Source organism: Cricetulus griseus, chromosome 3 (genome assembly GCF_003668045.3).
Source record: "Cricetulus griseus strain 17A/GY chromosome 3, alternate assembly CriGri-PICRH-1.0, whole genome shotgun sequence".
Taxonomy (NCBI): Eukaryota; Metazoa; Chordata; class Mammalia; order Rodentia; family Cricetidae; genus Cricetulus; species Cricetulus griseus.
This window is the reverse complement of record NC_048596.1, coordinates 57473760-57609575: the sequence shown is the minus strand read 5'-3', so window position 1 is coordinate 57609575 and position 135816 is coordinate 57473760. Positions and strand designations below refer to the sequence as shown.

General features: G+C 48.2%; 5 protein-coding genes across 18 annotated transcripts; 2 read left to right on the top strand and 3 right to left on the bottom strand.

The window, feature by feature from the left end:
* Positions 1-9418: 9418 nt before the first annotated feature.
* On the bottom strand, positions 9419-10291 carry Mrgprg (MAS related GPR family member G). Its single transcript, XM_035443051.1, has one exon. The coding sequence runs from the start codon at positions 10289-10291 to the stop codon at positions 9419-9421; it is 873 nt and encodes a 290-aa protein (XP_035298942.1).
* A 27097-nt stretch (positions 10292-37388) lies between these two features.
* Positions 37389-38318, bottom strand: Mrgpre (MAS related GPR family member E). The gene has a single exon (XM_027409200.2). The coding sequence runs from the start codon at positions 38316-38318 to the stop codon at positions 37389-37391; it is 930 nt and encodes a 309-aa protein (XP_027265001.2).
* A 13163-nt stretch (positions 38319-51481) lies between these two features.
* Nadsyn1 (NAD synthetase 1) lies at positions 51482-79446 on the bottom strand. Of its 2 annotated transcripts, XM_027408829.2 has the most exons (21): positions 79275-79446; positions 76928-76988; positions 75078-75194; positions 72804-72857; positions 72240-72329; positions 68563-68614; positions 67924-68012; positions 67641-67758; positions 66313-66444; positions 64089-64163; positions 63376-63500; positions 62759-62807; positions 62232-62334; positions 61118-61286; positions 60040-60175; positions 59267-59373; positions 55627-55758; positions 54848-54917; positions 54260-54388; positions 53626-53802; positions 51482-51932 (listed from the first exon to the last, which is right to left on the bottom strand). In XM_027408829.2, exons 1-21 carry the CDS (start codon positions 79357-79359, stop codon positions 51882-51884), a joined length of 2121 nt encoding a protein of 706 aa, XP_027264630.1. In that variant the 5' UTR covers positions 79360-79446; the 3' UTR covers positions 51482-51881. The 2 variants fall into 2 exon arrangements, with proteins under 2 accessions (XP_027264630.1, XP_027264631.1); XM_027408830.2 differs by lacking the exon at positions 72240-72329.
* A 166-nt stretch (positions 79447-79612) lies between these two features.
* Dhcr7 (7-dehydrocholesterol reductase) lies at positions 79613-105463 on the top strand. Of its 11 annotated transcripts, none has more exons than XM_027408825.2 (10): positions 79614-79772; positions 87886-87997; positions 88902-88947; positions 92268-92359; positions 93447-93669; positions 95603-95693; positions 96386-96599; positions 98166-98370; positions 100301-100432; positions 104123-105463. In XM_027408825.2, the coding sequence occupies exons 4-10, from the start codon at positions 92274-92276 to the stop codon at positions 104585-104587; spliced, it is 1416 nt and encodes a 471-aa protein (XP_027264626.1). In that variant the 5' UTR covers positions 79614-79772; positions 87886-87997; positions 88902-88947; positions 92268-92273; the 3' UTR covers positions 104588-105463. The 11 variants fall into 11 exon arrangements, with proteins under 11 accessions (XP_027264628.1, XP_027264626.1, XP_027264619.1 ...); XM_027408818.2 differs by lacking the exons at positions 87886-87997; positions 88902-88947 and adding exons at positions 83714-83923; positions 84159-84285; XM_027408822.2 differs by lacking the exon at positions 79614-79772 and adding an exon at positions 84159-84285.
* Positions 105464-112102: 6639 nt separating this feature from the next.
* On the top strand, positions 112103-135611 carry LOC103164084 (actin-85C-like). Of its 3 annotated transcripts, XM_035441217.1 has the most exons (9): positions 112103-112219; position 113028; positions 114866-115023; positions 120908-121018; positions 122877-122961; positions 127474-127635; positions 130011-130199; positions 132426-132607; positions 134579-135611. In XM_035441217.1, exons 1-9 carry the CDS (start codon positions 112103-112105, stop codon positions 134720-134722), a joined length of 1149 nt encoding a protein of 382 aa, XP_035297108.1. In that variant the 3' UTR covers positions 134723-135611. The 3 variants fall into 3 exon arrangements, with proteins under 3 accessions (XP_035297108.1, XP_027264971.2, XP_035297109.1); XM_027409170.2 differs by lacking the exon at position 113028 and having other exon boundaries at positions 114895-115023; XM_035441218.1 differs by lacking the exons at position 113028; positions 122877-122961 and adding an exon at positions 121367-121445 and having other exon boundaries at positions 114895-115023.
* Positions 135612-135816: the final 205 nt, after the last annotated feature.

Here is a 135816-nt window from a genome sequence, read left to right as displayed (position 1 = left end):
CCCTGTCCTCTCCTGTCCAGCTGTCCTTTCTCCCCTGTAGCTCCCAGGAGTCCTCTTTGGGAAGAAACACCATGCCTGTTGCAGAGTGGTTCCTCAGGAGTGGTTGTGAGGGTTAGTTGGACAATCTTAGTGTCTCTCTGCTGTACTTAGGATCAGAAAAACTGTCCCTGGCTCCCCACTGTGGATATCTGCTTCCGTGTGTTGGTATGTGGCAAGGTCCAGCTTGTTTACACGTAGCTCCACCCCTGGCAAAGACTCCTGGTGCAGGGGAGAGTGGCCAGGGCTACAGGATTTGGACAACAGAGGTTGCTCAGAGTGGCAGTCAGCAGGCCACCCTGCCCTGTACACCTCAAAGAGGAAATAGGAGGTCTTAGAGGTCAACTGCTAGCAGAACACAGGCTCTCTCTGTGCCTCAGCTTACCCACCTCATAAGGGTCAAGACAAGTGACCTTTGTAAAGAGATGAGTGAAGTTTATGGTACAAAAGTGCTTAGTAAATACACAAGGATGCACTCTTTCTCTCACCTGTCAGAGGCTCCTCCTGAAAGGTGTCCTGTTGCCCAGGGCATAGATGTGGGCACTGACTCTCTCGGAGGCTCTCTGGCTTGTCCCTGACACTGCGGGGGTGGGGTCTTCAGGATGTGGGGAGCTTAGTGTCCCATGCATACTTGGGAGGCACTAGGGCAGAAGGAGGCTGCTTTATGGACAGGCAGGACATGGGGAGTAGGTGTGAGATGTTCACTTTGTCTATCCTGTACGCTCTTTGCTTTCCAGGGCATCCTGAACCCAGCAGCTAGGGCTGGGATTCCTAGCATTGACCAAAAGGACACCTGTAGATCCCTGCAGGTCCTCTGTAAAGATGTGTTGCATTTGTTTAACTATGTACAGATCGTGTTACATTTGTTTTACCTTGCCTGCCTAAGGCACCTGATTGGTCTAATACAAAGCTGAACGGCCAATGGCTGGGCAGTAGAGGAATAGGCAGGGCTGGTGGCAAAGAGAATAAGTAGGAGGAGGAACCTAGGCTCAGGAGGAGAAAGAAGGAGAATAAGGGAGAAAGAGAGGGAAACGCCCTGGGCCAGCCACAGAGGAAAGCAGAAAAGCAGGACATACAGAATGAAAGAAAGGTAAAAAGCCCCCAGGTAAAACATAGATGAAGAATAACAGGTTAAATTAAGCTATAAAAGCTAACAAGAAAGAAGCCTAAGCTAAGGAGAACATTCATAACTAATAATAAGTCTACGTGTCTTTATTTGGGAGCTGGTTGGTGGCCCAAAGAGAAAACCTGCTCTTTGTCTGACACCCGTACCTGCTTCCTCTCCCCCTTCCTCCCTCAGTTCCTGAACCCCCACTTACATCTTTCCTACTTCCTCCTTGCTTATCTTCTCCACTCCCTTCCTCTCGTCACCTCTTCCTTTCCCCTCCCTTCCCCTCCCTCCCTTCCTTTCCCTTCTCTTCCCTTTCTTCCCTCTATTCAGCATCAACTGGGCACCTTGCAGGCTGTGTCAGTCGTGACCGTATCAAGTCAGAGGCATAGCTCCTGACCTCATGATCACTTTGAAGGGACCAGCTCCCCATTTCAGGAGCCATGACAGCCAAACACATGATTGTCTGACCTTGTCTTAGTCACTAGGAGGTCAGATGCCTGCCTTGTGGCAAGGAACCAATCAGAAGTTAGCTGGTGGCGCTATGCTTTAAGGCTCTGGGTGTGCTTTACAGACAAGCGCACAGCAATGACGCACAGAGCATAGCAACCACCCTGGGAGGGCCTATGGGCCATAACAACCAGTTGACCAATCAACACAGGGCAAACCCTCCAAGCCTGGAGGCACACCAATCCTGAGCCTGTGTGTACCCCTAGACACTCCCCTTACGCTGCCCTATAAGATCTCTATGCAGACGTTTCGAGCCGTCTTTCTAGCCATCAGCCATGGCGGGTGGAGGAAAGACCCGAGCTAACATGGGGTTAGCTCGTTAAACAACAATAAAGCCTCTTGCTGTTTGCATCAAGTTTCCGCCTCCGCATGGTGATTGGGGTGGCCGCGGTCCTGGGCTGAGATCCTGGAGGCCTGAGCTTCTGTGGGTCTTACAACTTGAGCCGGCATTTGTCCTTGAGGAGTGGTGATGAAGAAAGCAGTTGTGGTGACGAAAGTGATGATGATGGCAATAATGATGATGATGGTAGTGGTGGTGCTGATGTTGACGATGGTAGTGATGATAGCAACGGTGCTGGTGAGGGAAGCAATGACGATGGTGACAATGTTGATGGTGGCGATGATGGTGATGATGACACTGATGTTCTGGTGATGGTTGACAGTGATGGAGACTGTGTAGTGGCAGTGATGATATGCAATAAATGGGTGTGCCTTGCACGAGGCCACATCCCTGTTCCAGAGCTCTCCTGGATGCTCAGGGTCCCCGCATTTCTCACCACAGCGTCTGGGTGACACTGCTGCTCTACGGCCTCTTGCTCATGGCCAGCCTTAGTCCAGCTCTTATGTGAGAAAAGATCTCCTGTGTCATTTTCCTTTCCTATTTTGGCCGGTCAGTTTATCTAACTTCGCCTGACTAAAGTGTAGCACCAATAGGATTTTGGAGCCTGTGAGCGCAAGGAGGCAATATTTGGGGTGGGGAATCGTTCCCCAACTGTACTCCAGAGTGGCTGTCCTGTGCTGAATGAGAAGGTAGCCTCCTTCCCTGTACATATTCTAAGCAGCCCCCATCACATAATAAGGCACTAAGGAAGATGGCACCCTGCCAGGCCCTGCTGGTTCCTAGGGGTGGTGCCATCTGTCTGCTTGGCTCTCCTACCTTTGGTGAAGCTGGGTTACCTACCTCCCCACAGGAAGCTGCCAAACATCCTTACTCAGCGTCTCTTAGGCACCTCCTGCAGCCAGCCTCTTCCAGGCCATTAACTGCCTAGCCACCTGCCGCCCTTGCTGGGGGAACTATATGCTTATTTGGAGGGGCTGGGGCCGTCTCCACCAGGTCTGAGCCTCACATAGCAGGTGCTCAGCAGAGTCAAGACTCTGAGCATGGCAGATGCCTAAGCGAGATCCTGGCCCCATCACTGCTGAGTATCAGTTACATTAGTTACCCTGGCTGGGCCTCAGACTCTCTTTTCCTGACAGGCTATGAGGCTAGGATGAGGTAGATTCCCAACCCAGTAGGGAATTAATTCATTGTGGACAGTTTGTTACACATAAACCATGAAGGACAGGGTGTGGTGAGACACACCTGTAATCCCAGCACTTTGGAGGCTGAGGCAGGAGGAATACCACAAGCTAGAGGCCATGCTGGTCTACACAGGGAATTCAGGGCTAACCAGAGCCACAAAAAGACTCTAATTGTTGCTATGCAGAAGGCCTGTAAAGCTTTCATCAAGGACAAACCTAATTTGAGGACAACTTGTGACTAATCTCCTTGGCTTCACATGTCTCTGGAATACCACAGGGCAATCTGATAGCCAGGAGGAAATGTCTTCTGGTGTGCCTTGGGGAAGTATGTTCACAGGTAGCTCTGAGCCCTTATGACCTCCAAAGATCTTGATAAGGCCTGAAGATCCCAGTAACCCTGTAACCCCATTCAGCCCTTTAATGTACCAAGCTGTAAAATAGCGTTCTCTATCCCACATAAAGGAACTCAGAGTCTGTGTGTCTATGTGTCATTGTGCTTCCCTCCCAGGAATTCCAAGTTTTAGCATTTGCTGATTTGCTGAACTGCCTGATATATATATATATAATATATATATATATATATATATAATATAAAATTCAGCAAATACAGGAGCTGAGCAGTTAAGAATGCTTGCTGCTCAATCATGAGGGTGAGAATCTGGAGCCCAGCACCCACACTGGGCAGCTCACCAACACCTGTAAATCCAGCTGCAAAGGAGCTGATGTCCTCTCCTGGCCCCTTTGGATGCTGCACTCTGGTGTGCACATATACTCACACAGACATAAGCATGCACACATATAAATAAAATAAAGTCAACCCTCTTTTAAATTATTTTTGCTTTTTTTTTTCCAAGACAGGGTCTCACTATGTAGCCCTGGCTGTCCTGGAACTCACTCTGTAGACCAGGCTGCCTTGAACTCACAGAGATCCACCTGCCTCTGCCTTCCCAGTGCTGTGATTAAAGGCTTTCATCGCTACACCCAGGGAAAATGAATTTTTTACAGGCAAAAATAAACAAGTGAAAAAGAAACGGAAGCTGTACTTCAAAGCCCTCTTGTGAGACCTTCCTTGGTGAAAATAACTGGCTTTATACAAATTCACAGTGAAGGGAGGAAGAGCAATGCTGACACTCAAACCTCTTCATGGATTTTACTAGGAAAGAAGGTTCCTGGAGCACTGACCTCCAAGAAGGGTCCTGAGCACTGACCTCTAAGCATAGTAGTGTTACATCTTCATCAGAGCAGCTGTGATGACCTACAAGAGACTCAAGATGCAGCCTATAGATGCTCCCATAGAAGGAGGGGTGAGCAGGGATGGCCATAGACCCTCCCCTGAGATTCCAGTCACTCCTACCTGCACCTTCTTCCTAGCTAAGTGACATTCTGTCCCAGCTGCATGTGGTCCCAGTGGGCATGAGGATACAGAGTAGAAGGTTAGTGAAGAGGGGGCCCTCCATCTGTGTCGCTTCGGGGAAATACTCATCTATGCTGTGGGACATTTCAGTGATGCAACTGTGTGGGTGGCAATCACCCACACTCCTGGAAATAACCCCAATAAGCTCTCTGGTGTCATAAGGCTGGACTTGGTGAAACTGTTAGTCTGAGGTGAGTAGATGTTTGTTCATGACTCCCCAGGAACAGTTCACACAACAGTGGACCTGTGCCAGCCTCCCTTGTGAACACACATGCGAACCTCCTTGTCAGAACAGGAGCAGGTTCAACCTATGCGTCTGCCAGATCTATAATGTATCATGATCAGTGAAGGCTACTCGGGAAACAGAGGCAGGTGGATCTCTGAGTTTGAGGCAAGTCTGGTCTACACAGAGAAACCCTGTTTCAAAAAAAACCCAAATAACCAATGTAAATCATCCCATTAACAGACAGAGAGGGAATACAGTGTGGTCATCTTACAAAGGAAAGAACCAGTTGATAGCATCCATATGCATGTATGTTTGAAACACTCTTGGAAAACTGGGAGTATGTGGAACTTAACAGCATGGTGTGAATATTAAAATCAGCAATATGCCTACAGCTGGATCAGTTTTTAAATACTTATTTTTATTTTCTATATATATGAGAGTTTGCTTACAAGTGTGTATAGACAGACACTACATGTATGCATATGCATGCAGTACTCACATTTGCCAGAAGAGGGAGCCACATCCCCTGAAACTGGAGTTAGAGGTAATTGTGAGCTGCCCTGTGGCTGTTAGAAACCAAATCCTGGTCCTCTGCAAGAGCTTAAGTGCTCTTAATGGCTGGGCCCCTGAATTGTGTTTAGTGGTGAAGGAAAAGTATTTTCCCTGTAAGACATCGATGTTGCACCTGAAAGAAGGCCTTTGTGTTGAAGCAATAGGATAGCATGAAAGGCAGAGATACAGAGACCATGATTGTTTGCTAATCTCAGAAGTTTTCACAAAGATCCTGGAAGACATCAGTGAATGTGGTAGATTGAAAGGATAGCTGTCAGGTCAACAGACAAAATCAAGTCAGTGCTAACAACTGGAAAGCAAGAATGAAGAGATCATGTTTACACCACATGCAGAAACCACAAATACCTGAAGGAGAGTTTGAAAGATAAATGCCAAGACACCTGTATGGAAAGCCACAAGGGACAGCCTGAAGAAGCACAGGGGCTCCAGGGAGGTGCAGGGTTAGATCTCATTCATAAGTTAGTAAACACCACTGTTGAAATGTGAGTTTGGAGCTGGGGAGATGATTCTGTCAGCAGAGCACTTGTTATGCAGCCTAAGGACCTGAGTTCAGATCCCCAGCACTCACAAAAGAAGCTGAGTGTGGTGATGTGTGACCCAAACATGGGGCAAGCGGACACAGAAGGATCCCTGAGGCTCACTCACCAGCTAGCTTGGCCAAATCAGTGAGCTCCAGGGTTAAGAATAAAATGGAGAGTAATATAGAAAGAAACTCTTTGGGATGGGAGCCATTGTGGCAGGTCCACACCCCCAGCACCACACCCAGGGCCTAGAATGAAGTTGCTAGAACCAGGGAGCCCTGGAAATCTGGCTCCATAGTGAGCAAACCTGAGCCTGATTCTGATGTCAGTTATCAGGTTGAGCTGGCTGGGAAGCTTCTAGAATCCATGCCCAGCACAGTCAGCTTCTGTCGGTTGTATCATTTATTCATTTGACCTTATTCTCCACTGAGCACCTACCAGTCCACCCATTCATTGGATGAGTTCTTCTTGGCTCCTCCTCCCATCCAGGGATAGCATGACTGCTGCTTGCTGGCTCTGAGCCCTCAGGAGCATACCTGCTGGTGAGAGATGCAGAACCAAGCAGGCAAACAACACAGCAGTAGGGGAAGGAGCTCCACATTAGGCTTGCTGGGGCAGTATGTGTGGTACCCAGTCAGGTGAGAAGAGCTGAGAACAGATTCCTGCTGCCAGGAGCCACAGCATCACAGAACTAACAGACAGCACCCTAGGCAGAGACAGAGGCATGAAGTCAGGTGGGCAGGGTACACGGGGCCTTGAAGGTTAGGGCAGGCTATCTGCTGCTAAAGCCTGGCTCAGCTGTCCTGGCAAACTTCTGCCTCCTCTGCAGACCTGGCTCTGAGCTTCCAGGTGACCCCTAAAGGTCATCCAGCTACAGAGGTGCCAGAGATGCAGGAGCCTAGCCACCCTGTTATGGAGTCAGGTCTGTCTTGCCTCAACTTAAACCAGGCCAAGGGCAGCCTTGACACTCTGTGAGCCCTGCTAGATTTAGGATAGGTATGGTTGCTGTCTCTGGGCTTCACTGGCATCCTCATACCCGGCAATGGCCCAGGGAGCAGAGGCCCTGTACCCCACCCAATCTGTCTAGACCAATCCATTTATCATATGCCCCAGGGCTGGCAGCTGCTGTGATTTTCACCTGTCGCCTCTGGCACACTGATGGACACCCTACTGGGCTCCGCATCTGTGTCCTTGGGCAAGGAGGATGCAGTTAACCTCAGGTTTATTCATCCTTACCCCAGTGGCAAGCCTTCTGGGAAGGGAGCACTCTGTTCCTTGGGGTCTGGTGTGAAGTGCATGAAGAATAGGCAGCTCTTCCCCACTCTGCCTCCCCAAAGCAGCCTCATCCACCGGGCCCTCCACCCACCCTTCCAGAATCCATGCTGGCCTTTCGTCTAAGGGTCTCATGCCTCCCAGATTCCCTGTCAAAGCCACTCTAGTCCTGGGGTCTCTGTCTCAAGGAAGACTAGGGACACAAGATGGCTACAGGAGGAACAAAACCCTACAGAGGTGGCTCTTCTTGGTTGGGGCTACAAGCAGGGTTTTCTTTCCATTTTAAGAACACTCTCCAAAGTCCCCAGAATGAGTAGCAGATTGCCTTTCATATGGGGAAACACAACTTTATCTAGCAGTCATCATATCACTGTACTGGGTCTCACATAGCATGGAAAGAGTATCTTTACTCCACATTGAAATAGCAATATAAACATCTCAGTGGGTAAAGCGTGTGTTAGCTTAAGGACCCGAATCCCATCTCCAGAGGCTGTGTAAAGTCCAGGCATGGTAATGCTTGCTTGGAATCCCGGTACTGAGGGGATGAGGCAGGCAGATCCTAGGCGCTTGCTGGCCAGCTAACCTAGCTTAATCAGCAAGCCCCAGGGCCCAGTGGGAGACTGTCTCAAAAAACACAAATGGCTCATATGGACAACAGCCTGAGATTGGCCTCTGGCCTCCATATACATGTATGTGTACCTACACTCACACCCACATGGGCATCTATGCATACACCCCTCCCTGTACACACACAAAACATAGGAATTTTCTAAGGGTGTCTATCAGAAAGGTACATGGGTGGAATGTTGTTTTTCATACCAGATGTTTCCATCTGGCTGGAAAGTGTGGTGGTGACTTATTTTCCTGGTGTTCTTGGCAAGGTTTGAATGCTGCTCTTTACGTTACTGTTTTATGTGTCTGTGCACTGTGTATGCAGTGCCTATAGAGGCCCTAAGAGGACGCAAGATCCCCTGGAACAGAGGGCTGAGCTACCATCTGGGTCTTGGGAACTGAACCCAGGTCTTCTGGAGGAGCAGCCAGTGCTCTTAACTGCTGAGCCATCTCTCCAGGCCCAGGGCTTGAGTGCTTTAAGAATGACAATGAGGGGCTGGAGAGATGGCTCAGAGGTTAAGAGCACTGGCTACTCTTTCTAGAGGTCCTGAGTTCAATTCCCAGCAACCACATGATGGCTCATAACCATCTGCAATGATGAGATCTGGTGCCCTCTTCTGGTCTTCAGGCAAACAGACAGAACACTATACATATTGAGTAAATAAATCTGTTTCTAAAAAATAAATATATTTTTAAAAAAGAATGGCAATGAAAGTAGGTTTCCCTTTTTTAATTTTTAAAGAACCATCATAATAAAACATACAAAAACAATGTGCACTTTGGAAGCTTGGCTCTCTTTCTGTTTTCTCCAACCGTAGGTGAAGCTGGCTGGCAGGCCAGGGTGGTGTCGGCAGAAACACAGCTTGCCTAAGCACAACTTGAAAGAGTAGAGGGATGGGGAAGGATGGAATCTGGGTAGGAGACAGGGGTGCCCTGCTGGCTCTATGAAGGCCCTTTGGGGCACCTGGGAGGCAGAAGCAGCCAGGTTGCAACAATTTGTGGTGGCCCCGGGGCCAGGACAGACTGGGTTTGTTTAGTGGTAAAACAGCGCCACCTTGTGGCCTCCATGAGTAATGGGTAGTGCCAGACTGGAGAATTGGGGAGGCAGCCTAGACTGTGAAGGTTTTGTGTGGCATGTTGGGGCGATGGAGGGAGAAATAGCAGTTTAGACGAGGCCCTGTAGTGGATGCATGCAACAGAAGGCCTTTGTGGACAGAGCTGAAGAGCCAGTGTCCCCCAGAGCAGCGAATGCTCCCCAGGAGCTGATGCTGAGCCTCCAGTCACCTGACAGGAGGAGGCAAAGCTCCTGTTGCCTGGGCCACTGGGGCTGAGGGGCAGTTTTCTCAGTTGGATGCCATAGGGGCAGAAGGATGAAGGCAGGGCACATGCCTTCACTGTAACTCTGGGGTCCTCCTTCCTGCCCCTGGCCCTCTGTCTGTTCTGTCTTCCTTGCCATGTCCTTTGCATGTTCAACGTGCAGCCTGGCCTCTTTCCCTTCTCCCCTGCTCATGAGAGGGAGCCCTCAAGTTCCTAGAACCAGAGCTGGGACATGGCAAGGGTTTGAGCAAAACTGGGATCTCCTGGCAGCTATGAGGGCAGGACAGGTGGGCATAGGATGAGCCACTTTACACTTGGCTCATAGGCAGGGATAGCCCCCCCAGACTCGACTGGGACTCCTCCCCTAGAGCCCTGTTCAGGATTACCCGCAGTGGTTCCTTCTTCCTGAGCTGCCTGCCCTTCATGTAGTACAAGAGGGGCTTTGTGCTGCTGTCGATGCAGGCTAGGAGAGTGGCCAATGGCAAGAAGAAGGGGAACAGGAATGCTACAACTGGCCGCAGGCACCAGTAGACAACCATGGGCACACGACAGAAGAACAGCAGGATCCCGGAGCACTGGGCCACTTTGCAGAACTTGGGGGGTGGCTGCAAAGAGCAGCAGTTCCCACAGATTAAGAGAATCTTGCTCCCCACACAGGCCATGCAGGTCAGTATCACCAGCCAGACGACACTGACCCAGTGGTATTTGAAGCAGACCAGCAGACTCATTCTATTGTACAGCAGTCCACAGGCATTGGCCGGCAGGAGCACAGCCGGCATGGTCAACGCCCAGATCAAGAGGCAGAGCACAACTGAGGTGTACCTGGGGCGGCAGGTGGGGCTGCAATAGGAGGGAAGCATGTAGGTGAGGCAGCAGTCCACAACGAAGGCAGCCAGCAGCCAGAGTCCCACAGCAAACCACAGGAAGATGACTGGGAAGTGCAGCGTGTTCTCATGGCCCACCGCGATCTCGGCGATAGAGAAGCCCACCTGGCAGGAGAGGAAAAGGAAATCGGCAGCAGCCAGGTGTAGCAGGTAGACGTTGAAGGGGCCCTTCTTGATGTGCAGACCAAGGTGCCAGAGCACCAGAGCGTTGCCCCCCAGCCCGGCCAGGCTGACAATGAGGCTGAGGTAGAAGAGAGCATTGTTGAACGGGCCCCAGATGTTGAATATGGAGAGCATCCTCGCTGGCTTCCGTGGGTGATCTGGGAGGCCCCTGCAAAGGGTGAGAATGCTTACTACCCAGCTGCTGTGCTCCATGAGTGTGGAAGACAAGACATCATGTGTCTCCCATGGAGTTAGAGTTGTCTAACTCTTCAAGAGTTAGAGTTGTCTTGGCCCCCTTTCTAGCTGTGTGCGATCTCCCGCGACTCCCGGGCCCCGACCTCTGCTGCGCTCTGAGGCAGCATTCTCTGTGTGAGGTGCCCCCTTGCGGAGGCCTACCACATTCAGGCAAAGGGGCCACAGGTGGAGGGCCTCCCCTTTCTTTTCCATTGTGGTATTAGTGTGAGGTCTCTTCCTCCAAGGCCCTGATCACACCCACCGGAGGGTCTCTGATGGTGCCTGGTGTGACTCCAGGACACTCTATTCTGTGCTGGGTGAGGCTTTAGGGGACTTCCCCACACACACCATCTGGAGCAGGACACTAAACCCTCAGGATCCTGAAGGACTGTGGCTACTCTGAAGCATCATATCAGAGTCTGGGCTTTGGGGATAGGTCTCAGGGCCCTGAGTCTTCTTGGGGAGTGATTAGCAGCAGGAGAGTCCCTGGTGCTCTCAGTGGAGGTGGGGGTGCCTCAGAGCAGTACCTCTCTTTCCACAGGACCCATGGTAGACCTTGTCCTAACTTGGGGGATGTTCCAGGTATGAGGGCCCAGACCCAGGTTCTGGGGACAGGGGCTGCCAGAGAGGAACAGCTATTGGAAATGATAGAAAGAGAAAGAGAGACAGAAAGAGAGAGTCAGAAATGGGAAGACACAGACAAGGTGACAGGGAAGGAGAGACAGAGAGGGAACAAAGTCAGAGATGGAGGGGGGTGAGAGGGAGGAGGAGGGAGGGAAGGAGGGATAAGGGGAGGGAGGAAGACAGAAGACAGTGACAAAGCATACTGTGTACTTGGTGTTTCACCCTCATTCCTGGTTTGGGCTGTGCCCCCTACCCAGGAGACCACCTTAACTATCTTTCCACTCACAGAGGCCCACCCTCCTTTAGACCCTGCTTCCTTTCATGGTCCCTTCTGTGGTGTCCTGGTAAGTGTCACCTCCCTGCTTGTCACCAAGGATCCTTCCTGGCACCTCCAGGGGATGGTGGCTCAACCTACAAGCCCAGCTGTCAGAGTCAGGTTGCAGGTCCTCAGGACCTTAAAATTAGAGACTTTGCTGGACTCTCACGCATCATGGTGGTGACAGAGACAGGACCCTTGCCCTCTGTGGTCCTTAGTGTCCTATGGTATGCCAAGGGCATTTAATCCAGACTCCTACTCCTGTGTGGATCCTGGCTTGCGGAGGCAAGGCTAGTTCTGAAAGGGGATGCAGAAGGTGGGTTGGGTATCTCCCTCATCCTCATTCTCCAATGGACCCAGAGCTGTGAATTCCAAGCCTGCTGTCTCAACCTCCAAGGTTCCCTTAACTGCCTTCCCTTTCAGAGGGAAGGTACCTTTCAGAGGACATCCTCAGAGCCACTAGTACCCCTCTGAGAGCCAGGCAGGGAGCAGGGTGCCATAGAGGGAAAGAGAAAGGATGTTCCTTGCTTGCGGGAGCAGGCAGAGGGGCAGACTAACCTTCTCACCTGTTGAGCGCCTGCCTGCTGACAGTGGTTGTCCACGCCTTGCTCAGCCTGCACTTGTTGTCTTGAGCTCCTTCTGGCCCCTAAATCCCCTCCTGTCCTCTGGGGCTGGCTCCTGCCAGTTCCCCAGAAGTGGGAGGGTGTGTCACCTTTTCAAGGAACCAAAGGAATGAGCTCAAACAGAGCTGTCCGTGGGGGTGGCTCCTCCTCCTCATTTGGGAGAAGAAACTAGAGAACCTTGAGGACACCCATTCTGGAATAATTCCTGGCCCCAAGTGCTCAAGCCCAAAGAGAGAGATGCCATTGTAAAGATGGCCCAGTCAGTCAAGGGTTTGCTGTGCAAGCTTGAGGACCTGCCTTTGGATCCCCAGCCCCTGGGATAAAAGCTGGGCAGGGTGGTGCACGCTTGTAACCCCACTACTGGGAGGTGGAGACCAAGGGACCTCTGGGACTTGCTATACAGACATCCATGCCAGTCAGGGTGCTTGGTGCAAGATCTTATCTTAAAAAAAAATAAGGTATCAGGCCAGTGAGACGTCTCAGTGGGTGCTTGCCACCAAGACTGACAACCCAAATTCAATTCCAGGGATCCACATGGAAGGAGAGGATTTATTTCTAATAGTTTTCCTCTGATCTGGACACAAGTGGTGGCACGTGTGTGTGCGCACACACAAACTCAAAACATATTTAAACCAGGCGTGGTGTCCCACTCCTTTAATCCCGGCACTTGGGAGGCAGAGGCAGGCTCTGTACGTCTACATAGGGAGTTCCAGGCCAGCCAGGGCAGCATGGTGAGACACTATTTGAAAACAACAACAAAATGACATTTTAAATGCTTTTTTTTTTTTAAGTGGAGAGTAATTGAAGAAGACACCTCGTGTTGACCTGTAGACGCCACACGCACGTGCACACATGTGCATGCATCAGCACAGATGCACAAATAAACACACAGCAGGGGAGGAGAGGGAGAGAGGCAGAGAGAGCTAGGACTGCACAGTGAGATACATCGGTGAACTTGCTGGCAGAGGAAGGTCCTGGGGAGCTGGGCAGCCAAGCCTGCAAGCCTGCATTTGGGACAGAAGACAGTGGCGATATGGGTTAGGACACAAGCGTGCTCTCTGGCCAGAATGTCTCTGGTTTATCTTCAGATTCCATCAAGAGCCAGGCACATCCCTCCAGGTCATCCAGAGGATGTGTGCTTTCACAGCTCTGTTACTAACAAATGTGCAGGAAAACCCAACTGTGGTGACTCAGACGGTCATGGCAGCTGTAGTTCAAAATGGTTGCCATCACGTCAAGCCATATCTGTACTCTCCCCTGCGTGGGATGGACCCTGCACAGCCTTATATCTCTCCAACTTTTTGTTGTCCTGGTGGGGTTTTAGTTGTTGTTTTTCTTCTTCATGGTGTTGCCCTTGAGGATGGACGTAATTCACATGGCTGCTGGTGCTGTGAGGTGGTCTGCCTGGCTTTTTAGAGGAGTCTGCAGCAGCAGGAGAGCCTGTGCGCGAATGAAACAGAGAGCAGAGAGTCGAACAGAGGACGTTGCACCTCCCCTGGGTAAGTGTGGGATTGGATAGGGCATTGATTTGGGTTTTTACATGTGACATGGATGTGGAATTGACATTCTGTGTTGATGAGGTATGGCCTGTGGGCTGTCACTAACAGCTGCCGTGAGTGTGACAAAAAGTGTGATGCATGATTTAACACCTTGAGCCCCAGGCTAGACAGATGGCTCAGAAGTTAAAAGCAGTCATTCTTCTTCTATAGAACCTGAGCCCAATTCCTAGCACTGGAGTTCAGTGATTTTATCAATTAAAGGGCGAGAAGACTCATCTTGGGTTATAGAATGGGGACAATCTTCCCTTGCATCCATGTGAACCCCAATGTGTCCTATCCCAACTATTCTGAAGTCACCAGGCCATACTGGATCATGTTTGGCACGAGTGGCAAACTGCCAAGCCTCTGAGACCACACATCTGGTCCCCAAGAGCCACTAGGCCCAAAGAATCTAAGGTCATGTGATTAAACCAGATCCCCTAATTCCCAGGCCTGTTACAGTGCTGCCTGCTGACCAGGGTACCCATTCTCAGGGTCATCCACAAGTCATCTGTCCCAAATCTAGTTTTCCTTCCCCCTCCCAACTCAATTTTAAATTATATTTATTTACTTATATGTGTGCATGTATTGAGGTCAGATCACTTCTTCCACCATATGGGTTCCGGGGATCGAACTCAGGTTGTCAGGCTTGTTGGCAAGCACCTATACTCACTGAACCATTCTATCATAGCAATCACTGTCCTCTCATCCTTTGAACCAACTGCTGCCATCTTCATGCGCTCAGCTGTACCATCCCAAATGAACCTGATGACTTTTAGAGGTTCAATCATAGAAGGAGGAGCCGGGGAGGGACCTTATCTGAGTATCCAACATTCTCCCCACCCAACACACACCCACACCAGCCATTTGTATGCAGTTCTGCCCAAGCTGCACATGGAGTATATAATGGGGGAAGACTGGGGGAGTGTTTCCATCGGCACAGCTATTATCCATGCTGGGTACAGACCTTCCAGCTTGTCTGCTTTAGGGTCACCTACGAAATACATAAGCCAAACCAACTCATTTGTTCCCCATTGACCATGGTTGTCATTGGGACATTAGAAGGATGGGGGTAGATGGTTTTTAGTCCCTTCCACAAGCAGAGAATTCTCGAGACTGCCCCAAATCTCTCCAACTTTTTCATTGTCCCAGTCAGTCCTGGTGGAGTCCTCATTGTTATTGTTGTTTTGATTGCTTATTTTAGTTCAATATAATTCATGTGACTTGTTGCAGTGACTGGTGATCTGTGGCTGGCCTTGTCATTGACATTGGGTAATACTGTGGGAAATATAAACAAAGTGTACTGTGTGTTTCTATCAAAGGGTCACATGAGACAACATTTCCTTTAAACAGTCATAAAGAAACTACTCGTCAGAAATTCAGATTTTCCAGCGTCAGCACTTCTTGAACTCAAGGTTGCACTTTGCTCAGAACTTCTTTCTGCTTCTCCACCCGGTTGCTCTAGTCAGTCAATCATGCGAGGACAAGCTGAATGCTGACCACCAACAGTGAGGCGCAGGACCCTTTATTAGGAACAAAACACAGGGGCACTCAACTGGGTGTGCTTGCCTGCTCCAGCAGGGGTAGACTCTTTGTCTTGCTGAAATGCTTTGACTCTGGTGGTCATTTCCTTGGGCCCCCAGACCTAATTCTAACAATACTGGCTTTAGGTTTCTGAGGCAGAGACCAGTTTGACCTCAGCACACAGGAGTGTTTATCTCAAACATTGAGGGGCAGACACAATGGGAAAGGGGTGTCTGCCAAGGGGGAAGGGATACTTGGGGTTCAGAGGAATGCAATGGCTGGAGCTACGTGCGAGCCTTCAGTTTCTCCCTCCTGGAGTTGTTTGTTCAGACAAGGCTGTTATATCTTTAGAAACTGCCTTCTGGCTATCGGGTTGTGTGTCATAGTGGGCAACTGAGTTTGGCAATGGCCATGAGGAGGATGGAGTTGGAATTTCAACATAGGGCTTTCCTTGGTCAGGGTCTAGCTGAGTTTGTTCAAAGTTTATTCCAACATATTCCAACTCTTAAGAGATAAGGAATGGGCCAGAGAGGATAGAGGTTCCAGGAATACAGCTGGAGTTTTATGGGGAATCTATAGGCATAATTCAGAGTCTGTGGAAGAGGGGGTCCTCTGGTCACTTAGCAGGAGGAGAGTTTTAATTTGATAGGCTGTGATGGATCATACAGTTGCCATCATGCCTTCTGGGAGAAACTTTTGAGACATAATCAGTAGAGAGATGAAAACAGATGATTTGGTTACTGAGTAAAGCTGATAGACTGCCCAGAAATGCAGAAGGAGGGGGAGTGGCTGGGAGGTGTGTGTGTGTGTGTGTGTGTGTGTGTGTATGAGACCAGTAAGCTGGTGAGAGGAAGTGGGTACAGAGTGACTGGGACTTGTCCCTCTGCCAGGAGTGCTGCACTGAAGTAAGCTAGCAGAAGCAATAGGGAGCCACAGAGTGTTAAAGGATAAACTAGAGGACTAATGAATAGAATTGCATCTGGCCTGCCGTCAAAGGGATGACTTTGCAGCCAGAGTTCCTCCATAGCATCTAAAAGGTCTTTTGGCAGATATATCAGCATCAGATGGAGCTGGTGTAGGGCGAGGCCCATTAGGCTCATATAATGACTTATATGAGTCGTTTTGTTTGGGTAGAAAGTAATGGACAGTAAGTAAGCTTTTAAAAGACAGGGTGACAACGTAAGTATGGGGATAACAAGGAGCAAAAGTGGTGGTCAAGGAGAGGAGCCAGAGAGGGAGGAAACCAAAAGTCCATACACAGGAGGAGGCTTGTGGTTGAATTTTTTTGGCCGTCCTTGTTGAGCAATAGCTTCAGGTCATGAGGAATTGAGTCAGGCTGTACCGAACAATAAATAATGGCTTAGCCCTAGTCTGACCATTCTATTCTGCTCCACCTGCAGAAATAATATGCTGAGTATCAGAAACAACCCACCCTGCTCCCAGTCAAAGCACAGAAAAATAGCTGTAACTTGCTGGTATATGTGTATATGTATATGTATATGCCCCCCCCTCGAGTGCGCCCCTCTAAATGCACTCTACCATCGGAAAGGTTGGGGCTTCTCATTGTTCTAATAAAGCACTCTCAGCCTGTTGAGATCAAGTCTGTCTGTTTCTCTGTCTCAGTTTTCCTGCAGTCTCTGTGTCTTTAGGGCTCCTCTCAAAGCAGCTAGGGTTTGTTGGTGCAGGAGCAGCATCATTTATAGAGGAGGGCACAGGTCTCATCGTTGTCAGCATGGTCAGGTCTAGTCTCCGAGCACAGCAATAGCTGAAGATTCCCTTTGGTCCTGAAGAATGTTAAGATGATCTGAAAATTTTCCATGGTTTTTGAGAGCTTGTGAGACCAAGAGGTTAATTGATGTAGAAAAGGCTTCAGTTTTAATTCTGAGTCCTGAAAACAATGCCTAGAGTGGCAAGAGGGATGGGTTGGATGGCCCACGGCTCATTAGTCCCCCTTCAGAGGTCACCTGAACAACTTTCAGGGTTTGGGAGTGCTGATCTAGCTGCTTCTAGCTGATAAAATGGGTTCTGTAGAAGGGGCAGCAGTTAGGGTGACCCAGAGGAGGGTCAGTCCAAGAGGTCACAACAAAACTTAGCAGATGGCAAAGACCCAGAACACAAGAGAGCCATTTGGTGATAAAGTGTATTCTGGGAGCATGCTTTAAGAGGGAATTAGTGCCTGTAACATATGAAAAGTGACACTGTCTGGGTGGTGGTGGCGCTTGCCTTTAATCTCAGCACTTGGGAGTTTGAGGTCTACAAGGTGAGTTCCAGGACAGTCAGGATCATGCAAAGAAACTGTCTCAAAAACCAAAACAAAACCAAAAACGTGACACTGTTGATAGTGTTGTAATTTTTACCAAGGGTTGGGCTGGAGAGGTGGTTCAGTGGTTACTGAGTGTAAAAAGAAATAAAAGGGAAGGACATGACTGCTCCTAGGTGTGGAGAAAGAGATTTATTGTAAATAAAAGGGAGAGCATAGCCAGAGGCAGGGACATCTCAGAGAGTCCCCAGTCAACATAGACATACTGAGCTGGGCCATGTGAGAAGAGGGGGAGGGGGAGAGGGAGAGCTAGAGAGGAGGTGCCAACTAAGAGGGGTGGCCTGGGCCAAGAGAGTAAAGGGGAGACCAAAAGGGCCAGGTAACCATGATGGCTGGATTATACAGGGAAGGGCAGTGTTGGAGAAGTTTACAGTAGGAGGCACGGTGTGTGGCCAGGAGGGCCCTATAACAGGTAAAGACTGAAGTGTGCGAGGGAGGGGGGGGACACCTGACTCCAGTGCCCACTTTGATTTGTTACATAGGCACCTCAGTTAGCCATCGGTCCCAGTTTTGAGACCTAACATTCCAGACTTTTTGTTGAATATATATATATATATATATATATATATATATATATATATTAGGGCAACACAAATCTTTTCTCTTTTCCATGACTACTTCCTGTTGACATTGGGGCATCATTGTTGGGGGACCCCCGAAAAAAGCTGGAATGTTGGCCAAGACTGGGAAAAGCAGGCTGTTTCACGCATGGAAGAGGCTTTGCAGGACCATCTAGGGCTAGGGAAGCACAGGCCTCTTAGGGGCTTTTTGTGATGCTGGGCTACCTGGGGCTAGCTACTTGAAGTGGAGGCTTAGTCTGGTAGGAAATTCCTTAGTCTGGTAGGATTGGTGAGTTTGGAGCTATTTGCAGTCTTTAGTTGATTAGAAATGTGCTGGAACAGATACATTTAGGGGTAGAAGGTAAAGTTAAGGACTTTAAGGGAAATTTTTTAATCCAGGGTGTACATTTGAAACTTCCAGGCCCATGGTCCTGGTAGCTGGGGAAAGGAAGTCTTAAGACTGGAGTGGGGGAGGATCCTATCCCATCCTCAGGAATAGTCAGGTGGGGAAACAGGCTGTTGATTGGCGGTACTACCTCGAGTCCATTTGACCTTTGCAGGGGTGGATCCAGGTCAACTCCCTGTAGTTTGCACGGATTTCTTAAGTTTACAAAAGAGACAAAAGTTTTAGATATGTTGAATTACCATTGTCTGTAATCTGTATGAAATCCACATTGTAGAAGAAGGAGTAGACTCATACTTTGGATCATAGTGAAAGCATGGGAACCCTAAAATGACTTGGGGTTACAAGCAGTACCACTCTTTTCAAGTGGGGTGGATATATAGATTGGACAGAGGTGTTCTTAGCATGATTGAGAAACTCTCTGAACTTATTCTTTGAAAACCACCAAAAGAAATTTAAAATCTTGAGCTTGTGACTATGATAATGGTAGTCAGTGCTCATCAGAGCTAGATTAATAGCTTACCAGAACTCTATTGATTAATGTTAAAACTCGGAACTTTTGAAGTCTTAATATAACAATAGCATAGAGAGGAAAAGAAATCTGAAACTTTTTTTTTTTATTTTAACACTTTCTTAGATCCTCAGAACTTACATGAACTTCAAACTTTTTCTTCCCATCCAATCATTCACCATGAGACACAAGTGGTTAATTCTGAGAGCAGTCATTGAAAAACAAGTTCCTTTAAATAAAGGAATAAGGTGTAGTTGTACACACCTTTAATCCCAGCATTTAGGTGAATCTCTCAGTTCAAGGTCAGAGATTGGTCTACAGAGGGAGTTCCAGGACAGCCAGGGATACGCAGAGAAACCCAGCCAGGGAAAGGAAGCCAGTAAGCAGCTCTCCTCCATGGCCTCTGCATCAGTTCCTGCCTCCAGGTTCCAGTCCCGTTTGAGTTCCTGTCCTGGCTTCCTTTGATAATGAACAGCAATGCTGAAGTGTAAGCCAAATAAACCCTATCCTTCCCAACTTGCTTTCTGGTTATCACTGTTATGTTTTTGTTTAAATTAGATATAAAGAAAAAGAGGAAAAGAGGAAACACAAGATGAGACATGTTGACTAGTTTATTATAGGGCCTGGCAGAGTAGAGGGAGTAAGAGAGAAGAGGAACAGGGGTAATGGCTGACCACTATGGCTGGCCATAGAGAGGCAGAAAGAGCACGTAGGTGGGAGAAGAGAGAGTGAAACAGAAGCAGAGAGAGAGAGAATAAAGAGGAAAAAGAGTAAAGAGAGCAAGCAGCAGGGAAGTTGGGACTTTTAAAGGGAAGACTGCCCATGCGCACTGAGGTTCCAAGCATGCCCGGAGTCCTCAGCAGGCCATAATGCATGGCGGGTGATGTGGTGATGACATAGCATGTTTTCCTGTGCCTGCCCTGACTGTTGTCAGGGGGCAGGGTCTGTCTCTTAAAGAGATATTGCTGATCAGTATTAAAGCCTGAACCTTTCAATCACAGCAATAGAAACCCTAACTAAAGCATGCCCCATCTATCTTATTTGGAGACCATATTTCATTAAACATTTTAAATGTATTCATAGATCTCTGAAGGGTCTGAGGACAATCTATCTATTAAATATACCTGAGTTTAGGCTTAACCCTGAAAACACATACAGTAGGCTAAATAAAGCTCATCATTAAATGAATTCCATAACAGTCTACAAGTTAGTAGCTTTTATAAGATTAGAATTTTATAGCTTTATCCCTGTTTTAAAATTTTTAGTTGAAAATTTCAAAACAAAACATTAAACTATAAATACAGTCCATAGAGAGATTGGGAACTTTTCTGATCCCTTTTATAGTATATCATTATAGAATATCAGGGTTTATTTTGTACAATTTAGTTTATTCAAATAGTTAAGCTTAACAAAGTGGGTGAAGATGAAGAAGTTAGACAAATATTACTATAAGCCTGAATAGACCTTGGGAATTTATAAACCTTATTTATCAAATATACCTTATTTATGAAATATATGTTGTTACTTATCTAAATTTTCTAGAAGCCTGATTGAACAGTTAACATAGACATAAATGGTTAGGTATAAATCTCTAAATCAGCTTTTGTTAATATGAGTAGACCTTTATAACTTTAAAATTTTGTCACCATACAAAAATTCATACCAATTCAACATATTTTGGAGACTTGCTGTTGTTCCCTTAGTCTTTCCTTCTTTCTTTCTTTCTCTTTCTTTCTTTCTTTCTTTCTTTCTTTCTTTCTTTCTTTCTTTCTTTCTTTGTTTTTTCTTTTTCAAGACAGGGTTTCTCTGTGTAGCTTTGGAGCCTATCCTGGCACTCGCTCTGGAGACCAGGCTGGCCTCAAACTCACACAGATCCACCTGCCTCTGCCTCCCAAGTGCTGGAATTAAAGGCGTGTGCCACCAACGCCCGGCTAGGACTGAGAAGTTTTATACTTGTTGCTTTATCTTAATTATCTTAAGATGGTGAAGTCACATGACATTTACTCTTTAACCTTGGTAAAGATGGTTGCCATTATGCAGTTTGCTTCCATCTTGATGAGGTCATCAGCTAAGATGGAGGAGAGCCACATGGTTGCTATTTAAAAACATCTATTTTCCTAAGCAAAAGTTGAATCTAAGTTACATATACAATGCATTCTACCCAAGAGTTAAATCACAAATATACTTGTTAAAAAATGGCACTATTGGGACCTTGGCAGGAAGCCCCACAGTGGGTGAGGGACAAACATGCCATGCAGAAGTTTATTAGGTGGGAAGTTTTATTGGGGGAAGGGAAGGAATAGAGGAGAGAGAGAGAGAGAGAGAGAGAGAGAGAGAGAGAGGTAAAGACCTGCCTGTCCCTTCAGAGGAATGGCAGCAGGGAAAGAGAGCAGAGAAAGGCAAAGCTTGTCTCTTAAAGGAACCTTTTGTGTCTTCTTACAGAGCCAGGGTACTACTTGCCATGCATTCAGGGGTGACAAACTCTGCCAGGTCCCCAAGGGACGGGGCCAGATGTACCTGAATACTAACAATACTCATGTGTAGATTTTTAATTATAATACTTTTGTTATATACAGCCAAATTTTGTTATAGATTTTAAAATTTTAAACCATAACCAATGAATTTACTAAGGTAGAGTTTACAGCATAGTCCCCAGAGGTTCTCTTCCTTCCTTCCTTCCTTCCTTTCTTTTTTTTTCTTTGAGAGCAGAGTGTAGAGAAATCATAGAGATAAAAGATTTTTAAGAGTGGGAAGGAGAACCTTAGAGATATGTGATATGATTTGGAAGTGTAGAGCAGAGCAAGTTATGTTATAAGAGGTTTGAAGATTGTTTATTTGTCCAGTGGCAGTTATAATTTGTGAGAATTTGGAAATCAAGTGTACCAAAATTTTTGGCCATTGATCTGTACTGAGGCTAAGCTATAGTGAATCCATGGAGGATGACAGACAGGATCAAAAAACGAAACTTCATTTCGGGGAATTTCTATAGTTCCAAGAGGAAGCTGAGAAAGAGTAGGTGGCCCAGACCAGGCTTAAGGAAGCTGCAGGAGGGAGCTGAGAGGGAACGGGTTGTAAAGCATCAAAAAAAATTGTAGAGAAGTAGTGGGAGCATGGAAAGGACCACAGACCACAGGCAGGATTGCAGGCAGAGAGAGAGCATGGTGGGACTGTGGGCGGAACAGCAGTGTAGAGGTCCAGGAAGCAACAAAGAGAGATAGAGCAGGGAACAAGACAAAGGTCCCAGGCCGCAGCTCCTGGGGCAAGTGAGAGAAAGCTAGCTCTGAGTGAGAGGAAGAAGGGAGATGTACACATGGGCGTAGGAGGTCAGAGGCATAGCAGGTTGCAGGAGCCAGAGAAACAGAGTGTAGAGTGCCCGCGTGGAGGGCATAGGAGGTCAGAGCCCAGAGAGACACTTAAACTGTGGAATGCAGGCAGAAGATGAGAGATGGTGTAGCAGGACTGCAGGGAGGGACTGATGTTCCTAGGGGGAGGTGAGAGAAAGCCAGAGAGAGATGAGGAGGCAGGGGAAAAGTGAGAGAGTAAGTGTCTTTAGTAGAGATACCCAGACAGGTGTAGCTCTCAGGCCAGAGCTGAGAGATGTTGAGACGAGAGCTCAGGCAGGTGCTTTGGGAGGTGTAAAAGGCTCTGGAAATTGGAGAGACATTTACAGCACACACAGAAGAGGAATAGTTAGAGCATGTGGAGGGGAGAAGTAGCTGAGATGGTGCGCTCTAGGATTTGGGGCTGAATTTGATGGATGGCAGGAGCCAGCAGAAACAAATGATGCATACATAACCTTAGGAGAGCCAAATCAGCAATTTGGTTCAGAGTGGTCAAGTTCCTTGAGAGCAAACTCATTTATCCTGCTTTTGGTTTTCAGCACCAGTTGAATGAAGAACAGAAATAAAAAAGGAAGGACATGACTGCTCCTAGTTATGGTGGAGAAGGTTTATTGTAGATACAAGGGAGAGCATAAGGGAGAGTTCAGAGTGAACGTGACCAGGCTGAGCCAGGTCATATGAGGAATAAGGAGAGGTGAAAGGAGCTGCCAACCAGGAGGGGTAGCTTGGGCTAGGAGACCAGGAGGGTAAAAGGGTAGACAACTAAGGCCAGGTGACCAAATGTGCCTGGATTATATAGGGGAAGGCAGCCCAGCCCCTGGGCTGGAGGAGTTTAGGGTAGGGGTGAGGTATGCCAACCAGGAGGGCCATGTAACAGGTAGGGATGGAAGGATGCTGGAAAAGTCTGAAGGTCAGCATCTATTTTGATATGTTGATGGGGCACCTCAGTTAGCCGTTTGTCCCTGCTTTGAGCACGGGCTGTTCTTTTAGAAGTCCTGGGTTCAATTCCCAGCACCCACATAGTAGCTCACAGTTGTCTGTAACACTAGTCCCAGGCGATCCTGCACCCTCTTCTGGCCTCTGCAGGCAGTGTGTACATATGATGAACAGACATACATGCAGACAAATCACCCATACATGTAAAATAAAATAAAATAAACTTAAAGAGATTATAGCTAAGAAAATAGGGCAGTTTTGTTCTCATTGGAGGAGGAGAACAGGCAAGAAACCATGTAGAGAATCTTTGTCAGGATTTGTCATAGATGTTAGCAAGACATGATTTTTGCCATTGTTGTTGATTATAATATATATGGCCATTTTTTTGGTGGATGAACCTGAGATGTATTTCACTGGCCAGCACAAGTTCAAAATCATCTACTAGGGCTTCTGAATTTCAACTTTGTGGGAAACATTAAGAGTTTAACATCATGATTAACATAAATTTTGTTTAGTAAGGTGAAATGCAATTGTACAACTGGAGGGACCATGTAACAGTTCTGCAGAAGGATAAGATAATTGTAATTATCATTTGTTACATCACAAGCACCTGGAAGCTCTGTAAAGGAAATCAGTTAAAGTCAGTATCTAAGTGACAATTAAAAAGAGAAATAGAATCCAACTGAGTCATTTTTATAGGGCTGTCTAGCAAGTTTTCAAAGTGGCCCTTGGAAATTCTGAATAATTACCCCAAACTGAGTTTGATGACAGAGTGTCTGACAGACAGCCACTTTTTTTTTTTTTTTTTTTTTTTTTTTTTTGGTTTTTTGAGACAGGGTTTCTCTGTGTCTTTGGAGCCTATCCTGGCACTCACTCTGTAGAACAAACTGGACTCAAACTCACAGAGATCTGCCTGCCTTTGTCTCCAGAGTGCTGGGATTAAGGCGTGCATCACCAATGCCCAGCTTGACAGCCTCTTTTAGTCAGGGAACATGGGTGGTTAGGGTGTGGACCCTGGAATTAGCTTTTCCTCAGGGAAAGAATTGAATGTCGGGGGTAAAGGGCATGACCATTGAACTAGCATGCAGGTCTCATACCTATTGGTACCACAGGTACAAGGTTCCCTGCTCACAGAATCCTCACAAGTCAGTTAGCGAAGCACGGAGGGCAGAGTAACTGTTATTTGCCTCTGTGTTATTTAGACATTTAGGATGTGGGTGCAGACTCTAAGATCCTCCACTGGACAAGAGAATCCATGTCCCTGTCATGTGAGACACAAGGAGTGACTCATCTTCATATAGATGAGGAGGAGGTTTTCCTGGTGAGGTCTACACAGCTGGAGACAGGAGCAGCAGACTCCTGGCAGGCCTTATTCTACATGCATTCCCCTCCTGTAATGAGGACCTAACAATTTCCTCTGGAGGGAAAGGGCACTATTTGAGCCTGTGGATGTCCTGTAAACTTAACCCATTTTACTGAAGCAGTCAATTTTTCATATTCCTATTAAGATTGTTGAGTCTTCTTTATTTTTAAATTGAAACTCTTTTGGTAACTCTTTTGGTATCAAAACAAACTTTACACCATAGATGCAGTCCATGGAGAGACTGGGAACCTGGTTTCCCTGATGCTTTTTTAGTGTGCTTTTAGAAAATATCATGGTTTTTATTTTTTATTTTATTTATTTATTTATTTATTTATTTATTTATTTATTTATTTATTTATTTTGGTTTTTCGAGACAGGGTTTCTCTGTGGCTTTGGAGGCTGTCCTGGAACTAGCTTTTATAGACCAGGCTGGTCTTGGACTCACAAAGATCTGCCTGCCTCTGCCTCCCGAGTGGTAGGATTAAAGACGTGCGCCACCAACGCCCGGTTGACCTTACTGGCCTGTGCATGCAGGCAGACATGGTGCTGGAGAAGGAGCTTAAGAGCTCTACATCTTGATCCACAGGCATCAGAAGCAACTGTGTCTCACTCACATTAAGCATAGCTTGAGTAAAGGAGACCTCAAAGTCCACCCCACAGGGACATGCTTCCTCCAACAAGGCCACACCTTTTCCAACAGAGCCACACCTCCTAATAATGCCACTCTGTATGGGGACCATTTTCTTTCAAACCACCACAGAGGGGCTGCTGAACAAGTGTAGCTGGTCTAAGGTCTCCCAAATGGAGCTTTTATAGATTAACCTGCAAACAGGTGTGTCCTTTGACAAAGATAATTTGGAACTCATGGTGGATATGGAAACAAGGAAAAACGGGTCAGATCCAGCCACTTGGAGCATCCCCCCCCCCCAAGTATTGGATTGCTCTAATGTGCCTGGAAGGTAAGAGTGGTGTCCCCAAACTTGTCACCTTCTAGGAGTCAAGAGACAATGGGGCCAGTGGAAAGTTCCTAGATCCCCCCACCCCATGAGCCTTACTGGCCTGTGCAGAGTTCCCAGGACTCTTGAGTGAGCAAGGCTCACAGGGGACATAGAAAGCTCCTGAAACTTTCAATCAAGGGAGTCTTAAAACAGAAGGAGGCTTCTGTGAGCCGCCAGGACCACTTATGTGCCTCTGAGTTAGGTCCCATGGGTTACCTTGCCCCAATGTTTTTTGTTTGTTTGGTTGGTTTTGGTTTTTCGAGACAGGGTTTCTCTGTGTAGCTTTGGAGCCTATCCTGGCACTTGCTCTGGAGACCAGGCTGGCCTTGAACTCACAGAGATCCACCTGCCTCTGTCTCCTGAGTGCTGGTATTAAAGCCACCAACGCCTGGCTCCCCAATATTTTGGCTGTGTTGGGTGTGTAGTCTGGTCAAATAGAGAACTGCCTCTTATCTGGAGGTCAAAATGAAACAGAGAGACATGGGAGGAGAAATGTTTGATTTTTATGAGGAAAGGAGAGATGACAGAGGAGAGAAGCTCTTGAGAGTGATGGACAGGTGGGTCTACCTGTCGGGTAGCCTTGAAAAGACTCAGCCAAGGTGCCAGATGATCATGTCACCAGAGCCAGAGCTGTCAGTGGCCTTCATGAAGAGGTCACTGGAAGAGCCCAAGGTCTGAACAAGATGAAGATTAGGTGATAGAATGTCTGCCTGAAAGTGTCAGGCTTACTGGGGGCCCCAGACTGGCTTTACATAGAACACCAATAAAACCCCCAGAACCAGAGGCCTATCAATGGGACCTGCACTGCTCATGGAGGCAGAGGCCACTAAGACCAGACTGGTGGATGTTTAGCTTATATAGTGAGTTTGGGGGGCATCTGTACTCACAAGAGAATAGTTCACAGGAGTAGGCAAGGACAGTAAGAAAGTCAAAGGTCCTAGCAAGAGGGCTTGGAGGCCCAGGTGTCCTCCTGGGTTTCTGCATCAAATTTATAAGGCAGAAGAAAAGAGACCAGTTTGACCTCAGCAAACAGGAGTGTTTATCTCAAACATCAAGGGGCAGACACAATGGGAAATGGGTATTTGCTAAAGGGGAACAGGTACTTGGGGTTCATATTGGAGGTTTGGGGAATGCAATGGCTGGGACTACGTACAAGCCTGCAGTTTCTCCCTCCTGGAGTTGTTTGTCCAGAAAAGGTTGTAATATCTTTAGAAACTGCCTTGTCCTGCCTATCAAGATGAGGGTCATAGTGAGTGATTGAGTTTGGCAATGGCAGTGAGAGGGAAGGACTTGGAGTTTCAACATAAGGCTTGGTCAGGGTCTGACAGAGTTTATTCAAAGCTTATTCCAACAACTGACGTCAGTCTTAATGCTTGGAGTGTTTTGTTTCTGCAGAACTTCTGACACATTTATCCAGAATTTTCCAATCTTCTCCTCATAGAGGAAACATCCAATGAGGTGGTTCAGTCATCTGGAAAGAAGAACTGCCCTTGCAGGGAATGCTGGTACCACAGGCAGCCTTTGGAGAAGGAGATGGCAGGATCCATGGGAGTGTCAAACTACAGGTGTTAAGACACATTCAGGACTTGTCAGGATGGATCAGCACCATCTGAAGATGATGATGGTGACAGTGTCCTTGCTGGACAGCAGAGTGACTGCAGCGAGGCTGGCATGATGGAGCATGCTGCATGTGCTAGCCAGCAGAACATGTCTGTGAATGAGTCCTAAGATCTGTGATGAAGTGGCATGCCAGGCCAGCAGGCTACTGCTGAATCCTGTCATTGCTGGGTTGTGTATGTGCACCATGTGAGTGTGTTCATACACAGGAATGTGAAAGCCAGAGGTCAATGTTGGGTGTCTCCCTCAATCACTCCACCTTATTCTTTGAGACAGATCACTGACTGAACTTGGAGTTCACTGCTTTGGCTAGACTATCTGGGCAGATGCCACTCTCAAGGCCATGATGATCTGGTCTATAAGGGCCTGAATTCTTCAGATCTGATGGGTAGACTGTATCAGAGGTGTCCAGCCTTTTAGCACTCAACATGATGTTATTACTTACAGAGTTCATGAATCCTTCACCTGAGAGACTAAAGAATGCAAAAAACAAAAATAAAAACAAAACCAGAAACAAACAAAGCACAAATCCTCAAGGGCCAGTAGTGACTTTACTCATTCCTGGTACTGTTTCTTGCTAGAGAAATACCACCCCCTTTACTCCCTGAACCCCTGAACCAATTCATGTGGCTTGACCCTTGATTTTTATATTGAACCACTTGACAGTGTTGAGGTCCTGAGCAGCCTCCTTTGTAGAGTGCCCCCCCCATCTGCTTCCCATGGAGGGTGGAATGCAGCTCACAGGCTGCTGCCCTTCCACTCGGCCTTCAGTCTCAAGGTTGCCTTTCTACCCTCTTCCCCGGTTTGAGATCCCTGCATCCCATTTCATCCCTGAGCTAACACCTTATAGCAGGCTTTCTTTTGGGCTACCAACCAACTCCAAAATCATGACATGGAGACTTCTTATTAGTTAGGAATGCTCAGCGATATCCTAGTTCTTATTTTAATCTGTTTCCCTTTATCTATGTTTTGCCTTGGGGCTTTTTAACCTTTATTTCAGTATCTCTTACTTTCCTGCTGTCTCATGGTTGGCAGGCTGGTGGCTGCCTGGCTTCAGGCTCTGGGTGTGTTCCTCTCTTTCTCCCTCATTCTTTTCTCCTTCTTCCTTCTTGCCTAGATTCCTCCTCCTACTTATTTTCTCTGCTCTCCAGCCCCACCTATCCCTCTTCTGCCCAGCTATTGGCTGTTTATCTTTTTATTAGACCAGTCAGGTACCTTAGTCAGGCAAGGTAAAACAGAAACACATCTTTACATGATTAAACAGATGCAGCACAAACAAATGTAACACATCTTTACATAGTTAAAATAACTTCCACATCTCTCCCTTTTGTCTAAATAAAAAGAAAGGTTTTAACTTTAACATAGTAAGACTATGTACAATAAGAACAATTATTAAGTAATGATTCCAATCACAATGTCCAGTCCATTTGTATTTGGCAAATTCAAAGAAAATACTCCATTATTTATCCTTTCTTGGTGAGTCCAAAGTTTTGCACCTAATTTACCTTCTATCATATCTAAGGAGAATTATAATTGTAACTATCTAGTCTTTAACTTCATCAAAGACCCCAAAGGACACAATATTACCTGAGTAAAACAGAAAGTGCAGTGCAAGCCACTTCCAAAATGATGGAGACATCTGGCTGCCTGGACAGTCACCCAAGGTTCCTCTGCAATATTGGAGCATCCATCTTCAGCCTACAGGCCTAGAATATCTGACAGACTTCTATTAATCAGGAATTTGGAAGGACTGTTCTACCTTGTTTTGGCAAAGTTCAGCAGTTGTTTCCTTTGTGTTCTGCTCTGCAAAGCATATTGTCAACAGTCAAGGCAAAAGCAGTTTCTTGGCCAAATGGCTAACTTTGCCACAATGAAAGCAAACTCCATGTGGAGTTTCTTTGACACCCATCATCTTATCTGAAGTAAACTAGTGCTGCCCCAGGAACAAATGGGTCTCACTATCATGAAAAACCACAGGCTATTAAACACCTTAAATGCCATAATCTGTAGGTCTTTGAAGTGTTTGAAAATTGTATCTATCTAAAATACATCTGTTTAACCTGAGAATACCTAATATGACTACAAGTTTGATTATTCTAGATGACTAACTACTAACCTGAATTTCTTAATTATATATTACATTTTAAAATGAGCTGCATAGGTACAATACCCCAAACAAGAGTAGAAACATACATATAGTATAACAAAAATAACTTCAAATTTGTATCAATATACCAAAATCCATACCAAAAAAATATTTGAGGTTAATAGTTGTCTTTTTATCCTATATTCCTTTATCCCCCTAAATGATGACAAACATCCATAACCAGTTGAATAACCAAAAAACACCCACCGCACTTCTTGGGCATGTAGGTGTTATGTTCTCTAGACTGCTTTGTCTGCGGGCAAAGGCATCTTCAGAAAACCCCGAGAAAATTGAGATGATTGTCAAGTCCTAAGAAAACTAGTTAACATTTGTTGTCCAGTCACTGTATAATGGGAAAATGCAAGGCTTATCTTAAGTCCTGGCTAGAATAGTCTGTGAGGCTGGACATCTCAGCCAGCAGTCTTGAAGCTGTTCTGAATACAGAACTCTGAGGAAACTTCATCAGAGGCACTCTGAGAGGCTGGGTCACCTGGGCCACCTGTTTTCATTGGTGTCTGGTCCCCTTGCTCTTTCAAAGGTAACATACATAACTGCATTAACATATCTATGGACTGTGCATTGTACACAAGCCAGCCAACCAAAGATGATTTTTTGTTTTATGTTTGAGCAGGTAAAATATACATTGCCTGTCTTGTAGCTTTTTTCCCTTTTTTTTTTTTTTTTCTTTATGTCTGTAGTCAAGATTTTCAGGAGTCTCCCCTGATCAAACCTGATCTCTATTAACCTGTGGAAACAGAAGTTTAATCACTTCCCCAATGCAATACATTTTTTTTAACTTCCCTTTTAAAGTTAAACCATTCAAAAGTATCTGGGCTTGTTTAATTCAGCAGTCCCTTTTACAATCCCAGTGTATCTCAACAACTGTCGTCCGTTGGCTCACCAGAATTTAAAAACTTGAAAATCAACACACCATACAGGACCCAGATTTCCTGCGCATTTCCCCTCTTTATGTGGCTTATCTTTTATATATTACTTTACTCTTCCTTTAAAGAGTTTAATTTTTAAACTATTTTTTCTATGACTGTCTATAGCCCTTTTCTTTTCTTTCTTAAGCTTAGGCACATTTTAAAATACACTGTAACCTGTATAGAGGTTTTTTTGTTTGTTTGTTTGTTTGTTTTGTCTGGATCTGTCTTTACTGTGTATCTCTTCCTTTAATGGCTGTATGAGCCAAATTTTAAACTGTTAAGTGGTAGCAGCTAGGCCCTCTGCCAGCACATCTGGTGGCTGGCCCTGCCTCCTCCTCAGGTGGTGAAGACCTCTCTCTATGCCCCATGGGCCTGGCTGAGAGCCACATTTTTAAACTGGGGAATGTATTCAATCACCCCCGCTCTGGGATCTAGTGTCTGAGCTGTGGCAGGCGACCCTACCCAGCACACTGCTGGGGCTGGCTCTCCCCTTCCCCCTCCCAGCTATCTCAGGCCCTGTGTGAAAATTAGGGTCTCACATTAGAACACCAAATGTAGCAGGCTTTCTTTTAGGTCACAAACCTGCTCCCAAATCATGACACAGAGACTTCTTATTATTTCTGAATGTTCATCATTATCCTAGCACTTATTTTAATCTTCTGTTTCTCTTTATCTATGCTTTGCCTCTGGGCTTTTGACCTTTCCTTCTTTCCTTTCCTTTCCTTTCCTTTCCTTTCCTTTCCTTTCCTTTCCTTTCCTTTCCTTTCCTTTCTTTCTTTCTTTCCTTCCTTCCTTTCCTTTCTTTCTTTCTTTTTTTGGGGGATGGTTTCAAGGCAGGGTTTCCCTATGGCTTTGGAGGTTGTCCTGGAACTAGCTCTTTTAGACCAGGCTGGTCTCGAATCACAGAGATCCGCCTGCCTCTGCCTCCGGAGTGCTGGGATTAAAGGCCTGCGCCACCACTGCCTGCCTGACTGCCTGGCTTTTTCTTCCTTCCTTCCTTCCTTCCTTCCTTCCTTCCTTCCTTCCTTCCTTCCTTCTTCCTCTCTTTCTTCCTCTCTTTCTTCCTCTCTTTCTTCCTCTCTTTCTTCCTCTCTTTCTTCCTCTCTTTCTTCCTCTCTTTCTTCTTCTCTTTCTTCTTCTCTTTCTTCTTCTCTTTCTTCTTCTCTTTCTTCTTCTCTTTCTTCTTCTCTTTCTTCTTCTCTTTCTTCTTCTCTTTCTTCCTCTCTTTCTTTCTTTCTTTCTTTCTTTCTTTCTTTCTTTCTTTCTTTCTTTCTTTCTTTCCTCTTACTTTCCTGCTGTCTCCATGGCTGCCTGGCTTCTGGTCCCAGGTGTGTCTCTCTTCTCTTGTTCTTCCAGTTCTCCTAGAGTTCTCCTACTCATTTTCTCTGCCTGCTAGCCCCGCCTATTCCTCTCCTGCTTAGCTATTGGCCAGTCAGCTTTTTATTAGGTCAATCAGGTGCCTTAGCAACACATCTTTACATAAATAAATGCAGCACAAATGTAACACATCCTTACATGATTAAACAAATGTAGCATAAACAAATGTAACACACCTTTGCACAGTTAAAAGTAATATTCTGCAGCACAAACAAATGTTACACATCTTTACATAGTTAAATTTCCACAATAGCTGGCACCTGTTTTATCTTCCCATTCTTATCTGTAAAGTTTTGAGCTCAGGTTGTTAACTTGGAGCTATGGTTCCACCTCAGGCAGCTTCAGGATAAGAGGGACATAAAGATGCTTATCTGTTTCAAGCTATAACTCATTTAGTTCTTCACCTCATCCCTAGACAGCTGGGCGTCAATGACCAACTGAACTGCTGACAACAATGGCCACCCCATTTCAGAGGCTTCTTACTTTCCTTACTGCTATGCATTCAAATAACTGCCCATACCTGATAATTTTCAGGGCATCTACACAGCAGGCTGGAAGCATTTAACATGGAGCCCAGCTTTCCATGCTTGGGGTTAGATGGCCTGCTGAGGGCTTTGTCCACTCTGCTTCCACTCTCTGGCTACTTCCTCAGCCTCCTTACTGGTTCTCTGAATTTTGGTGGACCAGCCTAATCCTAGTGTCTGAGGACTGTCCTGAAATGCTATGAGACCCCAGAGAGGCAGATAGACCCAGTACCACTCAGCACACAGTTTATGGGAAGAGTTGTTGGAAGTGAGGGCCTGCAAGTACTCCAGAAAGACCAGTTGGATCCCTATGCTTTGGGTCAGCCTGGAGGTGCTGTGTCCAGCAAGGGCTGGACCATACCTCCTGACTGCTGCATGGGTGTGGGAGGCTCCTGGTGCCCTTGGGAGTGCAATAGGTACACATGAGTTTGGAGTTTCCCCACACAAGCCAGGAAGTGGCTGCTGGCCAAACCCTTTGTGACCTTGAGAGAGTGACCCAATCTCTCTGCTCAGCTCATGGGACTGACCTCACATGGACACCTCTGTTCTCAGTGTACTGGACTTTCCTTAATTTTTTTTCATTTTATGTATGTTTTGCTTGCATCTGTGTCTGTGTACTACACATGTACCTGGTGCCCTTATTGCCCAGAAGAAAGTAGACCCCCTGGAACTGGAGTTATAGGTGTTTGTAAGCTGTGTGGGTGCTAGGGATCAAACCTGGGTCCTCTAGAAGAGCAATCAGTGCTCTTAACCATTGAGTATTCTCTCCAGACCCTTATATTTGACTTTCAAATGCAAAGAGTGTGTGGCTTGGATCTCAGGCAGCCCTGTGACATCATAGTCCACTCCAGTGTCCTGCCATTGTCCTGGTACCAATGCAGGTACCTCCAGACTTTATCACATCAGCCTGTGTGATGTCATCTCTGGACTGCTTTCCCTGTTTCTGGCCAATGGGGGTCTGATGCCTCCAGGGTATCTTTGGGACCCTAGAAACTGCAGCTTCAGCTCCAGCCTTAACACTCCAGAGTGAATCAGGGGGCAGGAGATGTAAGTGGAAAGTGCAGGTGAGAGATGGAACTTCCATCTTCATGGGAAAAAATAGGCCAGGTGGAACAATGTCAGGGCCTTGGGTTCGAGGGCTGTCCCCAACTGGTCGGCTCCTGCCCTGGTGGGGGGGGGGGCTGAGGGAAGAGGTAGTCACAGGAGAATAAGAACCCTTTAAAGGAAGGGTGTGGGCTCTGCATCCAGGCCTGTACTTGGAACCATGAACCTGTACATGATAGTCTCTAGGAGTCCTCCTATTCTGGGAGGAGGTCTTTCAGCATCAGAGAGGCCACAGATACCAGGGAAGCATGAAGACAGAACAGGGACTTCTGAGTTGCTAAGGTGAAGGAGTGGCTGGGGCAGAGGTCTTCTTGTCCTCCTTTCCCTGGGCTGGGACCCCACGTGGCATGCTGAGAGGGGCCTGCTTCTTCTCACCACCAGGTGCACAGTCCCCTGAGCTGTGGCTCCTTTTTGGTCTGCTCAATTTCTGGAATCCCATGAAGGTTTGTGACATCACACCTGTCACCAAGTGATCCCTAGCCCCTAGACTTCAGACCTGAGGATGTCACAAATGAACCTCAAATTTTAACCCTAACTCATTAAAAGAGTCAGGCGGGGTGTGTCTTAGTGACCACACACTAAGTGGTGTGGAAGCATGAAGGCAAGTGGGACCCCACTCTCTCAGGTGACCTCTCTGAGGCTGGCCCTACAGGCACCAGAGGGGCTGGAGAGTAGAATCCAGGATCAGAGCAGTGAAGAGCTGTGACATATGCAACCCTGGAAACAACAGGAGACAGAGGCCAGGGGAAGGCTCTGGTCTGACAGCACCTTCTGACCTCTGAGATGAAGAGATAGGTGAGGCGTGGGCTAGCAAGGCCCTCACAGGTCTTGGGAGAAATACTGTTTTTATTAGCATGCAGCAGGGTGGAGTGGACAGTAGGGGGTTATCTCAGGTCACTGATCATTAGGCTGCTGTCCCTGCTCAATCTATGTTTTTATTGACATAGGCTGGGCTCCTCCATGTTCCCTGTGGGACATGGGAGGGACCAGGCTTACAATGGCTCCCAAGAATGTTTGGCTGACCCAGTGGTGACATCACAGTGACATCCTTGTTCCTGAGAAATTTGTACTCCAAGGAGCTCCTGTGTTCCCAGGTCCTGAAGTGGGTAGGCCATGGTGGATGCTAGCCTGGTTCACTGATGAGTTCTCCTAGAACCTGGGTCTCTCAAGGTCTGACTTTGCCTAGAGGCCCAGGGAAGCAGAACCTGAAGAACCTGGCTTCAGGGTCACACTAGGTGGGGGTGGTGTTGTAGATGGCTGGGGGGTCTTTTGTGAGGCCTTTGCTGCTCTAAGAGCACAAGGGGAGATTTGATCAGGATGGGAGCTAGTTACAAAGACAGGATGGTCTCTTGGAAGAAGACTGAACAGGCAGACCTGAGCCCAGAGACCAACCAACCAGTCCTGGCCATTCACACACACATACACACACACACACACACACACACACACACACACACACACACACACACACACACCATAGGGGTGGTAGAGTAGACAGTTTCCATGGTGATCTCAGAGAGGATGCATAGCATTTGTCGATTTTGGGGAAGAGTCCTCTACTCATGAAATCCAGAGAAGAAGAATTTTGAGGTGTCCCAACCCATCTGGGAGGAAGGGTGTATCCTGAGGGCCCTTGATCTGTCTGTACTCTAAGGTGGCTAAGGGGTCTAAGTGGGTAAGAGGCATGGGCACCTAGGGTGGGCTATGACACCCTAGCCAGCCCTGGTCCAGCAAGGCAGAAAGTGTATGTACTAGTTTGCCTTTTCTTGCTGTGGTAAACACCATGACCAAAAACAATTTGGGGAGGAAAAAGTTTATTCAGCTTTTATTTCCAGGTGCAGTCCATCACTGAGGGCAGTCAGGGCAAGAACTCGAGCAGGAGCAAGGTAGGAAGCATGGAGCTTAATGAACTGACTTGCTCCTAGGTCATGCTTATCTAGTTGTTTTTTTTTGTTTGTTTGTTTTGTTTTGTTTTTCTTTCCGGAGACAGGGTTTCTCTGTGGCTTTGGAGGCTGTCCTGGAACTAACTCTTGTAGACCAGGCTGGTCTCGAACTCACAGAGATCTGCCTGCCCGTGCCTCTCGAGTGCTGGGACTAAAGGCGTGCACCACCATCACCTAGCCTCTAGTTTTTTATATAGCCCAGGCCTTCTTGCTTAGGGGTAGTACTGCTCAAAGTGGACTGAGCTCTCCCACACCTAGAAGCAATCAAGAAAATGCCCACAGGCCAACCTGATCAAAACATTTCCCTGAGACTTCCTCAGGGACTGCTTCAAGTAGACAGTTGAAGCTAGCTCAGAGAGAAGTAGAGGGTCTGTTCCATGTTCAGGCAGACACAGACCTCTCTGAGTCTCAGGGTCTTACTGTACCGTGGAAGGGTATTCCAGCATCACTGACAGGGCTCTGGGCTAATGCACAGTTGGGTAGATACCTATAAGGCTGGCTTGGACTTTTCCTCTGGGGAGAAGTGGATATCCAGAGACCAAAAATTGGACTTGTGGACAGGCTACTTCCCTTCATGTTCTCAGTTCCCCAAGATGAGGAACTGAAGTTGAGAATTGTCCTGGAGGCAGACAGACAGCCATGCTGGTTCCTAAGCTCCAGTGTGGAGGAGGAAAGGCCCTTATGGTGGGTGGAAGGGACTCCTCTGGAAAAGGAGGACCAGCCCTACCTCCAAGTTCCTAGCCTCCTGGGATCCCTGCATCTAGACTTTCCAGAGAATCTGAGGTAAAGGAATCATGCCACAGGATGCATCCCAACACAGTGGGGTGGGGAGGGACAGTTGTCAATTCCAGGATGCCAGGCAGGGTTCTGATGTCCTTGTCCAGACTCAGATACAACTTTAATCATGACAGAGACCAAATGTCCCTCCATCAGTGGGCCTGGCCCAAGTCAGAATTACACTCACACAGATGTCATAGGAGGCCAGCACATCTTGTATGTGGCCCTGGGGTGTTGATGATGTACTAAAATTCTCTTGGGACTTGCTGGACACAACTCCACTGTGTTTGTGTAAATCAACTGACTGTATTAAATGAGGGAGTAGAAAGGTAAGGGTAGAGTAAGTACAATGACACATGGGTGGTGGCAAGCCACCTGTGCCTGGATTGGGTGTTCATCTCTGAGCTCCTGGCCAGGCAGGAGCTCATCCACCTGCCATGGGGTACAGCCAGACTGCTCCCTCGGGGGAACCCTGCTAGATACATCCTGTCCAGGACTGTGGGTGGGGAGTGGGAAGCTGTCTGGGGACTGAAGTTGTAGGCTCTGTCCTGCTAGAGGTGCTTTGGGTGTGGGCAAAGCTGAGAGGGGCCTAGCTGCCCAAGCAGAGAACCTCGCTTTGAGATTGAGACCCAGGAGCCACCAGCTTTTCTGAGGTGTTGAGTGAGGTTTGCTCTCTCTTCTACATCTCCCTTTGTGCTTTGTTTTCTGAGAAGGGTCCCCTGTATTTTAAGCAGACCTTGAACTCTGCTTTCAGTGTGTATGTGTGCGTGCGTTTGTGCGTGCGTGCGTGTGTGTGTGTGTATGTGTGTGTGTGTGTGTGTGTGTGTACCACATGCATGCTTTGACTGAAGAAGCCAAAAGAGGGAGACAGATCCCCTGAGACTAGTTACAGGTGTAGTCCAGGCAGGACTTGGTTTTACAACCACACTCCCTGTCCCCCATCCCCCCCCACAGCTTGCCAGGCAGCTGTGCCAGCTCTGTTCTTGGTCCCTGACAGAAGCCAGGCAGGCTTTGCTCTTTGGCTATAGTATAGGGTCAGGAGGACATCTTCTGCTATAGTTAGTTCAACCCCTGAGGGCTCCCAAGCCACTTATCCCCCTTAGCTAACTAAGCCTCCAATTTCAATGTCATTTATTCCACACTAAAGGGAGAAGCATGGAGCACTGAGAAAAGTCACCCCACACTCTATAGCTAGGAGCATGCTGATAGTGGGGGACAGTTGCCCACCACTATGACTGGCCTGTCTCGTTCCTGCCCCCCTCTCCTTGCTGTAGCCATCGGGGAAGGGTGGCTGGGGAAACAGCTGTCATGAGGTCCTGGAACTCCGCCTAATATGCACAATCCCAGGCCATCAACAGAAACATCACTCTCTGTCTGTCCCTTCCCAGCATCCCCCCAGGGGACACACGACTGGGTCATCAGTAAAGGTGTCCCTCCAGGGTCTTACTGCTGAAGCTCTGATCCCAGCTCTTACCAGTTCCCCTGGCCCCCATGGGCTGGAGCTGCAGTTGTGACCTGTTGGGCTTAGATGGTCATGTCCACAAGTCCCCCTTGGGAAGCCTCTCTCACAGCCCCCAGCTCAGCCTCATCCCCCAGTGCCCGATGGAGCACCAGTCGGAGGGGTTCCTGCAGCCTCTGGCCAGGTGTGCTGCCCAAGAAAAAGTAGATAGCGGGCTTGGCTGAACTGTGCACACTGGCCATGAAGAAGCTGAAGTGGTAGAAGTAGAGGGGAATGTGCCAGGATAGGTTCTTGGACAGCCAGAAAATGCCAAAGGGCAGGCCACAGAAAAGGAAAAGGAGGACGGCCAGCAAGACCAGAGTGGGGAAGCCCCGGGACTGGTGCCTCTCTGAACCACGCTCCACCCGAAGCAACAGGAGCAGGCTGGTCACACACATGGTGCAACACAAGGCTGCCAGGAGAACTGCCACCACCAGCCACAGCATCCCACACAGGTGGAAGCTGAGTGCTCCAAAGAACTGGGTGCAGGTGCCGCTGAGCAGCAGGTCCAACAGCAGGCAGAGCACCCAGATGAGCGCGCACACACAGGTGGTCAGGTATCGTGGGCGGCGGCACAGGTACCAGGCGGGGAAGAGAGTGGCCAGGCACTGCTCTGTGCTGATGGCCGCCAGGAGGCTCAGACCCACAATGTAGCAGAAGAACCGCAGCATGAGCAGGCTGATGTGTACGAATTCTGGGAAGTCCAGCTGGTCCGGCAGCAGCTCGGGAATGATGGCCACCATGTGGCAGCAGAGGAAGATGAGGTCAGCACAGGCCACATCCAAAAGGTAGATGGAGAAAGGGTTCCGGTAGACGTTCTGGTTGAGCAGCCAGAGGGCCACCCCATTGCCCAGCAGCCCACCCAGACTTAGGAGCTCAGTGAGGGACAGGATGGTCAGGTTGAACGCCATGTCTTCCTGGATACTGGCCGACTGCGTGTGTACTCTCAGTGACATTGTGGGGTGAAGATGACGGCAGCAGAGGCTGCAGAAGTCTGTGCTGTGTTTTCTCTCTCCGGACACCCCTGCAACCATAAGGACACCAGCTCAGGGACACATCTAAGGACTCAGGTAGCCAGTTCCTGTCATAGTAGATGATAGGAACGGTGACACTCACTGGAGTAGGTGCCCATGTCCCATTGTTGTCTCATCACCTGACCTAATCCTCCCTCTGTCTGAGGCACGAGGTAAAAATGTTTCTGTCAGTCAAGAGCTCTGTCCCAGGAGCCCACTAATACTGTTCCCTCTGTACTTTCCCTGGAGGAGTTGGATGGTCTGGAACACTCAGAGAAGAAGAGAGGCCCAGACCTGACGGCTCCGTTAGTACGGAGAGAAGAGAATGGAGGATTACTCTGAGGACCTGTAGACCCCCTTGTGTTTGTCATCAGCAAAGAAAGCTCTTAAGTCTTTTAGGTCTTTCTGAAGCATTCCATGAGGGTGTGTTACCAATGGGCTCTGGACCCTCTAGCTGATGGCCATACCTTATGGGCAAGGTAGACCCAGCAACTGTCCCTCTCTCCTTAGCCCTGTGCCCACAGCCTGTGACCGTACTCCAGCCCTTTAGGGACTAGGGAGGCCCCTCCTTTTCACATGCCACTCACTTGTCCCTTTCCTTCCCTGAGGAGGAAGAGGCACCTGTTTGAAGGTGATGCTAGGCAGGGTCTTTACCTGCTTTCCTTGCCTGGGACAGTGGCTCACTGCATGCTGGAGAGTGGGGCTGCAGAGGCGGCACAATCCTGACCCAGCATAGCTGGGGCTGTGACACTGAGGCAGCTAAACTCCAGAGCTCAGCAAGACACCCCCATCCTATCAGCATGGTTCCCTGTCCCTTCCATCACCTGCAAATGGTTTCCTGTCTTATCCCAGCACCTGTGGTCATCTGTCCCAATCACTACCATCAGCTTTTCCTTGTGTTTTGGAGAGATAGGGCAGGGCCTTGCCTCTCCCCAGAGACTGATGGAGTCTTCTTCCTGTCTTGGTGTGACTGGTCTCCTTTTAGGGAAGGGGGATAAATCTCTGGGTGGAGATTAAGGGCTCCATTTCTAGCTCCCAAGGCATTGGGATGCTTGAGGGTCAATGGGCAGGAGTATGGGGGGAGGGGTACTCTGGGGTGGGTGGAGTCTAGGTGGTGAGGCTGGATTCTCTGAAATACCATCATCCCATGGCAACCAGCTGGGTGGCCCCTAAGCCCCCCCCCCCCCAGTGGAAAACCCTGTGCAAGGCCCAGGGGCTTGTCTGCTCTTACTGATAGGGTGAGCCAGTGTTTCTACACCTAGGCAGCCTGGATAGGTTGCCATGGTCAAGGGGGAACATTTAGAGGTGAGACTCGTGACACAAGACCCTTCTCAACTACTCGGTTCCACACAGCCATGCACTGAACTGCTTCCAGGACCCCAGGGAGGCTGTGGCTCTGAAGGAGCAGGTGGTCTTCTCCAGCCTTGAGGTTCTCACACTATGGCTCTACAAGCTCCCTCCTCTCTGTTTCTGTACTGCCTTCCTCACTTAACCCTGTACCTGAAGGGGCCTCAGTGGCAGCTAGGGACAGGGCTAGGGAGGACACAGACCTGCGGAACCCAGGGAAAGCCTGGAAGGGAGGAAAGAGGAGAGAGGGCATGGCAAATGAGGTGGTAGGGAGAGGAAGAGGAGAGGAAGGGAAGAGGGAGGTGGACTGGGAAGGAAAGCTATAGCCAGACCAGGAGAAGGACAACAACAGCAACAATTTAGGGGTGGTAGACAGGGCAAGACTTAGCTAGGCCTGGCCAGTGTCCCTCTCACACTAGAACCCTATGTGGTGGCTGTGTTTGGGGTCACCGGCCTGGGGCCTGGTTATAGGTGTGTGTGTGGGGGCTCTCAGGGTTGGGTGGCAGGAAGAACTGGATTGCAAGCTCTGTGGGTGGGAAGAAGGAGATGGAGAGGGAGGAGGACAATAGAGGAGAAATGGGGAGGTTCCCCTTGGAAACACAGAATGTTGTTATAGGACATAGGTGTGGCTCTGCCTTCTGTAGGCTGGCATTGAACACTCCCTGCCCTGGCTCTGCCCTTGCTGGGGACAGTGAGGATTGAGGGATAGTACCCAGGTGACTGTCTGCTGAATTTCCTGTACTCTCCATGGAGTAAGACCCATCGTCCCCTCCCTCAAGGGACACAATAGCACACATGAAGGACCTGATGGGACAGGAGCCTCACCACAGGTGGGGGAAGTGCTGTTTAACTCAGCTGCCCTTCTGGAGTGGCCCAGGGCTCCCTGCAAGCCAGATGACCCAGCCCAAGTCAGAGGATGGAGGACAGGCCAGCCAGTCTCATGTAGTTGCCCCTCCCCCACCCGCCCAGCCGCGCCACCCCCCACCGCCCAGAAGACACCCAGATACTGGACTGCCGCAGAGCTCCTCCTTGACCAGTGTCCCCTGGCTGCTCACCGTTCTGGTCCTCCCTGCTCCACCCTGGGCCTTGGAGGGAACTGTCCTGGCCAGACCAAGGCTCTAGCAGCTGCCAGAGCTACCGAGCTACCAAACTGCAGGCAGGCTCTCCGACTCAGCGTCAGCCGGCTGGCTCCTCAGTGTCACATGGTGCTGGAGGGGATAGGGCCGGTCAGGAAAGAGCCTCTCTGGGGACCTTGTTCCTAAGCTGGGCTCAGTTACTGCCCAGGTATGGACAGCAAGAGAAAGCGGGCTCCTCCCTGCAGCCTTCCTGGCAAGTGGCACTCAGAGGAATTCAGGATAGCTCAGGGAAGCCTGCTGAGCATTGACACGCCTAGCAATGACATCACAGGCTCTCCTGTCTAGACTCAGACACCCAGGGGCCTTTTAGATACCACTTGTCTCTCTGATGACAGAGGGGCCACCATGTGCCAGGCAAGGCCTAACAAGCTTGTCTCTAACAAGCAAAGCATGAAGGCTGCTGGCCCTGGCAACTCCAGGCATCAGGGCTGTGGGAGTCCAGGTTGTGGCAGAGGTGTTGAACTAGTGTACAGTATCCAGCAGAAAGGGGACCAGAGACAGCCTCATAAAGGTAAACCTTAATAATTCAGGGCTCTCTGATTATCTTAAAACTATAGGTCACTGATCACAGCTGGTGTTCAATGAGGAAGGGCAAGTTCATGTTTTAGTTCCAGGATCTCCTAGCAACTCTCTTCTTCACCTTAGTATTAGAGGAAAACCTTAGACTTACAGGAGAGTCTAAAGAGGAACCCAAAATTCACCAAGTATAAACAGACCTTATGGCAATGACTCCTGTGTTCGTATCCATTGTGGAGCCAAGCTAGGAACAAGTTTCTGACTGTGACAGTGTCCCTTTAGAAACCTGGCCTGCAAACCTGAAGCCCTGGCATCACCCTTCATGACCACAGGGTGACAGTCACAGTTAGGAACTCATGGTGTCTGATGACTGCTAGATTCTGAGTCCCGAGGGCACCGCCTATTGGGATGTATCTGCAGGCTGCATTCCCATGGGCTTATCTGATGCTGTACCACATCTCTGCAAGCTGTCTCTGACTTTGCTGGACAGTCCTGGGAGGCAGTGCCAGCAGGGGGTGCTAGAGAGGTCTAGGGCAGGAGAGGAGAAGGGGCCTATCCAGTTTTGTGAGTGCACATGCTTGTTTGTTTGAAAGTCTCATTTAGCCCAACTTGGCCTTGAACTCTTTATGTGGCCAAGGATGACTGGAACCCCTGATCCTCCTAATCCATCTCCCAAATGCTGGAATTACAAACCAAGGTTAGAGGTACGTGCCACCACACCCTGCCTATGTGGTTCTGGAGACGGAGCCAGGGCTTTGGTCATGCTAGGCGAATAATGCTCGGCCACTTGAGCCCCATCCCAGCTCCACCTGACGCTTTGAACCCTCTTTTGCTTTTACTTCTGTCACAGTCCACACTGCTCACCAGTTTTCCCAACCTGGTGGTAGCAGTTGATTCCAGTTTGTGGTCTTTGTAAAACTTGAAAAACCACTCCTTGTCTGACATTTGAGAGACACCAGCTCCCAGCTGGCTGCCTGCCCTCCACAAAATCTGAGCTGTGACTGTGTAGCCTCAAGGCTTTGAATAGATGTTAACAATGGCAGCTCTTTTGAGTCCTCAGGCCTTGGGTGGGGGTGGGGGTGAGGGTAGAAGGTTCTAGCAACTGCTGCCTCCTTCACTGTCTTAGGGTTCCCTCTCCACGGTTGTGTTCTTTAGTGACTTGCAGCTCTTGCCTCCTGACTGTCGATGTTTGTGTTGGAATTGTCCCACGAGTTCCACACAAACATGCCTTTGGCTGGGTGTTAAGAGGAATGCTAGCAGCCCAGGGTATGTGTGGCCTCAGGGTTAATCAGAGGAGCACTTGGGATGGGCTGTGGATGAAGCAAAAGGCAGAGTGTGGGAGTGCCAAATGGCAGCCCTGAGCACTGCAAAGACCGCAGCATGGGGTGACATCTTCCGAGGGCCTGGAACCAAGAGTGGCTTCCACTCCCGGTTATAAGGGAGGAATACCAGCTGGAATTGCTACCCCATCATAAAACCAGAAGCTCAGCTGGGCGTTGGTGGCACATGCCTTGAATCACAGCACTTGGGAGGCAGAGGCAGTAGATCTCTGTGAGTTCAAAGTCAGCTTGGTCTACAGAGTGAGTTCCAGGACAGGCTCCAAAGATACACAGAGAAACCCTGTCTCGAAAAACCAAAAACCAAAACAAAACCAGAAACTCAATAGTGCTATGGGGGACTTGGGCAACCAGGTAGTGCAGGGTAGGACTCCCTAAGAGAATGCATCTGGATGAGGCATGCCCTTTGCTCATAGTGACTGTCTGGAAGAGGTCTCCAGCTGAGGCCTGGAAGGAGGCACTACAAGGGTTCACCAGGGGAATCCCAGTAAGGAAACCTCAGGAAATTGTGGAGACAGAAAGGCAACCCAAGAATCCCAGAAAATGGACCAGAAAAAAAAATCAGTAAAATAAAAACAGTATTATTAAAAGATTGATAGATTTTTAGTCAGGCAAGGTGGTGCACACCTTTTAAAATATAATTTATTTTTGTTTTATGTACATTAGTGTTTTCCTACATGTATGTCTATGTGAGGGTGTTGGGTCCCCTGGAACTGGAGTTACAGACAGTTGTGAGCTGCCATGTGGGTGCTGGGAATCGAACCCAGGTCCTTTGGAAGAATAGTCATTGCTCTTAACTGCTGAGCCATCTTGCCAGTCCTGGTGTACACCTTTAATCCCAGCAGGGCAGGTGGATTTCTGTGAGTTCAAAGCCAGCTTGGTCTACAAAGTGAGTTCCAGGACAGTCAGGGCTACACACAGAGAAACTCTGTCCTCAAAAACAAAACAAAACAAAACAAAAGATTGATAGAATTGAGGAACTTTATGTAGATTAACTCAGAAAGCAAAAACTACAAATTACTAAAACAGGGTGCCTCTCCCATTTCTCTTTGAAACAGACTTACAATCCAGTCCTGGCACTTGCCATGTAGTTAAAGATGGCATTGAACACAAAGTGATCCTCCTGCCTCAGCCTCCCAGTCTTGGTATTTCAGAAGTGCTTCACCATGTCTGGCTCCAACAGTGTTGTGGCTGGACCCTGGGCCTTAGACTTACTTGCTCTATCACTCAACTGTACTTACCCTTCCCCAGGTGATGGCCAAGAGGCAGCTTCCACAGACAGAGCTGTGTGCAGACACATGTGACAGGGTGGAGAACATGGTATAACTCCTTCAAAGATGCAAATGATAATATGAAGAGCTCTCAAATTCAGAGATCCCTCTGCCTCTGCCTCCCAAGTGCTGGGATTAAAGGACTGCACCACCACCATCCAGCTAGAAAATAGGATTCTAATTAAACACCTTTTCCTCAAATAATTTCCATCCCAATGATATAGCTGTTAAGTCCTTGGGTCCTTAAGGTAGCAATAAGTCATTCTGGGCTGGGGAGATAGATACCTCCATCTGTAGGTGCTGCTGTGCAGGCCTGAGACCCTGAGTTCGTTGTCTGTAATCCCGGTGTTGGGGGGTGAGGGGCACACAGAAGCAGGCTCTGGGGCTTGCTGGCTGGCCAGTCCAGACAACCATTGAGCTAGAGGTTCACTGAGAGCCTCTATCTCAAAAAAAAAAAAAAATAAGATGGACAGCAACCATGGAAGACACTTAATGTTAGACCTTTGCTCTCCACACACTTGGACCTACATAGACATGTGTACACAGAGGAACTTGCACACACATGGGCGAACAGACTCACAGAAAGAAAAGGAGGGGGACCATTTAAACCTTGCAAAACTCTATAGAAAATAGTTGAAACATTTCCATCCATTTTTAGAGGCAGCGGTGTCTTGATATCTAACACAGGGAACTCTGGACCCACATCTTCATAGGCACTTCATAGGCTGGTGGTCATGGCTGCTCACCAGCCTCGCTGGGGCTGGCCCTGCGGCCCTGGGGATTTGGACATTGAGACCATGGTCAGATTGGCAGGGAGCTAGGCTGTAAAAGATAAAGCCTGGAAACAAGGGCTGAGGTTTGGCTGTACTTTTCCAACCAGTGAGGTAAGGGAACAGCCGGAGGAGTAAGCAAGGCCTCCCCGGGTCTCAGGAGAGGCACAGTTTTCACACAGGCATGGAGCCAGGTGGAAGAGGCAGTGGGGGGGGGGCATCCAACCAATACAGGATGGGCTCTTCAGTGTTGCCTGTAGGCCCTGGGCAGGATCAGGCTGACAGCATCCTGTTCCTGTGAAGTCTGTGTTGCCAGAATAGCCCCATGATCTCAGGTGGTAAGTGGGCAGGCCAGGGTGGACACATCCTCCTGGGATCTGAGTTTTCACAGGTCTGGCTTTGCCTGAAGGACTGAGAAGGGGAAGTTGGCCTCAGGAGCACATAGGGAAGGGCTGTTACCAAGACTGGCTGGTGGGGATAGGGGGTCTCTTGGTGGGGGTCTGGTGGCTCTGGAGTGAGAAGATAAGGTCCAGCTGGGACAGTGGCAGAGGAAATGTAGCTGGTGTGGGGTAGGCTGGGGAGTCACGGCCAGACATGGAAGCCCAGCTCCCTACTCTAACTGAGGCTCTAGCTTGGAGGATCACCCACCCTCATACCAGAGTCCTCGAAGAAAAAAACAGTAAATACGAGCTTCTGTGTAGGACCCAGCGGTCTGAGACCCAAGTTAGAGATTATTACAAGATTTGAGCTTAGTCTGAATGACAGGGACTTGAGTATGGAAGAGAGAGGTACAGACAAGGGAGTGGGGCCCAGACACAGAAAACACTATGGATATACAACACAGACATGGCTCTGCAAGTCTGGTCTGGTGTAGGCCTGTCTTAGATGGGACCAAAGATTGGAGTGAATGTCCTTGCGTACTTTTCAGGGCCCCCAGAAAACAGGATAAGATTGCTCAAGGAAGATTCAGGGAGAGCCCAGCCCACCACACTCAGGAGAGGTGGAAAGGACAAGAGCAGAAGGCTGGAGGTCTGTGTGCAGCAGAGGGGGTGCTCTGCCAGGGGAGGTGCCTCTGATCTTAAGCCCTGGACCTTGGAGAGACTTGGGAATGAGTGAGTGAGTGAGTGTTCCAAGGCATTGTGGAGGGGTCAGTGCACTTTTGGGCCCTAAAGCAATGGGTGCCTGGAGCCCATGAATAAAGATTTCTAATTATCCTTTGGTGGATGGCTCAGAGGCTCCTCAGAGGTTCTGGATAGATTCAGGTTCAATTCCCCCCTGCAGAGAATGACTGGGTAACTCTCTTGAGTGGTCACCATGGTTTGATCCTCTTGGTCCTTCAGTTCTACATTCTGGGCAACCTTCTAGGCAACTGTTCCCGCTCAAATTCTTGTGTCAATCTGCTTCCAGGAGGTGCCTGGGCTTAGACAGCATTCCACCACATGGTTGGTTCTGGGGTGGGTAGTGGAGACCCATAAGAGGCTTAGCATGGCAGGTTTCCTGGTCTAGAGGGCCCTTGTTCCCTGTGGATGCAGGGATGCAGTACCCATAGAATTCTGGGTGTGGCTTGCTTTGGTTTTCCCTCATCTCTCAGCCCTGTGTTGTTTTAACATGCCAAAGAAAATGGGAGGTACAACTTGGCTTGTGACTGTTACCTATGATGGTATGTGCCTCTAGTCTGCCATAAACAGGAGGTAAGAACTTGTTGCAGAGAGCTTCATGAGGAACATTTTGGAAGCATCCCCAAATGTTGGGGTGACCTTGTTTGTACTTCTGGAAAACAGTGTACTGCACATGTTACAACAGATCTACCTCCAAGATATCAGAAAATTCTAGGTACAAACATCAAGTGTCTTTTGAAGTACTTGGCTGTGTTCCCCGAAATGTAGAGGGAAATCCCAAGAGATTCATGCCCCAGGGGCGGTTGCTCCAAGAGCTTGGGACATGAGCACAGAATCTCAGCGTGAAGCTGGGACTGTGGCTGGCTTCCCAAAGTGAAGAACTTCCATGTGTTGGTGCAGGGAGTGGCATTGAGATGCCTCTTCCCCCAGGACACTTAATCACACCGCTATTGTCGCACAGGAGGAGATTGAGTTTTAATTTTCTTTTAAATGTGTACAGGTGTTTTGCCTGCATGTATATCTGTGTATCACCTGCCTTCATGCAATGCCCTTGGAGGCTAGGAGAGGACATTGGATCTCCTGGGACTAATGTTACAAATGGTTGCGACCCACCATGTGGCTGTTGGGAATTGAAGCCTGATCCTGTGGAAGAGCAGCCATTTCTTTCTCTTTCTTTCTTTCTTTCTTTCTTTCTTTCTTTCTTTCTTTCTTTCTTTTCTTTCCTCCTCCTCCTTTCTTCTTCTCCTCTTTCTCTTCCTCTTCCTCCTCCTCCTCTTCTTCTTTGACAAGGGTTCTCTGTGTAGCTTTGGCTGTCCTGGAACTAGCTATGTAGACCAGGCTACTCTCAAACTCATAGAGATCTGCCTGCCTCTGCCTCCCCAGTGCTGGGATTAAAGGTATGTACCACCATCGCCTGGCCTCAGCCAGTACTTCTAACCACGGAACCATCTCCAGTCCCTAATTATTATTTTTTAAATATTTATTTATTTATTTGTTTATTTATTGATTTATTTATTTATTTATGTGTGTGAGTAGGCTTGTGCCATAGTGTGCACCTGGAGATCAGGAGACAATTCTTGGGAATCAGTTCTCTTTTTTTCACCATTTAGAACCCAAATATGGAATTCAGGTGGCCAAGCACTTCTACTGGATTTTTAAATATAAAAATACAAAAATACTTTAAAAAAAATTACATGTAAGCCAGGCAGTGGTGGTGCACACCTTTAATCCCAGCATCTGGGTGGTAGAGACAGGCAGATCACTGAGTTTGAGGCCAGCCTAGTCTACAGAGTGAGTTCTGGGAAAGCTAGAGCTACACAGATAAATCCTGTCTCAAAAAACCAAAATAAATAAATAAACTGCATGTATGCCTGTGTATTTGTGTTGGGGTATGTGCACATGAGTGTAGCTGCCCATGGAAGCCTGGAGAGGGCGCTGGATCACATAGAGTTGGACTTGCAAGTGACTGAGAGCTGCCTGAAATAGGTAATAGGAACTGACTGTGGGTCCTCTGAAAGAGCAGTACATGTTCTTAATCACTGAGCCAACTCTCCAGCTCCAAACTGTTTTATTTTTAAATTGCTTGGCATGGTGGTGCACCTTTAATCCCCACACTCGAGAGGCAGAAGCAGGTGGATCTTTTGAGGCTAGCCTAGTCTACATACTGAGTTGCTTCCAGGTCAGCCAGAGCTACAATAGTTAAGTTCCTGTCTCAAAAAATTATTATTGCCAGGCATTGGTGGCACATGCCTTTAATCGCTCTCGGGAGGCAGAGGCAGGCAAATCTCTGTGAGTTCAAGACCAGCCTGGTCTACAAGAGCTAGTTCCAGGACAGCCTCCAAAGCCACAGAGAAACCCTGTCTTGAACCCCCCCCAAATTATTAGTTATGTGTATACACATGTGTCTGTGTATGTGAATATAGGTGCCCTTGAAGGCCAGAAGAGGATGTTGGATCTCCTGAAGCTGGAGTTACAGGTAGTAGTGAGCCACCTTACAAGGTTCTGGGGACTGAACTGAAGTCTTCTGCAAGCACAGTATGCACTCTTAAACACTATGAACTGCTGAGCCTTCTCTCTAGTCCCCAGGCGGTGGATTTTAACTCTCATCCCAGGACACCTCTGAAGCTGAGCCTTGGGGCAACTCTACACCGTATAGTGCTGGTCTTCCCTCTCCATCTCTTGCTAGAGAAAACATTTCGACATTGTTTAGTATGGTGATCCACACTGGCTCCACTCCAGGTCTCCAGCTTTTAAATTTATCTTTATGACAACTGACTCTCCCCCTGCAGGACACCACTGCACACAGGCTGCTTCCCTGGGTATCATGAAGCGCACAGCTGGGTTTATCACACACGTGGCCCCATGTTTCACCTCACCTGGCCCAGTGTCCATTGCTGCCTAGACATCTAGAGGCTTCTGGGAATAACCCCTGGCTTTTACCCTGTATCCTGATCTTCCATCTACTCCCCCACTGTCCTTACAGAAGCATGTGAGACTCTAGATGAGGGGGAGGATTCAGGCCAATGGCTGGTGCACACATCAAATGTCTGAAAAAATGAAAACCAATAAATTAGAGGAAAACCTAAGAGGGGAAGAGGGAGAGGGAGAGGGAGGGGGAGAGGGAAGGAGAGAGAGAGGGAAGGGGAAAGAGAGGGAAAGGGAGAGAGAGGGAGAGAGGGATGAGAAATAATCCTTGGGCCACAGAAGAGGTTGCAGGACACCAAGCACAATGGACACAGCTGGACTGACTCAACCTTCTACATGTGACCCCATGTGCAGTCCCCCCAAGACCTGCCATAAGAGGCACTGCTTCTACACAGCAGTGCAAGACTCAGCTCAGGGACCAGTGGCTGCAGGTGGGTGACAATGGCGTCTGTCTGATAAAAGAACTAGATGGAAGTGGGGCTGGGCACCATGCAAAAGAGGAACAGAGGACATGCCACACATATGGAGTCAAGGTGTCAGAGCAAATCCCCTTAACCTCTGCACTGAAGTGGGACTCCGAGTGGACATAGTGGGTCCCACCCTCAGGTCCCTGTCTCACTCTCAACCCTCCCCTAAAGACCTCCAAGCCTCACCTGCCCTTTCCTGCTTCCTCCCAGAGGGACAGTGACTAACTGTCTAGGCTGAGCGTCTAAGTTTCCATCCTAGCAGGAAATCTATGCCATGTTCCGGCCTGCTTCCTCCATCCTGGTTGGTGAGTTCTGACTAAGAAATAAAGGCAAGGTCCTGAGTCCAGTAAAAGGGTGCAGCTCCTCCCCAACCTCCTCTTCTCTGTCTTCCATGTTCCCACAGCTGAGGACCTCAGTGCCCTGTCCCCTCTGAAGCAAACTCCTCCAACTTCAGCCTGTCTGCAAGGAGAGACTGTGACTCCCCAGGATCCTTCCATCTGAGAGACCAGTACACAGAGCTTCTTCCATGTTGGACTCAGGACATTGGCCATTGGTGACTAAAATGTCACACTAGGGAGGTGGAGAAATGAATCAGCCATTAAGTGTTTACTGCTCTTACAGAGGACCTGAGTTCAATTCCCAATAGCCACATCAGGCTGCTCACAACAGCATGCAACCCTGGCTCCAGGAGCTCCTTCCCCCTCTTCTGGTCTCCACAGCCACCCCACCACACACACCAAAACAAACAAAAACAAAAAACCCAAAACAAAAACAAACAAACAAAAAACCCAACCAAAAACCCCAATCTTAAATTAAAAAAAAAAAAAAGCCACACTACGGACCTCTGGGGTGGAGTGCTTCCACTGTGGGTGACAGCTCTCAAATCAGTTCTGTACCTTGGCCTCCTGGCTCTGCGGTATTTTTCTCTTGAACTGTGGAACCTGGAATCTCATTAAAATTGTTTCCATCAGTCTTCAAAAATCCAGATGCTGTGATGGTGATAGTCCTTACTGACCTGTCACCTGATTAATCAGCCAGCATGTGCCCATCAAGGACAGACAAGCAGAGAACTCCTGACTCTCCCAGGGGCTTCAGCTTGCCTTGTTCCCCACTGCATGCAGCCTACTTGAACGGCTGTCTGTTTGTTCCTTCCTCTTGTCTGGACCTACTGTCCCCTGCTGGTTCTTTTGCCTAGACCTAATCCTGCCCTTTCACCAGCAGTGGTTGCCACCGTGTCTCCAGCTTCCCTTTTGTTATCAATGGAGACTCCTGCACCTTCTACTGTTTTTTCAGTTTTGACTTCTCATGCTTCTTTGGAACTCCTTATCAACCTTTTGTGGTTACTCACTAACTTACCCACTCATGTTTGCTATGTAATGTGTTATGTGTATTAGTAATTAAGATTGGAATGAAAGAAACTGTGTTTGCCTTGGCCAGGCTATCAAGGAAAGTAGGAGTTGTCTAGCACATTGTTGCCAATGAAAAAACTATTTTGTGAATTGTTATTCAATGAATTCTGACATTGTGGAAAGACAAATGTGTTCATCTTTGTTTCTAACTAAGATAGCCCCTATTATACACTTGACAGCCAGCCAGGGCATACCTGGCAGGAAGAAGGCAAGCCTATGAGCCAGGCAGATGCAGCTGGGGTATAGATGCAGGGGAGAGGGAAGCCCTGAAGGGCCCTCTAGCCAGAGAAAGAGGCCAGATGCCATCCCACACCAGCCCTGCTCCCAGACCATGACTGGCTCCCAGACTCCATATAAGCAAACTTGGCAGACCCACCTAGGATCCCATTAGAACCCTGGAGGAGGGACAGGCGTGGGTGAGAGGGGGAGGGCTCCTCGTATGTCTCTTGCTCTAGATGCCCCCTTGGGCAGAAACCACCTCATTGTTCTGCCTACACAGGCCCATCCCCACATGGGGGCATCCTCTAACCCATGATGGCCATATCCATGGTGGAAATCACTATGATTGAATATGTCAGAGCACACCTGATGCTCAGTGGGTACAGTGCTTGTTACACACACCAGGTGGCTCACAACTGCCTGTAACTGCAATTCCAGATTATCTGATGCCCTCTTTTGGCCTCTGCGGGCACCCATGCACACATGCATGCACACACGTATATACACAAAAATACATTTTTTGTTTTTAGAATTTTATTCATTTTATTTTTATGTGTATGACTTTCTTTTCTTTTCTTTTCTTTTCTTTTCTTTTTTTTTTTTTTTTACTGCATGCATGTCTGTGAACCACACTGGTTGCTCTCAAGAGAGGACCCAGGTATAATTCCCAGTCAGCATGGTTCAACCATCTGTAACTCTAGTCCCAATGGACCTGATGCTCTTTTCTGGCCTCCATGGGCATGCATGTGGTACACAGACATACATGTAGGTGAGAGATCATACATATAAAATAATAAAATACATCTTAAAAAGACCATTTTTGTTTATTTTTTATGTCATTAGATTGAACATCTCTCTCTCTCCCTTGAAAGATAAACAAAACCTGGCTCCAAGAGGGCAGTGGCGTGGTCTCTAGTTCTGATTTGAAATCACACTAGGGATCCCCAGGGAGGAGGTGCTTCCATATATGTAAGGGGTCGTCCAACTGCTCCTAGATCCCGCCTTCTGGGCCCTGCTGTTCTTTCTGCTCGAGCTTTAGAACCTGGAGAGAGAGAAGCCCATCAGAACTGTCTTCATCACTTTCAGAGAACCAGCTGCTGAAACTGCCAGCCATGAAGGTTATGGGTCAGCCAGGGATAGAGTACAGAGGGAAAGGCTTGGCCCAGGAGTTCCTGGTGGCCACTGGGGATGGTGAGATTCCCGGTGCTTCTATTTCTGCCCACCGTGAGGCACACAGCATCAAAATCCCTTGCTGATTTGTAGGAACTGCTGCCAAGCCGGTCTTGGTGGGAGGTAGAGTGGCCAAGCCCTTGTTACCACTAAAGAAGCCAGAGCTTGGTGCTGGAGAGATAACTTAGCAGTTGAGAGCACTGGCTGCTCTTCCAGGGGTCCTGAGTTCAGTTCCCAGGACCCATGTCAAGTGGATCACAAAGTTTTATAACTCCAGCTCCAGAGGATTTGGGCACATATCCATACACATACATTCACACACACATACAAAGAACAACAACAAATTAAACATCAGAGATGATGCAGTGCCCACCTTCTGCCCTTGATGGCTAGATTGTTCCATCCCTGTGACTCAGTGACAGCATGATTCAGGGACAAAGCATGTGGGTACCAGCTATACAGGGTGCAGGGTCTGCCCAGCTGCACTCTGACCCACATCTCAGCTTCTTAGTGGCACCACCTGCTCCCTAGGGGCCACTCTATCTCCCATTAACTTTTACTGAGTTTTCTGAGTTACTGGAGGTGGGGTGGGGGTGGTTTCCAAAGTCAGCTGGATATAGAATCACTTCCTTGCAAGGGAAGTCCAAAGGATTTTCCAGCCCTGCAACAGCTTTCTTTGTCCTGGGCACTGCTGACCAAAGGGACCAGATGGCTCTCTCAGAGGCAGGAACCATCTTGCAGCATCCCTGCTTTCTCTTCTGGATGTCAGAAGCACTGACTCCAGCCCAGTCATGACGACTCTGCTTGGCACCTAACCATGAGGAGGTGGCAAGTACACCCCGCACCCTAAAGTGCACACTAGTTGCTCAGGGGTCCTTGCTGTAGCCAAGGTTCCCAACAGCTCCTCTGTCCCTTGGATTCTGCAGCTCAGCAGAGCACTGTCTATGGTTTGCTATCTTCAGTTGTTGTCCCTGTGCTGAGCAACTGTCTCTCTCTTCAGCAGAGCAGAGCCTGGCTGGGAAAGAGCTGTGTCTAACGTGCTGTCTCTGGGTATCTCCGCTATGGTCTTCAGAAAAGGACAGGGTTGGGCAGACCTAAGCTTGCTTTAGTTAAAGGTGTGATGCCCTCAACCCCAGCACTCCAGAGGCAGAGGTGGGAAGGAGGGCTTCTGTGAGTTTGAGGCTAGCTGGTTTACACAGCAAGTTCCACAGGGCTACATGGAGAGAACTGGTCTCAAAAATATTAAAAAAAAAAAAAGCCTGTGATTGTGCATGCCTTTAATCCTAGCACTCAGGAGGAAGACACAGGCGGATCTCTGTGAGTTCAAGGCCCTCCTGGTCTACATAGTGAGTTCCAGGATAGCCAGGACAGTTACACAGAGAAACTCTGTCTTGAAAACCAAAACCAAACCACACACACACACACACACACTTAAAATAATCCCAATGCCGAGGCAAGGGCAGTAGCATGCCATGTTATTTTCCATATAAATAAGTTTTCTCTTCAATAGAAGCCTGTCATATGTCCTCCAGGCATGACACACACAACCTTCTGGTAGGGCTCACCTGGTTATCAATATAGTGGAACTGCCAGGGCCACATTGCATTGTACAGAAAGGGCCTCAGGTCAAACCTGTTGTCATCAGGACTGTAGCTTTCAGCATGATATGCTGGCGTGAGGGTTGTCATCTTGTGCCTGTTCATGGAGTACTTCGAGAAAAATCGCTTCACCTTCTCAGCCACCTGGTGAGCAAGGGACACATGGGCTTGGGGTTAGAAAGGCAGGAAAGACTTGAGGCTAAGAGTCCTGCTTTTGGGGGACATAAATGACCAGCAGGTGCCAGCCCTGCCCCTGGCATTTCTGGACAGCAGCACAAAGACACATCAGCTGGGCTAACGCTGTCTGAGCTGCGGAACTGTAGAGTCCTGGTTCTGATAGCCCAATGCTGTGCTCCTGGAGGCATCCAGGTGGGTCTATGGGCCCAGTAGGTACTCTGGCCAGCAGAGACCTAACATATTCTGAAGCCTCTGTAATGCACCAGCACACCTGCATGGCTGGCCCACACTCGGGTTAACTCAGGACAGCCTGGAATCTCAAGCTGATGAAGATGACAGTGAAAAATGTTACTGTGTAGGAAATCAATTTATCATTTTGGGGTCACCCATAGGTGGCTCAGTCTGATGTCATATATGGTTTTACCTGTCTTGGTGTACAGCTGTCTTTCCACATGTTGAGCAGTTTGCAGAACATGCTGTAGGGCCCTGCCTTGGCCACCTTCCGAAGTCTGCCGAAGATGGAAAGTTCTGAGTATGTCATCCCCATGTCTTCCTGTGGGGACAGAAGTGTGTTCAAAGCACAGTGGGATGGTGCCAGGAGGGACCTCAGAGCCTCTTGCAGTTGGGGACCAAATGCCCAGGGAGGTGAGGCTCAACAAGGGTCAGAAGTGAGTGCCCCGTCAGGGTTCTCAGAGCTCACTGGGTGCCAGGAGATGCAGGTTTGGAAAAGCGACCAAAATCCTGAAAGGCATGGTAGGTGACTGACTCTACTCCAGGGCTGCTCTGAGGTAGAGAACCTGCTCTGTTTCCTAGCTTGTCATCCTCATTCTGCCTCTGATCCACCTTATTATTTCCTTCTTTAGCCCTAACCACAATGAGAAAGCTAAAGCAACTGTCTGAGGTTAGTGATTCCGCCAGCCTGAGCGAGCCAGCGCTCTGGCAGAAAGCAGAAGGCGGTAGTGAAGGGACCCATCAGGAGAGACACCCACCATGACAAAGCCACCATCGTTACCTCATCCGTCTGAGACACCTGCCCGTTGGCTAAGGGCTCCAGCTCTGCAGTGGCGGGTGCTGACAGGATGCTGCAGTAGGACACACTGAGTCAGTCACCAGGGCTGCTAATGTGCTCGTGAGCTCTGGCAGGACGTCCCTAGTCTAACTGTAGTGGGGCTGGCCATGACTGGCAGGGCCATGCCTGGACTCATGGTCCTAGGGATTTATGACCCAAAGGACAGTGGTTCAAGGATGGTAAGGAGGTGAAGAGTTTGGGGCAAGGTTACTCTGCTGCAGGGCTGTCAGTAGTTGGGGTCAGGAGACTTGACAGAGAGTGTATGATGGGGTAGTTTGACATACTGCAGGACACTTGGGAGGAACCTCAAGCTGTGCCTATGAGCTGCCAGGAACAAACTCTTTGTAACAACCAAAGGGATCTCCACATATTGTCAGAGGTCCCTGTGGTCACAACTGACTTTGCAAGGATAGCAAGGACACAGTTTTCCTGGTACCAGGAGTGATGCTGCAGTAGCCCCATAGGCTGGTAGGTTGTGGGTGTCCTCAACAGGCACCCCGGAGATCAGCCCAGTCAGGTGCCAGCACCAGTCTCTGCCTTGAGATGGCAGCAGGAGAAAAGCCAGTCTGGGAGGAATGGTCACCTAAGACACTTAGAACTATGGGTGCAGGAATAGGAGTGGGTGGGGTCATGACCTCATGCTCCCAGCTAAAGGGTGGGGCATAGGGAGCTAAGGAGGGCAAGGGTGGCCTTGGTGGCCCAGGAGCCACATGAGCACTCACGTCTGCAGAGCGGGAAGCTGGAAGCGCTCGACGCACAACTGGACGAAGGCTCTCAGGTCTGTCTTGCTGATGCCGCCTATGGGGTTGATGTCTGCACTGGAGCAGTCATACTTGGTCAGGTAGCCGAGGAGACTGCCAGGGAAAAAGGACAGTGTTCCCATGGTTTCTGGGACATTGAGGACTTTGGGTTCCACCAGTGCTGGCCAAAGGCTCCCTTCTTCCAGGACCACAGAAGCCAGAAGCCCAGCATAACCCAGGCCCTGGAGGAGACCAGCAGGGTGACATTGGGCACACTGTGTAGATGTCTATCTTGGCTCAGAATGCCTGGGTACGATGTCAGTCCAACTGGAACAGCTTGTCTAGAAGATCAGGGTCAGCTAGGTGGAGCCGAGGGACAGAAGCCTCAGAAGGGGAGATAGGACCTTGCACAAGTGTATACTCAGTCTGCTATAAAGCAGACTGATTTGGAGTTCTGTGACCTCACATGGCAAAAGGGCCCTGAAGATGTACTGGGGACTCCACCCAGAGATGGACCAGGGTTACAGGGTGGGTCTAAGAAACAGCTCCAGGTCTCCTCAAAGGGAGGAAGAATTAGAGTCATGGTCAAAGGGTGCTGCCAAGAAACTGACACTGTGAGGATACAAGGAGGGTTGGATTGGTGGTGGGTGTAGGGAGAGCACTTTGAGGACTTGGAGCAGCTGCCCTGCAGCGACCATGAGAATAAACAACTCAGGGCTCATATACCTCCCAACCCTGCCCACCTGCCACAGGTCATTGTGTTTCCTGGTGAGACCACCCATTCCTGGTCACACAGGTGTTTCTGCTGACCCAGTGGCTCCAAGCTAAATTGGCAAGTAGTGACAAATCTGCAAGCCTGAGGTAAGTGTCTTCAGGTAGAACAGAGGGATGGTGAAACTGCGTTGGAACTTGGTTTACCTCCGGGAGACATGGGCCCTGGAGAGGTGCCTACAATACATCCTGCTCTCCATGTTGTTCCATGGGACAGACCACTCTCCATGGCCTCAAGGACCATGGCAGGACTCTGGTCTTCCTTCCTCCACCTCCTGCTAGCTGACATAGACCATCAGCCATGGTTGCCTATAGTGTGCTCCTGTCCATTGTTATGGTCTCACCTTGACCTTCTGTTAGCAAGAACACATGGCATCCCACTCTGCCCTCACTCACCTGTGTATCACCCACGGGCCTGGGATGACAGCCCTCCTTCAGAAGGCAGCTAAGTAGCTTGCCTGATGCTGGGAACCCAGGCTTGCAGGCTTCCCTGTCCCTCCCTGATGGAGGCCCCTGGGCCTAAGCTGTGTGTGTGAACAAATGACCTGGTTGGTGCTGAAGCCTTGCATTCCTCATGGGACGTGGGGTTTCTGGCGGGTATCAGCAGAAGGTGCCTACCAGCCTGGGCTTACCTATACCCCAAATACCGAGTGACCAGCTGCCCAGGATGTGGCCCTTTATACCAGCTACCAGCAGGATGTGGAACCGGATGTGTCTCTTGTAACATCCCTGGGAGCAGGCTTGGCAAACTGTGCCAGGCTGCTCTGTCCTTACCCAACCTCACTGCCAGTGTGTTTGCAGCACAGGCTATAGCCCCAGTACAACTCAATACCAAGTTCCAAGTCATCAAACACACTCTCATGTAACTCACTGGGCCCAAGACACCACAGGCACCCATCTATCATCCTTATGGCTGTGTCTTGTCATCTCTCCTCAAGGTCTTCACTCACTGCTTCTGTTGGCACCATCTCTTGGCAAAAGCACCAGCTGTTTTACCCAGCATTTCCCAACCGCAGGAGTACCAGTAGGTAGGTGCTGCTGAAGAAGGATGGCAACTCCACTGTGCTCCTGTCTCATCCTCTTAACACCAACCCCACTGGTGATTTCAGTCTTGGGCTCTGGGGACAAGTGTTGTGGGATAGTTGTACACTGTGTGAAGATATACCGCTGTGATTGGTTTAATAAAGAGCTGAATGACCAATAGCTAGGCAGGAGATATAGGCGGGACTTCCGGGCTGAGAAAGGTGGGAGATAACAGAGGCACCAGGGAGATGCCAATGAGACATGGAGAGAGTTGGACATACAGAATGAAATAAAGGTAAAAAGTCACATGATAAAATGTAGATTATTAATCTATTAGATTCTATTAGAAGCAGGTTCATTTACGTTAAAAGAACTAGAGGGACAAGCCTACACTAAGGCCGAGCTAATAAGAAGTCTCTGTGTCGTTATTTGGGAGTTGGCTGGCTGCACAGAAAAGGACTCATTACAGACCAGGTCCTGGGTTCAGATCGCTAGCACCCACATATACCCGGGCACAGAAGTACCATCTGTGATCCCGGCACTCCTAGGCAGTGAGAGAGACAGAATTCCCAGAACCTTGCAGGACAGATAGCTGGAGTATATAGCAGTGAACAATGACAGCCTGTTTCAAACACGGTAGAAGGTGAGGACCAACACTGGAAGTTGTCCTCTGAACTCCACATATGTGCCATGGCACATGCTGGTTGCCCACGCACGCACGCGCGCGCGCGCGCGCGCGCACACACACACAAACACACACACACACAAAACTGATAGATGTGGTGACACAATCCTATAATCCTAGTCTCAGAAGGCAGAGGCAAGAGGATTGCTTCCAGTTTGAGGGTAGCCTGGGTTACATAGTAAGTTTGAAGCTACCTTGTACTTCATAGTAAAAAGCTGTCTCAAACCAAACCAAATGAAACTACAAATGGGGGGGGGTATGTATATATATGCGGATGGTTGGGTGGATGGATAGGTGGGCGTATGTATGTATGCATGAATGTATGCATGGATGGGTGGTGGTGTATGTATGTATGTGTGGGTGGATGGATGAATGGGTGAGGGTGAATGTATGTATGCATGGGTGGATGGCTGGCTGGCTGGCTGGGGATGGGTGTATGTACATATGTATGGGTGGGTGGTGGATGAATAGACAGAAGATTGGGGGTGTATGTACATATGTATGGGTGGGTGGGTGGTGGATGGCTTGGCAGGCAGGTGGATAGGGAGATGGTTGGGTGGTCAAAGTAATGGATAGATGGGTGACTCAGCTTATGGATAGACAGTCTGGTGAAAAGACTAATTGATGAATTCATGATGTTTTAAAAATTCCTCAGCTAATGAGGAGCACATGAGAACAGTTATGAGCTATGGTGATTCACCTAAGGGAAGCAGGAAACCAAACCTGGGAAGGGGATCTACTGGTCTCCACTGATGGATCTGAGGCTGGGTGGATTTTACCTGGAAAAAAGAGGACTACTGGATCTTTTTTAAGCAAGGGAAAATGAGATTTGTCTTCAGTTCACATAGAAAAACAGCTATCTTTTTTTGGAGTAGAAGCTGTTTGCAATGAAATGACCTATGATGCATGGGACAGGGAAGGAGGAAGAGGTGGGTGCCCCTGTGGGCTGATAGGAGCTGGAGGCAGGTCAGGGATGGAAGCAGCCTGAGCTGGATGAGAGTGGGCTGGCCTGGGAGCAGATAGAGGTTTCTTGGTCTGCAGTCTCTGGATATCCTGATATTACAGGGAGACTGTGTCCTGAAAGGACCAAACTTCCCTCAGAGACTTAGGGTGTCATCAAGGCGAGTCCCCAGCCACACGCACCTCTCATCCACATTGGCGGATCCAAGCACAAGAAGGCCCCCTTGAACACCCCGGGACCAGAGACTCAGTTGAGCAAACAGGTAGGAGAGGACCATCCTTATCCGAGCCTGGATGAGGGAAGAAGGCAGTTACCCTGTGCCGGGACCCAGGAAGCAGCTGCAATACGATGCAATCCCAGCGCTGAAGAAACCAAGTCAGAACACAAACAAGTTGAGTCAAGCTGTCCTGTGCTGGGGAAAAGCCTCCCATGCTGCCCTGCACCAGTTCACAGCAGGGTCATATTGCCAAGAGTGACAGGAGTCAGGCACTTCCAGGGGTAGCCAGGAAAATGCTCAGCAGTGCCCTCTACACTATTTACCATTTGAGAGGGGGCCATGAACACCAGGGGCAAACAGAGATGGCATGCTGACACACCAATAGACAAGCCCCAGGACCTTTCCTCTCCCTGCTGACACAAATGGCATGTAGGCTAACCAAAGTCACCCAGGGGTAGGGCAGGGCCAGTGCGCTAGGGCTGGATGAAATGCAGATTCCCATATACATCTCTGTGTGGTCATGCTCCAGCATACAGCCTCACCAAGGATCAGATGGGCACACACTCCACACACACTTTTCCAGGCACTTACACTCACAGATCTGCAACCCAGAGCATGGCTGTGTGAGGCATACAGGCAGTTAACCCAGCACTGCCCATCTCACCCTCAGGCTCCCTGTCATTCTCTGTCTTCCTCTCCACACCCTTGTGAAGATCAGGGCCAGGATCAAACACCTACCTGCACATTCTGCAAGGCCAGGTTCTCCCTGCCGCTCCCTCCATGTGCCGAAAACCGAGGGAACTTCCCAGTCACCAGGCTGAAGATGCCCAGGACAGCCTTCACAGCAGGGTCAATGCTCAGATGGATGTGGTAGCTGGAAGGGCAGGGATGAGAGGGGTCAGCACAGCATGCTAAGACATGCTCTTAATTACCTTTGAAAAACATTTCTTGGGCCTGGGTATAGCGGTGCACACCTTTAATTCCAGCACTTGGGAGACAGAGGCAGGTGGATTTCTATGAGCTCCAGGTCAGCCAGAGCCACAGAGTGAAACCTGCCCCTCCCCCACAAAAAAAAAGGATGGCTGGAAAGATGGCTCAGCAATTAAGAGCACCGACTGCTCTTTCAGAGGACCTAGATTTGATCCCTAGCAACCTCATGGTGGCTCATACACCTGTAACATTTCCAAGGGTCACTTATGCTTTGGAGGCACTCCACACTTTCTCACATCAGAGTGATACTCCAGTGTGGGCAGATCACATTTTTTTTCACCTATTTATCAGCCAATGGATGTTTGGCCCATTTCCTTCTCTCACTACTGTGACAAAGTTGACAACCAGGAACATCCTCTAGAGGTAACTGTTTGGGCTTGTAACTCCTTTAGGCATACGCCCAGGTATGGAACTGATGGTAGGGAGGCTTTTGGCTGTACCCAGAAATGTGACAACAGGCAGTTTCTTGATTTTCTGAAGAGCCAGAATAAAAGAATATTCTAGATGAGACAGAGTCATATCTCCTGGAAAAGTCTCCTTGATCCTCTCCCCATATAGCCTGTGAGCTATCCAAAGCCTGCTGGACCAGCTCTATGGTATCCAGCTGATAGGAATATGTGACCTGAAACTGCACCTAGGGGCAAGGCTGGGTGATAGACATTTATGTGTGTACATGCATGTGAACTGTACAGTGTGTGCTCAAACCCACAGCAGCATTTCACTCTGCTGCCAGATACACACAAAGACACTACAGCCACAGGCTCGTCACCAGCTCTGACCTTTGCCATGGTGCCAGCCTGAGTTCTATACAGGATGAAAGTCCTACCTTCCAATCTGCTGAGCCAGCTCTGTGGCCCTGCTGTGGGTCTCCTGGGAGGAATTCTCACTGGCCATGTAGCAAGTGGTGAGCAGGCGTCCACAGAGCTCCTGGGGATCTTGTGGAGTGTAGCTCTTCTCGTCCACTAGGCTTTGGATATCCGCCAGCACTTGCTCATCTAGAGCCACCATGGCAGGGTGAGAACCACTGTTTGTACACAAAGTCCTGGCTTCCCTCCCAAATGCCCATTTAGCCAGCTCACATCTTCCAAGTGCCCACCTCCATCCACCTCCCTGGGGCACATGTAGGTACCAGGTATCCCATTCTGATCTTAAGTTCCCACACATTAGCCCTAGTCTATCCCTGGAGCCCACCTATCCTCCAATCTGATGTTCAGTCCCCACAGTCCACCTCTCAAGTTCCCTTGCATCTAGCTCCCACTGATCACCCTAGAGACCACAAATCTAGTCTGATCCATTGTCCAGGGTACTAAAAAAATGAGCAGGTCCCTCTCCTAGGTGCGTGCATACTGGCCCCTGTGCCCACAGGGCTAGTTGTGCTAACTTACTGATCTGTTTTAAGCCAACCTATGGTTTGCACTATACTAACCCTCTGCCCCTGCACTGTACTAACCCACTGCTTTACTCTGTATTAACTCACTGCTCTACTCTGTACTAACCCACTGCTCTGCACTGCACTAACCCACTGCCCTGCACTGTACTAACCCACTGCTCTGCAGGCTAACTGTGGTCTGTGTTGGGCTAGCCTGTTTTCTGTCCTGGGCTAACCCATTGCTCCTGCACTACTCAGGCTATTCTTGGCACCACTGTACCCATGGTGAGATAAGGAATTCACATAGATTGCCAGACCCCAAAACCCATGCCCTTCCCCCAGGGCTGCACTATTGACAAACAGTGGCAGGCAGACATGACCACATCTGTTAACTGCCCAGGAAAGGCTGTTTCTGGCTTGAGTTCTGGGACTTGAATAGGACAGACAACATCTGTGCCCAGCCATGAAGTCTCCGTCACCCACAGCACCCATGACCTGGGTTTGTTCTCTGCTCTGTGCCTGGTTCCCAACCCAACTCCCTCCTCAGACCAATGGACACCATGTCACCTACTTCCACTTTTCACAGCCTCGCAGACCAGACAGCACATGGAATAGACGATGCAGGCGCTGGCTGCACTATCCACACCGCCACTCAGGGGCAGGAAAAACCCAGCCTGGAAAGGGCCGACCAAGTACTGTGTGAACTGAGCTGCAGATAGGCTGTGCCTCACCCACTCTCCAGCCTAGCACCACCCTGAGAGTCCCAGAGACCTGCAGGAACACAGGCTCAGCACCATCTCTGGGGTAGACAAACAAACAACCCAATTATACGACAGGTTTCCTAAAGGGCAGGAGGCAACACTGGATCCTAGGCTGCCTTTCTGGGCTGGTCCTAGTTGAGCACCCATTGGGAGACCTCAGAATTCCTTCGCCTTTCAACAGCTCCATAGACCACCACATGGCTTCAAAGTGAGCTTCACCCATCTGGCCTCTGGCCTGTTCACATACACTCCCCTCCAAAAGAACATCACTATCCACCCTAGACTCACACACCAACCAGAAGAGCACATGGGGGTAATTAGGAACAAAACACCCTACCTGTTTGCTCCGACGAAGGAAGTCCCAGAGCCAGCAGGCAGGTCCGAGGCTGCAGGAGGTAACAGTGTTGAGTCTGGAGGCACCAGCCTGGCTCACTGTACCTATACCGTGGCTCTGCATGGGGCCCCCAGAAGGTAGCACAGAGACACAGCCCTGAGCCTGGGTTCTCGCTGGGCCATCTGCTATAAGCAGTTCATGCCAATCTGGGCATTTCAGTTCTGAAACAGGTCTGGGGAAACCCCTGGAGATACCCCACATGAAATGCAGACATTGAGGTCTGACACAGGGACTCGGAACCTAAGAACATAGTACAGGGAGACCACCCTGGGCAGAACCAGGCAGCCTGGCCTCAGTAACTCTTTCTTTCTTTTCTTTTCTTTCTTTCTTTCTTTCTTTCTTTCTTTCTTTTTTTTTTTCAGGTCCTCACTATGTAGCAATGGCTGTCTTAGAACTCATTATGTAGCAGTCACTGTATCTTTAAGTATCTTCACTCCCTTGAAGCATAGGGTCCACCCTAGGCAGACTTTAGGAACCCTTGCAGCCCCAACACCTGGCAAATGTTGGCAGCCACTGGGAAGGTGGTGGCCACAAAGCAACCAGACCCAGACGACACCCACCTTATCTCCTCCTCAGGACTGTGGTATGTCCACTCCATAGGTTCTGACACCTCTTCCAGTAAGTCTTCACTTACAGAGAGGGCAAAATCCACATTCACCCGGGGGTACGGGCTCACCCTGCTTGCCTGTCAGGGGAGGACATCAGGACACAGTGACAGCTGCAGTTGGGAGCCTTCACAGGTGAGGAACAGGACTCTAGCAGCTATTGGGGAGGGGACACAGACAAACCCATGGGGAAACAGGATGGACTGATCAAAGTTGACAGGGGCTGACAAGTGCTTGCAAGAGCAGAGACATTACAGACTTTCCTTGGTACTGCGGGAATGGAAGGGGGAGCAGCCACTCAGAAGAGCAGTCTGATAGCTTAACAGCCTGAACATGAGGCCCCATGTGAGCAGAAGGACTTACTCCTGGACAGATACACCCAGGAAAAAGGAGCCCATGCTTACTCAAAACTCAGGAGGAGGGGATGGGCACCCAGTGGTATGGCCACGGGGTAGAGCACTACTGTACCCTGAAAAAGAGCAGAGCCCCATTATGGTTCCACATGGTGGTTCCCCAAGGATGTTATACTTAGTGAGGAGCTGGACACACAACAGCACCCACAGTTCAGCACCATCTCTGGCCCCACAGCTTTGGTCAAGCCTACAGCATACTGGGCCACCAGCAAGGCCTGGCTGAGCACTTAGGCTGGTGTTTCCCAGGGTACTCACCTCCAGATTCCGAGATGAGATCTCTGCCCTGTAGCTCCGGACGTCCTCCAGGTCCAGGGTGGCAGTGAGGACCTCCTGGGTAGCGAAGCAGAGGGAAAGCACAGGATTGCGGTCCCATATGAATGGGTCAGACTTTTCATAGCAGTGGCTGGGCACCTGCTGCCCCTAGCAGGGTGAATGGTGCCACTACCCTCCTGAACTTTTTCCACTTAAAAAAAGTATGCAGTATACATGCAGGCAGAACACTGTATACATTATAAATAAATTTTAAAAAGTATTTTAAATTATGATTGTGTGTGTCTATGTGTATGTGCATATGAGTGCAGTTTCTGTAGAGGCCAGAAGAGAGCGCTGGTTTCCCAGTGCTGGAGTAGTTGGGAGCTGCCTGACATCAATGCTGTGACCTGAACTCTCTCTCCAGCTGCCATTTCTGTCTGGTTAACACCAGAACCTCAACTACAATTAGACATTTCCCAGTGATATCACTGGTTATAGCAGAAGACACAACTGTCAGTACCTGGGCTGAGGAGAAATTTTTAAGACATGTTCTTTTTTACATAAGAGACACACAGAAAGCAATGACTCCTCCAAATCTGAACCCAGTGACTTATAGATTGGATGGCTGGAGTCACTGCAGCCATCCTATGACCAGAAAATGAAGCCTGCACAGAGGAAGAGGGAGGAGGAGAACAGCATGGGGAATAACACGGCAGTCCATACCCACATCTTCCAGGCATTGAGCATGCAGCTCACCAGCCCCTGAGGACTGTGTGGCCCCTGAGGTGGATCAGTGGGTTTGTGCATGGCTGTCCTCTGCTCTTCTGTCTTTTCCCTGTGTCCTCACACCTCCCACCAAAGGATTGTAATGACACTTCCATCCAGTCCTTCCCTTGCCTGGCCGGCCTCATAAAGCCCCTCCCTACAGGAGGTAAGGCGTTTCCTCTGTGCTTCACTCAGGGCCCAAGTTGGATGTGATGGTTAGCACTGATTGTCAGCTCAATACAATCTAGACTCACCATGAACAAATCTCTGGGTATATCTGTGAGGGAGTGTCTAGATTGGGTTTATTGAGATAGACACTCTCTGAATGGGGGCGGTACCAGCCTGTGGGCTGGGGTCCCAGACTGAATAAAAAGTAGAAAGTGAGCTGGGCACTCGGAGACAGGCGCAGGCGAATCTTTGTGAGTTCGAGGTCAGCCTGGTCTACAGAGTGAGTTCCAGGACAGCCAGGGCTACACAGAGAAACCCTGTCTGGAATCATGTCCCACGCACCCCCAAAAAGGTAGGAAATGAGCTGAGCAGTAGCCTTCATCACTATGCTTCTGACTGTGAATGCGATGTGACCGGCTGGCTCAAAATCCTGCTGCTGTACCTTCCCACCATGATGAACTGCTAGCATCCAACTGTGAGCCAAAGTAAACCCTTTCTCCCTAAAGAACTTTTGTCAAGTATTTTAAGGTACTAATGTGGGATACAGTCCCCCTTTAACGTGTGCTATCCAGGCCATGGGGAAACTGATAGGTCTTGGGCAGGCCAGATGCCCCTGAGGATAAGTCCCCAGTTAAGCCTGATGGTCACCATCCCTTATGATAGGACCAGGTCTATCGTCTGCTAATCCCTGAATGTGGGTGGGGGGGGACTTCATCCTGCCAGCCTCCAAAATGAGCCAAACAATCTTCTTAGCCCCTGCATGGAGCCAGGAGGCTGTAAGGAGCCGTTACAAGCTAGTGCGCATGCGCACTAGGTAACTTTGTAACTTTCCAGCCCTTGGTCTCCGCCCCTCCCGTGACGTCATATGGTCCGATGAGCTTCAGCCAGTCAGGGAGTGACAGTCCGAGGTGGCGGTTGCCAGCCTATATAAGGATGGGTTTTTGGGAGTTCAGAGTCTCCGCTCTGTAAGCTTATGCTCTCCCTCTCAAGACGCATTAAAGCTTTACTGCAGAAGGATCCCGAGGAGTGTTCCTGCGTCGTTTTTGCTGGCAAGACGGTTAGTGCGGGACAGGAGGCCCTGTGTTCCAGATACTATGGTACTTGCCCTAATGTGCTCATTACAGCCTGGGGTCCTCTTCCCTAGCTCATGCTCAGCATGGACCTTTTCCTCTGCTCTGTATTTAGTCAGAACCTGCCCTAAAGGGATTCCTCCTCATAGCCATGGTTACAGATGAGCAGTCAACTGACTGGGCAGTGTGAAGGCCACTCCCCTTCCCCATGCTTGGCACATTACCACATCATCCAATGAGAACTGGGTGCCCTGGGCAAAGATGCTCCCATTCATGGCAATCATGGCACAGCCATCATAGTAGAGGCGGTCACCGTCGCAGCCCTTCTGGTTGGCTAGCAGGTAGATGCCACCATTCTAGAAGAAGCAGAGGTGACAATAGGGCTATCAGTGCTTTACATAACCTATGACTGCAACTAGTCCCTAACAGGACACCTACGTATACCAGACTGCCATTCTACACCTGGTCCCAAGTTGCCATTGGCATCTAGACTCTGACAGAGACAGCAGGTGCAGGTGGGGACACGAAACCCTAAGGCTCCGGTTCATGTGGCCTTGCCAGATGTTGTGCTACAATTTCCTTGAAACTCAGGAATCAATAATGTACAAATCTCAGGAAGTTCCTGAAACTTAGAAGATGCACAAGGTCCCTCCTCTTCAAGGTCACATAAGTAGTTAAGGACTGCTGAGAGGCTCTAAGACCAGCCAAGCTACCTGGGAAAGACTCTCTGATCTGTCAAACTGCCTGTAAGTTGTGAAGAGAGCTCCAGGGTTCCAGTTTCTATGAGATGTTGATGGGACTCTGGTGATGCAGCTGCCTTTGGCTCATCCTTGCTCCTGTCTGTAACCCCTCACCTACTGTTGAACAATTCCAATAAACTCACTGGTTTACCATGTTGAATTTTGGTGGTATTGTTACTTTGGTCTCTCATTGGTTCCCTATCTGGGGTGTGTAGACGTATGTTGGGTCTTCCCCAAATAATGTCACATGACACCAGGTGTCAGGCATCCCATAGAACATGTACTTTTACTTCCCCTCAGCTCTCAGTGCAGTGCTGCTGTCCTTATCTGGCAGGGTCACTACGGCTAGAACAGTGTGATGGGACAGTATGGAGCTTCAGGGCCACTAGAAGCACTGGTGATCTCAGGTGACCTCTGTGAGGACTGGATGTTATCTCTTATCTGTACCTATCTTCAACCTGGGGCATGTCTATCTGCACCAAGGACTAACAGTACTGCTCCACTAAGGTCAGCAGCAGGTACATACAAGTTGGTATGTGTCTCCATGACAACCATGATCTGGAATACATCTTGGTTCTCTGTCACAGCAATGTCAACAGAATCTGCTTTGAATGATGGCAGTGAGGGCCTGGTCACACCAGGGAGAGAACACTGGGAGGGACCAAGCATGGCTATGGAATACAGCCTGAAACCACAGCTTTAAGTATGCACCAGAGGTGGCTGAGCCCTGCCCCAGGTGCCATTGCTTCTGTGGTTCCTCTGATGGGTCCTTCACTTGTGATGCTGCTCTAACCAACCTGCCCAGTGCCCACCTTGGAAGTGGCCATGGTCACCAGATCCACCCTGGTGTGGGCTTTGCGTAACACGTGGTGGCTGCCGGAGGCATTGGTGATGATCTCCACACCATCCAGGCCCATGTCGATGTGGGGGCTGTGGAAAGAGGCAGGTGGAGTGACTGCTGGGCTCCTGTGGCCCCTCAGCTATCTAGGGAACCTCCATGGTTAAGTCCATGACCTCAAGAGGAGGCTGCAAAGCCTGGATCCTCCCACTGGTCGGCCCAGGATGGGGAATGGAGGGCATAGAGAGCCAGCTGACCTCCGCGGTGTCCAGAGCTCCTCACAGACCTCGCTCCCGATGCAGGTGTCCCTGGTGGCCAGTACCACATCTCCAAAGGGCACAGTTTTCTGCAGTGGCAAGGAAAGACCACTTTAGATCCCAGGGTTGTTTCCTGGGCTACACACTGGCCTCTGACATCCTGAAGGCTACGCTAAGGCTTTCCTCACTATCCGTGTGCCCAGCCCCAGCATATTTGACTTCTGCTGATTCCAGGTTCTTTCACTTCCCTACTCATGGCCACAAGCCACATAGCTTTACTATGGCTGCAAGAGGGCCTTTCCTCCACTTCATTTCCTGCCACCAACAGTGTCACCATTCAACTGCACGTAGAGGCTGCACGTAGAGGGAGGACCCCAGGTCCACAGTGCAACAAGAGGGACGGAGCTCAGATATGCCCATCCCCAGCTGATTGTAGTTTCCTAGCACTGACCTGATTCAGAGTCTGTCTCTGCCCAGGGTTGACTCCTGCAGCCTGGCTTGCAACCAGCCCTCCTGTACTCACCATGGAAGTTCCACATCGTGCTTCTCATCTACCCAGCTATGCTTTGACTCCACCCAGGAGTTCCTCCTGTGCCCACCCTCAGCTTGCACTGGCAGGAAGCCCTGAGAAATATGCACCTGCTTTGTCAGGTCCTGTAACATCCGAGGGAGGACATATTCCTCAGTTTGCCTGAAAGGAAAGAATCAAAGCATGGCAAAGCTGAGATGGGGTCCTGGCAAACAGGAAGCATGGCACAGGCATGGACCCTCAGTCTAACCATGCCAGGCTCCTGAGAGTGCTGTGTCCTCAGAAGCAATGCCATCCATTCACACTGAGGCCTATGACAGACACTGTAGTATTCGGGCATACGGGAGTGTCTCTGCTTGTCAGGGTTTTCTGAGAGACTGGGGGAGAGAGGACTGGAATCAGGTCATTGTCCCAAGGGAGAAATTAGGGCTTTCTCCAACCCTGGAAAAGTCCTGTGATGTTCACCCACAGACATGACCACACCTACCTTACCAATGAGATGACAATAAGGTCCACAGCCTTTGACAGACAGGATATTTTCCACACACAGCTTTGGTCTAGGGAGTCTCAAAGATCTACTCCAGTGGACTTAATTATACAAAACATAAAATAAAAGGCTAACACTTCTGACTTGAAACAAGCCACTGCGCAGGGCACTGATTAGACACCAAACACAGACTGTTCTATTTGCTCTCTTAGAATGCATGGCCTGAGGGCACACTGCCAGTGGTTCTTCTACTTCAGCACAAAGCCAGAAGTCACGAAGAGGAGTGGACCAGGCCTCTCCTGCCCTCCAACAGTGAACAGAAACAAGACACCCACGGACCCCCCCTCATGGCCACTGTCCTAGAGGAGTCTTCTGTCCCCATCTGTAGGTCAGGAAACAATGTCACTAAACCAAAATGTTGATGAACAAGCCACCACTGTGTTCATCTTCATCTTTATCAACTCATGCAAAGATCCACACCATACTGGCCAATTACCCCAGCACTGGACTACAGTATAAGATCCTATCTCAACAAACCACAACTGTATTATTATTTGAAATAAAAAGCTAATGGGCAAATGGACCAAGATACATTATAGGAGAATGCACTCTCTGCACTTTGCCCATTCATGGGTCGTCTAAGAATGGATCGAACAAGTCCCAGGAAGGGCAGGGAAGTGCTAGAGAAGCCATTTCTTCTTACTTTATTTTTATATTAACTTATTCATTGTGTGTGTAAGTATATGGGTGTGCACATGCCATGCTGCTCATGCAGAGGTTACAGGACAACTTTTAGGAGCCACTCCTTCTGGTTATTCTTGAAATTTGTATTTATATACGCATGTGTATGTGTACATGTGTGTCTGCCTGTGTGTATGCATGTGCACATGAGGGCAGGTGCTCACAGAGGACAGAAGAGGGCATCAGATTCCCTGGAACTGAAGTTACAGACAGTTATGAGCTGCTGGTGGGTACTGGAAACTGAACCCAAGATCTCTAGAACAGCAAGTGCTCTTAGCCCCTGGTCCACCTCTCCAGCCCCTCATTCTTCAAGGATTATTATTATTCTTTAGACAGAGTCTCACTGTGTAGCCCAAGCTAGCCTGGAACCATGCAGACCAGATTGACCTTGAATACGCAGACCTCAGTCTGCCCCTGCTTCCTGTGTTCTGGGATTAAAGGTATGTGCTACCTATTCTTAAGTGTTGAGGGAAATTTTAACTGTATTATAGCTGAATAACATAGCACTCTCATAACACATCCAGAGCATAGAAAAAGAAAACAACTTCATAAAATTAAGACAGAAACAAAATACAAGAGATACACTCCCTCTCAACAATAAAAAACAAAAACCCTCTAACACAACACTGGTATACAATTCTAGAAAGTGAGCCAATTTCTGAATAAATCTTAACAAACTCAATCCAAGATTTTTGTTTGTTGTTTTGTTTTTTTTTGAAACAGGATTTCTCTGTGTAGCCTTGGCTGTCCTGGTACTGTCTCTGTAGACCAGGATGGCTTCAAACTCAGAGATTCATCTGTCTCTGCCTCTTGAATATTGGGATTACAGGTGTGTGCCACCACCATCTGGCTGAATCCAAGTTTAATATCCCATATTCACTTTGAATTTAAGCAAGGACACAAAGGTTTATTCTCTCTATTCTCCTTGACATATATGGGAAAGACACTGGGAGTCAACATTTATTCTCGATTTTAAAAAGGCAGCTGGAGAGACAGCTCAGCAGTCAAGACCTGAGTTTTGTCCCAGCAGTTGTGAATGGCTGTTAACAACTAGGTGTTAACTCCAGAGGAACCATCGCCCTCTTCTGGCCTCTGTAGGCACTGCACTCATGTGCACATAACCCCACACAGACACAAACACATAAATAAAAAATAAAATATTTTTTTAGATTCACATTAAAAACAAAGTGTGGTGAGACATAGGCCTGAAGCCAAATGGAGAAACTCAAGATTTCTGGTTAATTGGGAGGAAGGCAAAAATCCAAGCCTACTGTCCTAGGAATAATTTAGAATGCTGCAGAAACCCTGGCCAGCAAAAGTGAAAATGGGCTGAGAAATGCAAACAGGAAAGAAGTCACATCAGGTGCACACTATGTAAAAGTTCTACTTGATGGAAAAGCAAAGGAAGTCAACACAATTAGAAGACAGGACCAGAATTCATAAGGCCAGCAAATACACAACAACTCTCAGAATCCAATGGTTTTCCTATGTCAGCTGTCAACCACATAAAGTGCAATGCTAAAGACCCTGTTCACAAGGGCAATAGCCAATTATAAGTGGGGGGTAACTGTGGTAGTTTGAATAAGAATGGTTCCCATAGGTTCATACATTTGAATGCTTAGGAAGTGGCACTATTTTTCAAGGATTAGGAGGTATGGCCTTGTGGAGGAAGTGTGTCACTGGGGGTGGGCTTTAGGATTACAAAAGCCCAAGCCAGGCTCAATGGTTCTCTCTTCTTGATGCCTGTGGATCTGGATGTAGAACTCTTAACTACTCCAGCACCATGTCTGCCTGCATGCTGCCATGCTCCCTGCCATGATGAGAATGGACTAAACCTCTGAAACTGTAAGCCAGCCCCAAGTAAATGCTTTCTTTTATATGAATTGTCATGCATGGTGTCTCTTCACAGCAACAGAACACTGACTAAGACAGTAACCTAAAACACAGAGTAGAGCTTCCCAACTGGGGGCATTTTGCCCCCAAGGAAACATTTGGTAAAGTCTGGGGTGATTGATTTTTGCTCTGTGACAGGGTCTCGTGTTCCCCAGGCTGACCTGGGGCTCATTATATAGTCAAAGGTATCTTTGACGTCCTGATTCTTCAGCCTTCACCTCCAAGCACCAGGATGATGGGTGTACATCACCAGGCCTACCTAGCTTAGGGGTAACTTTGTTTAATAAACTCTACTCAGAGGTTAGGGTGCCTCTGACCACCATACACTGCACCAGACAAGTCCCCTCCCCTCAAAGAATGAACTATTCCCAAAGGTCAAATGCACCATGGTGAGAATCCTTGCCATAAAGGACAATCTGAGACACAGTATCCTTCCACTTTAGAGTGACCAGTAACCACTGACAGCTGAGAAGCCTTGTAGTGTCTACTGGCTTAGACTTAAACTGACAGCATGGAATTGGCCATATCTGAATGGCAGGAACAGTCTTCCCAGGCCCACAATGTTCTGTGGCTTACCTCCCAGTTCAGGCTGCATGTGCTGAGGACATTTAGTGAACACTTGGTTTGTGGTCCCAACACACTACAGCTGAGGCACCTTCCACTCACCGGCTTCTGGACCAGGGGGTAAACCAGCGCAGTTCCCGGTAGTTGCCTTCATTGGCTAAGGCCATCTTAGGTCTGATGAGCAGGATCTTTCTACAGCAGGTGAAAGGACTGATCACACTATCCTCCTGGGACAAGCTGGCCTCTGCCATGCTTGCCCCATAGGATAAGGTGAGGCTTCAGAGCTGGTTCAAGACCAGGGTCCTGAGCAAACCTTTTTTTCCCCCTCTAGGCTTAAGCTTTCTGCTTGGAAGAAAATATGTCACCATGACTTCATTAGTCAACAACTGCACTTTGCTGGAAGCTGGTGTGTGTGTATATGTATGGGGGTGTGTGGCCAAAAGACTCCCCTCATCTTTATTGTCCAGGCAACACGGATGAAAAGCCCAAACAAACCCAACCTTGGGTCTCCTCCTCTAGCCTGAGTGAGGGTGGCTGAGGTTCAGAGAAGGAGATTCACTGGAGTTGCTGGGACAGTGTGCTCAAGTCACTAAGGGCACCCTGCAAGATATCCCCCACCAGAGCCAGGGACAGGCATGCCAGCTGCCTTCCTCCCATCCCACTTACCGGTTGAGAAAGATGACCCTGCAGTTGTAGCGAACATTCCGGTGCATTACAGGCCTGCAAACAGGAGGGAGGATGCATGTCTGCCTTGTCACAAGAGCACAGCAAGCAGAAGTGGTGGCACTAACTACAGAGTTGTTCTTTTTGTTGTGCACTCCCATGCATGCACAGATGGTCAACATTGGAAGTAGCCCTTATCCAGCTCCACCTTAGTTTTTTTAGGATTGACCTTTACTTTTGATTTTGTGTGTGTATCTTCATGTATGCATACACATGTATTTGGACCCACATCTACATACATGCATCTGTGTGCATCTGTGTAGGTATCCACACATATGCTTGTGCACGTGTGTACACATATGAGTGCATGACACATGAGGTGCCAGATCTCCTGGAGCTGAAGTTCCAGGTGGTTGGGGCATAAGTACTTGGAACTGAACTCAAGAGTGTACGAAGCATGTGCTCTTAACCATTAAGTCATCTCTCAAGCCCCTCCACTTTATTTTCTGAGACAGGGTCTCTCACTTAACTTGGGGCTCCCAGGGACCTTTCTTTCCTACCTCCCAGCACTGGGGTTTCAAAGGCATCCTGATGCATAATGGCTTTTTACATGGGTCCTGGAGGTACAATTTGGGTCCTCAGACTTGCACGGTAAGCCTTTATGCTCAGAGCAGTCCCCAGCCCCTGGATGCTTTGTATGGGTATGAGGTTTCCTCAGATCTTTAGAGACTCTCAATGTTCTTCTGCAGCTTTCCAATTAAAAGTGTTCTGAAACAAGTATCCCTCTTCTAAATTGTCCCAGAACTTAGGTGACTGCTCTGCTTCCATCACTGCTTGTCTCCACTGCCTCCTCCCCTAGCCAGAAGCCCACTTGCTCTAATATTTCCTCCCAAACAGGATCAGAGGCAGGATACAGGCTGGGACACCTACCCTTCATCTGTCAACACCTCCTAGCCCTAGCCACGGCTCATGTACAGCAACTGTAAGCAACTCATGCCATCACAGCTTCTAGTCCTCTCTTAAGCCAAGTAAAACACATTTGAGGATGGGAACAACGTGTTTCCACTTGTGCATTGGGTGTGCAGAGTACTACATAAGTTACATAAATCAGGGGCCTCAGACAGCACATCTCATCTCCATACTCTAGAGGTGGAGGCGGGAGGATCAGGTGTTTAATGTCATACAGAGTTCAAGGTTAACCTGGGTTATATAAGACCTTGTCTTAAAGAAACCAAACCTGGTTGGTGGTGAAATGGCTCTGAGGGGTAAGGAACTTGCTTCCAAGGAAGACCACCTGAATTCCATCCCCAGGACCCACATGGTGGAAGAAGAAACTGACTCCGTCAGGTTATTTTCTGACTCTCACATGCATGCTGTGGTATACAAGCACACACAAAATAAATGGATGAAATTAAAAAAAAAATTTGAGAAACAAAACAAAAATCCTAAACCAATCCAAACAACAAAAATAACAGGGTTTTCTAGCTAGAGAAGGCATGTAAACAAAAACAGACACCACGAGATAATGATCAGAGTTGCCACCGCACAGACATTTTCAAGTTTAACCAGGAAGCAAAATTAAACAGCAGGCTGCACACAAGGAAACCTTTTCTTCATGTAAGAGCATGGTGGCATGGTGTGATCTTTCATATACAAAGAACTCTCCAAATAAATAAGACAGGTGTATACAGAGCTAAAAAAAAAAAAAAAAACCCTAGGCAACTCCACAACAGTACACAATGACAGCCACACAGGAAAACACTGAACTCCTTGGGTAATAGAGCAAATCAGGGCTGGGGTAGAGGCTCCATGGTGCCTAGTGCTTGCTGCTCTTGCAGAGGCCCATAGACAGGGGACTACTATGCACAGCATGGTCAGACACATGCTAGAAGGTTCTAGGCCAGTGTGCTGGGTAGAGTCAGACTCAAGGAACCCATGCCACTCAAGTCTTCATGGATGGCATGTTCCCAGGAACAGCTCCCCCAAATTCACTATGAAGAAAAACATTTGGTAGGGTGAACATTTAGCTTGCTTTTGTGCAAGGTGTGCTCATGGGTGCCCAGAAACTCCCGGAAGAACTCAAAAACTGCTTCTAAGAGTTGTTGCCTTGGGGAGGTTAAATGGCTATAGGGCCTGAACAAAATCCACATTCATCATAAGGGTTTAGTGTCCCACTCAGACTCCATGGCCCCGAATGAAGGGGTACTGGGTGCAGAACTCCTTTGAATTTGCCTTCCCTCCCAGCTTCCCTCTCTGCACCCTCACGCTGGCACTTACATGCCCACATCACAGATGATGTCCTGAGTGATCGAAGATTCCAGGAGGGCAGCCAGGACTTGGAGCGAATGCAGAAGTGTGTCTGACTCATGATAATGATCCCAGCATCCATAGCCACTAAAGAGAGAGGGAGCAAGCCAGTGAGGAGCCAGGAGCAGCCAGGAGCAGGCCAGGACTACCATGATGGTAGGGTCAGGCGCCAGATTTTCCAGAGCCTTCCAGGTGAGTGAGTTGTTAATAACAAGTTCAATGAGGGGCACAGATGCTCTTGGATGGCATAGGAGACAGAGTCAGGATTCTATGGAGAGACATTAGTGAAGCAGGTTAATCCAGGAGGGTAATGAGGAGGATGCCTTGGGACTAATATAAAAGTTCAGGAGAGAAATACATGTCAGCTTCCCTTACGTCCAGATGTTAGAGCAGTAGTTCTCAACCTTTCTGATGCTACGACCCTTTAAAACAGTTCCTCATGTTTGTGGTGACCCCCAACCATAAAATTTCTTCATTGCTTCTTCATAACTGTAATTTGTTATATTATGGATTGAACTGTATGTTATGCTATGAATTGTAATGTAAATATCTGTATGTGAACCCCCCAAAGGGGTCTCAACCCATAAGTTGAGAGCTGTTGCATTACAGAAAAGTCAAGAGGGGGACAAAGAGGAGAGGACAATCTGGAATCCAAGGCTGGTCAGAAGCCTCAAAAATAGACAGGCACTCCAAACCAGAGAGGGTAACATAAGAGGGTGGCCCAGAGAACAGAAGAAGACAAGTTATCAGTTTCTCTATTCTCATAAAAAGGGCACCAGGGAGGGACCATTAATAGATGCTGAGATGATGGGGTGAAACCTCTTTATGACCAAATAGGTAAATGAAAACATAGGGTTAGCAAGATCTTAGCTCAGTAGGTCAAGACACTTCCCATCAAGGCCTGGGTTTGACGCCCCAGACCCCTATATCCTACACACACAAAATGAGTATGTTCCCAAATAAATGCAATAACTTTTTTTAAAAATGGATTGGAGAGATAGCTCACTTGTTCTTGCAGAGGACCTGGGTTCAATTCCTGAACCCACACAGTGGCTCATAACCATCTGGCTCACAACTACCAATTTCAGGGGATTCAACATGCTCTTCCTGACTCTGAGGGCACCAGACATGAAAGTGCTGCAAGACAGATGTGCAAGCAAAACACTCATATGCATAAAATAAATTAAAAATTTTTTTAATTAAAAAAAGAAAGAAACTGAAAGCCTGGAGGGAGGAGGTGTCTCAGTGCACTGACCTCCCATGTAAGATAGCACAGGAGCCCAGTGGACACAGTTCTGAGGCTGCAGCTGTAAAATCAAGGCATCTGTAGAACTATTGTCTGCTATAGACTACTCCCTGCTTCAAATATGGCACCTTCATCTCTCCCAGCATTGTGGCTCACAGCAGTTGCAGGTGGCCTCATATGGGGGAGGCAAACAGGCTTCTTGGGGCCTTTATATAAGATGCCACTCATGGTGATTTAATCTCCTGTACCAAGCAAGCCCTGCCTCTCAGCACCATCACCCTGGGACCAGCCTTCTGCAGAAGAATGTTGGAGGGACATTGAAACCACAGTATCAGGGAAGGTGAGGCAGCCTGGCTTTGAATTCAGACCCAGCCTGGTCTAATCTCATCCCTCTATTTGGCCACCAGCCTGGAGTTATCCAGCCTCCACCACCTGCCCTGACCCAGGCCCACTCTCAAGTTACTGACATCCTAAATGGTTTGCATTTCTTCTGCTCTCAGTACAGCCCCCTTTGCATCTTTTGATACCACTACCTGCCCTCCCAGGGGTGGGATGCCAGTGTGCTTAGCCATACCATATTTCCAGTTCTGGTCCAAGCCTGTATCTTGCACCTTTGGCTTTGGCAATTTGAATACCTAAATGGAGAGAGAGGGAAGGAGAAAGAATTCAGTAGCTAGGACACAATCAAAGGCAGGAAAAGCAGGGTGCTGCCTGCTCTGTGGTGTCCACAGCCCACTGCAGCCAGTTCTGTTAAAAGCAGAGGACAGCAGACACCTGTACACACCTGTATACACTTGTAGGAAACCAGAAACAGGAAGAGTAGTGTAGTAGTACTTTCTTGTCAGACTTTCATGGACCACTAGTCCACAAATAACAACACAGAGACTTATTTGTTATGATAAATCTGTCCGCCTTAAGCCGCCTGAGCCCCATCCTGCTTAGGGGCTAGCTACAGTTCTGCCTACACTTATTATTAATTATGAAAGCTTGACCTTAGCTTAGGCTTTTTCCCAACCGGCCCTTATATCTTAAATTAACCTGTTTCTATTAATCTATGCTCTGCCAACTGGTTCCATTACCTCTTCTCTGTACAGTACACCTGACTTGTTCTGCCTGTAGCTGGTGTCTGCTCACCTCTTCATTCCAGAGTTCTCTCTCTTCCTGGAAGTCCCACCTATCCCCTCCTGCCTGGCCACTGACCATTCAGCTCTTTATTAAGCCAATCACAGCGACACATCTTCACACATTATAAACAAGTATTCTGCATCAGGGTAGGTGACCTTAGTCCTGGGGAGGGGTAAGTCACACTGTGCTAGGAAATCAATAAGCAGACACCACGATCAGCTATAAGAAAAAGCTGTTGACAGGACGTGAAGGCTCCCAACTCTAGGATGGTGCCAGCATCCAGCACTCACACCAGGTTGACAGCTGCTGCCAACATGCAAGCAAGGCAGCCCATCTTCACTCCAAAGACACATACTCTGACAAAAAAAGCATGTCAATATATACTTGAAGAAATAAAAACACCTGGGCTGGTCAGGTGGCTCAGTAGGTAAAGGTGTTTGCTGCAAAGTCTGACAACCTGAGTTTACTTAGATCAGTGGTTCTCAACCTTCCTAATGCTGCTATGCTTTAATACAGTTCCTCATGTCATGACCCCCAACCGTAAAATTACTTTCGTTGCTACTTTATAACTATAATTTGCTACTATTATGAATCATTGTGAGAGTTTGTTTATGATCTAACAAATAAAGCTTTTGCCTAGAGATCAGAGTGCAAAGCTAGCCACACTAGTCAGCCATACAGGCCAGGCATTGGTAGTATACAACTTTAATCCCAGAAGCCACACTAGTTAGCCATAGAAGCTGGATGGTGGTGGTGTGTGCCTTTAATCCTAGCACTAGAGAGGAATAGAGGGCTGGAGGAGGCAGGAGTGCTGAGTATTCAGTCTGCAGTTACGCTGAGGACAGGATTGCCCCAGCCTTGGTTTAGGTAAGAACTCTCTAGTGGTTGGCTGCTTTGCTTTTCTGATCTTCAGCTTGAACCCCAGTATCTGTCTCTGGGTTTATGTTATTTGTGCCACAAATCATAATATAAATATCTGATATGCAGGGTATCTGACCCCTGTGAAAGGGTTGTTGAACCCCAAAGGGTTTGCAACTGACAGGTTGAGAACTGCTGATGGTTGAGACTCACGTGGTGGAAGGAGGCAACTGACTCCTGCAAGTTTTCCTCTGACTTTCACCTGCACAACACGACAACATGTGTACATGCAATAAATACGGGTCCATGTGGGGTTTGGCGGATTTTTAAAGCTGACCTGCTATCTCTTGCTTCTGTTTAGTCTTTTTACACAGGCAGCTCAGCACAGACAATCTGAAGTGGGAAATCTGCAGCTCTGCCCAGAGCAGCCCCAGTTTGGGTGAGCGGACAAGAATGTCAACAATATAGGGATATTCAATGGAGACACTCTCCTCTGAACCGAGAGCTCACCCTTTACCTGCTTTCTCGGTTCAGTGTACATTTTCCCAATGCCCATCTACCAGGAATGTCCTCAGGCATCCTAGACCACAGATCTCTAGTCTCTGGAAACACCACAGATCCCACGGAAGCAGCTCCAAGGACGGGCAGCTCTGCAGGGGACACTACAGACACACCAGATCCTAGAAGATGGCTGAGGGAAGTGTCTGCCTAGCTAGGTAGTGCACGCCCATCTCCATTCCTGCCTTGCTACTCCATGTATCCCCCCAAACTGGGAAGTCCCCCGAAAGCTCACAAAGGCCAGGTCATTACCCTTTAACTGTTTCCACTCTTAGCGCTGTGAGTTTCTCCTGGGCAAAGCTGTGCACTTGTCTTGAGTGCTATACCCTGATCATTGTGGACTTTGGCTTCTTCCTGTCCCCCGCCACCCCCAGACTCACTCTTTAAAATCCTCTGGAAATTGCCCTCAAAATCCAGGGCCCACTGGTTGAGTGCACAGGTAGCCACGGTCACCTTCCGGCCCATCCTGGTTTACAGGCTCCTGGCTGGGACGCTGAACAGACATACACAGCAGCCTATAGCGCGACTGCCAGGGTTGCGCCTGCGCAGCGTGTCCTTCTTAGAGGACCCGCCCCTAGGACCATAGCTCCTCCCCTCCTCTAGGATGGTGCCAGCATCTGCCCCCTTCCTCGAGAAGTGCGCCGGCGCAGAGCGTTTTGCCGGGAAGCCACACCCCTCCTCTTCCGCACTGCGCCAGAGCAAACCATCCTTTGGGGAGACCCCGCCTCTCGGACCGCCTAGTACCGCCTGAGCAGCGAGGTTGTCTCGGATCCCCGCCTGTGCCCGAAGTCAGAACGCAGAGCCACGCCCCCACTGGTTTGTTCTGGACCATTTCCATGGGCACGTTAACCACGTTTGATATTGATATATCATGAAAGGTTAGTTCCTGCTGCCAAAGGTGGTGTCTGGCTTGCTTGCTTTCGCTGTGATAAACAAACACATGACCAAAAGGGCTCACTTCACCTTATAGTCTGTTACGCAGGGAAGTTGAGGCAGAAACTGAAGCAGAGCCCAAAGACGACCAGAGCTTACGGGCTTGCAGAGCTTTCCAGAGTGGAGATTTCCAGGGTGAGAATTGGTGGGATTTCAAGTCCTGAGCTTGGGGCAAGCCCAGAGATTGGTGGATTTTCAAGCTCAGGGGTTGATGGGTTTTCAAAACCAGGAAGTGAACTTAGACCATTTTACCCTACACTGTGACTGCACATGTCAATCTTTAACAGTTCAGAAGCATCCCTCAGGAGCCTGGGAATTCTCAAGGAAGATCTGTCTCTATAGGAGAACAGCCCTCTACTTTGAAAACCACCAGACAACAAACTCTACTGGCCTGGACTGAGGCAAACTGAACCTGTAAGGTAAAATGTACAAGACCATTTCCAGGTTTGAAAAGCTACCAAACCCCACCAATCCCTGAGCATGAAATCCCACCAGTTCCTGGCTTGGCTTGAAATGTCACCAATCCCCATCCTGGAAATCTCCATCCTGGAAAAGTCTTCCCCCAAGAAACCCTATGTAGGCCTGTCTCCTGCTCAGTTCTCTGATGCTTCTCACTCAAGGAGAGACAGACACTCTTTTGTATCTCTTCCAATAAATCTATTATGTGAGGTTATTGTGCCATGTGACTACCAGGATTCCTTTCCCTTCAGGATTGTGACATCTGCATTAGGGAAATTATCCCTCTCAGGGCAGAGCTGTAACACTTCCACTGGGGAAACTTTCCCCTCACAAAAGCAACACTTCCACTGGGGAAACTTTTCCCCTCAGAAAAGCAACATCTCTGTGGTGGTTTGAGAGAAAATGGGCCCTAAAGGGAGTGACACTTTCAGGAGGCATGGCCTTGTTGGAGGAAGTGCGTCACTTGTCACTGTGGGGGTAGGCTCTGAAGTCTCTTTTCTCAAGCTTCACTCAGTGTGACCATCAGTTGACTTTCTGTTGCCTGCAAGATGTAGAACTCTCAGCTATTCCTCCAACATCTGCTCATCTCCATGCTCCCCACCATGATGATAATGGACTGAACTTCTGAAACTGTAAGGGAGCACCCCCCCAATTAAATGTTTTCTTTATAAAAGTTGCTGTGGCCATGGTGTCTCTTCACAGCAACAAAAACCCTAAGACAGCCTCCCTTGGAGAACCCTTTCTCCTGAGCTGTAACACTTCCATTAGGGAAGTGTTCCGAGAACCTTTGTTCTTTCCACTTCTCTAACCTGAGACACCCCTCCCCTATGATTTTTCTGTGTGACTTTCTTGAATTAGAATTTAAATGTGGCTGATTCTGGCAGTCACACAGCTGCGCTATATCAGTTTGCTTTGCCACAGAAGGCCCATCTGATATGTGAAGTATGAGGACATTTCCTGCTACATTACTTTTCAGAGACCAGGCAGGTTTGAAAAGCTACCAAACCCCACCAATCCCTGAGCATGAAATCCCACCAGTTCCTGGCTTGGCTTGAAATGTCACCAATCCCCGTCCTGGAAATTTGTGTTGTTGTGTTGTGTTGTTGTTTGTGTTGTTGCCTTTTATCAAAACCACTTAGCTCCTAGGCTGAGGAGGTGGCTTAGTTGGTGAGGACATGAGTTTGATTCCTAGAACACAAGTTTCAAAAATAAAAAAGCTGGCTTGGTGGCAACTGCTCATAATTCTAGCTGTGGGAAGACAGAGACTATACACATTTCTGTTGTCTTCAAACCTGTCAGTCTAGTCTACTTGGCACAAGGTCCATGCTGGTAAGAGCTCATCACAAAACAAAACAAAAACAACTTTGGGAATGACACCCAAGTTGTCTTCTGGCCTACACACACAGGCGCGCGCGCACACACACACACACACACACACCCACACACACACCCTACTTGGGTGACCAATGGGTGACCTTTTGGTATTAGAAGCCTGAAAATTCTATCTCAGCTCAAGCTACAGCCATTCTGAACATATGCCCTCATTAAAATCATGCTTTTACAATTTACACACGGATCACAAGCCATTTCAACTCCACTCTTCCCCATGCCATTCATTGCCCTGTTCCCTACTCCATAAAAATTCCTAAATCCTACCCTCCAGAAGTGGATTGATGATTCAGTTGTCCATCTCCACACCCAGCTACCTTGCAAAACTTCTTTCAGTGATTGGCACATTGCTTGGCAACTTAATCTGGTACTGCTCTCAAGGAAGGCTAAAGCATGTCACTCAAAAATTGCCACACTGGCCAGTTAGTCTAGCCAATCAGTGAGCTCTAGGTTCAATGAGAGACTTATCTCAAAGGACAAGATGAAGAGAGATGGGGAATACCCCTCTGATGTAGGCCTCTGATCTCCACACACAAGCCATGCACAGGCATGGTGCCTGTGCCTGCCCCCCATGATCCAATTTGAAAGGGTTGTACTGGTCAAACAAGAGATCATACAACACAGGGTCAGTAAAGGAATAAAAAGAAAGAAAGAAAGAAACCCACTGGTCCATCCTGATGGAAGTAAGTTAATGGCTTGGGTTGGCAAGATGAGTCCGAAGGTAAAGTGCTTGCATCGCAAGCCTGGCTACTTGGGTTCAATCCCTGAAACTCACATAAAGGTAGAGAGAACTGACTCCACAAAGTTGTTATCTGATATCCACACGTGGGTCACAGCATGTGCCCCCACCCAGTGAATACACATATAGTGGTTCTCAACCATATCCTGCATATCAGATATTTACATTATGACTCATAACCATAACAAAATTACAGTTATGAAGTAGCAACGAAGTAATTTTATGGTTGGGGGTCACCACACATAAGGAACTGTGTTAAAGGGTCAAAGTATTAGGAAGGTTGAGGACCACTGCACTATAGTAATATATCTATATCTATATCTATCTATCTATCTATCTATCTATCTATCTATCTATCTATCTTGGAAACAGGGTTTCTCTGTGTAGCTTTGGCCGTTCTGTTAACTACTCTGTAGACCAGGCTGGCCTCAAACTCACAGAGATCTGCCTGTCTCTGCCTCTGGAGTGCTGGGATTAAAGGTGTATGCCACCACTGCCAGGCAGAAATTCTTAAAATTTTCAAAAGTTAAAAAGCTGAATTCTTGATAGAAAACTATCAAATAATAAATAATAGTTTAATAATAAGTTTGAAAGAATGATGAAATCAAGTCAACTCTTTGTACCAAGAAGTAACCAATGTCCCAATTGTCCTCAATGAATGCTATGTCACCTGGGTCAAAGGTTGCTAGGGAACATTTACCAGTCTCAAAATATCACTCCACTTATTGTGAATCAAGAGAAAAATGGGGGCTGGACAGATGGCTCAGAGATTAAGAACACTGGCTGCTCTTCAAGAGTATCCAGGTTCAATTCTCAGCACTCATGGATGTTGGCTGGAACAACTCCAGTTCCAGGAGTGACAATGTATGTATGTATGTATGCATGCATGCATGTATGTCAAGGGTGCCAGATGCCCTGGGACTGGAGTTACTGATGTGGGTGCTGGGGATTGTTACCCTGATCCTCTGAAGAGCAGTGAACACTCTTAACTGCTGAGCCATTTCTCCAGCCCCGACTCCATATTCTGCATAACCTATTATTCTGTTCAAATGTGTACCCTGAATGGATCCTGGGGTTTGAGAAAAGAGCAATAAAAGACATTCTTGGGCAGCTGGGGCACCAGTACGCAGACAGTGGCTAATAGTGCTGAAGTTATTTCTGTTTGTTTTGTTGTGGCAGCAGAGGAGACTGTCGCTGGCCGGGGGTGGGGGGTGGGATGGGGTGACTGCAACAAACTAATGTCAGGTGGCGGGGAGAAAAGAGTTGAAAAGAGAATGAAACCTTTGCAATTGTTCACAGCTGCTGTGTTAAGGCTCAGCTTGAATGAGGCTGGGCTTTCCCCAAATACCTCACAGGGGACGGAGGTGTGACTGAGTCCTGCCCACCAGGGGGCCTGTTGGGCTGTCAGGCTAGCGCCTCAGCCGCGTGCACCCCTTCGCTAGCTGCACCGTCCTTACGGGGCTGGTCAGGTCTCCTGGTCCTACCGCTGTGCACCAGATGCTGCTTTAGGTAGGAACTTTGCATCAGGGTAAACTTTGCAGGCATTGGAGGGGAGGGCTCGCAGCCTGCGTGGTGGAGTGCACATTTGCATCCTTTTTCCCACCAAGCTGGGTTGGACCCGAGACCCCGGGGGGGGGGGGCGTGGGCGGGGCGGGGCCGGCCCTGCTGTCAATCTCTAGCCCGCCGCTGCCGACTGGCGGGCCCGGTGGGCTCTGAGTCAGCTCACTGCCTTCACCAATCGCAGGGCGCGGCTCGAGAAATCCACTCCCAATTGGTCTTCTATGAAATACGTCACATGGGGGCGGAGCTTCAGGCGGACACTTTGGGCAAGGCCACAGATCGCGAGTCAATCGCCTGAACCCCACGAACAGGTGAGGTTCTGTGTTCACTGACCAGGACAGAGTGCGAAAGTGGGACCATGCGCACAGGCGGGGGGGTGGGGGTGGGGGGTAGTCGAGAACGCAGGAGAGGGGAGGGGGCCGTATGTACAGTTGGTGGGGGGGCGAGTATTCAAGAAAGGAGGTGATGTGTGAAATGGGAGGATGAGCGGTGATCCCAATGTGCTTGTCGTTTGGGGCATGCGCATTTGCACAGGTTTTGGGGAGATTGGGGAATAAATGTCCAGATTTGGGTTTGTGTGCGCAGATGAGGGGACCAGTGTGCAGATCAGAGACACGTGCACAGGAGAGGGGGCTGTGTGTTCGAGTTTGGAGAGATGTGTGCTTGGGGAAGGGGACTATGGGCCCGCGGCGGGGGCGGGGGCAGGGGAATCTGCGAGCAAGTACAGGGGTGGACCTTGCTTAGCTTAGCTGGGACCTGTAAGAGAGCAGGCATCTCCTGTGAGATGAGTACCCAGCTCCCTGGGGGACCTGTGAATGCTCAGGTGTAGAGGGGTCCACGCTCCTATCCCAGGGTACATTCAGTTTGGTGAGTCTCTAAAGTAGCATTTGAATGATTCTATTTAATCTCCCAGGGGACAGATGGATTGCTTGCTGGCATGAGGGTCCTGAGAAACTCTAGGCATATCTGGCCTCCCCAGGCTGTGGAGAGTCCCCCATCCCCCTAATGATCAAGACTGTTTTCAGAGGAAGAATTGAAACAACAGAACATCTTAAGTTTTGAGCTACTGTTGATAGAATCTTCCTGAAACTGCTCCTTAAAACAAAACAAAAAGTCAGTAGCCAGTGGGCATAGTGGGTCTGCATGTCAGAAGGAGGTGCACTGAGTAGGGTACAGTAAAGCCATGCCGCCAAAGAATTAGGTCAAAAACATCTTTTGGACAGAAAGGTGGGACAGCAGATGTGTGTAAATGATAATCTGTGGGACAATCTGGGAGGGTAATGAGGCCTGGGATGGACTGAGGGAGTAAAAAACAGTTTCACATCTGATGTATATTTTGGAACTTCTGAAAAGCAGAGAGAGCCTGTAGCTTTGGTTAGAACCAGAAATTATTCCAAAGAATCAGGATGTCAGGTCATTTCCCTTCTTGTTGGGCTCATGCTTATTTCTGGGGGCTTCAGGAACTGCAGTTCCTCTACAGGGACCCCAAGCTTTCAAGACAAGTCAGACCAGAGTTCTGCAGCTTTGGGTCACTCCAGAAGCCAGCCTCATTTGACCTGGGGAAAGCAGTGGGACACAGTAGACTCACAGATGCTATTTAATCACAGAAGTTTATCTGATAGGAAAAGAGAGGAAAACACCACGTGCCCCCATATGTAATGCTCCCGGAGAACCCAAGTGGAGCCCTTTGTCTTCTGGGTCCTTCCATGATATGGGAGGGGCTGGCACTCCTGACATCTCAGAGCCAGCTCTTTGTAGCCCTGGGTGTCAGAGCATCTGATTTCTCTGGTGATTGTCAATGGGTGTAATATAACTTTTCGTGTCTGTACAAGGCACTGCAGGAAGTTCTTGCATCTGCCCGCTGCCACCGCCCCAAGTATTTCCCAGGACAAATTCCTGTTGGTACATGCAGGCGGACACGCTTCTCAACATGTGCCCATTTCCAGATTTCCTACCTTTCTATCTTAAAATCCAACAGCATACAAAGGGCTAACAAATCTCCAGATTGGAGACCCCATTGCTTCTGGAAATTTTCAGCAATATAGATGCCTCCCTACATGGAAGGTCACTGGAATATGATATGCAAAGTTAGTCATGCCATCATTACTCCACAGCCTCCCATTGTGCCAAAAGTAGAGTGCCAGACCCAGCCTTGTCTCCGTGGCCATGTTAGCACTTAGCATGTTGCCTTGCTTTCTTCCCCAGTGTGTGAAGTAGGTGGGTGTAAATCCTCATTCGGCTTTTGGTGGATGCTGAATGGATGATAGCTGCTGGTGACAGGCTGTGTCATCCCGTGACAGCCCCAGTGGCAGCTCCTCTAGCTATACCTTCCTGCTGCCCCTTCAGGATGTGGAATGACTGAGCTGTGGCCACTAGGGTCTGGTGATGTCTTATACCTTCCAATCCGAGATCTGGAAGGCTCCCCTTCCTCTAGCACTGCCCTTGTGAGCGCTCTCACTGCCTCGAGGCCATTCGTGAGCTAGGCCAAGTCAGCCCACGTGGGCCTGTGGGAGGAGAGCCCGGGCACCTAAAGTTCTAATAAACGGCTGGCTACTCCCATGACATACCCCTGCAGCCCATCCCTCCACTAATTTCTGACATGAAGAAACCATGAGAGATGCTGAAAGGTTTGCTTTGCTTTGCCATGCCCCAGTAACCAGATGGTTAGTCTGTATGGCTCAGTATCACAGGTTTGTGCTTCTTGCTGATTTAGTTGCTGTCTGCTGACCTTCACACATGCTCCCTTCCACAGGATAAATAAATAATAATTAAAAACTGTGGTGGTATACACCTAAAACTCTAGTACTTAAGAGGTGAGGGCTGAAGAGTCAGAAATTCAAGATCATTCTTGGCTACACAGCAAGTTCAAGGCTACGTGACCATCCAGAAGGAAGGGCCTGCCACCTTCCTCTGTGCTGGGTGTCACCTCTCAAGGCCACAGGCATTCTGCTCTCAGAACCAACCATCCTGGTAGCAAGAGTTTCCTTTACCGGTAGTTTCCATCTCAGATGTTGGTACCCCACACGGCCGCTCCCCTCAGATCTATGACTGTGGCTGTCCATTGTGAGCACATTTTGCTTTTCTCCTCCTGAAGTATCATTGAAATCATCCCAGGTGTGGTAGATGTTTTTCCAGTTGCTTTGTGGCCAGGCTATAGATGGTATCTTTGTGTGGCCCTTGACTGTCTCTTGCCTTTGGCTGATGTCTATTCAGCAGAAGAAAACCTTTGGCTTTCTTGACCTGAGTCGTATTTCATTATGTAGATAAGTAAGGCCTGAAACTCACAGAGATCTGTCTGCTTTACCTCCTAAGTGCTGGGATTAAAGATGAGCATCACCATGTCTGGTCCATCAGTTTCACTTAACCCTCTTCATCTGTTGTTTATAATGATGACCAACACGAATCCTTGGGGACATAGACTTACATGTCATGGGATACTCAATAGGCCCTCGATTCTCCTGCATTCCCATAGAGACTGGTTCCCAGTCCAGGTTGTTTTGTGAGCTACTCTGTGGTTTTGGCATCTCAGTGGCTTCTAGTGTGTCCCATGGGGATGTGCCAGCTCCAGGGTAAGGGCTAGTACCAGGGAGTGCCAGAGTGGTTTTAAATGTACAGGTGCAGCTGTTAGCATCCTAGGAGAATCTGTTAACATCTGTGGCCTGCCTGTGCTGGGTCCAGCACCTCCGAGCCTCTATGAAAATGGCCACCCATCCACCCCAGTGCAGCTCTCCATGCTCCTTGCTGTTGTGGCTATCATCCCTAGATGGACTCTGTTGAGTGTTGAGTGACAAGTCCTTAGCTTGTCCCCTGCTTGATATCAGCAGTGGCCTTGATACATGTAGTGCGGAGCCTTTCCTGCCTTTGACTTTGACATTTCAGCTCCCTTGGTGACTTTGTGGCCTCTGTGGCAGGGTGTTGTTCAGTATATGGACCTTGGGGACTTCTGAGCCTGGACATTTTGAGAGCCACCTCTAAGAAAGTCAACTTCATTCTGTTGTGAAACCTCTGGCCCAGAGGTCAAAGGTGAGTATGTTGCTCAGAATGCCTGTGAGCATGGGGAGTGGCAGGGACAAACTGTTTTAAAAACTGAAGAATGGGCTGGAGAGGTGGCTCCATGGCAAAGAGTACTGGCTGCTCTCCCAGAGGACCTGGGTTTGATGTGCAGCACCCATATGGTGACTCAAACCAGCTGTAACTCCCTGCACTTCAAGGGGATGTGACATTCTCCTCAGCTCTCTGTGAATACTGCATGCATATGGTATACAGACATTTATGCGTGCAAAATCCCCATACACATCAGATAAAAATAAAATCTCCAAAAGTCAACCCCAAATCAGTACAGCAGTCACATGTCAGTTGTTCTGTGAGGCTCAGGACTGGAAGGGGATCCCTGCTACCCTTGGTCCCCTCTACCCAGATGCCCTGCACAGGCTGTACTTTTTTTCGCAGAATTTGGTGCCTGTGACAGAGGTATGACCAGATATGTGACTTCCAAATAAATTTAAAATACTTATTTTGAATTTTTTCAGAGTCTCATGTAGACCAAGCTAGCCTTGAACTTTCTGTGTAGTTTAGGATGGCCTTGAACTCCTAATCCTCCTGCCTCTCTCTCCCAAGTGCTGGGATTACAGGTGTGTACTACCTCACCCAGTTTATGTGGTGTTGGGGATTTGTTCATGCTAGGTTCTACCAACTCTACCAACTAAGTCCTAGCCCCAGCCCCAGCCCCACTAGTTATTTTAATCACATTTTATTTACCTTTTTTAGAGGGAGGGGATATGCCATAGTGCATAGAGATCAGAGGACAACCTTTAGGAGTTGGTTCTCCCTCTACCACCTGGGTCCCAGGGATTGTACTCAGCAGTAAGCACCTCTACCCACTGAACCACTTCGTCAGCCCTGTTTTTTTTTTTTTTTTTATTGATAGGTGTGGTGGATCACAACAACTGGGAAGCTAAGACAGAAAGATTGCTGTGAGTTCCAGGGCAGTCTAGGCTGCAGAGTAAGACCCTGTCTCAAAAAAAAAAAAAAAAAAAAAAGAAAGAAAAGAAAAGATGTGATGTATACTCAGCGGGCAGCATTCCTTATCATCTTCAGTGTTTAGGTCTGAAGTTCTTTCCTCATTGGCTTTCGCAATTTGCAATTTTCTAATATGTTAGGTTATCACAAAGTAACGTTGGTGCCAAGCTTTATATCCTTGGGGCTTATCTGTGAGTCAGGGAAAGAAGAATGCTAGTCCCCACTGTTGAGCCTCCTGGAAGGCGTGTGGGCACGTGGCCCTGAGTTTACTGTGATTAGTGTAGGCACCAGAGATGGAGGAGATAGGGGCACCATTGGCTGCTGTGTGGGACTGCAGATGGAGCGATACATCATGCACTGTGTGTGTTGCTGGGCAAGAAGCAATGCGACAGCTTCCGGGGGTGGGCTGTCAAAGGCAGGCAGGCTGACATCTCCAGGCAGCACAGGTTCAGAATTGCTGGAGAGCAAAGACATCTTAGAGGCAGATCTCTCCCTCACCCCCTTTTCTTTTTTTGTGTGTAATTTGTGCATGTGTCCCGTCCCGTGCCCCCCCCCCACTTGTGGAGTCTTTCAGTGGCTCTCTGTTTTCTTTGAGGCAGGAGGCAGTCTTTCTGTTAAACCTGGAGCTCTTATAAGAGCTAGTGTCACCATCCAGCTTGCTCTGGGGACCCTGTCTCTGCTTTCGGAGGCTGGAATTACAGGTGAGCTGCTATGCTTACCTGGCATTTATGTGGGTCATGGAGATCCAAACTCTGGTCCTTAGGCTTATGAGCAAGCAAGTGCTCTAACCTCAGTGTCCTCTCCCCAGCCAGAGGCAATGCTCTGTCTCTACATCGATTCTGCAGATATAAGCAGGGAGTACCTGGAGAGCATGCACCATGATAGGACTGCACAGAGGAGCCTGGCTGTTTTGTGCTCCACTCTTCCTGCAGAAGCTTCCCTGTTGGAAGCTGCTGCAGCTCTCTCATTATGTGACAAAATGCCTTTCACCATGGAAAATTTTGACATGAGTGTGGAGTTTTAGAACAGTGATTTATTCTCTCACTAAACAAATCAAGGCGTTAAAATGTTTTTGGTTTTTTTAAAAAGAAGTTAGTCCTAGAAGCTAAGAAGACAGCTCACTGGGTGAGACTGCTTGCTGCTGTGCAAATGTGAGGAACAGGGTTCAAAGCCCCAATACTCACAGAAAAGTCTGCAATGGATACATGTGTGTATCAGGCTTTTTTTTTTTTTTTTTTTAGGTCACCAACCAGCTCCCAGTTCATGACATGGAGACTTATTAGTTATGAATGCTCAGCCTTATCTTAGGCTTGTTCCACTAGCTCTTATAACTTAAATTAATATGTTTCTCTTCATCTATGTTTTTGCCTTGGGGCTTTTACCTTCCATTCTGTATGTCTGGCTGGCTGGTGGCTGACTGACCCAGGACATCTCTCTTTCTTTCTCCCTCTTTCTCTCCTCCTTCTCCTCTCTCTATCTTCTTCAGCCTAGATTTCTCCTATTTATTATCTTTGCCTTCCAGTCCTGCCTAGCTTTTCTCTGCCTAGCTATTGGCCGTTCAGCTCTTTATTAGGTCAGTCAGGTGCTTCGGACAGGCAAGCTGAAACAGCAACACATCTTTACATAATTAAACAAATGCAGCATGCACAAATGTCACACACCTTTACATAGTTAAAGTAATATTCCACAACACATGTGCCTATAATCTCATCATTGGGGATAGAGACATGTGGACCCAGGAGCTTGCTGGCCAGCCAGCCTAACTGAAATGGCAAGCCTTGGAAGAGTAATACTATGGGACTCCTGACATCCTTCTCTGGCCACAACAGTCCCTTACTGTATCCTACATTATAGCAAATTCTTTTTGTCCTCTTGGCTACTTTTTTGTTCTCATCTGTACCTGCTTATCTCTAAGGAATTTGCTTTGACCTTTCCAGGGTTTATACTGGAACTCATTATGTTATCTAGGCTGGACTCAAACCTGATTCTGCCTGCTGAGGGTTGGGATTAAAGACATAGGATTAAAGATGGGTAGGTGCCACAAGCCCAAGAAGGAACAGAATTCTAATAAAGAAAAAAATGTTCTAGAATTTTCCATTTACTGCCTCTGTCGTTCAGTTGACTCTTAAGACATCAAAGCCTACTGTGCTCCCCTTTATATTCTTTTTATTTCATTTAAAAATTATTTTGTGTGCATGTGTGTATGTGGATGGGTGACCATGTGCCACTGAGTGTGTGAGTGGAGGTCAGAAGACAACTTTTGGGAGTTGGGTTTCATCTGCCATGTAGTTAGTCCTGGAGATCAAACTCAAGTAGTCAGATTTGGTGACAGACATCCTAATCTGCTGAGCCATCCTGCCAGCCCTGCTATGACTCTTACTCCTGGTTTCTCTGATGGCTCTTATGAGTGTGTATTTGTGTGTGTGTAAATATGTGTGCACATGTGTGCATGTGGACCTGGAGGCCACAGGAGGTCAATGTTGGACATTCTCCTTACTGGTGCTCCACCTTAACTTTTGAAACAGCATCTCTTGCTGAACTTGCAATTGGCTGATTTGGCTAGACTGCCTGCCAGAGAACCCCAGGGGTCCTCTTAGCACAGGGATTGCAAGGCCTGTGCTGCTGCACCTGGACTTTTTTTTTTTTTCTTTTTTAACATGGGTGCTGGGGACTGACCTCAGGTCCTCATGTACTGGCATGGGGGAGACACCTGGAGGCCTTATCTATGAAGTGCTCCCTCCCACCCCGTAGTGTTCTAGGCCCTGGTGGTGGAGGGATGAAAAGGGAGCTGCTTTCTACTGGAGGGAGATGGATAGTGCACATGAACACAGACAAAACATGCCTGCACTGTGAGCAGAGTTATTCAGAAATTAAAGGAACAGGTTACCTGAGAGGGAAACCACTTACCGTTAGCTGGTCACAGTCTACTGAGAAGGGGGCCTTTCACACTAGTGCCGAACAAGAACCCCTGTAAAGATGCTCTGAGTAGAGGAAGTCATGGGGTACTACCAGGAAGGCTGAGTGCCATATTCAAAGATTGTAAAGCTCCCTGGGGTTTTGTGGAGCAGGGAGGGATAGGCAGGCAGAGCTAGTCCTTGCATAGGAAGGAGTGCAGGCCCAGGAAGGAGCTTAGAACACCTCCCCCCCACACCCTAGAATCTGGTGTGGGTAATCAGGTGCTGAGAAGACATAAAAGATGCCTGTTCCAGTCAGCGCTCTAGTCCTGGTGGGGTCTGGCTTTCTGGGAGAGTCTGAAGCCCTCTTCTTCCAACAGGACCTGATGGCTTCAAAATTCCAGCACAACACCCCCAAAACCAAGAATCCCAACGGCAAGGCTGAATCTCAAGGACAATGGGGCCGGGCCTGGTAAGGTTCTCTTATGTTTTATTAGCTAGAGGGTGAACTGGGATCTCAAGGGTTTCAGTCTCAGTCTCAGGGATGTTATGGACCTAGAAAAAACTTCATCATTTTATTTAAAGACAAATGAAAGGTAAGCTGTTTCCCATTCTACAAAGTAAAGAATTGGAATGAAAACCCTAGAAACCATTTTGGGTAGACTATCCCTAGTCTTATATGCTTGGAGCTGGAAATAGTCTCATGTCTGACTTTTTTTTTTCCTTGTATATTGAGATATCTGTGTGTATATCCTGAGATATCTTAGGTGAGGACTCATAAGCACCCCGTGCTCATGGCTGAAAGGTAATTTATTGAGCTGTTTCAGCATGTCTATGTTTTAAATGCAACTTATTACCTGAGCTCAGGAGTGTGACTTTCTTCTACCTTACCCTGCCAGGACTCTAGGTATTTCAGATGGCCTAGGGGTCATCTGGAGCCCTGCCACCTAGCTAGGGGCCCTGTGTTGCTCTCTCTGCCGTTGAGCAATATGAGTAATTTGTATGTTAAGTATCCTAAGGCTAAGGAGTGGGGAAGCTACTGGCCTTGAGGGTTGTAAACAGCCCTCTGTACTCATGCCTAGCTTTTTGTTGATGGCCACAGATAGGACACCTTCTGGTGATGACACATGAGCAGCAAGCGAGACCTGCCTTGGTTGGAGGGTTTGCTGAATGGATACCCTTTTCCACCAGGTTCTGAGTGTTGTGAAGGAGAGTCCTATACATAAGAGGATACCTTGGAGACCCCCATGTGGCCCAAGGGGATTAGAGGGCATGTCAGAGACCCCTGTGGGACTCAAGGGACAGAAAAGAGTCTCAGAGGGATGGAAGGGTGTCTTAGGTACCCTAGCAGGGGGTCTGAGGGACAAAAGGGAATCTCAGAGTCCCCCATAGGGCCCAAGAGATGGGAGGGACATTTCAGAGATCCCTGTGAGGTTCAAAGCCTGGGAGGGTGTCTTAGAAACCATTATGAGATTCAAAGGACAGAAGAAAGTCTGTAAGTCCCTGAGGGACTTGAGAACAGGAAGCCTCATGGTGACCACTCTTTGTCCTTCTCTCAGGGAAGTGGATTGGTTCTCCCTAGCCAGTGTCATTTTTCTGCTGCTCTTTGCACCATTCATTGTGTACTACTTCATCATGGCATGTGACCAGTACAGCTGCTCGTTGACCACCCCCATAGTGGACATAGCCACCGGCCGTGCTAGTCTGGCAGACATCTGGGCCAAGACACCGCCTGTGACAGCTAAAGCTGTCCAACTGTACACCTTGTGGGTCAGCTTCCAGGTCAGTCCTGCCTTGGGGCTGGGGTGCAGTGGAGAGGGAACATGTTGGTCTTGTCTGAGATGCAGACTTTTGATTCAGAGTGATGCTTACTTCTCAGGATGCAGCAGTTACCTAGAAACACATACAGAGCAGGAAGCATCTGTGTGGTTTCCAGCATCTGTGTGGTTTCCAGCACCTGGCTATAGCTCAGCAGCATGTCCTACCAGGCAGTGAATAAGACTGTATGGGAGGGTATAGGCTGGCCTAGGGAGACTCTTTTATACACAGCTGGAATCTTTCTCTCAGTAGCCCCTGGAAGGAGATGTTCTAGACTCTTGGTAAAACCAAGGCTTCTGTTCCCACAGGTTGCCAGATAGTCCCGGTCAAGGGTGTCTTTGTCTGTGATGCAGCCTCTCTGCCCTGTACTAGGAAGTCACTGGGCAGGAGAAGCTTCAGAGGTTAGGTATTGGGCAGGGTGTGTTTTTAAGTCTACACCCAGGACAGGATTGTTAGGGAACCACATGGGACTCAGGTCAACTTGCTTTTCCTATGCAGAATTTTGCATTGAGACTTGTCTCTCATAGGGTCCAAGCTTTTGTGTTCCAGGTCCCCCTCCTTTTCATTCCACTGGTTCTTTGGGTGAGAAGGATAACATGAGTCATGGTAGCCAAAACATAGAAACATTCCAGGTGTTCAGTAGAGGACAGGATAAATAACGTGGTCTGTCCATAAGCTGAATACTACTGTAGACAGGAACAAACTCTGATACAGACCACTCTTTAGACTGGTGTTGGAAACAGCTGCCAAGTGGAAAATGCTAAGACTAGTCCTAGTGATTACATTTATATGAACCATCTAGACCATAGCTGGAAAGATTGATGGTTACCAGGGACTACAGGAGAAGGATGAGAAGCAGTTAACAATGAGAACAGGGCTTCCCTTTTTTTTTTTTTTTTTTGGTTTTTCAAGACAGGGTTTTTCTGTGTAGCTTTGGAGCCTATCCTGGCACTCACTCTGGAGACCAGGCTGGTCTCGAACTCACAGAGATCCGCCTGCCTCTGCCTCCCGAGTGCTGGGATTAAAGGCGTGCGCCACCAATGCCCGGCTGGGCTTCCCTTTTTTAAAATTAAAAAATAATTTTTTAAAAGATTTATTTTGCAGGGTGGTGGTGGCAAATGCCTTTAATCTCAGCACTCAGGAGGAAGAGGCAGGTGGATCTCTGAGTTTGAGGCCAGCCTGGTCTACAGAGTGAGCAGAGTGAGTTCCAGAATAGCCAGGGGAAAACCTGTCTCAAAAAGCAAAAAAAAAAAAAAAAAAAAAAAAAGCAAAAAAAAGAAAGAAAGAAAGAAAAGGGGAAAAAAGATTTAGTTTATGTGTATAGGTATTTTTCCTACATGTGTGTATGTACACTGTGATTACAGTGCTCAGTGGAGGACAGAAGAGTACAGCATAGGATCCCCTAGAACTGGAATTACAGACATTTGTGAGCTGCCATGTGGTGCTGTACTGGGAATCAAACCCAGGTCCTCTGGATGAGCAGCCAGTGCTCTCAACAGCCAAGTAGTTTCTCCCCCATCCTAGGGTTCTCTTTGGGAGTGTTCTAAAATCAGACTGTAGTGATGGTTGCCAGGTCTTGTGAACCTAGTACATGACTCTGAACCTACTTCGTGATACTGAAAGGGTGGGCTTCATGGGGGTGTGGGTCAAATCTCAGTGTTTTTAAATGGCTTTGGAAAGGGTTGTAAGGATCCATGTGTTCAGCTTGGGAGGTTACAAGGTTATGGCCAGGAGTAGGATTTTGCACATTCAGTGGGAAGCCTGCTCAGTTCCCAGTTCCCTGGCACACTAAGCTCAGTGTCTTATGTTCATATCTGTTTAATAAAACCAGGATAGGTCAAATCACACAGCTATCCCCTGCAGGCTGCCAATCTTTCTGACTAAAATTCTGTTTCAGGTGGTTCTTTACTCCTGGCTTCCTGACTTCTGCCATAGATTTTTGCCAGGCTATGTGGGAGGTGTCCAAGAAGGTGCCGTAACTCCAGCAGGTAACCTTTGCCTCTGAGTTGGTAGGAGTCTTGCCCTGGCCACCTCTTGCCCCTGGCTCCCAGAGCTGCTCTCCTACACTGTGTGAGAGATAAAAACTAATTTAGCTTGGAAGTTGTCCACTAGGCATCCATGCCATTATAGGCATAGAAACTTCCTCACTCAAGAATGAAATCCCTCACTCTGCTGTCCTCAATCCCATTGTTTCCTAGCAGGTGTGGCAAAGTCCAACTCTACCAGTAACCCCTGAGTCATCTCTAAGAACCCTCAAGGAGCCCAGATACCCAGTGCTAATGGCTTGGGTTGGAATCCTGCTGATTTCTCTAGCAGAGAGCTCTCATAGAGGCACTGTAGCAAACACAAGTGGAGCCTGGAAGAACATAGGGTTGGCCTTGCCTTACCTGCCACTTGATTGACCTTGCTAACACCTCACATACCTAAAGAGCATGAGAAACAACTTGTAGAGGCACCCTACTCTGGTTTTGGTAGGAGCAGCCACTTTCTCACCATGTGAGAGGTGCCACTGTTTTGAAAGCCTAGGTATGCAACAGAAGATGCCCCCTTCTGGAATGGTACCCAGAGGTTCCAGCCAGGGGTCTGTAGCAGCAGAGGCCAAGGAACAGGTAGGATGTGAGGCAGGTACACCACCAGGCCATGTGATCCAACTAGAGTATTCTGTTTGATTCTTCTGCAGGGGTTGTAAACAAGTATGAGGTGAACGGGCTACAAGCCTGGCTCATTACTCACCTCCTCTGGTTTTTGAATGCTTACCTACTATCCTGGTTCTCCCCTACCATCATTTTTGACAACTGGATCCCACTGCTGTGGTGTGCCAACATTCTGGGCTATGCCGTGTCCACATTCGCACTGATCAAGAGCTACCTGTTCCCCACAAGCGCTGAAGACCGGTAAGTTCCTTGGTGGCTGCTCAAGCCTAGAATGGATAGTAGATACCTCCACTCAAGTTGAGAAGCCCTGAGAAGTGAGTTCTGAGATCAGCCTTTTGGAAGTCTGGGTTTTCTTGCTTGAGAAACAACCAAAGCTGCCAAGGGAGCAGCTAAACCAGAACAACAACTGGTTGCGGCAGAGGTAGATGATTGCCTCTTTCTTTGGATTATCTCTTGTGAAACAGCCTTAGCCTTAGAAAAGAACCTTGTTATTTTTACCATGGCTGTTTCAGAGGAGAGCCCTGCTTGCTTGAAGCATGGAGACTTCGGGTTAGAGGTCAACCATCCAGTGCCATCCCATCTACCTACTCACCATCTATTTACTCATCCATTTACCCACACACCCACTTATCTATCCATCTACCTGCCTACCTCCCATATACCCATCTATCTATCTACACATCTATCCATTCATTAACCTACCTACCCACCCATCTATTCATCCATCCATCCACCCACCACACACCCACTCATATATATCTGTCCATTTACCTACCCTCTTATCTCCCCATATACCCACCCAGATACTTACCCATCTATCTGTCTGCCCATCCACTCATCTATCCATCCCTTCATCCATCTATCCATCTACCCCTCGATCCATCTACCCATCCACCCATCAAAAGATATTTGGTGAGGTCCTCTGGAATTCTTTTGTCTAGGGATCCAGATAAAAACAGAACATCTCTTCCTTAGCTGATGGTTTTGGCTTTGGGGAACCAGCCTCAGAAGAGGATGCTGTGTGGCTTGTGTTTCTCTGCCCTGCAGGTTACTACTACTACTGTACTGCCTTTTGTGGCTCCCAGAGCTGCGGCTGCTTTTGCAAATGTGATGTTTTAGTTCTTTCTGCTTAGCCTGACTGTGGGCAGTAGACATGAGAACCTGATGTCCTAGCTAGCAACAATCCCTGTGCATGCATCGTAGGCTGTACCTCACTCAGATTATCTCAGCCCCAACCTGGAATAAGGGGTCTGTTGTGGGGCTGGGTGACCAAGACCACTGAGCTTGTAGAGCAGGGAGAAAAATGGGCCCTGGAGCTTAGGGTGTGAGCAGCAGACAGTTGCCACTTAACCCTGTGTTCTGTGTCTCTGCTGTGCAGAGTACACTCTGAGTAAGAGCAAGTGCAGGTCTGGGGCTAAGGGTGGGGAGGGCGGGGCTGCCATGTTCTCCCCAGAGTGGACACTTGGCTTTTGCGGTTGAATCTGTACCCACGCTGTCTCCTTCACTTGCCGGCACCTGAACATTGGTGCGCATAAAGCTGAGTGAGCCACATGTAGCAAGATGTGCTAGTTCATTAAATGTGTCTTTGGAGGGCTGCTCTTTAGAGGACCTGGGTTTGATTCCCAGTACTCACATGACAGCTCACAACTGTCTGTAAATCCAGGTCCAGGGCATCCCAAGCCCTCTTCTGGCCTCTGAGGACACTGTACACATATGGTGCACAGACAAGCATTCAGGTAAAACACTCATACACATTAAGTAAATCTAAAACAAATTTTTAATGTGTCTTTTGTTGATGTCTTAAAGCAAATTCACAGGCAATTTCTTCTACAACTATATGATGGGCATTGAGTTCAACCCCCGTATTGGAAAGTGGTTTGACTTCAAGCTGTTCTTCAATGGACGCCCAGGGATTGTAGCCTGGACCCTCATCAACCTGTCCTTTGCTGCTAAGCAACAGGAGCTTTATGGCCATGTGACCAACTCCATGATTTTGGTCAATGTCCTGCAGGTAACTTTGTGTTCTTGCAGCCAGGGAGGGTGGGGTGTCACACCTGCTGGGCTCTGGGAGAGTTCCCAGCATGCCATCTCTTCAGAGCTGGTTCTGGGTCACAGTGAGCACATGTTGAGAATCTACTGTTATATAGATGCCACTGCCACTGTGCTAGCCCCGGGAGGGACAAGGTAGACACCATGCAGTCTGGCCTGGCCCAGTCAGACTCCCTTAGAGATTGCACTAAGACAGGATCTGAGAGTACCTGGGCTTTTGTTAACTAGCTAGAGAAGGGAGACCACAAGCATGCTCCAGGCCACAAGCAGTGGCGTGTCTACTCCACATAGTGGGAGAGGTTGAGACACTGAAGAAGGGCCTCTGTCCGTAGCATCAAGAACCAGGAAGCTTGTGGCCAGGTAGGACCAACATGGGCCCTTTTGGGGATTTCCATCCACTCCTGAGCAGTTATCACTCAGGAGGCTACAGCAGGAGGATTGTTGGGAGTTCAAGGCTGCCTGGACTAGGGGGTGAGACCCTATTTCAAGAACAAGGAGACTAGGGAGATGGCTCCGTGGTTAAAGTGCTTGCCCTAAAAGCATGAAGGCCATGGTTAGGATCCTAGAACTCACGTAAGGTGGATGTGGTGGCCCCCTGTAATTCCAGCCTCTGAAGACAGAGGCAGGGGATTCCCAGAGCAGCCTGACCTATGTGAGACTACTATAGCTCAGTGAGCTCTGGTTTGAGCATGAGAGTACCCGCTCAGCTCGGCATGGGTAAGAATGGAGGGAGGGTCCTTGCATCTGTTGAGCCTACGCACCAGCTACGACCCAGCACACACACACACACACACACACACACAGAGGCACATGCACTACATACATACATACATACATATATATATATGCCCCCACACATGTACCACATATACATATGTGTAAAAAGAAAAAAAAAACAGTAATAATAAACAAGTAGTGAGAAAAAATGCCCAGTTGAGGTGTGTGGCCCGGATCTGGTGTGTCCAGCAGGGCTGCAGAGTGCCAGGTGAGAGTGATTGCAGAGGAGGAGGAGGCCAACAGGAGGCCATAGGTGCAGCTCAGGCAGGCTGACTGTTGGGATGGGACCATACTGGATGAGTAAGTCCCTACCTCCCACCGACTCTGGTCAGTTGCACCTGTGGACCTGAGGAGTGGGTGATATGGCCAGTACCATGGCCTCTTGGGAGGGCCTTCTCTGTGATCTTCCATGAAGCTCCTCCTGGGCTGGAGCAGAGATGGATGCAGAAGAGACCCACCTTTCCCCAGAGCACTGGCGCCTAGGCTCCTCAGGCCTATTTCCTGTCACTGCCAAGACTCAGAAAGCTGGGACTGTGTGTGGGTGTTGTAGGCAAATCCCAGCATATGTGTGTGAAGTGCCTCTTCCCCTTTATAAGGGATTGACTCTGGCAGGATGCTCTGACACTGTTGCTTATGCAACTGTGGCTAATGCACTTAGCACCTAGTGATGAGTCTGGAGTCTCTGGAAGGCTCTCTGTGTGTCCTAGCCATAGCCACAGCTTACGGCCTCATGTTCCCTTGAGGTGGGAAGTGACAAGCAGGGTCTTTTTGCCCATCTCTGTGAATGGACCTCAGTCTCCTTTGACACCTTATGTGTGTCATGGTTCTGAGGGGCAGCTGACAGGGATATCCCAAAGCTGGGATACTCAGTCTGTGGATGTCTTTGTTGGTGTCTACCACTCAGGGCCAACTTCCCAGGGACTATCCCTGAGCTCCACATCTCATGTCACCCATGGGAGCCATAGCTGGGAGCCCTTCCTGCTGAGAGACCCCTCCACCCCATTGATTATTCCCAGCCCCACAGTCACTTTATCAAGTTTCTTAGCATCATCCCAACTGCCCATCCCTCCCTTGCATGGGGCTGTGGTAGTAACAGTGGTGGCTGTGTCTTGCAGGCCATCTATGTGTTAGACTTCTTCTGGAATGAAACCTGGTACCTGAAGACCATTGACATCTGCCATGACCACTTTGGGTGGTACCTGGGTTGGGGTGACTGCGTGTGGCTGCCCTACCTCTACACGCTGCAGGTGAGGAGCCAGGGTGGTGGGACAGGATGACCAGCTTTGTGGGCATTGGCTGTGTGGTCTTCAGTTGCTCCTGGCTGACTGTGAGCAGACACACATGCTGAGCTTGCCAAGGTGTTAATCCCTGGGGCTCACTGGACCTATGGACCTTTCCTATGAGGGGAAAGTTTACCCCTGATCCATCATAGGATCTGGTTCCCACTTCACCCACTCTGCACTGAAAGTACCAAAAGTAGAAAGCACGCTTACCACACCTGGCCTGCCAACTGTAGCTCAGCCTTGTCTTCCTTAGTGCACACATGGCCACGGTTGGGCAAAGTTATCTCAAGTAAGGCTTGAAGGACTGCTGAGAACTTTGTACAGAAATTGAGTAGCACATGGTATGGAATAGCTTTTGAACCATCTTAGGCTGATCCACTGTAGCCAGCTGTAGTTGTTCTGGGAGGACCTGGTATTGTGCCCATGTGAGCATGTCCCTAGTCATCCCTGCAGTCAGGGCAGAACCCCCAATTCAACCAGGCAAGATGGAGCCATTAGGGTAGCCAGAAGTGACTCAAGCTAGGCTGTATGTCTTAAGCCCCACTCCTTGGATATGTTGGCGCTTATGGTAGTAGTGCACCTGCTCATCGGCGTCTGGAAGGAGTTCAGAGCAACAAAAGGCTGTTGTTGGCCTCTCCAGGTTGGAATCAGTGAGATGGGCCTCTGGCAGCTGGTCGCATAGCTGATGCTGACAGTCTGTGGCTACCTATGTAAGGGTTCTGGGAAAGCAGTTGTTCCCAGCAAAGGGGAGGGTAGAGAGTAAGGACTTGGACAAGTGGCAGCCACAGACTTACACTAACTATAGGTCCTCACAAGCCATGAGCAGCTCACATGGTCAGGGTTTTGCACATATTGGGTACCTGCTCATGGGTGGTCTCATTGTATCTGCAGTGCCAGTGTGTGAACTGGTGACAGAGACCACACTTAACAGAAGTCTTTCTATCTAGCAGGCCTTGTTTCAGCCTCAGGATATGGTGGGTTCTGTGTTGAAAGGTCCACAGATTAAGCCAAACTTGCATTGGAAGTATTTTTCAAAATCTTCCTGCTGGGCCTTCTTGAACACCCATATAATCCCAGCTCTTGGAAGGTTGAGGTAGGAGGATCAGGAGTTCAAAGCCAAAGTCACTCTCAGCTACATAGTGAGTTCAAGGCCAGCTTGGGCTACATGAGACTAACTCAAAACATAAAACAAAACAAACAAACAAAATTGTCTGCTGGGTGGTGGTGGCACTGCTGGGTGGTCCCAGCACTTGGGAGGCAGAGGCAGGCAGATCTATGTGAGTTCGAGACCAGCCTGGTCCATAAGACCTAGTACCAGGGCAGGTTCCAAAGCTACATAGAGAAACCCTGTCTCACAAAACCAAAAACCAAAACAAAAAACTGTGTTGAGTGAATATGGAGTTTTTCTGTGTCAATATTCCCTAATAATGTGGTCTAATAATCATTTGCTCAGCATTTACTTTTTTTTTTTTTTAAAGACAGGGTTTCTCTATGTAGCCTTGGCTGTCCTGGAACACATTCTGTAGACCAGGTTAGCTTTGAACTCACAGAGGTCTGCCTGGCCACCATTTATATTTTAATAGGCTTCACATAGGCAATTAAACATCTCTATTATATAGTATATTGTAGATAATTAGGCATCTCCTTAATCTAGAGGTGACTTCAGGTTTATAGGAAAATGTGCACAGGTTATAAACAAACAGTACACTGTCTCTTGTTCTTTTGTTTGTTATTTTAGATTTATTTTTTCAGTGTGTGTGTGTGTGTGTGTGTGTGTGTGTGTGTGTGTGTGTGTGTGTGTGTGTGTGTATTTATGCCCATGAGTACAGGTGCCCACAGGGTCCAGAAGGGGGCGCTAGACCTCTGGAGCTGGAGTTTCAGGCAGTTGTGAGCTGCCCCACATGGATGATGGGAACCAAATCTAAGTCCTCTGCAACCACTGAGCTATCTTCCCAGCCCTGTTTTTGTTATTTTGAGGTAGTCTTGCTATGCAGTCCTGGTTGGTTGGCACTCAACACGAAGTGAAGCTGGCCTTTAGGTGTGATCCTCCTGCCTCAGCCTGACTACTGGGATTATGGGTGAGAGCTACCATATCTGTCTATATACCTGTCTCACATGGAGGGATTGAGCACCATGGATTTGGGTATCCATGGACATCCTGAAACCCAGCCTTTGTGTTCAGAGACACAGCTGTATGGCTATGAGATGTGTGTTCGCCGATATATTCTTAATATATCTTGGGTCTCTCAAGGTTCAGAAAACAGGAGTCAGGGTGATGATGGGGCCTAGTAAGTCCCAAACTTTAGTAGGGGGCTGGAAGCCAGGAGAGAGCTGCTGTTGCAGTTCGAGGTAGAAGGTGGCCTGCTGGCAGCATCCCCTTTTCCCAAGGGAAGTTGATCTTAGTGTATTAAATGAGGTCCACCCACATTGTGGATGTTCATCTGCTTTACTCAGTGCTTATTAAAATGTGACTATCATTTGGAGAGATAACCTCAGGGGTTAAGAGTGTGTGCAGGAGGCTGGAGAGGTGGCTCAGAGGTTAAGAGCACTGGCTGCTCTTCCAGAGGTCCTGAGTTCAATTTCCAGCAACCACATGGTGGCTCACAACCATCTGTAATGCCCTCTTCTGGTGTGCAGGAAAATGTGCAGACAGAACACTGTATATGTAATAAAAATAAGTAAATAAATTAAAAAAAAAAGAGTGTGTGCAGTACTATCAGGAGGACCAGAGTTCAGATCCCCGCACCCAGAGAACAAACTGGGAGTCTCATGCATGTCTGTAACCCTAGGGCAGAGACAGCAGGATGACTGAACCTGCTCAGCTTCTAGTCTAGCCAAGAAAACTTGAGCCTCAGGTTTGGGGAGAGACGCAGCCTCAAAGGAACAGAGGAAGACACCAGACACTTTCTTCTGATTGCTTCATGTGTGCTTGGGTGCATATACATGCACACACACACAAATGAATGAATGAATGAATGAATGAATGAATGAATGAATGTTAGTCTCAGCTCCACAACTTGTGGTTGACCAGATATGTGTACAGTAGTCTACCTGAGCTAATAAATAAAATCAATTGTCGTCAAGATATAGTCAGATGATCTTATGTGTCATGTAGTTTGCTTTTGTAAATAGTATGTGATTTACCAGCTCCAACCAATGGTGATCCAACAAAACAGTTTTTAGACCTTATGATGATGTAAACACGGTTGTCTTCATGGTACACAGAATGCAGCAGTTGCAGAACTCAGTCAATCAAGTGATCAGAAAGCAGTATACCCTATAATCAGGGAGGGTGTTCTGGGGGCTGGGAGTATTCAACCTGTTTTCCTCCTCCCTTCCTTTCCTCTCCCTGACTCTGTCTGCTTGCCAGTCCTTGGAGTTGAACCTTGTACACGCTAAGCAACCGCTCTATCACTGAGCCACATCTTCTGCCCTCTCTTACTTATTTTGAGTTGAGGTTTCAATAAACTGTCCAAGCAGGTCTTGAACTTGCAGCCCTCCTGCCTCATCCCCCTGAATCCTGGGATTATAGATGTATGCCACTATGCCTGGCCCTATGTATCTCACCAGAAAAGGAAACTGGTGTGATGTGTCTGGAGCAGGGCCAGGGTCTACCCTCCTCAGCCTCTCTCCTTTTACCCTCTCTCCCTACAGGGCCTGTACTTGGTATACCACCCTGTGCAGCTCTCCACTCCCAATGCTGTGGGCATCCTGCTGCTCGGCCTGGTGGGCTACTATATCTTCCGAATGGCCAACCATCAGAAGGACCTGTTCCGCAGGACAGATGGGCGCTGCCTCATCTGGGGCAAGAAGCCCAAGGCCATCGAGTGCTCCTACACATCAGCCGATGGGCAGAAACATCACAGCAAGCTGTTGGTGTCTGGCTTCTGGGGTGTGGCTCGCCACCTGAACTATACTGGTGACCTGATGGGCAGTCTAGCCTACTGCCTGGCTTGTGGTGGCGGCCACCTCCTCCCCTACTTCTACATCATCTACATGACTATCCTGCTCACTCACCGCTGCCTTCGTGATGAACACCGTTGTGCCAACAAGTATGGCCGCGACTGGGAGCGCTACACAGCCACAGTCCCCTACCGCCTGCTGCCTGGAATCTTCTGAGGACCGTCCTAAGAGGCATAGGGAGGCTTTATTGAGTGTGTGGAGCTCGATGCATAGAGGCTGGCATCCCTGCTTCCCCCTGTTGGGGTGTGAATTTGCTCATCTGGAGAATGGAGAGCCAACAGTGTCTGGCTGGTGGCAATTGGAAAGATGAGTTCATACTAACCCCCCAGCAGACTGACTGACTGCTCTAATCAGTATCCTGAGGGCCCAGGACCTTAGCACTTTCATGTCTGTCTTTATGTTGGGAGCCCATGATCTTTGCTGCCCAGACGGCTTAGGCTTACCATATGTCTCCCAGCACTGGGCCATCCTGTTAAACTGAAGACAATGTAGGATCTAAGGATTTTGATTATGTTACCGTTCCTCTCCTGCTCTGCCATGGTGGGCTGGGCCCCTGGGTAATTTTTGTCAGAGGTCAGAGGCCATTGCAAGAGGAAGGCTTTCTGTTTAGGTTCTTGTTGTTTCTTGTTCTTACCCCAGGAATGCAGTGGACTGGGATATCCAGGGACACTGCCCACTTCACAGTCCCTTGCTAATCTGTTAAAGTCTTTGTGACATGACAGCGTTTCCAGTGCAGGACTCCCCGAGGATCCACCTAGCAGCTCAGCCACCTGCCCTTATCTGGAAGGTGCTTCTTGTTCATCCCAAGACACTTGGTTCGGGGTAAACAGATTTGGCTTAGACAACCCAGAATGTGTCACCAGCCAGTGGTCTCAGCCACACCTTCTCCAACAGGAGTTCTAGTGTTGGGGAGGGAACCCATTTTCATTAGGGACACTGGCCCCCAAAACTCAGGGTATTCTGTAAAACTAGATAGGATCCTCTTAGCCTTGCAGATAATTCTTTGTATTAAATCCGCCTTTTTAAAATGTGTCACACTGTGCCGTCTCCTGAATGGGCCTGACCAGGTCCAGGATTTGGGGTGGGGATGTTATTATGTGGGGTAGGATGGAACATCTGGAAGTATCAGAGCCAGTGCATAGGGCACTATCAAACTTCGTGTCTTATTGGACATTGGGGGGAACTGTGCCCCAACCCTCTAATCTCCCATTAGTCCAGAATTTTGCTGGGTTATTTGCTTGTTGGAGGTGAGGAGTCCATTCCATTTACCAGTGACAGGAAGCCAGCATGGTTACCTGCCCCAGACAAATGGAGAAGTCACACAGCTGGGCCTGGACTTTTGTTTCTGGAGAAGTGGGGGGTGAATGAGAGGTGAATGGTGCCCACGGCTTGGGCACAACTGGTCTGCTTCAATTTAAAGCTGGTTGAACATTGGCAGCTGCTCCTGGAGAGAGAGCTTGGATTCCAGCGGTCTGACTTGGTATTCCCCTGGCCTGTCTGAGAATGCGGACACAGGAGTTTCAGGCATCTCCCCTGGCCACATATCACCACCTTCTTTTCTCCCTTGAACAAAGTCCTAAGGAGGCTGCGGTGTGGTGGCTGTAAACTTAGATACCAAGTCCCACTGTTCCTGTGTGAACTCTGCCTCTGCCTCTGCCTTCTGAAGGCTGTAAAGCCTTGACCCCACCCTCTCTTGGCCTCAGCCTCCTCATTTGTGTGTGCTAAAGGTCGACATTCAGTCTTCCTGGATGAAAGACTTTCAAGCTCGTGTGGTAGGTTCGGTGGTGCTTGTCAATGGTCTATGGTTCTAGTTTGTTTTAGCCTGTTTGTTGCTTGGTGCCCTCACATCTGGTACTCAGTGACTGCTGCTCCCAGAGCTATGCCTGCTGTGGGCCTGTTTGCCTTGCTCATCCTGCCAGCAGCAGATAAAACCCACTCCTCCCTCTCTGGAGTAAAGATGAGTAAGCTACAGAGTCCAGGACCATAGACTGTGTAAGCCTCAGTGCAGCCTTGAACCAGGCTTTTCGTGATACTTCCAAGGTGGGGCCAGATGAACATTAAGAGTGGTTGGAAGGGTCATTTGTCCTGTGTCCCTTGAGATAACAGGATCTACCCTGTTGGCTTCAGCAACAGGGCCAAGACACCTCCAAGCTTGTTTTCCAACCCACCTTCAGAACACAACTTCACAGCAGTGTAACACACTTACCCATGTTCCTGGTAGAGCCCTTGGTTACTCAGACCTTCTGTGACAACATTGGTGACTGCCAAATGAGTCTATGGGATGAGGGGATTGAAGCAATTTGCCCTGAAAAATGTGCTTGGCAAGTAGGTGAGACCAGGTTTAAAGGTAGGTGTCTTCATTCCAGCCCCACTGCAAGGGACAGGCCAGGAGACCTGGGGCAGAGTGCATGGAGTCCTTGCACATAGGACCATTCTTTTGTGATCTGTCCCATAGCATAACACAGGAGCCAGTGTTAATAGTACACTGTTTTCCGTTTTAGTTTTCCTGAAAAGGTAAAGTCTCCCATGTATTTCAGGTTGGCCCAGAACCTGTGGTAATCCTTTTGCCTCAGCCCAAAGTCCTGGGGTTACAGATGTGTATTCCCGTGTTTGCCTGGCTTCTGGATTGGAAATGATTTTAAAAGTTTTTTAGATCTTTTTATTTTTATTTTATATGTATGGGTGTTTTGCCGGTTTTACCAGTGTCTTAGGGTTTCTATTGCTGTGAAAAGGCACCATGACCACAGCAACTCTTTTTTTTCAAAGTGATTTTATTGCTTGTGTACACAAGAGAATTTATGCCACCAGAGCAGAGGCTGTGAATGACTCATATTTCCAATTGGGTGGGAGGACCCCCTTAGTCTGCTCTCTATCAGAATCAGGTGGAACTTAGCATCCTTATCCTTTCTGTTCCTCTCAAGATGCTTTTGGACAGCAACAGCTTTCTTAATCAAATGGTAGAGATCCTCAGGGAGATCAGGGGCAAGGCCTTTGGACTTAAGGATTCTCAAGATTTTATTACCAGTCACAAAACAGACCTGTGCCACACCATGTGAGTCCCTCAGGATCACACCTATTTGGGAGGGAGTCAGGCCTTTCTTGGCCAGTTTGTAAATCTGTTCTGTCATGTCGTCAGACGTCAGCTTCAGCCACGTGGGGACGCAGGTAGTGCCAACGGGACAGGCCTTTCCTGGGAGCCTGCATGCAACCCATGATGGCAGAGGTCTGGCAGCAAAGATTGACCACAGCAACTCTTATAAAGAAAACATTTAATTGAATGTCTGGTGCCCAGAGACCAGAAGAAGGAGCTGGATCCCCTGAAACAGATGTTACAGATGGTTGTAAGCTGCCATGCACATGCTGGGAATTGAACTCCAGCCCTTTGGAATAGGGGCCAGCGCTCTTAACCACTGAGCTGTTTCTTCAGCCCCTGGTTTAATATTTTAAAAAGAATTGCATTTGAGGGCTGGGGAGATTACTCAGTTGTTAAAGTGCTTGCTGTGCAACCATGGGGACTGTGTTTGATTTTTAGAACCCACGTAGAAAAGCAGGGTTTGGTGGTGTGAGCTGGTAATCCACTGGGGAGACAAGAGACAAGTGAGTTGCTGGGGCTCACTGGCTGCCCAGCCTAGATGAATTGGTGAACTCTAGGTTCAGTGGGTGAAGTGCCTACCATATAAGCTTAAGGACCTGATTCCTCATCCACAAAAAGCCAGATCTGAGCATCTATAATCCCAGGTTCATGTCACAATGGGAGCCAGAAGCTTGTGGACAGACAGCACGGGACCGTGTCTCAAACAAGGTGAAGGTGAGAACCAATACCTGAGATTGCTACCCCCCTCACCGGAAAAAAAAAAAGATGATTTAAGTCATACATTGAGGCCCATTGTTCTGCCCTTAGAGGCTCAGGGATGGAGGCCTCCATCTAGTTCCCCATCAGCCTCCTCTACAGACCACGGATGTTAGTTATCAGAAAGCTGTCTTGCTCCTAGCTTTGGTTTGAGTAATTTTGTTTTCTGAGAGGCCCAGGCCTCTGCCTTCCCAAGCAGACAGGCAGGTGTGACCCAGAAGTCACAGATCATCTAGGGCATCAAGATGATCTGTCTTCAGTGCCTTCCAACTCCCCCTTCTTCAGATTTTCTTGCCATGGTTCTGTTTTGCAACCATGCTACCTGGCTCCAGGACCTTGGCTGAGAACTCTTCCAAGTGCTGGGCCAGGAGCCAGGAACCAGGAACCAGGAACCAGGAACCAGGAAGGAACTCTGAGAAACTGGGAAGCCCTGATTGCAATCCTACTCCCACAGTCAGTGGAGGATAATCAGATTGCAATTCCTAGAACTTTGGTCCCAGTGACAAGGCTCTCCTCTCAGAGGGCCTACCTAAGTCTCCTTGCTCTGGACTCTTCTGCAGCAACCTCCAAGATAGTGCCTCTGAAGGGCTCTCCACCCAGAATAGCACTGACCTGTGTAATCAACAGACCGTAGTAACACCAAATGGTAGTCCATCTTCCAGATCCAGTACTCCAGTCTGTGGCCTCTGAGAGCCACCACCATATCCCTAGGACACTCAGCTAACGGGGCAGAGGTTTCCCACCCATAACCACACCAATGTGCCAAACATGAGCTGCCTTTGAAGCAGGTTCCCTGGACCTTTTGTGGTTTCAGATGAGATGGCACCCTCCAAGGGCCATCTTCCATAACCTCACAAGGCATCTTAGGCTTTGAGCACACTGCTCAGTACTTCTGGACTCCCCCGCTCAGAAATGGTGTGATGCATGGCAAGGTTATCGTTGGTGTTTGGATTGCTACATTGGAGGGTGATTCAAAGGCAGAGGGAAGGAAGAGATAACCTGTTCTAGCAATGGCTTTGTGACTCACGACCAATGTCTGGAGAGTTCCATTGAAAAGCCTTCCATTGGTCCCCATCTGTTTCCATGCCTTGGTTTCTGGGTATCTAGCAATGGTGTCTACCCAGCCAACAGGTTCTGGCTGTGTGTCTGTGGCCTTTCTCAACCAGAACCTTGGATAGGATCCACTGCAGGCATTGCCACATTGTAAGAAATAATGGTGTTTTCTAAAGTGCCTTGAGCCACCTCAGGTCCAGTTAAAAATGAATAAAATCTCTGGACCCTGAAGCTAGTCCATTGTGGGCCTTTGTGTCCATGTCCTGACTTACCAAGGCAATGGCAAAGGGCCTCTGAGAAAGCTCAGTTTCAAGTCCCAGTTCTCATCATTTTTGTTTTGTTATTTTGTGAGACAGGATATCACATAGCCCAGGCTTGCTATGTAGCTCCTTCCTCCACTATCCAAGTGCTGGAATGAAGGTACAAGTACTCAGCACCATGCTGGTTTATGTGGTTCTGGTGGTGGAACCCAGGGCCTTAGCATGCTAGGCAAGCATTCTAAGCTATACTGCCTGGCTACACTCTTCTGGAATGCTGTGTGTGGCGCCAACTCTGTATTGTGGTTCCAGACAAGGTACATTCCCACATGGCAAATGTACCAGGTTCTTTCTCTGACATCGCCTTGGACCTTCCCAAAGCCCTGGATTCCTCCTTCCCCTGTAAGTGGAGTATCCCTTTTCATCTCCCATCACGCCCTAGGTCACCAACCTAGGGCCCAGGGCTGAGGGCAGTGCCTCTACAGGTCTCTCTGTCTGACTTTTGGATCCTTGCCATTCCAGATGGAGACCTTGGTTTATTTACCCAGAGGTCCTATAGCAGGACAGATAATTAAGAGGTCACACAACCCCAAATAAGAATGAACTCAGGGACAGTGAGAAACAGGTGCAAAATCTAGAAGCTTCTCTCATAAGGTCATTTCAAGCAGGGACTGAAATGTCCCTGACTGGGTGAGGCCCTGAAGTCACAGCTGTGTCACAATGTCCAAATGCCCCAGCAACAGGGGAAGGCCTTCAACACCCAGGGACCCTGTCTTTGCAGGGGGTAGGGCAGGGTGGGAGGAAGGTCTGTGGTCTCCCTCAGAGACAGCAGTGAGTTCCATTTTCCATTAACTTCATTTTTTGGTTCAAGAGGCGGGAGAGGCTCTCCCTGATGTACCTCATGGATTGTACCTCATGGATTGTCACTCTGTGTTGGGCTCTTGGGTTTGGCTTGGATGTCTCTGCTGCTTAAGTGTCCTGGGATCTTCTTTCTTTTTATTAGGAAAGGGGCATGTTCCCAAGCAAGATCAGCCGATCCTGAACAAACACACTTGGGATCGGCCACACATGCCCAGGCTGTCACCAGGGAGCCCACAGACCTTGAGAAGACCCTAGCCTCCTGCCCGGCTGTTTCCAGAACCCTGAACCAGGTCTGACAGGTTTCTGGTTTTTTTATAAGCAAAAATTAATGGTTTTGTGCTGTCTGCTTGGAGAGAGAAAGATTTCTTTCTAAGTAGAAATGGAACCAGATCATCTCTGTGACTTTGTTTACTCTTGGCCAGAAACAGGAGTTGCCTGTTTTGGGTATTTATTTATTTATTGGTTTTGTTTTGTTTTTGTTTGTTTGTTTGTTAGTTTTTAAGATAGGGTCTCTCTATGTAGGCCTGGATGGCCTGGAACTCACTATGTGTATGTGCATCTGTATGAATATATGTGTAACACATGCATGGAGATACCCGTGAAGGCCAGAAGAGGGCACCAGACCCCTGCGAGTGATTGTGAGCTGTCAGTGTGGGTGCCTGGGGCCTCTTAATTGCTGAGAAATCTCTTCAGTCCTAGGAGGGGATATTTTAGAATCAGTCGTGCTATGAAACTACAGAAACAATACACCCAAGGCTCTGGAATTTTCCCAGGAGTCTCATACTAGGGAAGGAAAAGGCTGAAGCCTGGTGCCAGTCAGAGGGGGAGCTTGTCTCCCAGAGAGATCTCACAGAGTTCTGAGAACTTGTCAGACTACCTTGCAAGAGAGACTGGAGCTAACAGTGATGGGTCAGTGACGGGCTCGCTTAGGAATGCACCCATCCTGTTCTCTGAGGTTTAAGCCTGAACCTCATGTCTAGGTCTCAGAAGAGGGACTTGGGGGCATTTCTCTCCCAATATGGCCACATTGAATAAATCTTTCCCTGCTTTTCATAATGATGTACTGGAGACAAGTGGCTCAGCCTGGCTTATTTATTGAGACTGCCAGGGCCCAGGCTTTTGCCATCAAATCTGTTAACATCCACCGTGCTTCCTGAGTTCGGAGCCTGCCTGGCTCTGCAGCCCAGCAGCAACTCCTGTGGTGTTCTTCCATGGTGGAAGGAAGCCAGTTGCCCCATCCCCACCCACATGCACGATGCTCTGTTTAGGGAGACCTGGCCTTGTCTAGACCACAGGGTCTGTCCAAGCTTGTCCACAACAGAGGTTTCAGAGACAACGTTTCTTTAATGTTGAAACTAGGACAAAGCAGGCAGACTCACCCAGAGGCTCACACTCAGTCAGGAGCTTCCTGTAAATGTTTTGTTTTGGAGGGAGCATCTGAAGTAGGCCCCAGGCTGCTGGTCTGCGGATGACTGGGTGCACACAGCTGTTTAAAGCTCTCCATGGCCACAGCACCTGCAGAGTGACTCCTGCTCAGGCCGACCCTGCTCTAGGTACACAGAGCCCATATCTTGCTGTTGACACAGTACCTGCTAGGACAAGGGATGATGTGGTCTCTCCCTGCAGGCGTGTCCAGATCACCACAGCACGATGGACCGCACACCCCTCATCTGTGACTATGGTTCTGGCTTCAGCAAGGTGGGCTTTGCAGGAACTGAGACCCCTCTGGCTGTCTTCCCCACCGTCATTGGGAAACTGAAACATAATGTGAGTGATGCCCTGGCTTCATCCTCCAATCTCTTGTGCTGCTCTGGTTACTGTGACTGTCATAGCTCCCAATACCCTGACTTCCATACCGACTGCTCTCTGTTAGATGTCTCAAGAAGGTGGCCTTAGGGACAGACTAGGGGACATAAGCCAGCAGCTCCCATTCTGGTTGCAGGCATTTCCATACCCTTCACAATGGGCAACTGCCTCTGGATGCAGCTTTTCTTTGCATCTAGTACCTCTAGTCCCAACTGGAGCTACTGGCAGCCTTTTCCTCCCACTTCAGGAACCCCTCCTCTGAAGGTGATTGGCAGCACCCCTCCCCACAGGTAGTAGCTCCCTCCTCTGTCATCCTGATAGCCACCAGCTTCCTCTAAAGTTCAGTGTTTCTTTCTCTGTAGCATAGGAACGGAATGTGGGCTGTACCTGAAGTCATCCCATGGGGGAGGGCGGAAAGGAAGCACACTAACTGTGCAGTTGAGCCTCTCATCTGTGGGTGTGTCCTGAGAACCTTAGTGGATGCCTGGGACTCAGGAGAGTCCTGAGTCTTCATCTTCATACTCAGACTTCTTACTCAGACCTATGTAGCATGTGAGTTATAAACCGAGTACCCGTGTACAGTAAGAGAGAGGTGCTGCAGTGTTGGTTCTGTGAGTATGGTAGAGATAGTCATGGCAGATGATGTTTGCAGAATATGGGTTCATTGAACCCCTAAATGTGGAACCATGGCCAAGGGGGCACCACATGGCACACACAAAGAACACGTGGCCAGTGGTGCTCATGGATCAGTTATGGGGATGAAGCAGAGGGTGATAGCATGGGAAAAGTCCAACTCTCCATGAAGGCTATAAGCAGCTCTACTGGGCCTGTCTCCTCCCTCTTTTTGCCTGCCATTATCCATATTCCCCAGCTCTAGGGAGCAGGAGTGGCTCCCATGTTCAGTAGAGTTCTTTTCCTTCCTTTCCTTTCCCAGGCATGATACTCAGCTGTCCTCTTGGCTCCATGACCCTGATCTCTACCCAGGCCTGGTGACTGGCAGTGTGAAGGCAGTGAGATTGGTCTCTGGTGAGAGGCCTGGAGGGGACAAAGAGGCTAAACAAGGACAAATTTATTCTTTCCATGGCAGTCCTAGCCCACAGGCTACCCGGGGACAGGAACCAGACTCAGCCCTGTCCACTTCCTTGCAGTAAATGGTGGCTTCAAAGCTGTGTAATCAGACCCGGTCCCCATACTCACACCACCACATTCTGAAAAGCATCAGAGGAGGCACAGCATTGGCAAGGCCATGTCCTGCTGGTCTTTCAGTCTGGGGGCCCTCACTCCACATGCTTCCAGCAGTGCATGGGGTTCACTGAGCACAGAGGGAATTGTTTCCACTTGACAGAAAAGGGGGTGGGACTTTCGAGAGGGATCTTAGCTCAGACAAAGGCCAAAGCTGTGGAAAGGACAAGATAGCTGAAGACACCAAGCTCTGTGCAGCTGGGCTGTGGCTGCCTTGCACACAGGCCTGGCTCAAAAAACCTACTGTTCTGCTGCAGCATGGCACTACGATAGCCCTGCAGCATCACTGTGATGCTCCACTGCAGCAAGGTACCACTGTGCCATTCTTTGTATGCCATGCACCACCATAGCACTGCAACACTGCAGCATGGCATTGCCACACAGCTGCATGGCTGCACCATGGCACTATGCACCCATGCAACTCTACAACATCGCGGTGCTGCTCCACTGCAGCAAGGTACCATTGCACTATGTACCATGCACCACTGTAGTACTGCAGCATAGTGCCACCACACAGCTACATGACAACAGGTGGTACCATGCACCCATGCAGCATCTCAGCATTGCAACATTGCCCAACTCTATGACTATCCTGTCACACTTGTACCATATCCCCCAACTCCCCTTGTCCCTCTTCCCTTTTGCATACTGCACCAGGCACATTGCTCCCATCTAGCTTAAGCATGAGCTTATCCCGGAGACCCTGGACTCCTCTGAGTGGTTGGGGCTCAGGGATTCCTCCATGACCTCGCTGAGCCAGCCTTCCATGTATACTGAAACACCCACCTTCCCTGTTTCCTTCTTTCCTGTGTTCAGGCTCAGACATGGGCATAGCTTGATGGCTCTTCAGTCTTTGCCCTTGTTGGGCTCCCTGTCCTTTCTCATCTAACCAGGCAAGTTCCCTACTAAATCTTCATATCTCTAATCCTGATGTCTATTTCTTAGTGGACTGACATAGATGCCCAGGTCCCTCTGACAGCATGGGAAGTTCAGTCCACTTTGAGAGTAGGCCATCTTCCTGAAACCCAGGAGCCAGCTCATTCTACAGGCCCCATTCCAGCAAGCCTTCCAGAGTAAGTGTGAAGGATATGCCCCCATGCCTTCCCTCCAACTGTTTTTCTCTGATGGCCTCAGTTTCCACACCTGCAGTGTGAGTGTCCTCACTGTGACCCCCAGCAGCCCTGGACCTTGCGGGCAATGGCCCTCTTTGCTAGTAACCACTGCTGGAAGTGTGCATGCTTGGAGAGCTTCCTTGATGTCTGGGCTAGTGATTGGTGACAGCTTCCAGCAGCCTCAAGACACTGGCTCACGTCCCCAGATGAGAGCCAGGTACAGTGGGCCCAGCCCAAGCCTGCTATTCTCAAGGACTGTCCTGTCCTGCCCGTGTTTTCCAGAACCTGCTGGTGGGGGTGGAAGAACAAGAATGTTTCATTGGAGATGAGGTGCAGAATAATCTAGAACGACTGAACTTAGACTATCCTATCACCCAGGGAACCATCACCAACTGGGACAATATGGAGAAGGTGAGCTACAGCCTCTGGGGGAGGAGCCCCATTGCACCCAGACACTGCCTTAGCACTGAGGGAAGGATCTGCTGTTGGGGCCTAGTTCTGTTGAGTCTCTCCATAGGCACAGCTTCGGGGGTCCTAGTCAGGAGACTTCTTCCAGTCCTGCCTCCTCTGCTTACTGGCTATGCCACAAGAACCTATGGCATGGCCTTTGGGAGCCTCAGATCCCTTGTCTATAAGATGATATGATCATTCCTATGCTGTCATGGTTGGTAGGGAATGATGGCTAAGAAGCACTTAGCCTCAGAGGGAGTTAACACACAATGAATAGCCTGCACTAGAGGGCGTGTTGCTTATGATCTGAGCACTTTAATGAAATCCCACAGCAAGGCAGCAGAAGTCTCAGACATCTGTTGTCTCACAACCCTCAAGGTCAAGGTGTTGGAATGGGACTGCTACTGAGGGCTGTGAGGGAGATCCTGCCTCAGGCTGCTCCCTGGTTTCTGGAAGGCTTGGGAGCTTTATGTTTGGGGGCTCTCATCTCCACAGGGTATCCTCCTGTATGTGTTCGGTTCAGAATTCCCCATGTTGTTAGTGTAGCACCTGAATTAAACCAGGGACACACCATTCCATTATCAGCTCCTTTCAGTGTCTCCAGTGACACCCACTGCAGTGTATTCCAGAGAGGTGACACTCTGAGCTCTTGGGGCTTCCACATAGGAGTTGTGGGATCATAACTCAGATAAAGCAATGCACTAACACAGATTAATCAGTCGGTTCCAAATCCAGAGGCTTGAAACAATGATGCCTCCTTCCACCCTCACAGTTTCTTTGGATCAGGAATCTGGGCACAGCTTGGGTCCCGAAGGAGCAGGTGGCACTCTGTGAGGGGGTGAAGTAAAGAAACTACCAAAATGGAATGGAAGCTTTGAAATCTATAACAAGGATTTGTGAGTAAGGGCTGAGGGGGCCTGGAAGCCAGCAGGGACTTTGATAAGCTACCGTAAGTACATGTCAATGGAGAGCCCATGTCCCTTCTACCAGAGGCGAGGGAAATGACTCCTTTTGACAGATGGGAACCAGTTTCACAAAGTTCCTGAGTTTTTAATCTAATAGCCAGAAATCCTTCTATAGTCTAGCTTGAACTCATTTATAGACATATGGAAGGCCTAAGAACTAATAAACACTAGAAAGGGCCATGCCACCACCAGCAGCAGGGCATGTCCCTCGTGTCCATCATACAATACCTCCTGGGCTGTCTGAAGGTACATGAAGCCATATCATGGTAGCTGAGTCTACCAGGGCAGGAGAAGCACACAGCATGGTGGACAGCTCTTGATTCAGACTTTTGTCACCAGCCCACTCTGTGGTTTTTTTTTTTGGTGGCTCAAGCTGCCTGCCTAATCCTTTGTGGCACTGTTCCTGGCTCTTCCTGAGCCTCTAGATGTTGGTTTCAAACATCCACCCACAGACCAGCATCTCTGAGGATCCATCCTGTCCACCATCTTGTCCCTCACTCTTCCCCACCACAGCACCTTATGTCACTCTCCTGTTCCAGGCTGTTAGTGGCTGGGTATCAAAGAATAAGCCTGCCTGGCTTCTGTGGCTTCACAGACATCATCTGCTTCCTGGGTCCTCCATTCTCCTTTGACCATGGAGCTGTCCCTAGGAGCTGTCCCTAGTTGCTCTCCCAGAGTGCTGTGTAGCCTCCCCTTGACATGGAAGGCAAGGACTTCACACAGGATAACTAGGACTGTTTGTTATGAACCTACTGTGTACTGCTGTAGTAGGTGTCCACAGTATGTCCCCAAAGTATTTTTCTTTGGGTTTTTCAAGACAGGGTTTCATGGTGTAGCCCTGACTCTCCTGGAACTGGCTCTGTAGACTAAGCTGGCATCTAACTCACAGAGATCCACCTGCCTCTGTCTCCTGAGTGCTAGAATTAAAGCCACCACTATCTGGCTGTCCCCAAAGTTTTTATTCTGGAGTCACAAAGCCTATTCTCAGAATGCTTTGGAGACAGGGATTATCTTAGGGTTACCATTGCTGTGATGAAACACCATGACCAAAAGCAAAGTTTGTTTTGCTCAAAGTTCCGTATAACAATTCATTATCAAAAGGAGTAAGGGCAGGAATTCATATAAGGCAGGGACCTGGATACAGGAGCTGATGCAGAGGCCATGGAAGGGTGCTTTCTGGCATGCTCCTCATGGTTTGCTCAGCCTGCTTTCTTATAGAACCCAGGACTACCAGCCTAGGGGTGGCCCCACCCACAATGGACCAGTCCCTCCCACATCAATCACTAATTAAGAAAATGCCCTACAGCAGGACCTTTGTTTGTTTGTTTGTTTGTTTTTGAGACAGGGTTTCTCTGTGTAACAGTCCTGGTTGTCCTGGAAACTGTTCTGTAGACTAGACTAGCCTTTAATTTACAGAGATCCTCCTGCCTCTGCTTCCTAAATGCTGGGATTAAAGGCTTGTGCCACCAACACCCAGCTATAGCTGGATCTTTTTCTCAATTGATTATCAATTGAGGTTCTCTCCTCTAATGACTCTAGCTTTGTGTTGACAAAAAAAGCTAGTATTGGGCTTAAAAATGTCAACATTTATGTTTTATGTATATGACTGTTTTGTCTGCATGCCTGTATATGCACCACATGCATGCCTGGTTGCTGTGGAGGTCAGAAGAGGTTATCAAAACTCTGGAAATGGAGTTACATATTGTTGTGAGCCACCAAGTGGCTACTGGGAATTGAATTCAGGTCCTCTGCAAGAGCAGACAGTGCTCTTAACCATGAGTCATCCAGTCCAAGACAGGGCCCTCACAGAGACCATTAAAGCTAGGCTGTGTGGAGGTACTCATCTACCATCTCAGCTCCAGGGTGAGAGAAGCAGGAGAGTCAGGAGTTCAAGGCATGGCCACGTGAGAAGATGGAGAAGACAATATCAACAAGCCAAAAAGGCAAGCCTCCAGAGCTGCCAGCAATAATACAACCATCTTAGATCTCCAGTCTAGGTGTGAATGCTGACCCCCTCTCAAGGACAAACATAAGTTCATCATGGGAAACCAGTGAGTTTACTGGCTTGACTTATACAACATAGGGGAAGAATTACTAAAAGGAGCACAGGGGACCCAAAAACAGCCACACAGAATGTCTTCAGTCAACATGGATAATGGCTTCCTCAGTATATTAGTCAGGGTTCTCTAGAGTAACAACTCTAGAGTAATCTAGAGATTTAGAATTAAATCTCTCTGTATACAGAAAGGGGATTTGTTAGAATGACTTACAGGTTGTGGTCCAACTAATCCAATATGGCTGCCTTGAACAGAAGGTCCAAGAATCCGGTAGTTGTTCAGTTCCTGAGGTTGGATGTCTCAGCTGGTCTTTAGCAGTATATGCTGGAATCCTCAAGTAGGCTCTAATGCCAGTGAAGGAATGGACTGCCAGTGAGAGCAAGAGCAAGAGTAAGCAAGCAAGAACAAAAGCTTCAGTTGCAGGGTATTTGATCACTGTGAAGATGTGTTGCTGTTTTACCTCACCTGCCTAGGCACCTTCTGATTGGTCTAACAAAGAGCTGAATGGTCAATAGCTAGGCAGGAAGAGGATATGCAGGTCTTCAGGGCAGAGATAGGAACTCTGGGTTAGAATCTAGCATGGGGGATTCACCAGCAAGACACAAGGAAGTGGGTCATACCAAGGAGAGGTAATGAGCCACATGGCAGAATGTAGATTAATATAAATGGGTCAATTTAAGTTATAAGAGCTAATTGGGAACAAGCCTAAGCTAAGGCTAAGCTTTCACAATTAATAAAAAGTCTCTGTGTCATTATCTGGGAGCTGGAAGTCCAAAGAAAATCTGACTATAAGCTTCCTTCTTCCATGTCCTTTATATAGGCTGCCAGCAGAAGGTGTGGCCCAGATTAGAGATGGGTCTTCCCACCTCTAAAGATATGGAACAGAAGTGGATCTTCCCACTTCAAATGATCTAACTAAGCAAAAATCCCTTACAGTAGTGCCAGCCATTTTTGGGGTTTTAGTTAATTCCAGATATAGTCAGATAGACAACCAAGAATAACCATTACCGCCATGGTTGAGTGGATGGAGCTGTTCTCTATCCATCCTAGCCTATATCCTTTAGCTTCTCCAGAAACACCACATGCAGTTAGGGCAGACTGTTATTTAAGTCGCTGGGATGAGTGGCTAGATATTCAAGTGAGGATATAATGACCTTGCCCATCCTCTCTGGAGGAATGTCAGCAGTGCACAGGCTGGTCCTGATGGACTTTTACAAGCAGGCACAGCTGATCTAGTGAAGATGATGGCAGTTTGGTTCAGAGGACAGAACCTTACAACAGGAAGTGAACAGCCAGCCTGTCTGACAACGCTGTCATCTGAGGCCCGCACTTCCTGAGGTGATGGACAGTCTCTTCCATTTTAAAGATGAGGATGGAGGCCAACTAAGGTCACCTTGATGGTCCTGGGCAGGCATATGTTATGTGGCAAACTTCCATTATTGTTGGGCTTTCTCTGTGACACTCAAACCACCTGTGTTTCCACCTCATCCCTGAGTTTTGGTGCGTGTATCTGTCACCCATCAGACCTGAGAGACCCTTAGACAGTGATGGGCCTGCCAACCCCTGCCAGCCCCTGCCAACCCCTGCAAGCTCCATGCCCTTACTTCAGGCTTGGTGTATCATCAGAGGCTGGGCCATGCTGCATCTTGCTTTGATGGTGAGCCAGAGGTGCTGTCTACAATTCAGCCATCTTTGGAATTATAGAGTCTGGTCCAGGGGCAATTTAGACACCCATGTCCTAGATTTCTGTGTACAATGGCAGTACTTGCAAGGTGCCAACCAAGTCCTTTCACATGCCCCATTTCATCTTTAGATGGGCTACAAAACTTCATTGTTACCACACAAATTACTGGGAACCGAATTGCTTAAAAAACAGTGACAAGGAAGTAAGTCTGAATACGTTCACTGCAGGCAAAGCTTTGCTTTTTTTTTTTTTTTTTTTTTTGAGATAGGGCCTCATGTAGCCCAGGCTGGCCTCCAACTTGTTATATAGTTTAAGATGGCCTTGAACTTTTGACTCTCCAGCTTCTACCTCTTGAGTGCTGGGATTTCAGGTGTGCATCACCATGCTTGGTTTATGTAGTGCTGGGGATGGAACTCAGGGCCTTGTTATAGTCGACATCCCCAGTTTTTCCCCAAACACTTTTGATTCTTTGTTGGTTAAATCTTTAGATTTGAAATCTACAGATCTGGAGTTCAACTGTACCAATCTGTCAGATGGATGGAGGGATACATAATAGAGGTGATAGATGGTAGCTAGGTAATAAATGATAGGCATAGATAGAGGGAGGTTAGACCAGTGATTCTCAACACATGGATCGCATTTATTAGATATCCTGCAATCAGATATTTACATTATGATTCTTAATAATGGTAAAATTACAGTTATGATATATCAACAAAGTAATTTTATGGTTGGGTGATCACCACAATATGAGGAGCTATATTAAAGGGTTGAGGTATTAGAAAGGTTGAGAACCACTGTGTTAGATGTGTAGATGATTGATAGGTAGATATATGATAGATGACAGATAGAAGGTAGATTGACAGATTGATTATGGACATAGACACAGGCAAATGCAGAACAGACAGAGAAAACAGACACACAGATACTAGACGATAAACAGGTAGTGAGATGAACAGATAGGTGTTGATGAGTAGTAGTAGATGATATCTAAAGAGACTAGTTGTTAAAGAGAAGACAGAAAGGTGATTTAGGTAGCTAATAGATGTGTATGATATATAGGCCAGTAGATGGGTGATAGACAACATTCAGCATGTCTTTGGACAGCAAACAACTGGCCTACTGTCCTCTCTCTGCAGATTTGGCATCACACCTTCTACAATGTCCTCCACATCGCCCCTGAGCAGCACCCTGTAATGATAACAGAGCCACCATTAAACAGCAAACATGTTAAATCAAGAACCACTCAGGTAAATGGGGCCTGGGGCCAGGTGAGGCAGGAAGGGAGGCTGCTGTTCTGTCCTTACTTAAGAGTTCCCTGCCTCTGGCGTCATGCTGGTCCTTCCTACCATGATGGAGTTGGTGGGGGACTGATGGAGTTCAAGGGTAGATCCCTGTCTTTGAGTGCTCCAATCAGAGCACAGATGGCAGAGTCCTCCTTAGGCTGCAATGGGGCTAGATACAGTGGCTGCAAGAAGCTCCCCCCACCCCACCCCCATCAGAGATCTCCTCCTAAGGCTCAGCTTCTCCTATAGAGGACACAGGAAAGCTAATTAAGCAGGTGATCAAGCTGGCTCATCTGGCTAGCATATCTGGAGTTCAGTGGTCAAGGCATGATCTGCATATCTCAGAGACCACCTAGACCTGGAAGCAGCAGTTCTGCCCATCATGGCACAGGTGTGAGTTCTCATCAAACAAACTCCAAACTGGCCACTGACCCCCACCCCAGTGTGGACAGTCAGATCATGGAAATGGCCACAGCTGACTCCCCTGAGGACTGGGTATGGCTGGCTTTACCCCGAAAGCACCCCATGTCCATAAGGGTTTCAGCAAATTAGAGGGGACAAGAGAGGGGTGAGACTGCCCCCAATCCAACTGCCTGTCCACTCCTCAACTGTAGCAGACAACAGAACAGGAACAAGAGGAGCTGTGAAGGCAGAGGCAGAGTAGCTGAGCTCAACCTCTATCAGCTGGAGCTGTGAGTGTGCTCCCGTGGAGCCCAGTAGGATGGAGACACATAGAAATGAAGGTTCAAGTCTAGTCTGATCAGAAAAGTAGATGATTGGCTCCCATGGCTAGGGCTGTTCCCTCCTGTCTTCTCTTCCTCCTTGAACAAACCACCTGCCCTCTGCAGCCCCTGACTCAATATCACTTGTCTAGATAGATACTTACAGGTATAACTCACAGCAAAGTGACTCCTATAAATAATTTCAAGCAGCTCTTTCTGGGGCCGCACCTTCTGCCATGAAGGTGATCAGCGATGATAGTTTGTCCAATTGATGCAAGGTGTCTGTGGAGTGTAAAGATGTTGGTACAAGCCAAGGGCTTGGTCAGACTAGTCATTTGACTGACAGCCAAGCACAAGCAGGAACAGAGTATCCAAGAACCACTAATTAGGGAGTTAGACTGCAGTGCCTAGTGACAAAGCATGCTGACAATATGAACTCATAGACCTTAACACTAACCCTTTCACAATGCTGACACCTGTCCAGTGGTCAGGGAGAGATAGGGCCCCTGGCGGGACTCACCATTATGTCCTGATTCAACCAGCCTTCTTACTATCCATTACAGAAGTACCTAGAAGGAGCTGGGACACTAGTGTCCTAATTAGCATTAACTGTCAACTTGACACAGCCTAGAGCCATCTGAAAAAAGTCTCAATTAATTGCCATTATCAGATTAACCTGTGAACACCTATGTGGGAGATTGTCTTGATTGTTAATTAATGTAAGAGTGCCCAGCATCATTCCTGCAGGTGGTCCTAGATGATATAAGAAAGATTGAGCATAAGCCTTTGAGTGAGCCAGGAAGCATTGTTCCTCCATGGCCCTGCCCTGGCATCATTGACTTACTTCAGTGATGATCCATGACCAGCAAGTAGTCACCAAATAAACCCTTTCCTCCCCTAAGTTGCTTTATGTCAGAGTGTTTTATCACAGATGCAGAATGAACTAGAACAGCCACTTCACAGCAGAGCCAGCTGGAGACAGGTGCTGGACACCCCAGGCTTAGTCCCCCTGGATCCACAGCCTGCTGCAAGAGGCACTCATGAGCACCCAGGAAAGTGTGTGCCACCTGGCTAGCCAGCATGCCAATCTTCCTCACCAGATCCTATTTGAAACCTTCAACGTCCCTGCCATGTACATGGCTAATCAAGGGGTCCTCTCCATGTACGCTTCTGGCAGAACTTCTGGTGAGTGGCCCTGTGGGATCCCCATCCTTCCCAGACACACTATCTAGTTCTCGGGGCTGGGGATACTCACCACAACCCGCAGCCTCTCCCTGACAAATAGAAGCATAGGAAGGGGCTGGCAAGATGGGTCAGTAGGTGACGGTGCCAAGCCTAATGACCCAAGTTCAATCCCCAGGACCCACATGGTGGAAGGAGAGAACTGATTCCTGAGGATTGTCCTCTGACTCCCACATATGTGCAGGCATGTGAGGATACACTACACACACACACACACACACACACACACACACACACACACACACACAGACAGACACGCATGCACACACAGGCAAGTGTTCATTAAAAGAAAGCAAAGGACATTCTTCAAGGCTCACAATGATCCTCACTTCACAATAAGAGCACTAGAGACTCAGAGTAGTGAACAGAGAGGCAGTGTATTTTCTGACCTTGTAGAGTTGGGTGTCAGCCTGAAGAAAATGCAAAATGGCTTGTATGATTTGCTGCAAAACTGGTCTTTTTTTTGTTTTTCAGGAATTATTTTTTAAGTGTGTGTGTGTGTTTGTGTGTGTGTTTCAACCCAAGAGAAACTAAAAATTAGCAGTTGCCAGCAGGGGCCTAAGGCGTCCTTATCTGTGGTCCTCTGGTGAGCTCTGAGCACAGCGCACTCCTGAAAGGGACCGTAATAAATTATTTCTTACACATAGCTGGCTCCTTTCCCTTCTTTTTCTTGGTGACACAGAATGCTCCCAGAATGCAGACTCATTTTTTTTCTTAACCGATTTGCTAAGGTGTTACTGAATGAAATAAACAGCACTTGCGTGTGCTCACAAACCACCACAATCACACCCAAGGATCCCATTGTGCCATCCTGCCCCTCCCACCTGTTGAGACAATGCCTGCATTTTTTTTTTTTTTTGACTTTGTGAATGGAACTGAGCAGCCAGCATGTGACCATCGGTCACTTTTTCACTCTGTTCACTATATGGAGGATCTTTTGTGCTGTCACCGCCATAAACAGCTCACTTCCTCTTGCTGAGTCTTGGTAGCATGGTTACATGTGGGCAATGTGCCAAGTTTTTGTCTACTTATCTGTGGATGGAAGTTTGGGGTGTTTCCAGTCTGGGGGGGTTATAATGGAGGAAGTAGAGGATAGACATGACCAAACTAGCAAGTAAAAGCTGCCCCAGGAAACCTGTCATTTTGTGTCATTATTAAACACTATAAATAATAATAATAATAATAATAATAATAATAATAATAATAATAACATTTTGTAAACTAAAAAAGAGACAAAATTCCTTTTCCTTCCTTGAAATGGCTTTGTGTGCTCTTTGGAAATTACTTTTCCATGTATGCCCCAGCTGACTTCTGAGCTCATGGCGCTGTTCCATCACTTTTTGTCTGATTCTAGGTCAATACCAGATGGCCTTGATGACCATGGCTCATACTGAGTCTTGAAATGAGGTGGTTTGTCCTACCCTCTGGATTTCTTAAGTTTGAGATGTGGGCTCTGCTAAGTCCTTCGAATTCCTCCATGGGTTTTAGAATATGAAAACAATCAAAACCAAAAACTAAACTAACGAAAATCCTCAGCACCACACATCTTTGGATTTTGTTTGGGTCTGTGTTGAAAGCATGGATCAATTTTGAAAGATCCGGAATCTTAAAGGCACCTAGTCTAGAAACCACGGACTGTGGCATGTCTGAGAGCTCTCTAGGTTCCTCTTGGTACTGTGATAAGGACTTGCAGTACCTGTCTGTCTTTCACCTCACAGGTTCTGATGCTGTTGAAAGTAGGTTTATTCATTGTGTTTGAGTGTGAAATATGTCCTGCAGGCTTGAGTTATTGTGGAGCTGTTGGTCATGGGTTCCCAGTGGTGACTGATCCCGAGGGCTCTGATTTTGATGGAGTCACAATTCTACAGTGGTTAGGAGGCAATGGGAACTGAAAGCAGGGTCTGGTTGGAGGGGGTAGTCATGGCAGATGCCCTTACAGGGTCTGTCTGTGCCCTGTCTTTATTTCTCCTGTTTCTTGCCTGCCATTTGTGAGTGCATCTGCTCTAGCCCATGCTCTTGCCACGAGGCTCAGCCTCTCAACACTGGAGCCAGTTGCATAGACCATCAGCCAAAAATTCCCTCTCCTTTTAAATGGTTTCTCTCGAGTAATTGTCACAAGGATGAAAAGACTAACACAGTGTATGTGTGTGCATGCACGTTTCTGTGTACTGTGTGTGCATGCATGTAAGTGTGTGTCTGTGTACTTGGACATGTCATGTGGAGGATAGAGGTTTACATCAAAAGCCTTCCTTAGAACTGTAAGACAGTGTCTTGGCTCACAGAACCTAGACTAGTGCTAACTGAGTGGCTAGGCTGGCTAGCCAGTGCACTCCAGGGACCAACCTGTCTCTATCCCCCAACCCAGCCACCCAGAGCTAGGGTTATAGCCATGTGCCCCCCATCTCCAGCATTTATATGGATGCTGGGGATTTGAACTCAGGTCCTTATGCATGTGCTGCAGACACTGGCCAACTGGGTCATCACTTTGTTTCTGATTGCTCATTGCTATTGCACAGATATCAGTTGGCTTTTGTATCCTAATACTCTAATTAAACTCAGTTTTTTGTAGATTTTGAAGGATTTATTACTTGGCATATATATGTTTTTTTCTAGATAGGGTCTCATGAATAAAGCTGGCTGTCCTGGAACTCACTCTGTAGACCAGGCTGTCCTCAAACTCAGAGATCCATCTGCCTCTGCCTCCTGAGTGCTGGGATTAAAGGTGTGTGCCACCACCACCTGGCAAATATTTATGCTTAAATTTTTAAAATTACATTATTTATTGTGTGTGCCATGGTGTATATGTGGGGGTTGTATTTGATTATCTCTTTATATCATGAAGGTCCCAGGAATTGAACTCAGGTCATTAGGCTTGGTGGCAAGTGCCTTAACCTGCCCAAGCCATCTGGCCAGCCCTGTGGCAAATACATTTTTGACAAATAATATTTACTTTATTATTTCCAAGCCAGATTTTTTTTTAAATTGTTTCATTCTTTTCTACTGACTGCCCGGGCCTCACTGTTCTGAGTGAGGGTGGTGAGGATGCAAATCCTCATCTTTCCCTCAGTTTTAGAGGGCAATCATTCAGCCTTCCACCGTAACAGCTGTGGGTTTCATCTTTTCTTCACTAATTTAAGTAAGTTCTCTTGCATTCTTATTTACTGAGAATTTCTTATTTTAATCAAGACTAGATATTGGATTTTTGTCAAAGTGCAATTTATGCATAGTGATGTTAGATTTGACAACTTGCTACAACTTAGAATCGCCTGGGAAGGGAGTCTCAGTGAGGGATTCTCTTATGTTGGGTTTGCCTGTCTGTGGCGGTTAGCTTAACTAAGTTAATTTGATGTGGGAAGACCCAGCATCATTCCCCAGGCAGGATGTCCTGAACTGTATGAATGGGGAAATGGGGAAATGGACTGGGTACAAGCAAGCAAGGAAGCAAGTGTAGGAGTATTTGCTTCCCTGTTTTTGACTGTGGATTTGATTTGACTAGCTGTTTGAAGCTCCTGCCTTAACTTCCTCATATGGTAGACTATTACCTGGACTTGTAAGCTAAAATAAACCCCCTTTTCTCCTAAGCTTCTTCTGTGGGGGTATTTTATTACAGCAACAGAAATGAAGCTAGAACATGTATCTATTGGTGCAATCATATAAATTAATATTGATTTTGAGCTATGGAACAAAGGCCATTTAATTCTTTTAAAATGCATGTTGTTGAAATCAACTTGTGAAAATTTCACTCTGGAGTTTTGTGTCTGTGGTCATGAGTGACAATGGCCTCCTGTGCTCTTCTCCCATCTCCCAGGGACCATGATGGATAGGTGCATTATGGTCAATGTTTGGGAATAGATTCTGCCATTCTCATCTGTTGTGGGTGAGAGAGGGCCAACTCTTGTCCCCTGTCACAGCTGGAAGGGGAAGTCCCATGGACTCAACTTTGCTTAAATGAAATGTGCATTTCTTGATCCCCAGGCTCAATACAGAAAAGGAGAGAACCCAGAACCACCCAGACCCCAGTCTGCCCCAGAAGCCACTGTGTCAGATACAGTAGGCCCCTTAGCATGATATCTTGAACTCTTTGAACTAGCACTCTTGGGGGCTTTGTGAACTAAAGCACACACCTCTGGCATGGTGTTCAGGCTTTCCCAACACAGGACACCTCCCAGAGAGTCCCAGTGTCCACCCAGGCACAGGCAACACTTGTCTATTGTCTCTTTGCCAGCTACTGGTAAAATTGCATGTTTGGTTTAGCAAGAAAACCTACAGGCTTATATCCAAACCTGGTGGTCAGCCTCCATTCTAGTTCATGTGTTTAGGAAGAAGCCAGCTCCTTGGCCTCTTTCCCTTCCCTTCTGTTATTTCTCCCTCCACCATCCATTCCTACAGAACTAACAATTGCCAAGGGGTGCTGTGTGTGTACCCCACATGGTGACAGAATGTCCTTTTATGTAGGAACAACTATTGAATCTGGAGAAGGGATGACATACATCGTGCCTGTCGTTAATGGCTATCCCCTGCCACTGTCGACCATCAAGCTGGATGTAGCTGGCCAAGACCTGACTGCGTACCTCCTGCAACTGCTGTCAAACAGTGGGAACTTGTTAGTGAGCACAGGTAGGAAGCAACTATTCTCAGATACATAAACCAGTGAAGTGTATAAGGCCCTTCATTTTCAAAGCATGCGTGTATAGTTGTACCCCCCCTCTCTCTCTCTCTCTCTCTCTCTCTCTCTGTGTGTGTGTGTGTGTGTGTGTGTGTGTGTGTGTGTGTGTGTGTGTGTGTGTGTATGTGAGTGTGTATTCAGAGGCTGAAGGACAGCCTCAGGTTTCAGCCTTAATAATGCTATCCACCTCTTTTGAAACAGGGTTTGGAGCTCTTCATGAGGGTGTATGTGGTCATTCTATTGCAGAGGAGACTTGACTAGTACCCTATAAGCATCAAGGGCCTGAGTTTTTGATTAAGGACTTAGACAGAATAATGCTTGACCCCATTTGGGCCCTCTTCCTGGCCTAGATTTTTAGTTGATACAGTGTGTATGACACCTGTTCCCAATAGGCCATTGCCCTTTCTGGTCTTAGACAAGGAGTGGAAAGTTGAGCCCTGGAGCCCTAAAGAATCGCATCAATTAGAAGGACAGCAAAAACTGGTCAGGCTAGAGTGCTTGCATGTTCCTGACTGCCCATTCTTAGCAAGATCCATGTGTGCACCATCCGTTTGTCCTCCCCACACACTCCCATACCGATTATACTCATCCTTGTAGATGAAGGAAGTGGAAGTTAAAAAAGGATAGCAACAAGAGAAAAAAAAAGAAAAAACACAAAAAAGACAAAATAAAAGGAATAACTAATTTGCCTAAGTAATAATTAATTAGCTAGCCAAGTAAATGACAGAGGTGGGATGTGACTCAGAATTGCCTCACACAAACCCAAGCCAGGTGAAGGAGGGAAACACTGGGATGCAGCAGAGTCCAGAAGCCAGGGACAGAGAATGGAGCGGCAGACAGCACCATTTGCTGGAGGGAAGGAATAGAGAGGCCTTCAGGCTCTGGAAGGAGGGTGGAGGAGACATGGGCAAGGAGGTTGGCTTAGGCCAGGCGTGGCAGCACACATGTGTAATCACAGTGCTTGAAGGTGGAGGCGGAAGGTTAGGAGCTCAAGGACATCTTCTGCTACAAGTATATTGGCGGCCAGCCTGGGCTACATGAGACCCTGTTTCAGAAGAAGAAGAGGAAGAAGGAAGGGACAGAAAGGAGGAGTGGTCAATTGGAATAAAAGGAAGAGGGAGGAAGGGGGAGGGGAAGAAGAGCAAGAAGAGGAGGGAGGAGAAGAAGGAATGAAAGGGGAAACGAAGTCAGAAGGGAAGGAAGTATTGGAGGAGGAGTTAGAGGAGGAGGAAATGGAGGAGCTGGAGGGAGAAATGGAGGGATTGGAAGAACTGGGGAAGATGGAGGAGGGGTTGGAAGAGGAAGGAGAGCTGGAGGAGGGGCGACAGGAGATGGGGGAGTTGAGGAGGAGATGGGGGGAGGGGCTGGAAGAAAAGGAGATGGTGGAGGGTGATTCTGGTGATTAGCAGCCGGCAGTCTGCAGACTGAAGAGCAGGTGAGGCCTCCCGGTAAGCAGCACAGGGAAGGCCCTTTTAGTCAAAGGTCAAAGAGGACAGCAGATAAAATGTAAAAGCCTAATCAAAAGGCTTATCTGATCTTCAAACCTGCTGTCAGAAACCTAGGAAGGAAAGGGAACTCACAGTTCATGGCCACTTCTCCAGAGGACCAGCTGGCATGGGTGTGTGTGTGTGGGGGCAGACTTTTCTGTCCCACCAGCCTGTTCCCAAATAACCACACGCAGACTTACTATTAATTATAAATGCTCAGCTGATAGCTCAGGCTTGTTACTAACTAGATCTTACATTTTAAATTAACCCATATTTCTTATCCATTCTGTGCCACGTGGTGGTACCTTTTTGTAACATGGCAAGTTAAGTTCATCTTGCTTCTCTTCACAACTCCTCATGACTCCTGAGACTCCCTGCTTCTTCCCCTTTGGACTCTTTTTTTTTTTTTTTTATTTTTGTCTACGAGTCCTGCTTAACCTCTACCTGTTGTCCAGCTATTGGCCAGTCAGCTCTTTTATTAGCTAATGAGAGTAATACCTATTTACAGTACAAAGATTGTTCCACAGTTGGGGGTAAGGGGTGGTTCAGAATGCCCAGATAATAAATGTGAATTGGATTTTGCAGGCCCCACAAACACCACACACAACAGGGTTGCATCTTAGGCAATGCTGAAGATACCCAGGTCTGTGCCTTTTGTGGAGGGAGGTTTCCTTCCTCATGCTCTGCCCTTACAAAGCCTGGCCCATAGCCTGGCCAAGACCATGCTGAAGGGGTTGTATGAACACAGTGGCTGTCTAGGAGTGGGGCCACCTTCCTGTGCCCACTCTCAAGAGTTGCACCCTACATGTCCCTGCTTTTTGGTCTTCCTTGTTCTGCAGCTGACCGAGAGTACGTCCGGAACCTGAAAGAGAAACACAGCTATGTGGCATTGGACTATGATATGGAAATATCAAAAGCTTCAGGATCCTCTATCCAGAAGACATTCCATTTGCCTGATGGCAAAGAGGTCAATCTGGGGCAGGAGGCTTTCATGTGCCTGGAGGCACTCTTCAAGACCAGCCTCGTAGGTGAGTCCAGGGTCAGGGGACAGCAGGTTAATGAACACTCACATAGAGTGCCATGGGAAGAAAGGTGTGGGAAGGATGCTGTCAGGGCATTCTGCTTCAGGAGCAATGCTTCCTGCTCTAAAGTTTTCCTGGTACTGCCTGCCATTCAGCTGCCTCCTACACTCCTGTCACTTGGCTGACCCTTTGACTCCACCTAATCACAAATGAGATGGAGAGCAACAGAGCGCCGCTCTCCTCAGTAGAGTGCTATTTATAACTCTGTCACTGTACAGGATACTTTGAAATGGAACAATGAAGATGGTGGGGGCAGAAGTACAAACTACCAAAGTTTGTCAGTGCTTTAAGCATCTAAATGGCCAGAGGGTTTTGTTTTGTTATATTTATTATTACTGTTATTACTATTATTATTATTATTCAAGAAAGGATTTTGCTGTGTAGCCTTGGCTGTTCTGTAACTCACTCTGTAGACCAGGCTGGCCTCAAACTCACAGAGATCCTCCTGCCTCTGACTCCCGAGTTCTGGGATTAAAGGTGTGTGCCACCACTGCCTGGCTCCAGAGGGTTTCTTTTTTAAATACTTGAGAAGCAGGGTTTTATTAAAAGTAAAAAAACTTCAGCTTTGAGCAACTGTCAACAATGAGAGAACAGTCCAGAGAATAGGATAAAATCTGATAGACAGTTGGTCCAAAAATATGTGTGAGGACCTTAAGATTGAATGATCAGAAAACAAACAATCCGGTTTATAAAATGAACAAACACCAACACTGAAGAAATACAGATGGCAAGCTGGGCATTGTGATAGAGCAGATAGAGGTTATGAGTTCAATTATTTCAACATTTTCAAACAAAATATGGAGGAGGCAAGTATAAAAACAGATGCCCAGAGTACTTCATCGGGGATTAGAGATTGACAAAGTACCAACACAACAGAGATGTTTCCATAGTGTAGAGGCTATCACATCCAGAGGGTTTTTAATGAGTCCTGGGTTGACTATTGGCAAAGCAGCTTAAGAAAAGAATTTTGACTCACAGTTCTCGAAGAAACTGACTCAAAGAAAAGAATTTTGACTCATAGTTTAAGGTTACTGTCTATCATGAGTACAAGGCAGCTGGTCACACTGCATCCATGGGCAGGGAGTAGAAAGGAATGCTGGTGCTCAACTTGCTTTCTCCTTTATATTACACAGGACCCCAGCCTATGGGATGATGCCGCCCACATCAGGGTGGGTCTTCTCTCCCCGGTTAACCCAGTCTAGACACTCCCTCAGGCATGCCCAGATGCTTGTCTCCATGGGGGTATTAGATCCTTTAGGCTGTCAGTATTAACTCTCAGGATCACCTTCTTTCTAGTGGTGCTAGCAATGGGATGCAGAAGCAGGAGGATGGCCGTGAGTTCATAGTCAGCCTGGGTTACACAGTGAGTCATTGTTTCAACATCAGGAGAATGATAGACTATGAAATCCCCATGGGAAGGGGAAATGAGAGCTCAGGGAAGGCATGGAAAGCCAGCATTTCCTAAGATAAAACTTGAAGTAGTCTGCCCACCTCTCCACAGGACATAACTGTGGTCATCAGGGCTTAGCTCTGTCTTTCCTGCTATATAGTGAGAGCATGCAGTCTTTCTCTGCTTTTGCTTTCTGAGTCAGGTTTTTGCTCTGTAGCCCAGGCTAGTCTGGAACTCTATGTAGCCTAGGCTTGTCTTAAAGTTGTGGTGATCCTCCTGCCTCATTTTCTCAAGATGGAGGTTTGTAGGCATGGGAGAGCACACAGTATGAAAGGCATAATACACACCAGTGTGGGAAAGTCATTAAAGTACTCCTCAGAGGTCAGGTGGATCCCAGGGAGGAATGCAGCCTCAGGCTCCTTATGTCAGTAGAGCCCTATTCTAGGCATACCCGGATACCACTCCATTGTATTAGCTCTTCACATCCATCATTCAAGGCTGATGTCAGTTGCTTGCTTATGTAACAAATGAGTGAAGGCAGTTACTTAGGGTTCTTTCCAAGACTGAGTTGGGATATTGCTCTATAGATACCCACAAAACAGTTGATACCAACCTCATCTGAAGCACGGGAGGTCAACTCTTGTCAGTGACGGTGCTGGCAGGCCAGACTTGTGATCTGATTGAGGTTCACAGGCCTTGAGGTTCTTGGTGGCACATCCCTCCCTACAATACTAAAAATGGGAAACTTTGATCCCAAAGCCCTCTTGTACATTGTCTCCCAGGGAAAACCAAGCCTGGGATCCACATGCAGGCCCAGGAGAGCATCACATCCTGTGACCACTCCCACTGGAAGACTCTTTTTGGTAATATCATGCTGTCTGGAGGCACCGGTGCCTGCACAGGTCTACAATTCCGACTGCAGAGAGAGATAGCAAGGCTGGTCTCTCCAGACGTCTGTGTGCAGGTATTGGCCCGAGCCTCACCAGGGGCCTCAGGGCCGACCCATGCATAGTTGTAGAGTGGCTTGAGGCTCCAGGCTTTGTTCTTTCCATTTGAGGATGCACCAAGAGCAAAAGTGGCAGAAGCCCCTGGCATTTACATCTTGTGTGTGGTGCGGGGGTGGGGAGGCGGTGATAAAAAGTTAAGCTAGTGCCACAGGAGTGGTAGATGGGAAGGGGCTGAAGTGTGCTGGGTGGACAGTGGCTGGACTGGGGTGCTGAACACAGAGAACATCTGCTCAGAAGGTGGCATCAGAGTGAATACTCCAGAGGGGATAGTGGATTATGGGGGGCAGAAAGAGCATGTAGGCGCCTTTTGTGTTTTATATGAAGTCATGTGTGTATGCATGAGGACACAGAGGCCTTGTCCAGCTTTATACATTGGTTCTGAAGATCTGAACTCAGGTCCTCACACCTGAGCCCATCTCCCCAGTCTTCTTCTGGAACAGATCTCACTATGTAGATGAGCTTGTGTAGACCAGCCTGTTCTAGATCCTCCTGCCTCTGCCACCCGAGTGCTGGGATCACAAGTATGTGCCACCAAATCTCCCAATTAAAAAGTTATCTTCTCCACTGGGGAGAGATGTCTGTCCGCAAAGGTGTGGACACTTTGGGTCTCCACTCAGAGCAGTTAATTTTTTTCAATGAATATCTTTTTTAAAAGGTTTTTATTTTATTGTATAAGTGTCTGCCTGCATGTACATATGTGTACGATGTGTGTGCAGCACCCATGGAGGCCAGGAAAGGGTGTAGTATCCCTGAAACTGGAGTTACAACTGTAAGTTGCCAGGTGGGTGCTGGGAACTGAACCAGGTTCTTTGGAAGAGCAACAGATGGTTTTAACCACTCAGCCACTGTTCTAGCCCCCAAAGGAATATTTTCTACTTATGTACTTTATGTAAACGAGTGTTTTGTCTGCATGTGCCTGTGCATATCAGAAGAAGGCGTCAGATCCCATGGGACTACAGTTACAGATGGTTGTGAGCCACCATGTAGGTGCTGGGAATTGAACTCAAAACCTCTGGAAGAGCAGCCAGTGCTCTTAACCACTGAGTCATTCCCTCCAGCCCTTCTCTCCCTGGAATACAAAGATTTTAATTGCATTATTTGTCTCTTTGTGTCTGTATGTGTGTGTACATCACAGAGTGTGTGTTGTGGTCAGAGGATAATTAGTGGAAGTCATTTTATTCTTCTAGTATGTGGGTCCCAGGATTTGAACCAAGGCACAGGCTTGGTGGGGTGGGTCTTTTTCCACCGAACCATCTCACTAGTCCCAAGAACAGTTTTTTAAAGTCCTCATTTATTTTGTGTGCATGTGTGTGCATGTGTGCATGTGTGCATGTGTGTGTGCATGTGCATGCATGTGTGTGCATGTGTATGTGCATGTGTGCATGTGGTTGTGAATGTGTATATGCATGTGTGCACATGTGTGTGTGCATGTGTGCATGTGTGTGCATGTGTGCATGCGTGCATATGTGTGCATGTGTGTGTGCATGTGTGCATGTGTGTGCATGTGCATCTGCATCTACATGTGTGTGCATGTGTGTGTGCATGTGTGCATGTGTGTGCATGTGTGCATGCATGTGTGCGTGTGCATGTGCATCTGCCTGTGTGTGCATGTGCATGCATGTGTGTGCATGTGTGTGCATGTGTGCATGTGCATGTGTGTGTGCCTGTGTGTGTATGTGTATGTGCATGTATGCATGTGTGTGCATGTGTATGTGCATGTATGCATGTGTGTGCATGTGTGTGTACACACATGCTACAGCACATTGGTGGAGGTCAGAGGCCCACTTGAGGGATTCAGCTTTCTCTTTCTGCTGTGTGGGTCTTAGGGTTTGAATGAAATTCGCAGCCTTGGGGCAGGTGTTTTACTGAATAGCCTTCTCATTAGTCCAGAGTAGTGTTTGATGTGAGTTTCCTTCTCCTCACTCTAGGTGGCCACCTCTCCATATGCCAAGTATGGTGCCTGGGTAGGTGCCTCCATCTTGTGCTCTCTCCCTTTGTTCAAGAACATGTGGGTCACAAGTCATGAATATAGGGAAATTGGCTCTTCCGTCACGTGTAGAAGAAACTTGTGACCGGTGGCTTTCAGGTTCTGTCACCTAGGCCAGCAGTACCATGTCTAGACTGAGCCTCAGCCTTACCAAGCAGGTCATTGTTAGAACAAGCAAGGCCCCCTTTCTCCTGGAAGACAGTAAAAGTGTGCAACAGGGCTGACTCTGTCTGGTATCTTGGTGACCTCTGTAGCATCCCAATGCAGCAGGTACCGGTTCCTCCTGTGCATTGATCAGGATAACTCAGTGATGCTGCATAACAAGCATCCCTAGCTCCCACTGCCACAAAGTGAGGTTTGCCTATCACCCTCCTGCCTACATCCTGAAGTAAGGACCATCACCCTCACTTAGGACCTTCTGGTAAAGCAGATACCAGTTTTAGCATATTCACTCGTTGTGAGTTTCTTATTTTCTGTTGCTATAACAAAATACCCGATACCTGGTAATTTATAAAGAACAGGGGTTTATTTAGCTCACAGTTTCAGAATATGACACCAGCCTATGCAAGGGTCTTGTACCTCATTAAAACAGTGCAGAACATTGTGGACCATTAATGTTGTCAAGAGGTCCCATCCTTAGGACTTCATTTAACCCCAGTCACCTTCCAAAGCCTCCAAATACCATTAACATATAGATTTGGGACATCTAAACACCAGTGGCTGAACTTAGGAGTCATCTGCAGGGTCTCACTGGCAATCAAGAGACATGGGGGGGGGTGTACAAGTCACACAAAGCCCCACCCCAACCCCAAGAGGACAGAAAGGACTGGAGTTAAATGTCACAGGGGCTGGGAGGGTACTAACAGCATACACTATGCAAGGGGCCTCAACCCTTCAGGGGATGTGGTCCTCATGGGGCGGCTGCTGTGACCTGTTTCATCAAGTCCAACTGTAGATGCAGGAACAGCAGCCAAGGTAGGTTGGATTAAGGCTGTAAAGGCATATAAGTAATCCTAGTCAATTGGCAAGCAGCCTTGCAAACTAATATAAATGTGTGTTATTTGGGGCCCTAATGCAGCGGGCAGAACTCGGACGGCTGGTGGAAAGCGCTCACATGGCGGCAGGGCTCGGGCAGCTTGGAGTATAGACTTGTTACAGAATGGTGTCAGCGAGTGGGAT

Bases quoted from the DNA above. Each gene is read 5' to 3' on its own strand.
- Nadsyn1 (XM_027408829.2), bottom strand. From the start codon at position 79,359: ATGGGCCGGAAGGTGACCGTGGCTACCTGTGCACTCAACCAGTGGGCC. The intron at 75,195-76,927 runs GTATGGCTAAGC...CTCTCTCTTTAG, and splicing joins GGACCAGAACTGGAAATATG to TGGCTATGGATGCTGGGATC. The intron at 60,176-61,117 runs GTAGGACTTTCA...CTGCCCTTCCAG, and splicing joins CTGGCTCAGCAGATTGGAAG to CTACCACATCCATCTGAGCA.
- Mrgpre (XM_027409200.2), bottom strand. From the start codon at position 38,318: ATGTCACTGAGAGTACACACGCAGTCGGCCAGTATCCAGGAAGACATG.
- LOC103164084 (XM_035441217.1), top strand. From the start codon at position 112,103: ATGGACCGCACACCCCTCATCTGTGACTATGGTTCTGGCTTCAGCAAG. The intron at 115,024-120,907 runs GTGAGCTACAGC...CTCTCTCTGCAG, and splicing joins ACTGGGACAATATGGAGAAG to ATTTGGCATCACACCTTCTA. The intron at 127,636-130,010 runs GTAGGAAGCAAC...CTTGTTCTGCAG, and splicing joins GAACTTGTTAGTGAGCACAG to CTGACCGAGAGTACGTCCGG.
- Dhcr7 (XM_027408818.2), top strand. From the start codon at position 84,196: ATGAAATACGTCACATGGGGGCGGAGCTTCAGGCGGACACTTTGGGCA. The intron at 95,694-96,385 runs GTAACCTTTGCC...ATTCTTCTGCAG, and splicing joins AGGTGCCGTAACTCCAGCAG to GGGTTGTAAACAAGTATGAG. The intron at 96,600-98,165 runs GTAAGTTCCTTG...GATGTCTTAAAG, and splicing joins CCCACAAGCGCTGAAGACCG to CAAATTCACAGGCAATTTCT.
- Mrgprg (XM_035443051.1), bottom strand. From the start codon at position 10,291: ATGCTCTCCATATTCAACATCTGGGGCCCGTTCAACAATGCTCTCTTC.